General features: G+C 48.4%; 2 protein-coding genes across 9 annotated transcripts; both read right to left on the bottom strand.

Moving 5' to 3' along the window:
• Positions 1-14,134: 14,134 nt before the first annotated feature.
• Positions 14,135-39,273, bottom strand: ALDH3A1 (aldehyde dehydrogenase 3 family member A1). 3 transcript variants are annotated; one of them, XM_064495331.1, is made up of 15 exons: positions 39,138-39,273; positions 34,145-38,443; positions 33,876-34,036; positions 31,810-33,756; positions 22,548-22,752; positions 20,060-20,223; positions 18,455-18,686; positions 17,914-17,999; positions 17,491-17,699; positions 16,655-16,772; positions 16,021-16,162; positions 15,272-15,438; positions 14,924-15,023; positions 14,403-14,533; positions 14,135-14,323 (listed from the first exon to the last, which is right to left on the bottom strand). In XM_064495331.1, the coding sequence occupies exons 4-15, from the start codon at positions 32,617-32,619 to the stop codon at positions 14,309-14,311; spliced, it is 2,379 nt and encodes a 792-aa protein (XP_064351401.1). In that variant the 5' UTR covers positions 32,620-33,756; positions 33,876-34,036; positions 34,145-38,443; positions 39,138-39,273; the 3' UTR covers positions 14,135-14,308. The 3 variants fall into 3 exon arrangements, with proteins under 3 accessions (XP_064351401.1, XP_064351402.1, XP_031323402.2); XM_064495332.1 differs by lacking the exons at positions 31,810-33,756; positions 33,876-34,036; positions 34,145-38,443; positions 39,138-39,273 and adding an exon at positions 28,884-29,569; XM_031467542.2 differs by lacking the exons at positions 31,810-33,756; positions 33,876-34,036; positions 34,145-38,443; positions 39,138-39,273 and having other exon boundaries at positions 20,674-22,658.
• ULK2 (unc-51 like autophagy activating kinase 2) lies at positions 38,676-110,214 on the bottom strand. 6 transcript variants are annotated; one of them, XM_031467535.2, is made up of 27 exons: positions 110,060-110,214; positions 109,031-109,123; positions 107,883-107,924; positions 97,841-97,873; positions 97,474-97,510; positions 93,370-93,543; positions 92,345-92,418; positions 90,531-90,632; positions 89,002-89,060; positions 87,555-87,637; positions 84,329-84,376; positions 83,911-83,999; positions 78,868-79,036; positions 71,669-71,729; positions 67,850-67,987; positions 64,646-64,791; positions 60,752-61,038; positions 59,720-59,907; positions 59,248-59,351; positions 55,234-55,380; positions 53,737-53,927; positions 51,932-52,110; positions 51,414-51,532; positions 50,905-51,062; positions 41,709-41,844; positions 40,802-40,905; positions 38,676-40,635 (listed from the first exon to the last, which is right to left on the bottom strand). In XM_031467535.2, exons 1-26 carry the CDS (start codon positions 110,147-110,149, stop codon positions 40,847-40,849), a joined length of 3,006 nt encoding a protein of 1,001 aa, XP_031323395.2. In that variant the 5' UTR covers positions 110,150-110,214; the 3' UTR covers positions 38,676-40,635; positions 40,802-40,846. The 6 variants fall into 6 exon arrangements, with proteins under 6 accessions (XP_031323395.2, XP_031323396.2, XP_031323394.2 ...); XM_031467536.2 differs by having other exon boundaries at positions 38,676-39,279; XM_064495330.1 differs by adding an exon at positions 62,834-62,914 and having other exon boundaries at positions 39,274-40,905.
• Positions 110,215-115,053: the final 4,839 nt, after the last annotated feature.

Raw genomic sequence — 115,053 nt, 5'->3', positions numbered from 1 at the left:
CTCAGACCCCGCACCGCGGAGGTGGGCAGCAGCTTGGCTCGGCCCCCGGGACTGGGGGAACCCCACCCTTCCCAGGCAGAGACTTGTTCCTGAGCCCTCGTTCCCTGGCACAGCCACCTCCCAGCTCTCCCTTCTGCCAACACTGGTGTCAACCATGCTTCACTGGTGGGAAGAGGAGAAGCGACCTGGGAGGCCGCGGGGAGGGCGGGGGCGCTGGCAGGCGCTCTACAAGGAAACTCAGCAACTGCCCTGAGAATGAGAAACTTGGGGTCTTGAGGGCAAGCCCGTGAGATGACTCAGCAGCAAACAGCTTCAGTCCCAGAGGCAGGATGACCCGGGCAGAGCCAACCCACGAGGGGAACAGAGGGGAGGGGTGGGAGGGGTGGGGAGTGGGCAGGTTGGTCCCCCAAAGGATGGGATGCCAAATAGATGAAAGCTGGCATCGCTTGTACGCCCTGCATCATAAATGACCCCGCAACTTAGTGTCTTGGATCAGCCCCCGCTCATCTCCAGGGGGTTCACTGCCCCTTCACTGTGTGGGGTCACCCCGGGGCTCGCCAGGGGCACCGTCTGTGGTGGGCGCCTGTGGTCAGCGAGTGCTCTGCTGAGGCCCCGTCTTCCTTCATGGGCCCTCTCTGGGCAGCTCGGGCATCTCACCGCGTGGAGCTGCCCTGGAGAGGGAACATTCCAGAAGCGCCAGAGGAAGCTCTGGACCCAAGTCAAGACCCAACCAGGGAAGTTACACAGGTCACTGCTGCCTGTCGGCCAGAGCCAACCACGGGTGCCTCAGGATGGGGGAAGTGGAGAGGCTGCAGCTTCGGGGATTCACCTCTCCTCCTGTCTCCTCTCCCGTCCACCCCTCCTCATGCCCCAGCCCTGAGCGAGGGCAGAAAAGTGAGGGGTCAGGACTGCCCAGAACTCTCACAGGGAAGAAGGAGCCAAAGCTAATAGCTCCTGGGAATGGGGGGGGGGAGTCACTGAGAACCCCCAACACACCCTGGGGTTGAGGAGGCTTCCAACCAAGGAGAGGGAGGCTTCCTGGAGTTGGTTCCGGTGCCTGGCAGGCAGCCTCTGTGTGCCCTGAGGCACTGGAGCATGCTGAGAAGGGCTTAGCAACTCACTAAGGAAGCACGTGTGGAACTGGGCCAGAAGCCACTGACCCAGGCACATCGGGTGGCCTAGCGACCCCGGGGGCCCTCGGGCTCCCTCTTGCCACAGACCAGCTGCAGTGAATGCCAGCAAGGCCACCCCAAGAGGACGCTGTCTCCAGCTGCAACACCTGCAGCATCAGGAGGTCAAGCTCCCTGGGGGGCCCTGCCCTGAGGAAACTGACAGCCCAGCATCCTGCCAGGCACAGCTGGGGCTGGGCCCCTGCGAACCTTTCTTCGCTTGGTTACACTTTACCAGGCCCGAAGCCACTGCATTTGCCCTTTGGCTGCCCTGAGTCCTGCGCCCCCACCGGCCAGGGGGCCGATGTCCCTCTCTCTCTGCCCCCTCCTCCCTGCCCCGTGACTGCCCAACACCCAGCTCTCCACTGGGGAGGGGGGCACTCTGGCTTGGTCTCTCGGCTCCACATACATCTTCAGGGCAAAGGACAGCGGGGCAGGACCACGATCCGCAACATGCCTGAGGCCACCCCGCCCCCCCACCCCTGGCTCCTAGACTTTGGAGGCAGCTTCCCTCTCTGCCTCCACCTGACACCTCACCCCTCCACCCCTCACCCCTCCCTGCTTTCCTCCTCTAGCAAGACTTCACAGGGCACCGCACCCCGCCTCCACAGAAATACCTGGGCTGTGTCCTGGCGGGACATCAAGGTGGTGTTGACAAAGCCAGCCAGCCAAGCCTCAGCAGTGACCCGAGTCCCTCTCGAGGGACCTGCCAAATGTAAGGGCTCCCAAAGCCCGAAAGACAGGGATGCACTTCCAGCCAGGGAGGAGTTTACAAGGATGAAAATGAATACCATTCAGTGCCAAAAAGACACGGATTAACAAGCCATGAAAAGACATGTAGGAACTTTAAACGCATATGACGACATGAAAGAAGCCAATCTGAAAAGACTGCGTACTATGTGACTCCAACCACATGACATTCTAGGAAAGACAACACTCCGCCGCCTCTGTGGCCTTGGGTTGAGAACAGAGACAGCCTCTCTGAGCACTGGCTCCGTGCATGGCTGGGCCACAGGCCAGGAGCAGGGCTTCTATGGAGCCCTTCCACGTGAGCATTGCAGGTGGAACTTAGGAATTCTGACATCACAAGACAGATGCATTCCTTAGCTTCGGGGCAAAATCTTCTGCAGCCTTGTCCCAGTTCTCGGGGGTAAAGGTTGCAAGTTGCAAGAAAGTACAACTTAAGAGAAACAAAAGAGCTAACGTGTCCAACAGAGGATTGGATAAAGAAGATGTGGTGTTTTATACACATGGAATACTACTCAGCCATAAAAAAGAATAAAATAACACCATTTGCAACAACATGGATGGACCTGGAGATCATCATTCTAAGTGAAGCCAGAAAGAGAAAAAAAAATACCATTATGATATCAATTACATGTGGAATTGAAAAGAAAAAAAAAGACATAAATGAAGTTATTTACAAAAGAAAAACAGACTCACAGACATAGAAAACACACTTACGGTTACCAGGGGAGAGAAGGGGTGGGAAGGGATAAACTGGGAGTTGGAGAGTTGCAGATACTCACTACTATATATAAAACAGATAAACAAGTTTCTTCTCTACAGCACAGGGAACTATATTCAATATCTCGTAGTAACCTATAGTGAAAAAGAACATGAAAATGAGTATGTGTATGTGTATGTATATGTATGATTGAAACATGTTGCACCCCAGAAATTGACACATTGTAAACTGACTATACTACACTTAAAATTTTTAGAAAGAGCTACCCTGCTGATCCCTGGACCTGAATGTCAATAAAGGTGAGGCACTGAGCTTAGAAAATAGGGACTCCCACCTGAGTGGCCATCTCGGGGGCGTGTGGCTGTGGCCGGCCCTCCGCCTGGCGGGCATTCTCAGCACAGGTCACTCCTCCCGGACAGCCTGTGAGGGCGCGGGAGCCCTCATCAAGAGCCCCGCCCATGCGGGGGGTCCCCCCAGGTACCCCCCCAGTTACCACGCTATAGCCAGGAGATGGACATAAGGGGGATGTGAGTGGTCCTCTTCTGGCTGAACTTGAGATTCCCATGCTCAAATCTCTTTGCCTCCTCTGCACCCCAATTTCCAGATTAATCTCCCCAAGATACCACATTCATCTTGCTGGGAATTGTCATCGGCTTATTGCCACCAAACTGTCACGAGTACCCGCTGCTCAGTTTGTCTCTACTTTGTGGAAGGTAACCCCTGCTACGTGTTTTCTGTTACTGGGGAACCAGGGGACAGTCTGCTCCCCATCACCCCAAACTTTCTCCTCTGTAAGACAATTGTCTCACGGACAATTTCATCTCAGTAAAGCAGACTGCACATTCAAATCATCTGGGAAGATGTTTTTAAATTTCCAGGATCTGACCTGGTCACCTGCATTTTTTCAGTATTCCCTAGGTGTTTGCAATGATCTGCCAGGAATGGGAACTTAGCAGCTCAACAGTGTCTGAACTCCCGTCAGTCAGTTCATCTGTGCTCTCCTGGCCTTGCCTTCATGACTACCAAATGGCTGCAGCAGCTCCGAGCACCTCATTCCCCGGATCCCCCAATCCTATAATGACACCCATATTCAAATATCTGTCTCAGATCCCTGTGGGGAGCAAGATAACTTTCCCAGAAGTTCCCCAATCAGCTTCCTCTAATAGCACAAACACTCACGCTGAGACCCATCTCCAGGGGAAGGGATCACCCAATTTAGAGTTAAACTGGCAATTCTAACCCTCCACTGTACTTCAGAATCACTTGGGAAACTTTTTTCAAAAAAATACCACTACTCAGGCCCCACCCCGGATGTTCTGACTTAAGGCCCTGGCAGCTATTTCTTTTCCTTTTTTATTTAACTTCTTACTGAAGTGTAACACTCACACAGACAAGCACACATATCATGGGTGTGCAGCTCCACGAACTGTCATAAATTAAATGCACCTGAGTAGCCAGCAGCCAGCTCACAAAACTGAATTTTACTAGACTCCTCTGAGACCCCTGGTGACTTCTTCAGTCACTATCCCCCATTAAGAGTGACCAGGGAATTGACTTTTAGCACCAGGGAACTCTTCTGCTAGGCATTACTTTAGACCTGCCCAGGTAATATTCCCAAGTGAGGCTGGGGCTGAGAACCACTGACCTGGACACCTCTACCCACCTTCCCCAGCACACTGCTGCCCTAGCCGACCCCAGTTAGTTCTCTCCACAAAGATGAAGGGGTTTGGTGGCACCAAGTTCAGTTCTAAGTCCTAGGCCTGTGCCATGTGGCAGGGGCCTCCTGAGCCCGCCTACTGTTCCTTCTCCCTGCTGACACTAGTTGCTCCTGATTAGGCCCTTCCAGAAGCTGCCAGAACTGTCAGGGCTCAGTGACCTGATACTGCCTGCCCCCCACTTCAGCAGCCCCCTCCCCGATGGAAGGTTTGGAAAGCACATGGTGAGCCGGGAGAACCCAGCTCTCAGGAAGGCTTATCCTGGAGGAATGCATGGCTAGAAGGCAGCTGCTTACGTGCTGGGGGCGCCTTCCGGGACTCCTCAGCCTTGACAGACGGACGGACTCTGTCCAGCCCCCACAGGTGCCGTACGGGGAGGGCTTGGCACCCGGCCACAAGGAGCCCTCCCCAGCGCGAACCCCAAGGCTGGAGCCACTGTCGCCAGCAGGCAGGGAGCGGCTGGCCCAAGACAAGGGTGTTTCTGAGGTCAAGGCAGGCCGAGCCAGCGCACGGCCCCGGGGGCCGGAGCAGGGCCCATCTGGGCGCACAAACAGGAAGCCGAGCCCGGGCTGCAGGAGGCCCACGTGGGATTAGCCGCCTTGATCTTAAAACGAGCCTTAATTCAGACCGGCCTCGAGCGCGGACTACCGAGGTCCGTGCACCCCTCTGCGGAAGCCACAAGCCGGTCAGGTGTCCGGCAGGGGCAGCACTGAGGCTACCCCGCAACCACGCAACCACGCGGCGGGAAGACCCGGCGGGAAGACCCGCAGGCCCCGCCCACGGCGCCGGCCATGTGACTGCCTCGCCGCCGCCGCCGCCGCCGCCGCCGCCGCGTTTATTGGCCGCCTCGCCAGGCTGGGCCAATCAGATTCTCCCCCGGGACTTCGAGGGGCGTGGAGACGGGGGTGAGGGAGAAGGCGGGGCCGACGCGGCAGGTCTGCGCAGACTCAGCCCGGCCCCGGGCCCCCCGCCAGGCTGGAGGGACTCCCACACCGGAGGCGCAAGGGGCCCGGGGCAGCGGCGCAGCGATGTGGGAGCAGAGACGAGAGGGGCAGAGATGGGAGACGCTGCGCCCCCTGAGAGACGGGGACACAGTATCGTTCATTCATTCATTCACTTGTTTTTTCCAACGTCTTTCCACGTCTGGTCACTCTGTGGCCTGGCTGCTCCTTCCACCCCCGTGATTTACTTGAGATGATCTGAGTGGAGGGCTGCTCCCGGCAACCCCGTGCCCCTGACTGTGGAGAGCCAGCCAGGAAGCCTGCAGTCCTGTCCCACCTCCAGCCTCTGTCTTCACAGTGACCCCACTGAGTAAACCCCAGCCTCAACTGTCCTCCACACGGGTCTTGCTAGGAAGGCAGACCTCTCAGGAAGGGCCAGGGATGCTCCCAGACCACCTAGCAAGGTCACAGCCTGCCTGGGACAGACGGGGACACCCCCTACTCTCCATACCTGCACCTCTTTTATGAGGTGGTTTGCTGAACCCCACTGTTTGCTCGAGGGAACGTTAAATTAATTAAACAAGGATGCCTCTGTCAGCAAACCGAAACTCAAGACTGTAAATGCCTCGAGGTGAGGAAATCAAAATCCAAGGGCAACCTGTAACAGCCAAAAGGTGGAGGCAACCGAAGTGTCCATCCAGCGATGGATGGATAAACAGTGTGGCCTATGCATACAATGGACAGTTATTCATCCTTAAAAAGGAAGGAAATCCTGACAGATGCCACATGACATGTGAACAGTGTGAACACTGAGAACATCATGTTAGGTGAAATCAGCCAGTCACCAAGAGACAGAGAGACCCAAGCTCAGAGAATACAGAGCTTGCCCAAGCAAAACAGCAGGGCCAGAGCAGGAGGCCAGGTCTATGTCACGTCCCAAGTATGTGTTCCTTCTGCTCCCCCTGGGATGGCGAAGAGCTTTTCTCCAGCTCTGCTAGTGGTGAACCTCAGACAGTTCGGCAAAAGCGATCAGCTCGCAATGTCTGCCAAGGCAGGGGTAGAGGAGAAACAGCCTGTGTGCTCTGCTGCTGCCTCTCCAACCCATGTCACACTAAGACCATGTTTGGAGCAGAAATAGGAAGAAAACTATCATGTGTCTGTCTGGCCCCTGTTGGCCTGTTCTCTGAGAAAGAGCTCAGGGTTGCAACCCTCTCCTGCTGGGCACCTACCTCGGGTGAGTCTTCTCTCATCTCCCTCCCTCCTCACGAGACAGAGACCCTGTTACGCCCGTGTCTACCAGTCCCCAGCCCTGTCAATGCCTCCCAGGAAGATAAGCTTTGGGCAAAAGAGAGCTGTTGTCTTTCTCAAGCCAGACAGCTCCCAGCATGAACGTGTCTTTCCCAGAAGGTCACACGAGGACTTGTGAGCTCACAGCCGGCCCTGGCTCAGAGGACAGACGGTGCGTGCGTGCCGTGCCCTGGAACCAGGCCTGGGCAGCGCTCCCAGGATGGCAAGGCCGCCCTCGGGGAAGCTTGGCACCTGTGTGGCATCACTGTCACGTGAGGGAGCCAAGGGTGTGAGCTTTCTCCCCACCTCTCGACTTGGAAGCTTGGGTCCAGCCAGAGGGCTGAGAACACCTCCTCCATGAGCCCTGTCCTCCTCCCACCCAGTCGGCCATGCCTCCCTCTCCTCCTGCTTTGCTAAAAGGCTGCAGCCAGTCGGAAGAGTTGACAGACGCCTGGAGGGAACCCCCAGGCCCCTGAGTACCTGGCAGAGAACTTCCTGCTAGGCCTGGCCCAGAGCCCGGGCAGCGGCCTGGCCTGTGGTCGCCTCCCCTGCACAAACCATCTCTGCTGCCTTTAAGAAATTGAGCAGCTCAGGCCACATCCACCTTGTACTTTCCAATTTTCTTATAAACAAATTAACTGTGCAGCTTATGTAATACCCCTGGCTGGAAAGTCAACAGTTGCTGGCATGATGAGCGGCCAGCGGGAGCCCGGAGGGCAGTGTGCGCAGGGCGCCTGGCGCTAAACCAGGGCCTTGGTCGTCCGTGGTCGTGGCTGGGCCACCCTCTCTAGGCCATGTGTTCTAGACTTTCTAAAGCAAATTCTCCACCAAGCGAGTGACCACCGGAGCCCATTTCAGAGCAGGGCTGGAGAACCACAGACTGGGCGGGAGGAGGTCTCAGAAGCAGCGCCGACGCTGACTGGCCCTCGGGGGGGCACAGCGGCTCAACCTGCCACCTCGCTGACTCCTCACAGTAACCCTGGGAGGTAAGCGTCGAGGTTCGATCACCTGGGGATCAGGAAGCCACTTCGGAGTGTGGCACAGACCCCCCCATTCCCTCTTCCCGCTAGCTGCTTTCTGTGTTGCTGAAACCTGCCTTTCCCAGACGTCTTTGCAGCCGGGCCTCTAGGTGAGAATTCATTTCCCTCCTTTAGATGCCCTTGTGCAAGGCTAGCTGCTTGGGTTGCAAAGCCAGGGCACGGACGCGTGGGGTTTTCTCCACCAACCATCACGTGTCCAGTCACCACTTTGGTTGGGGTCAAGGGCAGTGATGGCGGCAGTGAGTTCCAGAGGTGATTCCCCAGGCAGAACGCTAACTCTCCGGGTGGGTCGCTCTCCTGTGTCCCAGCAGCCCTTCCTGGAAGCCCCTCCCAGAGCCCACAGTTCCAGCACCTCCCGTGTTTCTGTAGAGACCTCGTTCCCGCAGCTCAGCTGAATCTCTTTCTATTGAAAATACCTGCAGTGGTGTCCATTTTCTGTTCTGACCTGGCTCATGAGGCCCGGGGGAGACGGGAGCCATGGGTCCAGCAGCAGGGCCTCCTCCTGTCTCCAGATGCCCCCTCCGTCTCTCCCGTGGGCTCAGAGCACGGGGCCCAGGGGCCTGAGAAACATCAATAGCACGTATCTGTTGCACGTGGAATCTAAAAGAATCACACTTATTTACAAAACAGAAACAGACCCACAGACACAGAAAACAAGCTTAGGGTTGCCGAATGGGAAAGGCTGGGGTAGGGGAAGCGTGTCGGGAGGGATAAATTAGGAGTTTGGAATTAGCAAATACCAACTACTATGTACAAAATAAACAACAGGGTCCTACCGTACAGCACAGGGAACTATATTCAATAACTTGTAATAACACACAATGGGAAAGAATATATATGTGTATGTAGATGAATCACTGTTGTCGACTGAAATAAATGCACAGCCTAAAAGCTGAGAGTTACAGTTTATTTGGTGGATGTTTCTGGGGACTCGAACCCCTTCGAGCCCAGGATGACAGCCTCCCAGATGGCTCTGAGGGACTGCTCCGAAGAGGCAGGGGAGGAGCTAGGACATACAGGAGCTTTACAACAAAGACCAGGGAATTGGAACAATAAAAGATTACTTGTTAACTAAAGAAAACCAGGCATCTCAAGTTAAAGAATTTAGCGCTTTTCTATGTATGGGAGGGAGCAAACATTTGGGCTCAGTGAATTCATTCCTTTGACAAGCACCTCGCTGTCTAGGGCCAGTGTCCTGCCCTTTCTTGTTCTGAGTCCCCCCGGGGTGCACCACTGTGAGTGGCTGCAGAGGCCGGGCTGCGGGCTGGTCTTAACTGGGGGGTGGCGGCAGCACCTGATGACTTGCTGGCTTCAGCATTCTTTGTTTACTGGTGTGGTTTGCAGTATTTTTCATTCACACTATGCTGTACACCTAAAACTAACACAACTTTGTGAATCAACTATACTTCAATTAAAATAGCAAAAAAAAAACCCCAATAATAAAAAATTAGTAAAGTAAAACTGCTCTAAGAAACAAAGTCTATCAAACAATTGTTTTTAAAATGCAGGGTCCTCGGCACTAGTATTTTTTCAGAAGTTCCTAAAATTGTTGCACTATTCCAGCATGCTGTCAGGGCTGAGGAACTATTGGTTTAGACTATTTGAGGTTTGTCTCTGAGCTGGGGACAAAGTGACTGTCCCTGGAGGCAAATATATATGTGACATAAGGGGAGGTGTTGGACTTTGTACAGGCAACAAGACACCTGTACCCTCACCAAGGTCCATGTGGTCGGTCCAAGCCAGGCAAGGTGACTCCAGAGACGTGCTGGGAAATGGGAGAGTCAGAAAGGGCCGTCCTGATGTTGGCTGGAGGGTGGCACTGGCCCCAGAAGAGGCAGAGCTGGAGACGGCCCACCCCAGCACCCGCCCTCCCTCTGGAGTGGGAGACGGTGCATTTCCCCGCTGCTCAACCTTGAGTGGCGTCCGAGTGGTGGGGTGCAGGGTCTGAGATGCTGCGGGGAGGGAGGCGGGTGGGAAGCGGGGAGGAGGGACGGAAGTCACTGCATGCCCAGGGTAGCTCTCAGGGGCCGGTGACAAGGGGAGCCGGACCTACCTTCCCTCAGCCAGCTCCTCACCTGGTCCTCTCTGAATGCCGGCAGGGTCCCCGTCTTCTGTGTGGCACCCCTTTGCCAGGGACTTTCCTCGTCTGCTTATTCATGTGTTTATTGTCTCTCCATCCACGTGGCAGACAGTGCCTGCCCAGGAACGATGTTCCTCATCTTCCTGCTGGGCAGGGAGGCGAGAGTGGGTCTGGACCACGGGATGTGACTGGTGGTGACCCGTGTGCGCCCCTCTGCAACCTTCTCCTCTGCTTCAGGGGACCCCCAACTCCCCTGCTTCAGGGGACCACCACGCCTGAGATGATGGGGGCTTCGTTAGTCGGAGGCTGACAGAGCCCCCGTCACGTGAACTGCAGACGCCCCGAGACTAGTGTGTTACTGTAGCGTCACCCAGTCTCTCCTGAGACACCCCAGTCAAACGCGGCTCCTTCTGGCTCTTGCTTTATTAATGGAGGAACGAGGGGGTTGAACCCAGGACCTCATGCACGCTAAGCACGTGCTCTGCCCCTGAGCTGTCCCCTCACCCCGAATGCAGCTCCTTGAAAGCACAGACCTTATCTGTTTCTTCCACCACTGTCCCCAGCACGCGGGACAGTCCATTTGATAAATATTTGTTGAATGAACACATGAGTGGAAGAAACCTTCCCTTGTTTTATAACAACAACAAAAGAAGAGACCGTGACCACAACAGACTGCTCGGTTTTCGTCTGAGAATCTAAACAGGGGAGAAAGCAAACAATGGAACCAAAGCTGATTGCTAAGGTTGTGGCTCCTGGGCTGTGAGTCAGGGAGTCACAGGCGCCGTCTGTGCCTCCGCCCAGCGTGATGGGGACTGTGACGAGACGTCCAGAACGGCACCTGCCCTTGCTAGTTTGGGACAATGGCAATGTTTATGTTTGGAAAGTTTGAATCAATTGTGCAAATATTTTTTTGTTGGGGCGAGACCAAGGGTTTTGTTTTCTTTTTCCATTGTTTTCTTTTGAGTTTCAAGCTAGTTTGGAAATAGGATTAGTCCAGAACAGGTCAGGTTTGGGACCTCGTGAATAAATCAGGTTATGTTGTTAAGTGTTGTAATAATGGTACTAAATGGGGAGGAAAGGAGGAAGGAGACAGACAGTGGTGATTTGGAAGATTTTTCCCATAGGCGCTAATCTTCCTCCTGGACCAACACCGATCAGGTCTCTGGAAACCATCTCCTCTCCAAGCTGAGTATTTCTGCTTCCTCAACATGCCCTCAGGCAAGGGTTTTGAGGAGACACTCAAAATGTCACACCGGGAACTAACACAATGTTACAAATCAGCTATACTTAACTGAAGAAAAAAAAAAAAGAAGCCTGCAGGATTCAAAAGAGGGGCCACCTGCCCCCACTTTCTCAAAACAAAGGAAAAAAAAGTTGGGCAGGCGACATCTCTGCGGTGTCGGGAAGGAGCAGAGGTTCCAGGGACGCCTGTGGCTGGCGTGGCGATTCCGGGCGGCGGTGCGCCCCGAGCCTCAGTCTCCCCGTCTGTAAACGGGCGCACAGGGCTGTTGAGGGGTGCGTGGAGGAGAGTGGGCTGGGTCCAGCCAAGGCTCCCTCCCTCCTGGCGCGTCTGGCCGGGCGGCGGCTCCGCCTCGGGGGCGCAGGGGCGGTGCTAGGGTGGGACGCCGTCTTTGTGGCGCTGCGGGTGGACACCGGGCCGCCCCGCTGCCGCCGGCCCAGGTGAGCTCGCCGTCACCCAGAAGCAGGTAACTCCAGGCGAGATCGTGGCAGGAAGAGGGGCATCTGGCCCAACACAGCACCAACAAGGAGGCCATTTACTTACATCCCCTGAAGCAGTAGTTGAGCACCTACTACATGCCCTGCGGACACAGTGGCTACAACAGACAAGGTCAGGGCTCGCGTCCCCCTGGGGAGACCGGGGCAGACGGAGAGACAAATCAGCGAGGTGAGGACGGAAGCCAGCAGCCGTGGGAGGCAGCAGAGCAGGGCAGGCGATGAGGGGGAGGTCGGAGCTGAGGGGCGCCGCAGGAGGAGCCGGCCCGGGAGACACCGGGAGACAGAGGGCCCCGGGCCCCGAGGAAGGGCACAGCTCGCAGCGGCCGCGTGTGCGGACCGGGAGTCTGGCGCGGGCGGCGGCGGGGAGAAGGCAGGGCAGGGGCCTAAATGGGCCGCCGGCGCCGCTGCACGGGTGAGTCCGCCACACACAGCCCGTCCTCACCCGACCTGGGACTCGGCCACCTGCGGCAGCTAACGGGCTTGATCTAGAGATGAAACAAACTTCTACCGTCAGTCCGGGAGGTGGTTCTGGGACCAGGCACGGCAGCCCCCTCTCCACGGAGAGGGCGGCGCCCCTCACGACTGGCCCCCAGGGTCCCTGGGGAGGATTCTGAGCGCGTAAAGCTGGGGAAGCCTTGCCTGGCCTCTAGAAAGACTCACCCGCGTACCAAAGAAGACGGACACAGAGCACGCAGTGACACGTTTTCTAAAGTAGCTGCTCTAAAAGAGGGAGGGGAGAGAGGAGGGTGTAGCTCAGTGATAGAGCATGTGCCTAGCGTGCACGAGGTCCTGGGTTCCATCCCCAGTCCCTCCACTAAATAAGTAAATAAATAAATACATAAATATATCTAATTACCTCCCCCTCTAAAAAAGTTTTTTAAAAAAAGGGAGGGGAGGGGACCCCTTTATTTCCAACAGGGTGGGTGGGTGGGTGGGTGGGGTGGAGCCTCCTGCTTTTAATCACTTGTCCTTGAAGTGGGGTGTCTGCGTTTTGTTTTAGGAATGTCGTCTGGGTGCTCAGGGAAGAGTGAACTTGCTGGTGCTTCAACCAGGGCAGGGATGGGGACAAGGCAGATCTGGACACGGGGGTGGTGGCAGCTAGAGGTCTCCCGGGGGGGCTTGCTGAAGGAAAGAGGGGAGTCGAGGATGCCTCCTGGTTTTGGTGAGTGAGTCTCCGGAGGGTGAAGCCACCTTGGGAAGGGATCGCTTCGAGGGGAAAATCAGGGGTTCTGCTTTGGGCTGCGTTCAGTTTCTGTGGAGAGGCCGAGTTCATGTGTCAAGTCGGCAGCTGGACGTCAAGGAGGCAGGGACCTGTCGCCTAGAGATTTCTTTAAAAGTTTGAAAATGAACCTGTTTGAAATTCACGTCTAGTTGGCCTCAGGGGACACTTCAGCTCAAGTGACAGAAAAAGCCACCCTGGAGGAAGGACCACATAGTTCAGGGTCCCTGGTCGCACGATCTTGTTTTTGCAGAGTGATGGGTACACGGAGCAGAACAAGCTGGAAAGCAAGTGGGAAAAAGTAGCCAGTGGAAAGAGGACAAGACGCACCAACGGAGACAGATGAAAGGACCCCGCTGGCCGGGGGGGCCCCCACAGCGGGAGTTCTTACATCAGGCCTCCTGGGCTCACGTCTGCCCCCCTCAAGCGTCTTTCCCTTTTTTCCTTTTTCTGTTCAGGAAAGCAGCTTTCACTCTGCCTCTTTGCCTCTGCTGTGAATTCCTTCACGGCCAGAAGACAAGAACCCACTCTTTGGGGTTCTCCCCCTTTTAGGGGGCTTCTCTGCCCCCTAACAAATGCGTGAGTCAGGAGCTCAGGGCTGGGGCCAGAGGCTTCCACTGGGAGGAGAAGGAACTGGGGATGCAGAGGAACGGAAGCTCGGGGTCCCAGGAGCCCAGAGATGAGGGGTGGTGCTGGAAGGAGGGGTGGCTGGGCAGGGGACTGGGGAGGCTGACGCCGAGATGGGCCCGCCCACACAGGGTCTGCGCCCCGGACAAAAGCGGGTCCAGCAATGGGGCTCACCCAGAGGGTGAGGAGGGGAGGAGGGGTCTCTCGCTGGGAGGGAGGGAGGGAAATGAGGCACAGGTGGCCGGTCTTTAGAAGATTTTGATTTTATCCAATTCGTTGGATATTTGCAAAATAAGTAACGGGCACATGGTGGACATCCTGTGACACAGAACCTTTCACTCTCGACCTGGCCCCCTCCCCTCCCCCTCCTAGAGGGGAGGAAGCACAGGTAACAGCTTAAGGGCTTTGGGGGCTGCACTTTGGCTCTGGGGGATGGGGTTAAGTAAGATGTGAGATAGACTAGGACCGGTCCAGCACAGAAGGGACTGAGGATGGAGGAGGGGCGGTCATGGGGGTGAAGGTCTGGAGCAGGTGGGGCTGGGGGCAGCGACACAGGGGGGGTGGGGGGCGGGGAGGGTCCCGAGGCTGGGGCTGGCGCGCCTGGGCCGGCAGCCTGGGGGCCGGCAGCCTGGGGCCTGGCCGTGCTCTCACAGTGAAGTCTCCCGCAAGCGCCCTCCAGAATGGAGCTGATGTCCCCAAGCCTAGGGGCTCTGGAGGCTATGTGAGCCTTAGGGGAGATCTTTACTGCTGGCCCGCTGATAGGGGGCGCGGTTGGGGGGACAGTGGGCTAGGACTGGAGGGGAGTGGGGTGCAGGGCTGCAGAAGACACACACATTCCTTTGCTGCTTGGAAGCTTTTATTGGTCTCTATGTCTAGCTCAGGGTGGGGCTCCGGGAGGCGAGGCCCCCGCCATGGGAGCAGGGGCTGCACTGATGCACACAGAGCAAGGAGGGGGGACCCAGGAGTGACCATTCGAGGGCTGGCGTGCGGGCGAGGGTGCAGTTCGGCAAGGCCACGGCAGAGTTTCAGTGACGGGGCATCTGCGAGGGGACACAAGGGGCAGTGAGGCCCTTGCCCTGCGGGCCCGGCAGCTCCCAGGAGCCCCAGCCCGCCTCTCACCTTGGCCGGGCTCGGTGGGTATCTGGCTTTGAGGGACTCCTCGTTCAGCAGAGGCCTCACCAGGCAGGAGCGGCGGTGGGAGAAGGTCTTGAAGCTCTCCCAGCCGCGGTAGGACCCCATGCCACTGCTCCCTGCGGGAGGAGCCGGCTCAGGCCCGGGGTCCCTGAGACCCCAGACCTGCCTGGCAACACCCTGCACCCCTTCTCCGATCCCAGGGGTGTCTGCCGGGGCAGCCATGCCCGGAAGGACAGAGGAAGTTTCGTCCCAGCTCTGCCACTAGATGGCTCGTGACCTCTGCCCTCTGGCCTCTCTCAGGGCCTCCGTGAAGCAGGCCCCATGCTCCAGGTGACCTTAGGGAACCCTCTGGGGTCTCGAAGTTACAAGTGGCTGAGGGACGTGCCAGTCGGGAGAGGGTGGGGGAGTCTGAGGCCCAAGGCTGCTCTGGCCCCTCCTCAATTCCCGGCCCAGGGGTCGGGGCACCTGCTGGGGGCAGTAGGTGGTGAGCTCAGCCCCAGACTCACCCACGCCCCCGTAGGGCAGAGAGTGCACGGTGCTGTGGACCATGATGTCGTTGGCTGTCACCCCACCACTGGATGTCTCTGCGATCATCTTCTTAATCACCTGCAACGGCCCATGGCCCACCTCAGTCTCCAGCCCCAGGACAGGCCGGCCCCTCCCCACCCTGCCTGGGGCATCCTGGGTCCTCAAGGACAACAGAGCCCTGGCCTCCGTCTGCTCCCCTGAGCCCCAGTCTGGGTGTCCTGCTCCCCCTGAGAATCAAGGACTTTTTGGGAAATGGCCACAGCAGCAGGCCCCACCCCAGTGCAGTCCTGTTTGCCCCAGGCCCCTGGAGGGGCCGCCGGGCCCACCTTGTCGTTCAGGGAGAACACGTAGAGGGCCAGGGCCTTCTCGCGCTGGTTGATGAACTGGATGGCCTCCTCCAGGCCGCGCACACACACGATGGGCATTATGGGCCCGAAGACCTCCTCCTGCATCACCTGGGACTGCGGGTCCACATCCATGAGGATGGTGGGGGCTGAGGCGGGAAGAACCAGGTCAGCCAGCCCCGAGACCCCGCCCGCTGGCACGTCCAGGCGTCTGCTTTCTCCTCCAGCTCCTTCACAGCGCAGCCAGGGTCAGGCACAAGGCCCTCTCGCCTGGGCTCCATCTTGGCAGATCATGAGGGGAGCCCAGGGTCCACCCTTCAGGGGCAGGCACTCGCCCCGCCAGTCCCCGAGCCCTGCTGCATGGAGCTCTTCAGCCTCCTGGCAAACTGGGGGCCAAGTGGGCCCCGTCTGCTGACCCTCAAGCCCAGGCTGGGGGCTCCTCCAGCCCGGCACCCCTGGGCTCCCGTGGTCTCTGCCGCTTCATCCCCTGCGGATGCTGCAGGGGTGTGGCGGAGGAGAAGCCCCTCTATGGGCCTGCTGGGGAGAGGGGCTTCCGGGCTGGGGAGGGGCTTCCCAGACCCCGCCCACCAGGAGCCCGCGAGCCAACCCTGAGGCCACTGGTGAAGGGGCTTCACAGCCACCACAGGTCCTGTCTGCTCGTTAAGCCCCCGTACTCACTCTGCCGCCAGCTCGTGGGGAGCCGGGCGGCCCCCGAGGGCCAGCGCACGCACCTATGTACCGGGTGGCCGCATCCCCGGCGCCTCCGTGGGCGACCTTCTGGCCCTCCATCAAGCCCATGATCCTCTGGAAGTGCTGGCAGTTAATGATTCTCCCGTAGTCGCGGGACTTCTTGGCGTCCTCCCCATAGAACTCCTGCGGAGGAGAGACACGGGCTCCAGGTATGGACGGGGCCCCTCGTCACGGCCAAGGCTGCGAGGCGGCCCCGCGACCCCCAGCTGCCGACCCTGGGGCGCCCGCGGGCATCGCCCGGCCGAGTGGTGGACAGCGTCACAGCGACAGCGAGACCCGTGGGGCCGCCACACGTCTGGGCGCCCCACCACCTCCGGGCACATGGAGGCTGCGAGACAGCCTTGTCTGAAAGGAACACACGCACGGCCGTCTAGACGCCGTGTACGGGACAAACAAGAGGGCAAACGGGGGGCACAGCAAGTTAGCTGCGACCGTCTTTAGGTGGTGGGGTTCCGGATGGAGCTTTTTCTCTTCTTTCTAATTTTTAATCTTTTCCCAATTATCGACAGTGAGGGTGGATTACTTTCACAATCAGAAAAAAAATCCAGTATTTTCTGAAGGCCACACCCACATCACTGCCCTACAGCCTCATTCAGCCCAGGGGCCAACACTTACTTTCAGGGACTTTTTGAGCTTCTCCACGATTTGGTTCTGGATGGAGGGGTCACAGAGGATGTAGTCGGGGCCCACGCAGTTCTGGCCGCTGTTCATGAATTTCCCCCAGGCGATACGTCTGTGGAGAGCCCAGATTAGGCTGCACTCCGGGAGACGCCTGGGAAGCGCTCGGTTAGCCCGGGGTCAAGGCATAAGGGGCCGGGCGCTGGAGAAACCGGGGCTGTGCTTTCCCCGGGAGCAGGGGTCCCCTGAGCGCCCCACTGGTTTCTTCACGACCCTGGACACAATCACGGGCTGCGGACTGCGCGGCCTCACCGCATCGCTGACTGGCAGGGGCTGGCAGGGGGTGTCTGGGGGTGGGCGGCCTTCGTACCCTTCTTTTCGCACCCTTGAGCCCTGCACCACCGGGTGTCACTGTGCTCGGGGGTCCTCACCCCCTAGACGGCCACGTACGCACGTGGGATGTGAAGGCGGACAGAAAGCGGGGGAGGGTACTGCTCATCGGCAGAGCGCGTGCTTAGCATGCGTGAGGTCCTGGGTTCAACCCCCAGGCCCTCTGTTGAAAACATAAAGAAATGAAACTTATTTCCTTACTCCCCCCCACCAAAAAAAAACCCCTGCAGAAAAGAAAGTGGACAGAGCCTGGCTAGACCGTTTCCCTGCAGGAAGCCTCTCCTGTGCCCCTTTGTGAATGTGGTCCCCCCTCCCCAGTCCCTGCCCAGGACTGCAGGTGCCCCGAGGGCAGGAGATGTCTGAGTCACTCGTGAACCCCGGTCCTCCCGGGCTGGGAGGCAGCCTGCACAGCCACTTGGTGCAGACGGGCTGAGCCCCCTTACCTGCAGGCAATGTCCAGGTCACAGTCCTTGTCCACGTAGCAGGGGTTCTTCCCCCCCAGCCCCAGTGTGACGGGGGTCAGGTGCTTGGCCGCAGCCGCCATGACGATCTTCCCCACTGCAGTGCTCCCGGTGCACAGGATGTGGTCGAACCTCTCCTTGAGCACCTCTGTGGTCTCGGGGACGCCCCCGCAGATGACCGCGTACAGATCCTTCCACGCGAGGACAGAGGTGAGGCTCAGAGAGGGCCATGGCCCCTCCTCCCCACCACCAGGACAGCTGCCACCCAGCGGGCCCCCACTGCTGGCCCGGGGGCTGCGTTCACACCGACAGGAGAAGCCCGCTGCCCTCACCCCTGGCTGCAAGAATCCACTGCTTCTCACCTGGCCCCAGGCAGCTCTCCCTGTGCCCTGCACCGCATCTCACCTTGTCCAGGTACTGCGGGATGACGGCGGCCAGCAGGCTCGCCGTGTTCTCACTCAGCTCCGAGGGCTTGATGAGCACCGCGTTCCCTGCCGAGCACACAGGGTCAGGGCTCCTCCAGAGGCCACCCCAGTGCTCTGCCCGCCCAGTGACCAAGCCTGGGGCCTCCCTCCATCTCCCGTGTCCTCGGAGGGGTGGACAGAAGAGCCGCCGTTGCTGAGATGGGCGGGGAGGAGGGGAGAAGACGGGGCGGAGGAGGAGCTCGGGGCTGGTGGGAGTGCAGAGCTGCCCCGCCTGGTAAGGAAGCCCTGCTACGTCTTAGCTGAGAGCGACCCAGCCCTAGACACACAGGCAGGCTGCGTGGACGTGTGAACTCGGCTGGGCCTCAGGCACCTGGCTAAACACTTCGGTCCTTGCAGCCTGCTGTGAAAGACAGACCCACCAAACCTGACCCCAGGCCCTGTCTTCTCCCAGGCCTGAGCCCCCGACCCCCAGCCCACAGTGATCCCTCGTGCTCCCTGCCCCGGAACAGCGCCCGCGGTACCTGCAGCAATGGCGCCCACCATGGGCTGGATGGTGAGGCTGAAGGGGTAGTTCCAGGCGCCGATGACAAGAACCACGCCCAGGGGCTCCGAGTGGATGTAGGGCTCATCCTGCTGGGTCTGGGGCGTCTTCTCCACGGGCTCGTCTGCAGCCCACTCGGGGAGCTTCTGGATCACATAGTCGATCTCCTCCAGGATGTACACAATCTCCTCGTAGTAGGCGTTCCACTCGTTCTAGGGCAAGAGGGTTCCCTGTGACTCGCTGGCCCCAGGGTGAGGGCCGCGCAGCCAGGGCTCCGAGCAGAGTCACCAGGGCTGGCGGTGGGTCCTGGCTCGCTGCTTCCTAGCTTTGTGACCCTGAATGAGCTTCCAACCCTTGGTCACCCGATCTGTGAAATAGGAGCATGATCTGTATTGCAAAGATCGTCAGCGCTCCGGGAGGGCACGCTGGACAGAGCCGTTCACCTTGGTCTCCCTAGTCCAGGGGGCTGGTCCAGGGAAGGCATTTAGCGGGCAGAGCTGAGGATGAACCTTTGGGGGCTGGGTCTGCAGTGGCCCCTTTCTACCAGTGCTGGATGCCCAGGCAGGTTGGGTATGTCGAGTTCAAGGTGCCGGAGCGGGTCTCAGACCCGGGCAGTGATGTGAGGGTCATTAGTGAGTGAGGGGAACAGAGGATGTCTGGGAAGGCTTATAGATTAAAATGAGACTTGAACCCAGGACAGAGCCCTAAGAGGACCACCCTGAAGAAGTGGGTACAGGAAAGAGGCCACCAAAGAGAGTCAGAAGAAAACGCAGGAGACCCTCGGCGAGGAGTGGGAGGGAGCGGGCAGCAGCGCCCAGGCAGCGGCGGGGAGGAAGCCAGCGAGCCGGGGTGGGGGTGCAGGGAGAGAGGTGCAGACAATGGAATAAGCAGCTCTTCCGTGAACTTTGGCTGCAAAGAGCAAGACAAAAGTTGTGAGGTCAACAGTGGGGTTTCTTGCCTTTCTGTTTTGTTTTAAGATGAGAAATCTTGAGAGATTTAAAAACCAAAAACAAACAAAAAAAAACAGCAAAGGGCCAGGAAACAGTAGGGGGTGGGCTCCAGCCCCTCTGTTCCTCTCCCAGGCCAGACAGAAGGGCGGCCACTGTTCCAGGCGACTTGGGGGCAGTGAGGGGAAGGGGCTGAGAATTTGGAAGGGTCACATTTTGCTCTGGGAGAGGGATGGATGTGGAGGGAGGGGGGACAACCTGCAAAGCAGTACCAGGCTGTCCCCTGGTGTGGAGGACCTGGTAGCTGTGTGAGGCTGAAGAAGGGGGACCAGAAGCTCAGGGTGTCATGTTGGCAGGAGATGGCTGAAGCGGTGGCCTCCTGCTCGGGGCTGAGCGGAGGAGAGAGTGAACCCAGGAGCGCGGATGCGGACAGCGGAAAGGGGTCGAGGGCTCTGCGCTGGGGCGCCACGCGGCACAAGGAGAGGCCAGTGCGCCCAGCTCAGTGGCTGCGCCTTCCCCTCCACAGAAGGGTCCCGAGGTGCGCAGTGTGTGGGGGACTAAGCGGGTTCTAGGTAAAGAGCGCGGCGCGGAGCCCCAGGCGCGCAACAGATGCCCCGCGCGCCCGCACCGCACCGCACCTTGTGGAGGTCGGCGGTCAGCGCGCCCACGAGGTCCTTCTCGCGCTCGCGGATCATGCGCCGCAGCCCCTCCAGCTGCTGGATGCGGAACTGCAGCGGGCGAGCCTTGCCCGAGTTGAAGGCGGCTCTGGCCCGCTGCACGACCTCGCTGATGCTCATGGTGCCTGGGGACAGAGAGCTCGTTGGAGCGGAGAGGAGGATGCGCGCTGCCCACCGGCCCCTGGGACCTGGGGGCCCGCGGGCAGCACCCATCCTCAGTGCTCTCCGCGGTGAAGATTTCATAGGAAGAGGAAGATGTCTCCAGGAGCATTGAGCAACGGCATTGTTTTGCCTTCTCAGCTCCCTAACCCTGTTGTCCGGACTCCGGCCGCCGGGACACCCCCGAGCAGACAAGAGACGCCCTAAGTATGTCTACAGCCCCTGATGGTGGGCTCCTGGCAGCGTGCTGGGGCAGGCCCCGGCGTCACTCAGCGGCCCCTCCCACCTCCACCTGCAAAGCTGGGATGCTCGCAGGCAAGCACTGCAGGCTCTCTGCACAGTCAGCCAGGCCACCCGCCAGGCCCCCGTGGCGCTCCACACCCATGCCAAATAAAGGAAAGCTGGCGTCAGAATACCTGCGCCGACTTTCTGGCTAAGCCGTCATTCCCCGGAGCACTGGTTGCTTCCCAGACGGAACCGGGCTTGGTTTTTGAACCAGTGTGTGCCTGCGACAACTGAGACACAGGGTGACTCACAGAGCCTCAGCTTCCCGCCTGCAGGTGCAGAGGGGATTCCTGCTACCCAAACAAGAAAGCAGCCTGGCAGAGTGGGATGGCTCTGCTGAGGGCCTTTGGCCACATCGAGCAAAAGCCTTTAAAGCGTATTTCTCTGTGACGTTGTAGGTCCACCTGCAAGAGCTTATGGACGCTAAAGCGTTCCTAAACATTCATGAATAAGAAAGTTGATCAAGTCTGCGTGTAACAGCGGTGCTGGGAACGTCTTAAAGGGCCGGCAGCAGGAACGATCTCAGTGTGTCAGCTGCACGGTGACGGGCGACCGACCGTACAGTAGCTGGGAGAGAGACGGGGCAGGTGTTTCAGCACCTTTACAAGTTCTCTCTGTGCCAGGTGTGTCCTGGGCACGAGGGATAAGAAAGAAGACAGGTTACAGGACAAGAGACACACTAGGCGTTCAGTGTGTCCACTCGCGCAGGAGACCTGAGGGGTGGCCGCAGCCTGGTGACCGTTGGTGGGTGTGGAGTGCTTGGCTTCTCTGCAATAAGCTGGCATTTTAAAAAAAAAATGTTAACTTTTTGAATATGTTATACATGCTTTTGGTAGAAAATATAAAAGATACAAGAGGGACACAGGAAAAGTAAGTGTCCCTCCTCCCTTCTCCCCCAGAAATCCCCACTGTCCTCCAGAGATTTCCACACACTTTCAGACAAGGCATAACCTCTGATGTCAGGAAAAAACCACAGTGAGGTTATTTCCATTTTGCGAAAAAATTGAACATACCATATAGATACTATGTATGTAAATATGTGTACATGCGGTATATACAATATATGGTATATGTGCACAAAGAATATATGTGGTTTACACAATTTTTTGCAAAATGGAAACAGCCATTAATACACCTGTGTATATATATGTGTGTGTGTGTGTGTGTGTGTGTGTGTGTGTGTGTGTGTAGATAATCCTGCCTGAATTCCAGCAGGTGTCTCTGATCTCTTCCATTGCCTCCCCTCTCCACGGTGCTGACCCCCGCCCACCCCCACATCGATGATGTTCTGTACAGAGAGGAGGGGCCCTTCAGGCATCCAGGGCGCCCCAAGCCTGGGCTGCAGCGACTCCCTCCTGAGGTCTGACGGGAAGTGGGAGGGAGCCCTCTGGGACCTCTCGGCCCACTGCTGACAGTGACCCCAGCCACACAGCCCCGCAGGAGGTGCCGCTCCCCTCCCCCACCTGTGTGAGCAAAGCGAGGCTGGGGCACCGAGGCCAGGAGCCAGGTGCGAGAGGGACCGGGAGGGCTGGCTGTCAGCTCAGCGCTCAGAGCCTCCACTGTGGGCACTGTTACTGACAGTGTCACTTCACGGTCACTGCAAAGATTAACAGAGCTGCAGAGCATCTTACGCCGCACCTGACACCCCAGGAGCAGCTGGACTTCCTCTCCCAGGACCAGTCCCCCTCCACATCCCTGCGTCCTGCCTGCCACACCTGTGCCCCCCGACATCCCCAGGGGTGGTTCCCCCTCCATCATCCCCTCTGAGCCTCACAATCCTCGCTCTGTAGGGGTGCCCACGAAGAAGGAACTGTTACCAGTCCATTTTACAGATGCAGAAAGAGAGGCCAACAGACATTCAGTGCTCTGTCTTCGGTCTCACAGTTAGCAGGCAGCAAAGTCAGGTTTTGAACCTGCTTCTATCTCTGTCTGCCACTCTAGATTTTAGCTACAGGGCTCTGCTGCCTCCACATGAGGGAATCAGTGATCAGGGCTTCTCACCCACCGTGTCCCCTCGGTCCCCCTGCTCCGAGGATCCCCGGGGCCTCCGCCTCCTGGGGCTGGGGGTGGCAGAGCTGCCAGAGGTGAGCTTCAGACCCTCTGGGCACCCAGCCCCGGAGTCTCGGGAGAAGATGCTTGCCTCCCGGGATGGGAGGACCAGCCACGGAGGTGGACCTGCTTCTAGTCAGGCTGCATCTCCACAGTCCCACCTGCAGGGAAAGAAGAATGGGGAGAGGATTACCTTTGACACAGGCTCTCCTCGCGGCTGGAGCTCCCTGAATGGGCATCAGCCTAGGGGGCACGCATTTAAGGCCCTTCTCCCCGCCCACCGGGCCCTGGGAGCCCTTGCCCAGGAAGTTTGCGTCACAAGAAGGGACCAGCACTCAACCGTGGGTGTAGCAGTTCGGCCCTCCCCTTCCCTCCGTTCAGGGGCCCGGGCCTTGGGCTGTCTGCTTCTGTTCTCTTCTGAAATGCAAGAATGTGTCTGTGGAGGCTTGGGTGGGGCTCAGATCCAGCCTTCCGAAGGAGCCCATGTGTTTGCCCCGGGCGTGGGGGCTACTGATCCACTCAGCCTCACGTGGACTCTTCCAAATTTCCAAAGGGCCCTTGCCAGAGGCTTCCTCCTGACCTCCCTGGTTACATAAGGGCAGTGCGAGTGAGTGTGCACACAGCTCTGTGCCCCAAAAAGGCCCAGTCCCCTCACGTCCGGGGCAGCCTGTGCACACATGTCAGGGCCCCATCAAGGCAAGAGCTCCAAGCCTCGGGAACTGCGGGCCGGGGGCTTTCTACACGAGGCCCCACAGATACATGAGTCTCCCTCGTGTTGAACAGCAGAGAAGAGGGCCACGAATCAGTACTGACTGCCAGGAACCTCCCTGTCGTGATTGCCCAGGGAACCAGAGATGCTCGCGCAAAAGGACTCTGGGGATGGAGGCAGGTGTGGAAAACGTATCTGGCCACTTCTCACACCTCCCGTGACACCACGGACTCTGGGCGCCCTCCCCCACCAGCCGCACTGGGGGTCCGCCCACCCCTAGTCCTCCGAGTTGCAGAGATGCGGAGAGGCTGCAGGCTTGCATCCTGGAGGAGTCTGCAGAAGGAGCAAGAGGGAGCTTCCCCAAAGATGCTGCGAAGGTGACCGTCCCCCTGACCCCGACCTTCCCTCTGTGCTGGTCTCCCAGAACGAAGGGCTGCAGCAAAGTGCAAGTCACGGTGAGTTGGGCACCTCTGCCTGGCCTGAACCCCGCCCAGAGCCCCCAGCCTGCTGGAGGGAGACGGCCGGGCAGGCGGAGGGCAGGCCTGGGCCCGCTGCCCGGGCTCCTGCCCCTCGTAGTGTGGGAAGCCGCACCCCGATTACTGACAAACACATCGTGTGCACCCCATCACACACGGAGTCTGTTTACCTTCGAACGGCAAGGATCCTTGTGTTTTATTTCCGCACAATGCGCACACAGAGACAACTCTGCCAACTTGCATGAGTGTGATGCCTGTTTTTCAGACCAGTCTTTCACACTTACCCGGCCTGCCTCTCCCCTACCCCAGCACCCCGTAAAATTCCAGTGTGCATTACGTGTTTTCCCCAGCATTTGTAAAATATCCAATAAAGCTGAAATGTCCATGACACTTCATGTACGTTTCATGGACACCCGTTGGAGGTGGCTGTTTTCAAAGCAGGGTCTCCTCAAGCACCGTCCCGCACCTTCTGCTGCAGCTCAGGAAGGGGGCACAGTGCCCCTGACCAGGCAGCGGGGGGCAGGGGCCACTCTGTCCACCCCCTGGCTGTTTAGTATTCATATCAACAACGTGTGATGTGTGTGGGGCCATCCTGTCCCTGGTCCATGGGAAGCCACCTTGCTTCTGGTTTTTGACTGATGCTCCCGAAGCTTCCTTGAACTCACTGGTGCCTTTAGGTCTTTGTAATAGACTCCCAGGGGCGTTTGCTCTTCTGACCTGGTACGTGTCACCTGACAGCTTCCTGCAGAGGTGGTCCTCGGGGCCGCAGCCGGTCAGGGCTGGGCTTTTGCCACCTCTCGGCTGTTTCCCAGACCCCCGGGCTGGCCGGGGCACCCTCGCCCCGGCGCTGTCCCCTGGCGGCTTGGGCTCTGCCATGTCCCCGTGTAAGAGCTGTGCTGCTGGGTCACTGGCGGTTTCCTCCATCTGCCCCTTGTCCGTGCGCTGGAGCGGTGGCTTCTTTCACTGTATGCAAGTTTCTGTAAAGCCAACTAGGACTCTTCCGTTTCCATGTGGATGAGGAGGGCCCTCCCCAGTCCTCCTTGGTTCATCTAATCTCCGAATTTCCTTATATGATTTGTACTATTTTATTAACTCTGAGCCCATCAAGACACTATTTCAGTGTCTGGATGTGAGTTCATTTAATCCTCACAACCGCCTGGGAGGGGGGAACTATTGTCCATTTTATAAATGAGGAGATAGAAGCACAGAGAGGCTAAGCAATGGGCCTAAGGTCACAGAGCCGGTTAGCGGCAGGGCCAGGGCTCACCCAGCACCTCCCGTCACGGCCCCCCTGGAGGCCCACACCCTTCCATCTCCTCCAGTCCCTCCAGGCTTTCAGACGTTGGCATCGTGTTGAGTACAGCTTCCTCAGAATGCTTCCATCTCCCTGGCTCCGCAGCCACGTCTCCGGTCTGAATCCATCCTGGAGCGTCCGTGTCCTGTTCCTCCTTCACAAGGGAAGTGCCGGCCAGGGTGGGCTCGGGCCCTCCAGTCCACTGGCGTTTGTAGGGACCAAGCCACGCGCACCCTCTGACGGAAGCCGGGACGTGGTTTTCTGGCTGCTTCATTTCTGTTCTTGTCTTTCATCGACTCCACCTTCCTACTTTCTCTTGGTGCTTGGACTGAGTAAGCAGGTCCTCTGATTTTTGTCTTCCGACTTCAAGACTGAAGGCCTTTGAGTCTTTTATTTTCCACTGAATGTGGTTTTGCTGTGTCCCTGGGGCTTTGGGAATGAAGCAGCCTTATTTGTGCTGCTCTCCAATTGCTTTTATTAAAACATTTTTTTTCTTTTGAGGGGGGAGATAATTGGGTTTATTTATTTGTTAACGGAGGTGCTGGGGACTGAACCCAGGACCTCATGGGTGCCACTGAGCTGTACCCTCCCCCTCCAGTTGTTTCTAGTTTAACCCCTTCTTGACGTCCCCTCGAATCTAAGTGTTCCCTAGAAGTGCTTCCTCTCCAAGCAGCTGGTCCTGCGCTCACCACACGTGTCTTGACTGCCAGCTTTGTCAGATTGCAGTTAAAGTCACCTTCCTCTTGTTGTCTGTACTATTGCACAGGTTTTCTTTGTGGTCAGATCATTTCTGTACCAGCTCCAGGGACGCAGGAGTGAGGTGTTTTCTGTCCATAGCTGTAAGAATCACCGCCCGTTAAATCAAAGGCACTGATCACACGTCTGTGCCGTTCCTCTTTATTTCCTTGGTCCGACTCCGAGACTTGTGTTAAGATCTCACTGTAAGCGTGTCTCTGTCCAGCCCCCCTGACAGGCCAGCACCTCCACTTCGTGTATTTAACCACACTTCTCTTTGCTCATGCAGGTTTACGACCGATCTTATCGTTTTTGCCTGTCTCCTTCGCGTTGCCTGTTTCAGCCCTAAAGGCTGGCTTCCCCGATGTTCACGTGGCCGGCCCTGCCTTAGTTGCGTGTGCAGCTGTCTGCACCCGATTACCTCCCGCCCTGGTCATCCTGCTGCTTCACGGGCACCTCCTGGAAACCACACAGAGCGAGGTCAGATCGCGTGCGGTGCGGCCGCCTGCTCTACTCTTAAGGGCTGGAACATTCCATCGGGGTCTCTTCATTTCCTTTGCGTTTACTCCTCACATCCGTCTCTACTCTCAGACGGTCTCTGTCCCCTCCCTCCTGGGAGCTCTTCTCCACCTTCCATGGCCTGACGGCCCCCTCCTCTCCACATATTCCTACAACATTCCAAGTTTCCCACCCTAAGCAGCTCTGCCCCTCTGCTGGCCCAGGAGGAGCTCCAGGACCCTCCCCTAACCCCACCCCGTCCTCCCCCCTCCTCCCCTCCGCTGCCCCCAGTCCTTCCACAGCATCTCCACCCTCTGCCCTTTCCTCTCTCCTTGGAGAGTTCTGTGCTTTTAACTCTGGACAAGCATTTGGACCCAGGGAGGTATGAATACAAAATGGCTTTTTAAATTTGTTTTCAATCCCTGCCTCCAGCTGCGCCTCCTTAAACCCCTCTTTTCTGTCCTCTCAAACACCCCTCCCTGGTCAGCTCCCGGGACCCCAAGCTCAGTCTGGACCAGTTAACGCTTTGCTGCCGCTGCAGGCTCCTCTGCTGGGCTCAGCTCTGGCCTGGAGTCCCCAGGAGGGGGTGGGTCTCACTCCCCACCCCACCATGTCCCCGAACCCCTGGGGCTGGCAGAAGGGACAAGGCAGAGTCTCTTTATGTACCTGGTGGTCCCCCACCTCTGTGGGCTCACAGGGCCCCCAGCCCGGGCGCCCGCCTCAGCCCAGACATAGCTCTCTGGCTCTTTCTGGCTCAGTCTGCTCAGACAACACGGAGGGTGGCTCAACCAGTCCCCTGCCTAGCAGGTGCCCCGACCTCTACCAGTGGCTCTCTCTGAGCTCCCTGTGGCCGGCTTGGAGAGGTGGGAGCTCCACCTTTTGAGGGAGTTAGGAAAAAGGCCACAGTACCTCCCTGAGGCTCACGACTCCCTCGACTTTTACAAATGCTGCAATTTCTCGTTTCCTGTTGACACGGTGGGGAGATGCTGGAGGAGAAACACGGGGGGCCAGTTCTGGTGCCCTCACCCTTGATCGAGGTCTCCATGGGGGCGAAGGGCCCTGAGTGAGCGCACAAAGGAAGTGCAGAGCCCGAGGGGGCACTTCCCGCCACGGGAGCCTTGGCGAGCCCCACAGGCGACTCCAGACGGGCGCACACACTGTATCCATCCTGGGGATGCTGGGATACTGGGTGTTCAGAACCACCTGCACAGATGACACAGCGGGAGGTCACCCAGCCCTGAAGAGAGAGGAAATCCTGACACAGGTACAACATGGTTGAACCTGGAGGACGTGGTTCTGGCCCACTTACTGGAGGTCCCTGGAGTCGGCACATTCATAGACACAGAAGGCGGGATGGTGGTTCCAGGGGCTGGGGACGGGGCGTATGGGGAGTGAGGGTTTGATGGGGACAGAATCGCAGTTTGGGAAGATGGAAGAGTTCTGGATGGTGGGGATGTTTGCACAACAATGTGAAAAGAGCTTAATGTCACTGAACCATCCACTTAAAATGGCTAAGACGGTGAATTTCATGTTATGCGTACTTTACCACAACAAAAACATTTTAATCCCATCCACAGGGACCCAGTGAAGTGGCAAATGCATGGACATCTACTGCTCATCCCGCCCCCGCCCCCGGGCGCAGGTGCCCTAGACGCGGTGGGAAAGGGGCAGAGACGGCCCCCGCCCCCACGGACTTCCCACCCCGCGGGGAAGGCAGAGGCTGGCGGGGAACAGGGTGGAGGCCTGCCCGTTACAGAAACCCAAGACGAGACATGCAGGGGGATCAGAGGAAGTGGCCCCAGCACTCATCCAGGTGCAAACCAGCTCCGCTCTAAGTGTGCAAGGCTGGACTTGCTGGAAGACACGCATGGAGCATGTCAGAGTGAAATCAGGACAGCAGTAACCTTTGGGGGCAGGAGGGGGTTAGGTCAGGGGAGAGATGCATGGTTCAATGTAGTTAATTTCTAAAGCTGGGTGGAGGGAACACAGGTGCTTGCTAAGTATCTTTATACACCTTTGTATGCCTGAAAGACTCCATTTAAAAAAAAATTAGGACTATCTTAGAGCACTTCCAGGCACAGCAAAATTGGGGCGAAGGCACAGGGGTTTCCTGTGCACCTCCTGCGCACCTGCCCCCGCACAGCCTTCCCCACCATCAACATCGCCACCAGGTGGTATGCTCGTTACAACCGATGAACCCAAATGGACCCGTCATCATCATCCAGAGTCCAGAGTTTACATGGGGGTCGCTCCCGGTGTTGCATGTTCTGTGGGTTTGGACACATGGAAAATGACACAGACCCACCGTCATAATATCACCCAGAATATTTTTGCTGCTCTAAAGAAGAAAGATGTAGATTTCGAGGTGTCTGCGGGACGTCCAAGCTAAGCGTCTGGTGGATGTGGAGAGTTTGCTGGCTCGGAGCCCCGGCGTCGGTGCGGACGTGGGCTGCCCTGCGGGGCGAGGCTGAGTGCAGCCCGAGAGCCACGGAGGGGAAAGCAGACTGAGTCACGGAAGCCAAGGGTGCGAACAAGGTGGGAGAGAGGTGCTGGGAGAGCGGCTTCAGTGGAGAAGTTTACCTGCTGGAACCGAGGAAGGCAATGACCCGAAGTGCCAGCAGCCTCACTGGGCATCACTGGCGACAAGCCCGGAACTGGAGCAGCCCCCAGGCCCGACAAGTCAGCGCCGGTTAAATGCAGATGAACGGAGGCGCAGCCACTCGCCAAAGAGCTTCGGATCCTTTAACCGTGTGTGTGAAGATGTTCTGAGCGTGTTCATACCCAAGAAAAGCAGGTTTTAAAACAGAGTATTTTCTGTCGTTCTGCTTCTGTAAAAGGTTTTGCTTGCATGGGAAGCAGCCTGGACAGGAAGCACCAAACCCTTACTATGACCCCTGGGGTTCCGGGGGCTTGTTTTCTTCTTGCTTATTTGCATTTGTGAAGGTTTCAGCCACAGACACAAAAAATGTGAAAAGGGGAAGGTCTTCTACGGGGAGGGGAGCTCCTCCGGGCTCCGTGGGTTCCTGGGACGTTGAGAGAGGAGAAGGGGGGCCCAGCAGCAGAGGGTGCTGGGCACTGAGGGCTCCGGGCAGAGTGCGGGCCGGAGGGGGGCCCCGTGGGGCTGCAGCCAAGGGATCGACACTGGCCAACAGGCATCTGCTGCGCACCCGCCGTGCCTGTGTGCGTGTCCATCTGCGTGTCCAGCGGCACCAAGTACTTCCCACCCGCAGAACTCTTCTACGAGCTTCACACCCATTAAACACTTGCTCCCCGCCCTCCCTCCACCCCTGGCCCCCACCCTCCCACCCTCTGTTCTACAGATCTGACTCCAGGGACCTCATGCGAGGGGACCCCCACGTCTTTGTCCCTGTGACCAGCTTATTTCACTCAGCACCCACGTCGGCCAGGTTCATCCATGTTTTATCACGTGTCAGAACTGCCTTCCTTCCTAATTCTGAATAATATTCCATTGGATGGACAGACCACATTCTGCTTATCCATTCGTCTGCGGACGGACACTGGGCAGCTCCCATGTTTGGTGACTGCGAATAGAGCTGTTCTGAACGTGGGTCTAAAAATACATGCAAGTCCCTGCTTTCAGTTCTCTGGGGTGTAAACACAGGAGTGGAGCTGCTGGGTCAAAGGGCAGCTCGAGGTTTCATTTTCGAGGGACCTCCACACAATCTCCCACAGATGACACACCCCTTACATCCTCACCAGTAGTGCACGCGGGTTCCCATTTCTCCACATTCTTGCCAACGTTCGCTGCTTTTCAGGCAGACAACTTACTCATCACAATGGACAATGGGCCTCGTCCCTGCCAAAACCCACCCTTCTCTCCCCTCTGACCTGTGAGGTCGCTCTCCCCGGGTGGGTCCCATGACAGTCCTGATCACTCTGATCATGAATTGACAATCAATTTCAGGCAGTTAGGAAAATACCAGGCCAGGTAACCCTCGGCTTAGTTGTCTGAGGTTATGACAGCAACCCCTGCCCCCCCGCCGCCCTGCCCATCCCAGCAGCTGCAGGACCCAGTGGGGACAGGACAGGCTCTCAGCCTCCCTGCCTTGCTCGTCCCCTCCTCCCCAACACCCTGCTGACCACCAGCCCCCAGGATGGAAAAGCGGAGGCAGGCCAGGGTCCAAGGGATGGTCCTGTTTCTCCCGGGTTGTGGATTTGGGGGAGCCCCACAACCTCTCGATCCCTGGGGTCCCCATCTCTTGGGCAGACGGCTGTGCTCCTCCCCCTGCCCTTCGGCCTCTGACACCTACCCTGCCAGGACCCCAGCCCACCTCTCCACCCCAGACACTCCTGCGCATCCTTTGCAGACACTACAAAGTATTTGAGAGCAGCCGTCCAGATACAAACTCTTGGCTGTTGGGGTTTTCGGGTGTCAGACACCATCCAGAATGCCCCCGGTTAGAAGATGCACATGGAAGTTCCGCCATGCACGAGTCCTGCTGGGGTGGGTGCCTGGCCCTCCATCTCCAGGAAGAGGGGTAGTTCAAAGCACAGTCTTGGCCTCAGGTCCCAAAAGAGCAGAGCCCGAGATAGAGACTCCTGTGCAGGGACTGGGCTGGGGAGTGTGATTCCAGGCAGCCAGGGAGATGGGGAAGGGGCGTCCCAAGGGGGATGGGTGCTGAGCTGGTGACCGCTCCACCCGGACGCCAGCTTTTGCAGGACCACCTGAGGGCCAGCCTGGAGGTCAGTGGTGGGGCTGCTGCAAGCCGGGCATAGTGAAGTCAGCCTGTAGGCCCACAACAGCCTCCAGCGTTGCCACTGGGGCAGGCTGGTTGCGGCTCCTGGTCTAAGCACCAGGGGCCTCTGCACAGAGGCTGGGTGACCCTTGGACAAGTCATCCGTTCACTTGGTTTGTTCAGTGCCCCCTCTGGTGGCCACGGATGGGAACTACAACACTGTGTGCCCCCTCCCTAGGCTGTCCACACGCCTCTGCCCCAAAGGGCCTCAGATCCAACTTCCCACGCCGTCTGTGCAAACCCTTACCCCAGCCTCTCCCCTCCACACAAAGGCAATGACCCACCACAGGCTCAAGACTCTGCCCCTCTTGCCAATGGGGTTTTGCATGTGACCCAGCAGGAGCAAGGGGGCCGCAGGGTCTCCTCTGACACAGGAGTGGTCCCCAGAGCATCAAACCCCCAGAGCAGCAGGGGACGCACGGTTACAGCAGAGCAGGGATGTCCCTCCTGCATCAGTTCTGTGGCCTAATCTGACTTTGTTCCCAGGCCTCCCCGAATTCTTTTTTCACAAATAGTCATTTTATGAATTCCACTCTGCTTACATAAGCCTGAGTCCTTTCCACTTGTGGTAGGCTGTAGAAATGGCAGCAAGGATTCCTCCCACCTGTGTCCACAGGGTTTTGACACAGATCATTGCCACGCTTCCCCGACCCCCACCCCAAGAGGTGTATCTGTATCTTGCGGTGGTGGGTAAGGGCACGGGCTGGGGGCAAGCCTGCCCGAGGTAGAATCCTGTTGTAGGCACTTACCTCCTGTGAGAAATCAGAAAGCTGCTTTAGTCTCCTCATAGGTGGCTGCGAGTTCACACATATGAGATTCTTGGAAGTATGACAGCACAAGAGATGTGCACAATATATGTCCACCTGAGACACAGACAATATCACCGTCACCACCACCACTACCATCATCCTCACCACCACCACCAATATCATCACCATCGTCCTCACCACCACCACCACCACCACCATCACCAATATCACCACTACCATCACCAATATCATCACCGTCACCACCATCACCTTCGCCAGTATCATAACCACCACCATCACCTCCGTCATTATCACCAACATTCTCCTCACCACCACCATCACCATTATCACCACCACCACCATCATCCTCACCACCACCACCATCAGTATCATCACCACCACCACCATCACCATCCTCACCACCACCACCAATATCATCACCGTCACCACCATCACAGTCGCCAGTATCATAACCACCACCACCATCACCTCCATCATTATCATCACCAACATCCTCCTCACCACCACCACCACCATTATCAGTATCACCATCGTCCTCACCACCACCACCACTGTCACCACCACCACCACCAATATCATCACCATCATCCTTACCACCATCACCAATATCATCACCATCCTCACCACCACCACCAATATCATCACCGTCACCATCACTGTTGCCAGTATCATAACCACCACCACCATCACCTCCATCATTATCATCACCAACATCCTCATCACCACCACCACCATCGCCATTGCCAGTACCATCACCACCACCTCCACCATCATCATCATTTGCCACATTTGTTGAGGACCCACTCTGCCAGGCACTGTCCTAGGAGCTAGGGACAAAATTAACAAGACAGTGAGATCCCTGGTTTGAGAGAGATGACATTTAGTGAGGTGAGTAGAATAATGAGTAAAAGTATAAACACAGTAACTTCAGAAACTGGCTAATGGGCTACAAAAAGCAAACTGTTGGAAAAGAGAATGACTGTCACATCTTTGTTGCCTCCACTGCTGCGTGTTCCTGCCACGGGGCCTTTGCACATGCTAGTCCCACTCTTAGAATACTCTCCCCTTCTTTCTTAACCTGGTCGATGTCCACGCATCTTTTCCTGACTTTGGCCCTGTCACCCCTGTCACACCACCCCCCACAGCAATAACATTGTTCATCTCTTCTGCAGCACTGATCACACTTGAAGTGTGTTTATCACAATCTTGTCAGCAGTGTACACCCCAAGAGGGCAGGGCCACGCCTCTTCCCCTCACTGCTGTATCCCCAGGGGTCAGCACAGTAACCATGTTCCTGCAGGTGCTTAACAGTCTTGAATAGTGAACAAGGTAGGAGAAAAGACCAAATTTGAAGCCAAACATGAGACAGTTACTTGAAATTGACACATCAGCCTCTGGTCTAGGAAACATCTCACAGGGAAGGAGACTCCTTCCTGAAACCGTCCCACACGAGATCCCCTTCCCGACGCTCCAGGCAGTTACCCCTAAATCCAATCGTAGATCAGCTCAGGGGTTTACCTTCTAACTCTGGCTGGCTGGTGGTCTTCCCTTTTCTCCTATAAAAGCCCCTCCAGGGCGTCCTCAACACCAGAGCATGAAGCCCCCAGGGGCAGATAATAGGGAGATTCTAGAGCAGCCTTTCCCCCAGGGGCCCCTCTGTGTCTCCTGGGGGCAGCCCCATCCCCACCCTTCCCAAGGGAAAGGCCCATCTCACCAGCCCCAGAAGGGCTTGGGAGATCTTTAGGGCAGTTTCCCTGGAGGAAGGGGTTGCAGGACCCACCTCCCTGCTTCCCTCTGGACGGAGCCAAGCTTCTGGGGAGCTGGACTCAGACCTCTTTCATGGATGAAGATCATGGAGGCCCAGGAAGGAGAGGTGACCCGCCCAAGGCCATGCACTCAGCACGAGGAAGAAGTGGAGAAACTTGTCTGTCAAAGAACCAGAGAAACAAGTGTTCCCCCGAAAGCTCCAGAGCGAGAAAGGTGCACTCTGCACCACTGCATGCTTATTAACAGTTTAACGAGATATTTAGAAGCAGAACTGTCACCTGGTGAGGCCCGCTGACACCGGTTCACATCCACGGCATCACGGACGGCGAGGAGCGCGCCCCCAGCGGCCAAGGCTCTGCTACCATGTGCACCTGGATGCCGGCCACGTTGCAGCTCATCTGAGGCTCATCCTCCCCATGGGCCCGGTCCGGTCCATGGCCTACAGAATAAGAGTGGTTCTCACATCTTTAAGTAAGCAGAAAAAGTAAAATAAAAAATAAAAAAAAAAGAGTATTTTGTGACACAAAAAAGTTACACGAAACTCAACTTTTACTGTGGGTGACTGCGGTTGTACTGGGACGTGTTCACTGCACTTCCTGCCCAAAGGTCCTGCACGGAGACGGTCAGCACCTGGTGTCGTGGACTGTCCCGTCCGATTTCCTCTCTGACACGTGACAGAGGAGCAGATGATGCTTCCATGACCCCGTGAACGGAAGCGGACATCCTCACCCGTAAACAGGCCGCTTATGTAATGAGCATCTGTTTCCCAAATGTCCCCAGTTTTCATACCCCTTCTGAACTGACATGTGTTTGTCTCACTGCCGGCTCCTTCGCTGGCCAGTTAATAAATGCTGATGTGTGCTCAGGGTCGCTCATCCAACCAGCACATCCTCAGTGGAAAGGAGGGGTCTTGTCTCCAAAAACCAGACACGACAAGAGAAGGGCAGAAAGACCGTGGCTCTGACTGCCTGGGAGCCGGCAGCCCCCAGCCCCAGGCCCCCTCGCACCACCCGGGCTCAGCCCACCTCTCTGTTCTCAGCCAGCGGCTTACGGATGCTGCTGCCCACACAAGGCTCCGTCTGGACTGGAGAAGGGCTTGGGGGCGGCAGGCTGCCAGGAGGTAAGGGAACTTGCATACTTCCTCCTGGCATTCCCCCACCCTGACTCCCTTCATCTGTTGTTATGTACTGCCAATGCCTTTCCTAGCTGGTTCGCTTTTTAGAGTTTTTCCAATACCTAAAATACTTCCTTACAGATCACTTAATTACATGAGCTCACGGCCCCTGGCAAACCTGGCGGGGAGGGGGGGGCCCTCCCAGCCAGGAACAGGCAGCTCCCCGCAGGGCAATCTCACCGGCGCACGTGAACACAAACCAACCGGGAAGGTGCAAAGTGCCCACTTCCTGGCGTGCCCCCCGGGCCCCTCCCCTGGGAGTTCTAAGGTGATTTCTGAACCTACTGCTCTTAGGCCCCGGCTCCTGTCCCAAGGGTGGCAGAGCTGCTAACCTCACCCGTGTCTGGGAACTCGCTGCCTCTGCTGGGCAGGCGGGTCCAGTAGGAGACACCCGGACACCAAGTGGCACAGAATTGCCCTCTCTGCCCCTTCCTGTGCATCAGCGGAAGGGGGTCAGAGGAGCGGGGTGAGCAGGGTGGGGCTCCAGGAACACGTGTGTGAGAGAAGTCAGGCCCCGGGCCCAGGCCCACAGCCTAGCGGCCTGGCCATCCAGTACCAGCCCTAGTCTTTCTCTTGGCCTTTCTCTGCTTTTTCCATCTGTGAAATTAGGCAAATAAGGGTTGGTATGAGGATCAAACAAAACAATAAATATGAGGTTGATACCAACCTTTAGTTAAAAGGGCCAGATTGGCCTAAAGAGAAAGCTCATCTGTAAGCAGGTGCCCAGGGGCCGACAGGGAGGGCGCTGGGTCCACTCAGAAGGTGTCCAGCCACAGCAGACGTGGTTCCGGTGAGCCCGAGACCCAGGCCTTGCCCCAGACTAAACAAAACAGCACGGAGCTGCACGCCGCGGGCACTGAGGACGCACACCGCCCGGGGCTTAGAACAGCCTCACACCTAGTGCCCTGCGTCCCGCTTACCACCTCTGACCAGCTCAGGGCCAGACACGGACAGACTGGAGTGGTCCGGGGAGGAAGGTGTCCCAGGATGTACCGCTGTGCCCGGAGAGGTGGAGAACAGCCTTCCACGACCAAGCGCTCAGCTGGCCCCTCGTGACGTGGGCAAGCCCTCAAAGGCCGGATGGCCTTGCGCAGGAGGGTGAGAGGAAGCCCCTGGGCTCAGTCCCACTCCCGGGGGTCATTCAAAGAGAATGCCTAGGAGAGCCTTCCCCCTAGGAGTTTTATAGCATCTGGTCTTACATTTAGGCCTTTAACCCATTTTGAGTTTATTTTTGCATATGGTGTTAGAGAACGCTCTAATCTCAGTCTTTTACAAGTAGCTGTCTGGTTTTCCCAGCACCACTTATGAAGAGACTGTCTTTTCCCCATTGATTATTCTTGCCTCCTTTGCTGTATGTTAACTGACCCGTGTGTGGGTTTACTTCTGGGCTGTCTACCCTGTCCCACTGGTCTGTGTCTGGTTTTGTGCCAGCACCACACTGTTCTGATGCCTGTAGCTTTGTGGTATAGTTTGAAGTCAGGGAGCGTGGCTCCCCCAGCTGTTCCTCCTCACGGTTATTTTGGCTATTTGGGGTCTTCTGTATTTCCATATATACTTGAAAGTTATTCTAGTTTAAAACTGTTCTAATTTCTAAAGTAAAGGAAATTAAAACAAAAATAAACAAATGGAACCTAACTAAACTTAAAACTTAAAAAGTTTTTGCATGGCAAAAGAAACCACCAACAAAATCAAGACAAGCTACTTACTGGAAGGAAACATCTGCAAATGATACGATCAATAGGAGATTAATATCCAACAATGTAAACAGCTCACACAACTCAACATCAGAAAATGACCTGGCCAGATGTGCTATACCTATACAACAGAATGCTATTCAGCCATGAAAAACAACAACATAACGCCATCTGCAGCAACATGGATGTCCCTAGAGAAGGTCATTCTAAGTGAAGTAAGCCAGAAAGAGAAAGTAAAATACCATATGAGATCACTCATACGTGTAATCTAAAAAAAAAAGAAAAAAAAAAAAAAAAAGACAAGACAAAGAGAAATGAACATAAATATAAAACAGAAACAGACTCATAGAATACAAACTTGTGGTTGCCAGGGGGGAGGAGGATGGGGACAAACTGGGAGTTTGAAATTCACAGACACTGACAAGCATATGCAGAACAGATAAACAAGATTATACTGTGTAGCACAGGGAAATATATACAAGATCTTGTGGTAGCTTATGGTGAAAAAGAATGTGACAATGAATATACGTATGTTCATGTATAACTGAAAAATTGCGCTCAACACTGAAAATTGACACAACATTGTAAACTGACTATAATTCAATAATAATAATAAAAAGAATACAACCTGAAAAATGGGCAGAAGACCTGAATAAACATTTTTCCAAAGAGGAAACGCAGATGGCCAACCAGGCACGTGAAAAGGTCCTCAACATTACTAATCATCAGAGAAATGCATTAAAACCACACTGAGCTATCACCTCACACCTGTCAGAATGGCCATCATCAAAAAGACCACAAATAACAAACATCAGCGAGGGTGTGGAGAAAAGGGAACCCTTGTACACTGTTGGTGGGAATGTATATTGGTGCAACTACTATGGAAAACAGCGTGGAGGTTTCTCAAAAAACTAAAAATAGAACCACCATATTACCCAGCAATCCCACTCTTGGGTGTCTATATCTGAAAAAAAACCAAACACTCAACTTGAAAAGACACATGCACCCCAATGTTCACAGCACTATTTACAATAGCCAAGATGTGGAAGCAACCTAAATGTGCATCGACAGAGGACTGGATAAAGAAGTTACGGTGTTATTTATACAATGGAATACTACTCAACCATAAAAAAGAATGAAAATTTGTCATTTGCAACAATAGGGATCGACCTGGAGGGTATCATGCTTAGTGAAATAAGCCAGACAGGGAGAAAGGCAAGTACTGTATGATCCCACGTGTATGTGGAATCTAAATAATACAGCAAACTGGTGAACGTAACAGTGGGAACACGCTAAACGATGACAAAAACCTTCATGGCACGATCAGAACTGCGCTGAGGCTCCTGTGAAAGGGGAACCCAGAGCTGGGCACACTGCTCTGCGGGAGGCTGAGCTGCTGGCAGTCTCCAGAATGGTCTGGGCACTGACTGCACCTTGACCCTTGGCTGGGCCTCCTCCACGAAAGCTGAGACCTCAGGGGCTGACTTCTCCACATGGATCGCTTCTGACGTGGTTTCCCTCCGACTCAGGTGAGGACAACACTGTCTTGGCCCATCTCCCAAGGAGAGCGTTCTCACCAGAAAAATGAGGAGACTTGGTCCCAGGAGCCTCCACAGCTGGAGACGCGGGTTCCAGGACAGAGGTGGCCATGCCCGGCCTGCAGAGGCGGGCATTGACGCATCCAAGCTGCACCCGTCAGTGGAGGGGAGATGTGAGCTGCGCGGGCAGCAGGCAGTCCTCCTGGAACAACACAGCCTCGCTCTGGTCCAGCGGGAGTGTGAGGTGCTTACGGGAGCTGCTGGGAGCCCTGTGCTCAGCTCGCTGCCCTCACCTCAAGGGTTCTGGAGCTGAGTCAGTGACTTCACATCCACTGCGTCCAGTTCAACTCCCCCCCTCACTACGTGTGGGGACGCAGGTGACGCGGGCTCCCCTCATGGACCCCAGGAGGGCGGAACCATGGCTGGTCCGGTTCTTCCTCCTGAGGAGAGGGAGTCGGGGAGCCATCGGGTCCAGCACAGGCGCATTTAAAGGAAACCCGCACGACAGAAACAGCCACTCAGCAAATTCGAGGATCACTACTCTGTGTGCATCTGTGTGGTCAGTAGCTTCCCAGGTTATGGCCTGAATACAGGTGTCAGCCCATGAGTATGTGGACTGGTCCATTTCTACTTTATGAACTAGATGATACAAAAGTAAAAAGTACTCGTGGAAACAGAAAGCATTTGTTTATTATTGCTATAATCAAGGCAAAATCTCTCAAAACAACTGGCCTTGATAATGGAAGTATAATCAGAACCATTATTCCATTACTCATGATTTGCAGTCTGTTGTTCTCTGCTGTTCAGACTTGACAGTTTCACACAGACCACCCTGAACAAGAGGAGGGATTCCCTTGGAGATTGGAGGGCAGGCCTGACTACTTCCCCAGGTTCTGACTTCAGACCAAGCATTTCCTCGCTCTGAACCTGCTTCTCCTGTGTTTAAACGACAGGCAGGAGAGGGGAGAAGGGGCTGGGAAGTACCCCATTCCCAGCAGGACTGACAGGCATACCACGGGTGGTAACTGAGCGAGCACACGTGAACTTGCCGATTACACTCGAGAAAAACCACACTAAACACGGTATCACGAGTAGCAGTGCCCATCGGCCCACAGGGAGGGTGGGGGTCCTCACCACGCAGTCCATGTCCACGCAGCCGGCACGGCAGTCACAGAGGACCTGAATCCTGCAGCCGGGCAATGGAGACTCGCACTCAAGCCGCCCAGCGCACTGAGGACGGACCTGGCCCGACAAGCCACACGGACCCAGCTTCACCCTAGAAACACGTGGTCAGTTTTATTTACCTTAATATACATCTGTACAGGCAATAACAAAAAGGCTCTTACACAACAATTCAGTGAGTTTTACCTAGTTTCAGGAGTAATGCATGCGGTTACAAATAAGAGGTAGAAACACTGTATTAAAGACCTAAACATACAAACATCATATAAATAAATGTTCAGATTAACTGCTGAGATTTCATACAGATAAATAAGGTAAAAATTACATTACTTTGTCAAAGTAAAGGAAAGCCATGTTCTTGTTTTCACCAGTACACTAAATTAGATGAATGCCAGCGCCTCTGTGTGGCTGGCCAGAGACCAGGTTATACTATCTAGGAGGGTTAAACTAGAGAATGGCTTATTCAAGTATTCAAGCAGGTAAGTAAGAGAAACCAAGTAACACACAAAGGAGGAGCCATTCCTGGAGGGACGCTCGCTGCCCGTGTTCTCACGACCAGCTCTTCAGTGAACTGCCGGGATTAACATGAAAACACACATTAGGCTGGAGAGAGCGGCCCGTTTTCCTAAGAGAAAACAAACCTCATTTTCCACCAACTTCATGTAAAACTCCACATCACTAACAAGCCTTTAGATCACCGATTCTGTTTTGGCCTACTAAAATTCTTAAGCGTCTCTTGATTGATACTTGTTCTAATTCTGCCCAAACACACCTCTCCTTTAACGAGCTGGACGTCACGGGCATCTGCTCGTTCTGCATGCACAGTAAAAACGCAAACAAAAGCAAAAGCCAGCAACTCAAAATACCACTGAGAAAACCTGTAGGTGTAGATGAATAGGTTAAAAAAATGCAAAGGTTCACATGAACATGTTTTTACCACTTGAAAGTCCAAAAGAGATTACATGAAAATTCTGGAAAGGGTACGTATGTATAATCAAGTAAAATATTTCAAACAAGTCCATTGTGCCTCAGTTAGTTTTAAACTGCAAAATCCAATACATAGTTGTTTTAATAAATTAGTGCAATATGAAAGATTTGGAAGATTATTAATATGAGTCCATATTAGATCAAATTGAGGATTTCACAATTTCTTCCAAGAACCATCTTCCATTTCTTAGGCTATTTCTTCCCAAGCCATTTATGGACACGTGCTCAGATTCAGAGACTCACCCCGAGCATCAAACTGCCTGGACGCGATGCAGTTCTTACTTCTGTGCCCTAGTGAGCACGCGGAACTTCACACTCTGCTCTGGTGAGCGTGTGAAGGGCCACTCTCTGGCTCCCTCTCAATCATCCTTAAGAACAGCTGTGCTGACAACTAGTGCTAAGTAAGGTACGTTTATTTACCAAGTTCAGGCTGCGAGCCAAGTGGATACTCTTGCTTCTGCTTCTACAAAGAAAAAGGGGAGGGGTGACTGCTCCGCTAAGGCAGACTTCCTACAAGTAAGTAGTTTGAGGACTGCTTTTCCTTTTTGAAATCACTGCTTGCTCTTTGGTAGTCACCTACAGCTTCCTGGGGTCGGGGCAACGGGACCCGAGCTGTGCCCCCCACGCACCACTGCACACCCCACCACTGGTCCAGGGGGCAGGCCTGCTGCTGGTCATATGGTCGAGGTGCTGTAGCAGAGTGCCGACAATCTTCTCTCAATACTGGATTTATCTGGAAGTAACATAAATTCATAATACAAATCATTTATAGTTTCCAAACCAAGCAAAGAAGAACTAATGAAAAAAAATCACTCTCTACTGACATCCTCACCCCGAAGTTAATAGTTCTGAATACTGTTTCTCCTTTCCACTCGGTGATTGTTTAGATCTGATTTCTAGCTTAGGGTTGCGCAGTGGTAAACTATCGATTAGCACGTCAAATAAGGAACATTTTGGTTGTAACAGCTGGTTTGCTCACAACTGCAAATTATTTCAGAATTGCTAACTCCTTGTGGCTCTTCTAAATGTGGCATGACCACATCTACCCCAAGAGGTCCACCACCTCCTCCTCAGAACACCTCACCGGGCTTGTATTCGGCAAGTGGGACACCATCCTGGTGCCCGATCAGGCCCCCTCCGCTCTCTGCACCAAATCTGCAGTCCGTGGGGTCTCCACAGGGCGCCTTGGTCACTAAGCCCACAAGGCTTAAAACAGTTCCATCTATTACGTAATAATAAAAACAAAGTTCCCTGCACACATGAACACATACCCACCACCGGGCACGCGGTGCAGAAGTCTAAGACCAATGACGAAAGCCATTAGCGCCTCACAAGTGTCTCCGGCCCTCACAACAACTCTGCAAAGCAGGGCATGGTCCCTCATCTCGAAGGAGAAGGCCAGAGACACCAGGAAAGGGCCGGGACTTGCCCAAGGTTGGAAAGCCAGGACTCAAGCCCAGGCAGGGTGGGTCCAAGCTCCACGCTCCTCCCACTGCACCAGCAGGAGACATTAAACTGCTTCCTAAGTCAACTTACATTTATGCACGTTCTCAATGTCTGCAGGGTCCTGGAGGATCTTGGTCAGGCCTTCCAGAAGAAGGGCCGCCTTGTGGTAGCGGTACACAACATCTTCAGTCTGCTGAAACATCTCATCCAGGGCCGCAGCTTGAACCTGGCGCCAGGCGACAAAAACGAGAATAGCCCCAACTTTCCAAGAAAATATGAGTCCATCTGGGCAACAGGGCTTTAATGGAATCTGTCTAAAATCAACAACATTTTGACGAAATCATATAATCTATGAGGTGAGTGAAATAAAGAAAGAGCTTCTTGACAAGAGTTATCCTGCATTCCAACACAGCCTTCTTGAACCTGGAGACTCATAACTTGTAAGATCTGTACTTCCAAACTGGCTCTTCCATGACATCACTAAATAGTTTATTTTAAATATACACTTCCACACTAAGCTGGCATTTCATTCAAGTGGGTTTTGTTACTGTGAAATAGTCAAATGATATTAAAAGCCACTTATCACCTTCATTTAGTCAAAGAATTTCCTGGTGTGTGGGATTCATCATTCAGAGATATTTACTGGGCACCTACTCAGGGCGGCCCCTGAGTATCTGGTGAAGGTGAGCTCACAGTCTGCAGGGAGACATGGGCTGTAAAACTAACCGTCCGATTCCAAGGGACATGTGGAGTTACAGGAGGAAGCCCCAGATGGCACAGAATCCATGTGAGGTGCACCCACGTGACTGCGGGAGGAAGACAGGATTTGGGAAGGCCTCCACGGAGGGCCGTCCAGGTGTCCAGGCTGAGTCAGAAGCAGCAGGAGGGGGCTGGGCGATGGGGAAGGTGGTGGGAGCTTCCCAGAAACTGGGGCAGTGGTACTGTTCACCAGGCATGAGTGTTTGTTCTCCCAACAGCATTCTGATTTCCTCTTTCCTCATTAAATGCAAGACTGTCAGAACCCAGTATCCTAATTTGTCAATACGCTCCGTGTCTTTAAAAAAAAATAACAGCACTTCTAACAAGATAAATAAAATAGGTAGAGAAGATCAAAACCCTGAGAAGGCAGGAGGAAGAAATAACTGAACCCAGGCGCAGGGTCCCAGGGCCCTCACTTCCGGGAGAGAAAGCAGCCCCACAACTCCTCGTGAGAGAACTTTCTTCTCGCACAAATTTCTAAAAGAAAATGTGTCACGTGAAGTCTTAATTTGGTACAGAATGATACAATGCGTATTATTCAATAGTTTAGAGCAATATAATGTAAATTATTCTCATCAACAGTTTATATTCCAAGATTATTTTCATATGCTTTTTATTATAATGGCTTCAAAATAAGGCCTGGATATAATATAACAGTACAGTTCAAAGGAGACAAAACTGGGAGGAGAAGGAAGGCCTATTATCTTCATGTAGTAAAAATTATAAGGGTGCTCAGTAATTAAATTTCTTCCCACTTAATTAACTTCCTTAACAGTCCCTAGTTTCATGTAGACTTCAGAGCAACTTTTCCTCACAAGAGAGAAAACAAATTATTTCCAGTAATATAAGCAGACGGCCGGAAACGCAGGCCTGACTTTGTGTCTCTGCTGAAGTACGGTCAGCAGGACTCTGAGCCCATCAAGTTTCGCAGACTGGCTAACAGAGCAGTAATTTTTCTAATGTGCTATCAAACCAAATTTCTTAAATAGTAGAAAATGAAGAAACAGGTCCAGCTAAAGCTTTTGGATGTAAACTATTAAAAATATTAGATCACGCCTAATGCTAGCAATTTTTAAGTGGTATATAATAAATGTTGACCAAATGTGGTAACCAGTGGAACTTATGTTGATTACATATTAAGCCCAGTTCCTCCTTTAAGAAAAGGGAGGAAGACGGAGAAGATGGCGGAGTAGAAGGACGCTCGCAGGTCACCCTCTCACACAAATACACCAAGACCCACATCTACAGACCCACTCAGCCAACCAGAGCACCTGTGGAACTCCGACAGAACATCGCCCTCTTCAAAAGATAAAGACGCCAAAAATCTGGTAGGAGAAAAGGAAAAAAGAAAGAACAAAAGGCAAAGCAGCGCGGGACGGGTCCCGCGGGGAGGGAGCGGCAAAGGAGGACTGGCACTCGCTCGCTGGGTCTCCGCTCTCCAACTGAGAGGCCAGCGGGACGGAGGGGGAGCCTCCGAGGCTCGGATCTGTACAGAGCAGCCCTTGACCGACAGAACTAAGTTAAAGGGGCACAGAGGGTCCCCCCGACACCCAGCCTGAGACGCGGCCGGCAGTGGCGGGCAGGGCCAGGCTGCCCAAGCCGCGCGGAGGACGGGGGCGGCTGCACGGAGGCAGCCCCGGGGGAACGCAAGGGGCTGCGCGCCGTGGCTGTGGGTGCACAGGGCAGAACAACCTGGGCCCTCCATAAAACAGCAAGGTTGATGTGCTCTCGGGGGAAGGGTGCACACCCCCATCTCTGAAAACCCGCGGAAAGTTTTTGGGGAAGAGAGGCGGGGCTCAGGCACAGCCGCCATATCCTCCGCGCTGAGCACTCAGGCGGGGGCGGGGGCGAAACCTGCATCCGCACCGAAGGGCTTAGCAGCCTCAAAGGCCAGACTGAGACTGGCCTGCAGCCCGGGGCAGACAGGATCCTTCCATCCTGGTCCCTCAGAGAACTTGCTCCACAAAGACAAACAAGGAGCTGGGTTTTGGCTCGGAGCAGGGACAGGGCTGTCCCTCGGTCTTCCCCGAGCCCACCCGCGGAGCCCACCCTCGGAGCGCCGACCAGGGCGGAGCCGCACAGAGCAGCGGAGCTACCGGCGGCGGTCCAGGTAGAGGGAGAGCGGCCCCCCCCCCCCCCCCCCCGCCTTTCGGGCAGGAACACAGCCCCTGACCGAGGTGCTGGGAGGGGGCACGACCCGCCCTCCTACCCGGCCAGTCTGCAACATCTGACTGCGGCATCCGGAGGGGCAGCGACCCGCCCGCCCACAGCAGAGGAGAGCTGCACCTGACCCAGTGTTAGGAGGAGGCGCGATCTGCTTGCCGACAGGTGCTGGGAGCAGCACAGAAGAGGGCGCCAACGGAGGGCCTCTGAAAACAGCAAGCTGAGCTTCCAAAACAGGACGAAGACAGAAAGACTTCACAGTAAAAGCACACAGACTCCAGGAGAACACCGTCAAACACCCCCCCCCCCCCTTTTTTTTAAATCTGTTTTTACCTGTTCTACTTTCTATTACTCTCTTAATCTTTACTTCTTAATTCATTTCTATTTCTCTTGGGTTTTGATGTCCTGCTATTGATTAGACACAGGTTTCAAATACATCTATTCATCTCCCCCCCCTTTTTTGTAAAGGTTTTAAAAGGACGTCTCAACCCGATTAATACTCTGCTTCAACTCACTCTTCTATTATTCATTATACACTGTTTTCAAACCCTCTTTCTCCCTTCTTTTAAAATTCTTTCTCTCTCTCTCTTATGTTTTTTCTTTTTTTCCTAAGTTCTATTCCTAAATAGGCATCAGATAGATAAAATCCTTAAGGACCAAAATAAACAACTGATACTCCATAAACCACAGTGCCAGAGAGGTATGAGCAAGATGAGGAAGCAGAAAAACCTTTCCCAATTAAAAGAACAAGAGAAATCCCCTGAAAGAAAGATCAATGAAACAGACATCGATAGCCTACTAGATCAAGATTTCAAAAAAGGAGTGATCGAATTGCTGAAGGAATTAAAAGAGATAGTGTTTAGAGATATAAAATATGTCAAAAATGAAACTGAAGCTATAAAGAAGAGCCAAGTAGAATGGGTAAACTCATTGACAGAGATGAGGAATGATCTAATAGCTGTGCAAAGCCGACTAGATAATGCAGAGGAACGAGTTAGTGATCTAGAAGACAGGGCAATAGAAAGCACCCATTCAGAAGAACTACAAGAGAAGCAAATAAAAAATAATGAAAATAGCATAAGGGACCTATGGGATAATATAAAGCGTCCCAATCTTCGCATAACAGGGGTCCCAGAAGGAGAAGAAAGATCAAAGGGGATTGAAAAGGTTTTTGAAGAAATCATGACTGAAAACTTCCCAAACTTAAAGAAGGAATCAGATATCCAAGTACAGGAAGCTCAGAGGGTCCCAAACAGGAAGAACCCAAATAGACCCACACCAAGACATATCATAATCAAGATGGCCAGAGTCAAGGATAAAGAAATGATTCTAAAGGCAGCAAGAGAAAAGCAAAGAGTAAGTTACAAGGGAATCCCCATAAGGCTCTCAGCTGATTTCTCTACACAAACACTACAGGCCAGAAGGGAGTGGCAAGATATATTCAAAGCCCTGAATGAAAAAAAGATGCAGCCTAGGATCCTTTATCCAGCAAGGCTATCCTCGAGGATAGAAGGAGAAATAAAGAGTTTCACAGACAAAAAAAAGCTGCAGGAGTTTAGCAACACTAAACCCATGCTAAAAGAAATATTGAAAGGGCTATTCTAAATAGAAAAGCAGCAGGATGCTACAGAAATGAGAAACACACAACTGGAAAGGTGATAACTCATGAATTACAAATAAAGTAAACATGAAATTATAAAAGAAGACATACAAATCACTGAGAGTGGGAGAGGGAGGCAGGGAAATATAGAATATTTTTTTCTTTCTTTTTTAAATTTTTTTAACAGTAGGATGGGTTTGAGATCATGTTACTATCAGTTTAATAAAAACAGTTATAGTAATGGGTTGATAGATTTACAAAAAAGGGTAACCACAAGCCAAAAAATTTACAAAGGAGTCACAAAAATTAAATAAAATCCATGATAATACAAAGGAAAATTACCAAACCACAAAAGGAAGAAGAAAGGAACAAAGAGGATATACCAATTCAACTGCAAAGATAAGTTCAAAATGGCAATAAACACACATCTATCATTAATTACTGTAAATGTTAATGGACTAAATGCTCCAGTCAAAAGACACAGAGTGGCAGACTGGATAATAAAGCAAGAACCTTCAATATGCTGCATACAAGAGACCCACTTTAGGGAGAAGGACACATATAGATTGAGAGTGAAAGGATGGAAAAGGATATTCCATGCAAATGGAAAAGCCAAAAAAGCAGGTGTTGCAGTACTGATTTCAGACAAAATAGACTTTAAAAACAAAGGCCATAAAGAAAGATAAAGAAGGACATTTTATAATGATTAAAGGAGTGATACAAGATGAGGATATTACACTCGTTAATATATATGCACCCAATATAGGAGCACCTAAGTACATACAAGAATTACTAACAGAGATAAAGGGGGATATTGATGGGAATACAATCATAGTTGGAGATTTTAACACTGCATTAACATCACTAGACAGATCTTCCAGACAGAAAATAAACAAGGCAACAGAGAAATTAAATAGTACAATAGAAAAACTAGATTTGGTGGATATTTTCAGAGCATTACACCCCCAAAAAATAGGATATACATTCTTTTCAAGTGCACATGGAACATTTTCCAGGATCGATCATGTACTTGGGCACAAAAGAAACCTCAACAATTTTAAGAAGATAGAAATTATCTCAAGCATCTTTACTGACCACAATGCCATGAAACTGGAAATCAACAACAGAGAAACAAAGGAGAAAAAAAGGAAAGCATGGAGATTAAACAATATGTTATTGAAAAAACAATGGATCAATGAGGAAATCAAAGCTGAAATTAAAAAATACCTTGAGACAAATGATAATGAAAGCACAACCACTCAAAACCTATGGGACACAGCAAAGGCAGTGCTAAGAGGGAAGTTTATAGCGATACAGGCCTTCCTCAAAAAAGAAGAACAATCTCAAATAAACAATTTAACCCACCACCTGAATGAATTAGAAAAAGAAGAACAAAAAGCCCCAAAAAGCAGCAGAAGGAAGGAAATAATAAAGATCAGAGAGGAATTAAAAACAATAGAGATTAACAAGACCATAGAAAAAAATCAACCAAACCAAAAGCTGGTATTTTGAAAAAGTAAATAAAATCGACAAACCTCTGGCCAAACTCACAAAGAAGAAAAAAGAGAGAGCACAAATTAGCAAAATAAGAAAGGAAAATGGAGAAATTACAACAAACAAAATAGAAATACAGAATATCATACGAGAATATTATGAAAAACTATATGGAACCAAACTGGATAACCTAGAGGAGATGGACAAGTTTCTGGAAACATACTGTCCACCAAAACTGAATCAAGAAGAATCTGAACACTTGAACAATCCGATCACTAGAAAGGAAATAGAAATAGCAATTAAAAACCTCCCTACAAATAAAAGTCCAGGACCGGACGGCTTCACCGGGGAATTCTACCAAACATACAAAGAAGAACTCATACCAGTCCTTCTCAAACTCTTCCAGACGATTGAAAAGGAGGGAATAGTCCCAAACTCATTCTATGAAGCCACCATCACCCTGACACCAAAACCAGGCAAAGACACTACAAAAAAAGAGAATTATAGGCCAATATCACTGATGAACATAGACGCCAAAATCCTCACCAAAATTTTAGCAAATAGAATCCAACAACACATAAAAAAGATTATACATCATGACCAAGTGGGGTTCATCCCAGGGACACAAGGCTGGTTCAACATACGCAAATCAATCAGTGTAATACATCACATCAACAAGAGAAAGGACAAAAACCACATGATCATCTCAATCGATGCAGAAAAAGCATTTGATAAAATTCAACACCCATTTATGATAAAAACTCTTGCCAAAGTGGGTATAGAGGGAACACATCTCAACATCATAAAAGCTATATATGACAAACCTACAGCCAGCATAGTACTCAACGGTGAAAAACTCAAAAGCTTCCCACTAAAATCTGGGACAAGACAAGGATGCCCACTATCACCACTCCTATTCAACATAGTCCTGGAAGTCCTAGCCACAGCAGTCAGGCAAGAGAAAGAAATAAAAGGGATCCAAATTGGAAAAGAAGAGGTAAAAGTGTCATTATATGCTGATGACATGCTACTATATATAGAAAACCCTAAAAGGTCCACACAAAAGCTACTAGAGCTGATTGAAGAACTCAGCAAGGTAGCAGGTTACAAAATTAACGTTCAAAAATCAGTTGCATTTCTTTACACTAACGATAAATCAACAGAAGAAGAAAGTAAAGAAACAGTCCCCTTTAAAATAGCACCCAAAGTAATAAAATATCTGGTAATAAATCTAACCAAGGAGGTGAAAGAATTACACACAGAAAACTATAAGCCATTGATGAAGGAAATTAAAGAAGACTTTAAAAAATGGAAAGATATTCCATGCTCTTGGATTGGAAGAATCAATATTGTTAAAATGGTCACACTGCCCAAGGCAATCTACAGATTTAATGCAATCCCTATCTAATTACCCAGGACATATTTCACAGAACTAGAAAAAATCATAATAAAATTCATATGGAACCATCAAAGACCTAGAATTGCCAAAGCATTACTGAAGAGAAAGAAAGAGGCTGGAGGAATAACTCTCCCAGACTTCAGACAATACTATAGAGCTACAGTCATCAAGACAGCATGGTATTGGTACCAAAACAGACATATAGACCAATGGAACAGAATAGAGAGCCCAGAAATGAACCCACAAACTTTTGGTCAACTCATCTTCGACAAAGGAGGCAAGAATATACATTGGAATAAAGACAGTCTCTTCAGCAAATGGTGTTGGGAAAACCGGACAGCAGCATGCAAAACAGTGAAGCTAGAACACTCCCTTACATCATATACAAAAATCAACTCAAAATGGATTAAAGACTTAAACATAAGACAAGATACAATAAACCTCCTAGAGGAAAACATAGGCAAAACATTTAGAAAATTTTCTCCTAGAAGAAATAAAAGCAAGAATAAATAAATGGGACCTAATGAAACTTACAAGCTTCTGCACAGCAAAGGAAACCAGAAATAAAACAAGAAGAAAACCTACGGAATGGGAGAAAATTTTTGCAAGTGAAACCGACAAAGGCTTGATCTCCAGAATATATAAGCAGCTCATACGACTCAATAAGAAAAAAATAAACAACCGAATCCAAAAATGGGCAGAAGACCTAAACAAGCAATTCTCCAAGGAAAACATACAAATGATCAAAAAGCACATGAAAAAATGCTCAATATCACTAATTATCAGAGAAATGCAAATCAAAACTTCAATGAAGTATCACCTCACATCAGTTAGAATGGCCGTCATTCAAAAATCCACAAATGACAAATACTGGAGAGGCTGTGGAGAAAGGGGAACCCTCCTACACTGCTGGTGGGAATGCAGTTTGGTGCAGCCACTATGGAAAACAGTGTGGAGATTCCTCAAAAGACTAGGAACAGACTTACCATATGACCCAGGAATCCCACTCCTGGGCTCATATCCAGAAGGAAATCTACTTCAAGATGACACCTGCACCCCAATGTTCATAGCAGCACTATTTACAATAGTCAAAACATGGAAACAGCCTAAATGTCCATCAACAGGTGACTGGATAAAGAAGCTGTGGTATATTTATACAATGGAATACTACTCAGCCATAAAAACTGACAACATAATGCCATTTACAGCAACATGGATGCTCCTGGAGAATGTCATTCTAAGTGAAGTAAGCCAGAAAGAGAAAGAAAAATACCATATGAGATCGCTCATATGTGGAATCTAAAAAACAAAAACAAAAACAAACAAACAAAAACAAAGCGTAAATAAAGGACAGAAATAGACTCACAGACAGAGAATACAGACTTGTGGTTACCAGGGGGGTGGAGGGTGGGAAGGGATAGACTGGGATTTCAAAATTGTAGAATAGACTACACTGTATAGCACAGGAAAATGTACACAAAATGTTATGATAACTCACAGAGAAAAAAATGTGCCAATGAGTGTGTATATGTCCATGAATAACTGAAAAATTGTGCTGAACACTGGAATTTGACACAACATTGTAAAATGATTATAAATCAATAAAAAATGTTAAAAAAAAAAAAAAAAAGAAAAGGGAGCCACAAGACTTGGGACCTGGGAGTGGCAGTGCATAAACTCGTTTTGAAAGGACCATGTCAGGTAGGTGTTGAGTTCAAAAGCTGCCCTTAAAGACAAGCACAGTATTAAACCTGAAAGGGGTTGCCATCTCCAGGGCACAGTAATCGATGAAGGGTTACCATCCCTATGGCAGTGACAGGTGACGGGCTACTGTCTCTACAACGCGGTGACAGTAACAGACAAGAGGTTACCGTCTCCACGGCGCAGTGATAGATGAGTGTCTCCGCGGTCACGCTGTTGATCTCATCAATAAACCTCTGCTTGTCAGAGAAGAAGCGATTCAGCTTTTCTGTAAGTTTCTTGCACATGGTGATGCAAAATTTATATCGTTCATTCAGATTTTTGACAACTGGAAAAAAGTTGAGGTGACAATTTTAATTTTTCTCCAGAAACAGTGACAGTGACATGCAACTTTCCTGCTGATTTCAGGCAAGTGACCCTAAATGATCATTGGAAACAATGCCTGGGAGGCACTCCTCCACGTGTGCTCTCTGCCAGTTCATTAAAGATTGAGAACAAAGTTCTTCTGACTGCTCTTCGTATCAATTAAATGCCAAAAACAAAGAACAGAAAAGCCAGCATCTTTTCCCATTTAAGAATATTTAATAGCACAGTGATTTCCCGTCAAAAACGTCCCTCCCAGTGTCATGGGGAAAGGCGCTCTCGAGTCCCCGGGATCCACGCTCCGCTCCACCCATACCTTGTTTCACACCCGCGGACGGGCTCAGCTTCCCGGACTTGATCTGCTCTTTGGCGAGGTGGAGAGAGGCTGCCAGCAGCTGTGCGGCCTTCATGTACAACACCAGCTGCTCCACCCGCCTGTAGGGAGACAAGCTGTCAGTGCGGCACCCTGCGCCCTGCAGACCGCCGCCACCACCACAGCGTGTCCCCGGGAAGCTCATTTCCTTCATGCTTTCAATGCACAAAGAACTCCCAGAGGAAGAAGGTTCAGCATGGAAAAAAAATGTGAGCTTTGAATACAATGGATACACTCAGATAAAAGTAAAATATCTTCAACAGTGTAATTTACAGGAAAGGCAACACCAAGGCTGCAGACTCTCCAAGGCTTGGCTGGCACAGCAGTGTCCAGCATGGTGAGATAAGGAGAGATGCCTTGAAGCTTCTGCTACTGGGACCTGACCTCCAGGGGAGGACGAGGCCGCCAGCTCAGACTCACAGAGTGGGAAGACCCTGGAGATGAACGCCAGGGGCACCTACCCCCAGTCCTTGCTCAGCTGGCTGATCTGGTCCACCACCACACTCTCCTGGATCTGGTACAAGGAAACGGCGGACGTGCAGAGCTCTGGGCTCCCCCCACGCACGGCGGTCAGGTCCAGCACACACTCCGTGAACATGAGCATCATGTTCAGGTGGCGTAAGGTGTCTGTGTGTTCTCGCTGCGGCAAAGTCAGTTTGTCTCAGAAACTTGCTGGTCAAGGAGAGGCGCGTGCTCTGCACACAGACCACGGCCACTGCTAATGTTTTCTATACTTATGAATATGAGAACGCCCAAAGGAGACTGAAATCTTTAAATTCCAGAGAACTAGCGAGAAAATACACACACATGCACCCAGACGAAGGTGTGTCATGCGTGTGTGTGTGGATGTATGAGAGGGCCCACAGAGTTAAGCTTCAAAGGTATGAGGTCACTGTGCTCTCACCGGAAAAAAATGGAACACCAACAATGAAATCAACATACACGAGACAAGCACATGGCAAAACAGACGCTGAGATTATAAGGACCCTCTGTATACTAAACCACACTTCTTGGTAGTTCAGTTAATTCTACTGACTGACCGACAATTTCAGAGATGCTTTATTTTAATTTCTGGTGGTTTTTCAGTTAACATTGATTCTTAACACTAAAGCTCTAAATTTTCTGTGGTCTTTTCAGTTAAAGAGGGGAGTAGAGAAAGACATAATAAGTAGCATGCAATAAAAATGGGTATTCTAAAATTAATGTTGTTTTGAGATTTGTTTTTAGCTAAAAATGTATTTTGAAATCTCAAATAAGACTAAGTTTCCCACTCTCCTTTTATGGCTAAAAAGGGATGAGAATCGGCTCAGTTTCCTAGAGACAGGAGAATAAACCAATCAACTTTTGAAAGACTCTCTGCTCTATGACAGCATATTAGACTGGATGTTCCAATACGTATTGGAACATAATTTATGCCTAATTTAATGGAGATTGAAAAAACTCTGAAGATTGCTTTTCCAATCTTAGATTATATTTTCAAAATTATAATTTAAACTTACTACAGAATCACTATTAAAGTTTTACATGTAATATCTCATAATTGCTATTCTCATTCACACAGAACAGAAATATTAGAGGTCCAGCACGGAGAGAGAATTTTTCTTCAGTTGATCTGAAGACTGTTCATTTTAGTCTGAAATGCAGGCTGAGCTGCACCGTGTCAGGGACTAAGGTCTCAGTGGAGCCCCCCAAATGCCATCCTAGAGGTGGTGATGAGGGATGGAGCTGGCCCGGGCTCTGGAATCACAAAATTCTTCTTGTTCTGGATTAGTGCTCAGTACGCTTCACATGACGCTGTGTTTTCCCTGCAGAATTGGCTCTGAGGGGAAGAAGCTGGTCTACACTACAGACAGGAGTGTCCAGTCTGCTGGGCAGGTTTATTCTTCAGCGTTATGGACTAATCTGGCATTATAATTTTTTTAAACCTAAGTTTAAGTGTATCACTTCTGTCTTATGAAAAAAAGTAAGATTTGAGAATAAAAGTTGTGGTTTTAGGACAAAGATTATGCTTTAAAAGTCCTATAAGTAGTAAATAAATTTCAGATAAAAAAACAAAGAACACAAAAATGTTCACATCCCTCCCTACCAACCAGAGCTGTTACGCACGCCACTGTCAACATTATTCTGAAAAGACACCAGCAATGTTTTCCAAATAGAAAATGAAAGGGAAAACCCGCCAGGCCTTGCTATCGGATTCTGCTCTTTTGTCCCCAGACCACTGTCCTCTGCAGCCACGCTAAATGTCACACCACGACAGCTGTCCCACCTCCATCAGTGTCTCCTCAGGCAGTTCAGGGGCTTCAAAGGTGATGAGCCCCTCCAGACTGGGGGGTGAAGCACCATAAGGCATGTGTCTCAGGCCAGGAGCCGCCTCTGCTCCCGGAGGGGAGGCCCCCGAGCAGGGCCCGGGTGGGGAGCCTGTGCACACACGGCCGCACAGGGAGCCTCCAGAGCCGGCTGCGGAGAGAGCACACAGGCGAGTGAGTGCCGGGCCAGGGCACAGAAGGGCCCAGGGGAAAGCCACCGAGCCTGTCCACGCACGTGAAGAGGTTTTATCTTCCCTTTACTCCCTGTCTGCATGTCTGTGTTACAGAAATCACCACAGCTACTTTAAAAATATTCCGTTCTGAACAAATTTACAGCGTACATGTCTCTCCCTGCTGCTCCACAGTCTTCACAGCTGTAAAACTCTACTTTTGTAAAGCCGCTACAAAGCGGCTCACTAAACTTATATACAGAATGCTTATCTGGAGGCTTTCATGCTATTTCTGATTTTTCATATCACAAGTAACCCTGTGATGAAATCTCCCCGTCTTTTGAGTCATCTACTTGTGATAAACACTCCAAAGCAGTGTATCAACAGGAGTGGGATGACCACAGATCAAACGCTGCCATGAGCGCATCAGCAGCTCTCTGTAAGCCGCTGCGCCACATTCTGAGCAGTGAGCACAGAGGGCCCACTTAGCTTCAACGGCAGTGCACATTATGGTTTTTAAATCCTGGCTTAGTTAGCAGGTATAAAATGTTATTTTCTTAATACAGTTTTTATTTTCTAATACTTTTAATAATCCCAAAGTCAAGATCATTGGCTCTTTTTCTTCTCTCGTTGACTATTTATAGCTTTTGCTTATCAATCTACTTATTAATCTACTGGTGTCTCAATTAGTAACTGACTGAGCATAAGAGAACTTAGGGGACACCAGGTGCAACATACGGGATGATGTCAGATGATCACTCCTGTCAAGAACAACTGGAAAACACTCGTAGCGTTGGTGTTAACTACCTATCTACAGGGCAGATAAAACCAGGCTACCGGCCTGTACACAGGACTAAGGACAAAGACCAGAGCTCAAAGTAGGAAACTAAAACTTAGAGTTCTTAAAAAAAAAAAAAAAAAAAAAAAAAGATACAACAGTCTATGATTTTCAAAAAATGTACTGGTGTAGGAGAATAAGCCTTCAGCACAAGCTGTGCAGCACCAACGTGCACAGCTGCCTCACATTTACGTCACAAAGCTACAGCGTTATACACTATTACAAACGTACAATACAGTACCTTTTATGTTATAAACTTTTTCCCACAAAGATTGCCTCATTTACCCTTTATAACCCTTTAAGGTAAAGAAAATCATGATCTCCATGTCAGTGGTAAAGAAACTGAAGTCCAGAGAAGTTACGTGACTTACCTAAGTCACACCACTAAGTCATCATCAGAACCCACACCCCACGCACAAGCCGAAGACGGTACTAAGACAGCTCCTCACCTGAGGGTCTTGCTCGGAGGACTGTGTGGGCACAAGTGGGGGCTGCAGCACTGTGTGGAGGGGACCCCACGGTGAATAGGACAGCCCTGGAACCTGCCGCCGTTCCCACAGGAGGTGCCAGGGCAACACCACAGGCTCCTGCGGGGGCTGCAATAAGACGTTTATAAAATGTGTTATGCATCTGAGGGTGGGACTACAGGGAGACCTGTATTTTCATACAAGGGTTTTTTTTAAATTAAACAATAAGCGTTTATTACTCTTAAAATCAGAAAATTCAATACAGATCTCCATTAAAAATACTTTATGGTCATCTCTTCACAGCTGTGAATCTTCTCTAACACTAACGCCTAGAATTCAGTTACTTCTGTATACTTCTAAAATATGTGAACTGCAATCACACTTGAGAATAATTTGACAAAGTGGAAACCAAGAACTGGAAATAAACATGTGAGTTAACGACCTGATTAAAAAATGGGCAGAGGACCTGAATAGATATTTTTCCAAAAAAGACATACAGATGGCCAACAGGCACATGAAAAGATGCTCAACACTGCTAATCATCAGGGAGATGCAAACCAAAACCACAAGATACCACCTCATACCTGTCAGAATGGCCATCATCAAAAAGAACACAAGCAACAAAAACTGGTGGGGATGTGGAGAAATGGGAACCCTTATGCACTGTTGGTGGGAATGTAATTTGGTGTAGCCACTGTGGAAAGTATGGAGGTTCCCCAAAAAACTAAAAATGGAACTACCGTATAATCCAGCAATTCCACTCCTGGGCATGTATCTGAAGAAAATGAAAATGCTAATTCAAAAAAATACACGCACCTCAATGTTCACAGCAGTATTATTTACAACAGTCAAGACATGGAAACAACCCAAGTGTCCATCAACAGATGACTGGATAAAGAAGACGTGGTGTATATATGTAATACACACACACACACACACTGGACTTTTATTCAGCCATAAAAAAGAATGAAATTTTGCCATTTGCAACAATATGGATAGACTTGGAGGGTATTATGCTTAGTGAAATAATTCAGACAGAGAAAGACAAATACTGTTATCATTTACATGTAGAATCAAAAAAAAAAAACAAACTAGTGAATATAAGAAAACAGACACAGACTCACAGATACAGAGAACACATGAGCAGTCCCCAGCGGGGGGGGGAGGGGAAGGGGCAAGACAGAGGCAGAGGATTAAGACATACAAACTACTATACACAAAATAAATGAGCTACGAAGGTAGATTACACAGCACAGGGAATATATCCAGTATTTTATAATAATAAATGGAGTATTAGCTATAAATATTTTCTATCGCTGTGTTGTGCACCTGAAACTAATACTGTAAATCAACTGTACTTCAATTTTAAAAAACGTGAGGTAAACTGAAGGGAAATCAGGAGTTTCTCCTCAGCAACAGAGCTTGAGAAAGATACAGAAAGTTGAGTCTAAGTACATATATGCCTTAGAATCACATCTTCACATCTGTCAGGAAGAAAGGGAGGTGGGACAGGGGTCAAAGGGGCCTGAGGGACTGAGCCTGGGCTAAACCAAGAAAAGGTAAAAACACCCCCCCATCCACCAAACAATGCAGAATCAAAGTTGTCCAAAGCTGTTTCAGACTCAAGCGTCACATTACATCACATTACCACAGAATGGAGGCAGGAGTTAACATAAATCATGAATGTAAAACTAGAGAGATACTGAACTAGATGCAGAAAAAATTTACGTCTAAGTGTCCATCTTATCTGCAACAGAACATAACAAACTTAAAACATTTAACAGCAGAAGAGAGCTCACAAAAGTCTTCCAGGGAGCAAGGAACGGCAAGTGGAAGTTGATTAAATAGCACCTGTTGTCACACAAGATGTATCAAATGGCACAGATTGCTCCTTACTTAATATTGTTACGATTTTATTTTAGTAAGTATAAGGAAAGAAGATTGTCATGGGTGTATCTTAAGAGTCAATGACCCTATTTTTTCCCTAAGGTCTTGAGGTTTTATACTATCAACAGTTTTTATTTTCAGACACTGAAACTTCATGATTAGAAAGAGAAATTTGTGACTTCAAATGATGACAATGAAGTTCAAGAGGAAGAGAGAAAAGTAGAAGTGTAAATTATCAAAGATGCATTTTATGCCTAAATGCTCTTTAAGAGAAAAAATCTGGTTTCATATCCATAAACATAAGCTAAATCAACAGCAAGCAGAAGGAAGGTAATAATAAAGTTTAGAGCAGAAATCAATGAAATAAAACAGGAAAACAATAGTGAAAAAAAAACAAAAGTTCATACTCTGAAAAAGATCAAAACTCACAGCCTTTAGCTAGACTGACTAAGAAAAAAAAGAGAAGACTCAAATATTAAAATCAGAAGTGAAAGAGTGGACATCACCACTGCCCTGAGAGAAGTGAAAAAGGAGTTTAAGGGACTACTACGAACCACCGTGTGCCAGCAAACTAGGTAACCTGGACGAAGGGAACACGTTCCCAGAAAGTGACTCAAGAATTTAAGAGCACGAACAGGTGTGCAACAAGTAGAGAGAGTGAGCCAGCAATCAAAACTTCTCACAAGGAAGACCCCAGGCTAAGCTGGCTCAACAGGTGAATCCACCGAACATTTAGAGAAAACCAATTTTTCACAAACTCTTCCAAAAATCTGCACACTTCTCAATTCACTCCATGAGGCTAGTCTTACCATGATACCGAAACCAGACAAGGACATCACAAGAGAAGCACAGGCTCTCGTGACTACAGATGTGAACATCTCAGACACCGTGAATCTGGGTCTGGCAAGAGGACTGTATGCAACATAGCCAGGCGGGATTTGCCCCTAGATTGCATCAGGCTTCTCTGCAGAAACCATGCGAGCAAGATGAGAGTGGAGTGAGGCATGAAGCCCCTAGCACACTCCCTTTGGGTTACAAACTGCACTCAGCTAGACATGTGCTGGTCCAGATCTCTCCTCCTGAGGAGGCTCATGGGAGAGTCAGTAAAGAATTACAGAGAAAATAAGAACACAGAGTTTACGACAGTGACTCAAATGTAAGTGCACATAATAAGCACAAGGGGAGCTTGTTAAAGACCCAGATTCCTATAATCTCCTCCCAGAAAACACGATTAAACATGTCTGGGTTAGGGTCTGGAACCTGCCCTTGGCAATTCTTGACAAGCAGTCCAGAGTAACCGAGATGTGGGTCTGTGGACAGAAAGGTCCCGGAACAACCATGAAAGAGTCGGGATCCCCCAGTGGCCTCCGGTTCTATAGGGAACGGCCTGCTACAAGAAATGCCAGAGTACATGCGTGTTCAGGCTAACTCTGGCCAGTATTAGCCTATGATAAAAACAATTCTGGTCAGAGTTCCTTCTAAACCTCAGGCTGCTGATTATCATGATAAAAAGTCTCTATCTCTCAGCTCTTGAGAAAGAAGGTGAGAGGACAGGGGCTGGATGGAGAAAGCTGGGTCAACAGGTTCCTAAAAGTAGACGAGTGGAGCAATGAGGCCCCAGACCCAAGCCAAGATATCCACGCCCTAACCCCTGGCTCCCTTCCACAGGCTATGTATCCGACAGGGCAAAGAGGAATTAAAGTTGCAGATGGAACTACTCGATGACTTTAACATAAAGAGATTATCCAGATTATCCAGTGGGTCCAATGTAATCAGAAGGGTCCTTTAAATATAGGCAGAAGGTCCGAGTCTAGACTGGCCATTGCTGGCTTTCAGGATGGAAGAGGCCACGAGCCAAGGAAGGAGGGCCGTCTCTGGGCTGGAAAAGGCATGGAAATGCATGCTGCCCTAGGGCCTCCGGGAGGGGCACGGCCCTGTCAGCACCTTGACTGCAGCCCAGGGAGGCCCATGCTGGACTTCTGACTGCAGAATTATAAAATAATACATCTGTGTTGTTTTAAGTCACCAAGCTTGTGGTAATTTATAGCAGCAACAACAGGAAATCAACAAACAAATAACCTGCCCCAAAAGAAACCAAGTTTCTCTTACCGATATCCATCGGCCGCTCTGCATTTAAACTGTCTGTGCTGCCCTGGTGTCCACCTAAAGGTGCCTTCACTTGCTGATCTGATAACTTCCCAGTACTGACAGATCTAAAAAGAAGAATGATGTTAATAAATGTATACTTTAAAAAAAATCCAGACATTTAAATAACAAGGGTGATTTAAGCCAACCCATAAAAGGGTTAATGGAAAGGCAGTGAACAAGGAGACAAAAAATGGAGACCAAGCAACTCAAGGCAGAGATAAACTTCAACAACCGAAATAAAGCAAAGACAGGAGCAGACAACTCAGGGAGAAGAGCTCTGAACGCACACAGGGATGGGCAGCATCTACAGTCTCCTTAACAGTAACGGATCAGTATCACTGAGCATGAGGCAAAAAGCAGCCACTGAACTATCTCGGTCTGGCTGTTTTTGACGGAAACATGTTGAAGGCTGGAAGGAAACAGGGTTCCGTACCTGCCAAACGGCGCCTTGATCTGCTGCTCCAGCTTCTGCCTCTCACCTCCTTGTGCTGAGAGACAGCGAGAACACCCCCGTGGGTCACTCCCATCCTTAGACTGCCCCTCAGAAGGCCCTGGACGAGTGACCAAGGCTAGCAGGTTGGAAGACGCTTGTGTTTTAGGGATTTTGAAAGGAGCTGTGGTCTAAAGAAACACGTAAGCCAGTTACCAGATGTCGGCAGCGTTCAGAAGCGTGGGGCCGCTCACGGCACGGACACGGGGAAGGGACAGAGACGCAGGCAGACCCGGGTTCCCATCCCGGCTCTTCTGCTTCCTACAAATGACCCTGACGGCTCACTCACGTTGAGCCTCAGCTTCCTTTTTTCAGAACTACACAGGCTACCACACACAAAGCACTCAGCAGGTATCTGCTGTGCTGGCGCACCCCACGTGCTCGTCAAACCGCAGCCCTTCTCCTGAGTCATTCCCACCAAGGGCTCACTACGCTATCTCAGGACCTGCTGTCCCACGGTACTGCTGCCTCCACGCCCACTCTGGCCACATAGTCTGTGGGAACCTTCAACTGGCACCAGCCACTGGACAAGCACGTACCCCAGACGGCCGCCCAGCCACAGGTAAATGGACGTTCCGGATACGACTCCCCACCTGCCCTTGATCTGCAGTCCCCCCGTTTCCCCAGGCCTTCCCCCGTGTGCCCTCAGATCAGACCCTGTGGAGCTCACCAGAACCCCGGTATTCGGTTTGCACTGACCAACCCTGCCTCAGCCCAGGAGCCCCCAAGCACTCCACCCATGGATGCTAATAAGGCACGTGCCCCAGGTCCACACTCTGACCTGATAGCCTGGTGTGGCCCCTTGAGGTGTGCTGGGTCCTTCTTCCGGGACCTGGGCATAATCAACTTCTCTAGTTCAATTTCTCTTGTGGTCTGTTGTTGGACCTCAGCTCACCATCCAGAACAAGATGCCCCGCTTAACAAATGTTAACTTAACAAAGTTGTAACATCCACAAAAGGGTTTAAGAAACACACCTTAGTAGGAGAGCCAATGATTGTTGGTAAAGGAGTTTTAAAGAACCAGTCAGAACTCCGTGGAGAGGACCCCATGTGCTTGGTGGGATAGGTCCCGAGGCTGCCGGGCCGACTGGGCTGAGGTGAGGGGCTGCATGTGGCCCCGGCGTGGGACGGGCACAGGGGGTCAGAGTGCTGCTTTCTGAGCTTCTGCTTGTTCTGGTAGATGTCGGTGAGGGTGGGGGCGCTCTGCAGCCTAGCACCCAACAAGAGAGATTGTGGTGAGGGAGTCTGCGGCCCTGGAGAACCTGCCAAAGAAACAGGCACTGTTCACCAAAGTAGACAAACGCAGGGCACAAGCTGAGGAATTAAGACAGTTCTTAACATGAGAACCCTAATGAATGTCTTGTTTTCCATGAGATATTCCAAAAGTTGTCTACCTGGCAAGAGACAAGTTCTGGCATCTTTTACAAAGCAGTGACAAGCACATGGCTGCTGGTGTCCTCAGGGGACGGAAGTTAAGGAGGATGGAAGTGTCAGCTGTTTTTAACAGCGTCAAGCCAGTAACTCAGAGTAACAAAGGTCTAATTAGCATCAAAGAGAACCAAGTAGCAACACTGAGCAAGACGACTCCTGCTCTGTACCTGAACACACACCAGTGCATCATCAACATAAATACTCCCTTTTCTCACACAGCAATTTAAAGAAACTTTTCAAACTAACCTAGAATAACCCCTTTTCTTTGCCCCCGACCAAAAATTTTGCAAAGAAAATTAGGAAACTAATATACCTTTCCTGGATTTTATTGTCTAAAGATAACAAACATATGGATATTTATTTTTGTCAGTTTAATGAAGTTCATTTAAAACCTGAAGTATCATATTCTCTAAAAAGAAAACACTTATCCACAGATATTCTTGCCTCTTAAGGGGTCCCCGTATCAAGAACCTGGGAGGGGTGTCCTGACACAGTGCACATTTGGCTACAACAAGGGATTTCCCCACACAAATCCTGTGGTTGCCAACCTAACATTCACTAAGCCTGGCGCTCCAGTTACAAATTCTTCAGAGCAACTTGCAAGCCAAACTACCACCAATAACATTAAAAACACATAAATCTTCTCAATGACTAATAACAATCATCGTTCCAAAAACAGACACCGCTAGGAGCTTTTGCTGCTGACCACTCCCGGCTTAATCTCATCCTAACTCTAGCATATTATTCTTCAGAACTGGGCTCTGCCATATGTATGCCCACACACAATAAACACTGACAACATGTTATGATCTGGGGAAAGTTGTCCAAGCTCTATTGTTAAGGAAACACAAAATTTGGAAAACTAACCCTAAAAAAGAGTTCTTTTCTAAGTAACACAGCTTAAATTCCTTTAATTTTGACAGTTAAATTTAACCCAGTTAAAATTCCTTTAACTGGCCAACTCCTCAAATGCACATAAGGCTTATAAAAGTGTGATTTACGCGTATCTTTTCAGGCATATATATTTTATATAATAAAGCAAATAAACATCTCTTTTTTATCTGATGCTAACTGGAAGCTCTTATCAAAAACAGTACTGATCAAAGTAATGAAATTTCATTTTCTGGAGTAATTTTCATTATCTGAGTAACAATAACCAAAATTTAGCTAAGTTACATTAATTCCTAAGTCTTCGTTTCATAAAAGAATCATAAACTCAGAAGATAACTACAATACATAAAACAGATAAACAACAAGTTTATACCGTACAGCACAGGCAACTATATTCAATACCTCGCAGTCACTTATGATTAAAAAGAATATGAAAAGGAATATAAGTATGTTCCTATATGACTGAAGTATTGTGCTGCACACCAGAAATTGACACATCGTAAACTGACTATACTTGAATAAAAACATTAAAAGAAAAACCTGTCAGAAAAAGAAAAAAAACTCAGACGATAACTGATTGGCTGTGCTATGCTAGAGCACATTAAACCAAGACCCTAAACAAGATAGCAGAGAAAATATTTCATATAAATTGTTATTTTGTTAAGACTGGAAAAACGTAACTCAAATGTACTTATGGCAGGATCAAAATTATTAAATGGCAAACACGTCTCTGACCTGCCGGGTCTCTGCGCCTGGCCTCGCGGCCCCGAGGGCGCCCACAGCAGCGCCGACTGAGCTGCTCAGGGGTGGTCCCAACTACGAAGAGGGAAACAGCAAGGGACGGGGAAATGGCTCAAAACCAATAAAGGGGGGAAACAGGCAACACGCACAGACCGCACACCGCCGTTCACAAAGCGTAACCAGCGAAACCTGAGCCCAGCTCACGTGTACTAGGCGACCGAGGCGCTGGGTGGGGGCAAGAGGTGGAAGGACCCCAGACCCGGCCCTGAAGCTGAGAGCTGGGGCAGAGCCGGGGAAGCCCGCAGCGCCTGTAAAGGCATGTTGTTAAGGCCGAGAACAGAGACTGTACCGAGGGTCGGGGCCTGCGGAGTGCAGGGCGCAGCCGACCCACAGCCTAGCCGCCGTCCCTCCACCCGCCACGTTCCTGCCGAGCCACGCTCCCCGCTGCGCGCAGCCCTGAGTGTGTGGGTGGGGGGTGGGTGACTTAGTGCTTGGGGACACTCTCTGGGCCAGGCTGAAACGGTCTCAGAACTCACTGCGGTCAGTGTCTCGCCCATGCCTGCCCTGCCCCCTCTCCATCACAGGAGCTCCCAGCCCCTCTCCCGCACATCACCGCATGGACCTCCTCCGTATGCACCTCCGAGAACCCAACTAACAGGAGGGAGAGTCAGGGAGGCTTCCAGGAGTTCAAGCAGACAAGAGACATGTATCTACAAAAGGAGGCACTGACCAAGTGGTGGGGTCAGTAGGTAAAGACCGGACCCCAAGGAAGGGCCTCTTTCTTGAGAGCAAGGATAAGGTTTGGGCCTCCTCTCTGGAGGCCCTGAAGAGCCTCAGGAGCCGCTGATGGGTGAGGGAGGGCTAAGATTTTGTTTGAAGTCTTTCAGCTAAAAACAACTTCAAAACCATTGCAACAGTGGGAGTGGTTATACAACCTTTGAAAAAAAAATCATCATCCTTGTGGTTTTTGCTTTTTTGAATCGGGGCTCCTGGGCACTACTTCAGCCCTTCTGGCTCTGCCTCCTCCTGAGACGTCTCCCCACTCCCTCCAATTTCTGCTCCAGGGGTTGTGATGGAGGGTGGGGGCCCTGTCCTTTCTGAAGCGTGTGCGTGCGTACGTGCGTTCTGTTTTGCCAGCCTGAGACCTGCCACTGCTGGGCCTCGAGGGCTGCAGTCGGCCTGCGCAGCAGTCCCCCATCGATGCTGCGGGCTGTTTCTCACAGACTCAGATGAGATGTTGCCACGGCCTCTCTCACACGTGTTCTGCAGGTGGAGCATTTTGTCTTAGTTACACGGAAAATGTGGTTTTAGGTTTGTCTTTCTGTCTGGTTGGGATTTGTTGTTGCTGCTGCTTCTCTGACTTCGGCTGGTTGGCCTGAGAGTCCTCCCTGCTGCTGTGCGGCTTCCGGGAGGTGTAGGGGCCATGCAGTGGGGCAGCACCACCTTCCTCCCGCAGCTGGGAGGCCTGACGGACGGGCCCAGGGCTGAGACTGCTCTGCGGGCCTTCAACCTCCTAAGTCTCAGTGCCAGCAGGGCAAGCATCTTACACATGTTAACCTAGCGCTTCTGACTTTACATTCAGAGCCCAAACCCAATGGAGACACTTTTTATCCATAAGATCCATGTCTACTATCACATTTTCAGTACAGAGATTCTCAAGAGCCAACGAGGAGCTGGGTGGAGCTGGAAGGTGGGCCATGGCCCCAGGCAGGGAGACTCCCCACCACCGCTAGCCAGTGCTTGTAAAGCCAGTGTCAGGTCAGTCATAATGAAAAAAGCCTGGAAATAACCGCTTTAACTTCTCACCCAAAGGGGAAGGTGAATAAGGCCTGGAAGACCCAGTGGAGAGTCTCCGTCCGACGGTCTGCGCCGTGTCTGCTGGTGCTGGGGAGCAGGATCCCAGCCGGGGGAAGCCCAGGGGGCTGGTGTTGGACCTTCGCACCGCCGCAGATCTACAGAGGAGAACAGCATTACGCCCTTGTTCTCTGGAAGGTTCTAGGGCTCTGTCTTTACTTCTGTCTTTTTTCCTAAAACTTTCTAACAATATGCCACGTGGTAGATTTTTTTTTTAAATATAGAACACAGTCACACAGAACAAATATAAAATGGATAAAATTACACAGAGTGAGGTCTCCCTCCCATCCTGGTATCTCAGTCTCAACACTTTCCCAGTCCTACTCAAAAGGTTACCATTCTTTCTGGTTTCTAATGTATCCTTCTAGAGATCCTTAATTCCAATACAAGCAAAGTAGATAAACCGAATACGTATTATGAATACGTATTATTCTCCTCTTGTTTTGATAAATGTAGTAGATAACATACCAACCACTGTCACATTTTGCTTTTAGGTCCCCTTTATATTATTAAAGTTACTGAAGACCCCAGAGAGTTTTGTTTATTTGACTTACATCTATTGATACTTACTGTATTAAAAGTTAAGACTGAGAAATTTTTGTAATTGTTAATTCACTAAAAATAATAACTTTATATGTAACATAAGATTATGAAAATGATTATTTTCCAAAACACCCCCTAAATTACTGAGAAACGTGACACAGTTTTGCATTTTTTCAAATCTCTAATGTCTAGCTCAGGAGATGACAGACAGTTGGGCACTCAAACTGTTTCTGCATCCAATCCACTATACAACATGCTACTTTGGGTAAAGTAGCTGAAGAAAATCTAGCCTTCAGGTACGTAACTGGAAAAGGGAGGAGTATTCCAATAGCCTTTCCAGACACTTGTCACACTTTTCTTTGCTGCTACACCAACACTCAGGAAGAGGTCATTTCTAAGATTAGCTGCAGTGTGGGATCTGAAACCACATCAGTGAAGTTTGTATTCGGTTCCATTAAACTTCACTGTCTGCAAAACACCTTGTACCACAAATGGGTCTTAGACTACCACGGATGATTTTTTTTAGTGCTTGGTCCTTTGGAACGCATTGTTGACTGAGCTGTGCAAATGCTGACACATTACAACATCAAAAGGCCCCTTTCATATCAAAATACCACCACCTCGGTTCACTTTCAGCAGAACAGCTGCCGACACCCACAGCCAGCTGGCCAGCGTCCTCTCAAGCACCAGCGGTGCTGCGAAAAGGGGCCAATTCAGCTGGCAGCCACAGCAGCCAGGCCAGGGCTCCCCTGGAGACAGCTGCCCAGCGCGCCCACGTCCACCCAGGGCCAAGACTCTCACAGAGGAGCAACGCTTTCACCGCTTCACTGACGACACTCCTGGGCGCCGCGAGTGTGTGCTGGCGAGGAGACAAGACTAACAGCATAGCTGGAGCTGCCACCCTGATGCGTCCTGAGGCGCCAGAAGCTCCCCCATCGCTGCCCGTGCACCGTCAGTGCACACGTTGTCGCAGTGAAGGGAGCAAACGACACCCTAGGACTATGGTGAAAACGGGTTCGACCTCACGGACCTTCTGAAATGGAGCCACAGACCACACTTAGAGAACCACTGCTAACGCGCTGTTACTCACTTTGCTTTCTTCATTTTATAACATACTTTGGAAATTTTCCTGAGTACACAGAGAGCTTCCTTACTCTTTCTGGAAGGTGTCCTCCTGTCACAGACAGAGCATAATAAACCAGCCTCTTACGGCAGGCACCTGGCTCAGCGCCCAACCTCTGCCATCACGACAGCTGACCTCTCCGCACACACGCAGCGTCACACACAGGCAGGGACTGTGTCTGCAGACCAAGTTACCAGAAGCTGAGTGCTGGGTCACAGGACACTCGCATCACTGATTTTCACACACATTGCCAAATGCCCTTCCTAAAAGTTTTCCTAATGATAGGTGTTTTGCAATGGCCCTATCTCTGTGATGCGTAAGCTTGGCTGCATCGTGTAGTATGGTGTGTGGATGTTTGTCCACAAGTATAATTATATCACATCCTGCGGGACAGTGAGGCTCCTTTTCCATTCACTGAGCTACTCGTTTGGTGGGTCCTTTAACCTACAATCTTGTCTCCTCCAGTTCTGGGAAAACTTCCTTGATTATTTCCTGGAAATTCTCTTCCTTGCTATTCTAATTTTCTCTCTAGCATGCCTGTATCAAATTACCCTGCAAGAGAATTTTTTTATTCGTATTTTCCATCTTCTTTATTTGATTCACCTATTTCAGATATTTCCTCAACTTTGTCTCTTAGCATTTTTTAATTACTATTATTTTTGTAGGTTTTGGGAAGGGGGAATTAAGTTTACTTATTTATTTTTAGAGACAGTACAGGGGACTGAACCCAGGACCCTATGCATTCTAAGCACGTGCTCTACCACTTGAGCTGTACCCTCCCCACTCCAATATTTAGTTTTATTTCAGTTACTATATTGTGTAATGTCCAAGAGGTCTTTTTTGCTTTGGTTGTTTTCAGTAGCATTTCGTTCTCATTTACGGCCGCTCCTCCAGCCTCCCTCTGGGAGCGTGTCCCCTTCTCCCCGCACTCTGGCTGTTTCCTGCAGGCGGTTTTCCCGCGGAGCCGTCTGGCTGCCTCCACACGCCCCACCGAGCTCACTCAGATGCGTCAGCATCTCCGACAGCACGCAGCCCACCCTGCCTGCGACGGCAGGTGGCCCTCTTCCATTCTGTCTGTCTTCCAGAAACATATGGTGTCTCTCACCCACTGAGCATCTGTTCTCGTTTTACTGCCTCTGTGGACTCACACCTTGGCCATGCTTACTACTTTAGTGAGTTGCAGAAGGAATAAATCATATGCACGCAGCCTGCTGGTGAGATTTCATTTTTTAACAAGTTCTTCTTCAATTGTTAAATATAATTGTACTTGTGGACAAATATATACAAATCATACTACATGATGCAGTCAAGCTTACACATCACAGAAATAGGGCCATTACAAAATACCTATCATTATTCAAGTTTGCACACCTCCATCAGACACGTACGCTAGACAGTGAGCCAGCCATGGAAAGTCACAGACCTCTCAGTAACGATGACACTTTTAGAGGGAAGGAGAAAGCACCCGGAGAGGATGCGAAGGGGCTCACCTCGGGGAGCCCTGGGGGTGCGTGCCGGAGCCCGCCGCGCCCATGAGGTGCTGCTCCAGGCGCTGGTAGTTCCTTATCTGAGTCGGGACTGGAATGGGCATCGCTTCACTGTGAGGAGACACAGTGGGCTGACACGGCCTGCAGACATAAGTCATCGAAAAGGGAAAGAAATCCAAGTCAGAGTGTTTTCTTTCATTTACCCACTGGTGAGTTTTAGAGAAAATTCCAGAAGCCAAATGATCACTTCTTGTGAATAAGAAATGATCACCTTAAAATACATATAAAGCCAAAGAAATCCCACGTGTCACTGAAGGAGCGCTCCTGGCAGTCACGTGCGTACTGAGACTTGTACAAGGCGCGCCGACGCCCCCTGCAGCAGCAGGAAGAGCCCGCAGGCTGGCCCGACTCCACTGCAGCCCCTCAGCCTGCTCTCCCTGCTCATGGGAGGGAAAAGCGTCTCCAGGAAGGTGCGCTGGGCACAAGAACAGGAAGTTCAAGAGCAAAGATGTCTGGAATATTTACAAAGCTATGACGGCAGGGAGCGTGCCCAGGGATCTCTGACTCGCATGAAGACTGAGAATACACTGTGCAGCTCTCAGAGCGCGCAGCTGAGCTGTGGCCCACACTTGGCAGCCTCCTGGGTTTCTTTCCCTGCTCTTCACAAATTCAGGAACTGTATGTCCTTAGACGATTTTCAATCCAATTTACAACATATCTTCGAACATCAGGGACAATACTGGGCCTTAAGAAAGATGACTTACTTCATTCTTCTGCCCTTCCCTAATTCTAACAAAGCCACAGAATCTCCCACTCTTCCTCAGTACAACATTACAGATAAAGAGGTTATTACATAGTTATCTAAACAGCATTATTATCTTCTAAAGTATCACTTCAGAACTTTTCCAGCCACTAGAGGATTTCATATTGAAATAAAAATAAAATACCATCTGTAGCAAAGATCTTAGTTGCTTTCCCAATATCCATTCAACCACTGTTCCTCACTAGCAGCACTCAAAGGTTATGGGCGGCACGATCCGCCCAGCTGAGCGATGACACAGCTGGACTCCCCGCGGCCCCGAGCCGTCGGAGGTCTTCCTTGGTCATGAGATGTGAGTCTACTCATCCTTCCTCCTACCGGGAGTTGGGGTGCCTACTGCAGACTCAGCGGCTGCCTTGAGACCAGAGTGAAAAGGCAGAAGGCTTGGAGACATTTTCCTTGAGCCCCAGAAATGAAGGTAACGACCAGTACTCTTGACTTCTCTCCACATGCGAAAGCTAAAGCTTTGGTGCCCCACCCACACTTGGTGCACCCCGCTGTCCCCAGCCAAGCGGAGCTCCTCCCTGACACGCCCCCTGGAGCTTCCACAAGCCTAGCGCTCACTGAGATAACTCCAATAAACACAGCGATCTAAGGTTTTAGATTCTGCACCCCTGATTGTGAACTTTGTCTACAACCTGAAACCAAAAAAAGCAAAACAAAAAACTTCCACGACTCAAGACCCAACAGCTGTTCAAGGCTTCCCTCCAGGCAGCCCAGGCGCCCCGTGACAGAACCACCAGCACAGCCACACGCCGCACAGCCTGCAGGACAATGCTGTCTCCCTGCCACTGAGACCTGCTGAGCCATGAACAGGTGGCAGAGCAAGCACTTTTTTAGCCACATATTGTCAAGTTCTAGTATTTTTCCTGAACTTGTTAAATCAGTAAAAGGAAGTTAAGACGCTGGATAAAGATACCCTACGGAGTAAACCTAGCAACCTCCTAACTCAGAGCACTTCTCAGGGGATCCCAAGCAGCCAGCCGGCTTCTCTAAGGACCCGGGGCCTCCCCCGCCGGCACAGCAGGCAACGGCCAGCCATGGCCGATGTCCTGTTAACATGTCTCCGCCGGGCTGTGGCCCGACCTTCCAGCAGGCTTGCTCAGGCCAGAAAGCCTTCCATGGACACAGCCCCAGAGCCCTAGCTAGCTAAGACCGCTGCAGCCACTCTTCCATCTAGCTTTATGCTAACAAGGATATTTAACTATTCCCCGACTCCTCAACTTCCAGGGGAGGAGGGGGAGGGTCTGTGTCTGCCCTGGGCACCCCTTCCTCAGTTCAGGGCGTTCTCTCCTGCACAGAGTACGAAGAAGCCTAGGCAGCTGGCACACACAGTGCCACCGCCACACATCCCTTGTCTGTAGTCACAAATGCTGAGAGGAAGACACGGAAGGGCTGATGACTGGCTGCACGGCGGCTTCCTCAAACTCACAATCTTTACAGCAGGAGATCCTAACTGCTCCCTCTGTTTTAGGAGGACTCGGTGAGAAAATCCTAGGACGTCACACTGATCAGGATGGCATGACTACAGCTAGACTGTGAGGCGAGGACAGAGGGAGATGAGGAAAGGGTCTGTACGGAGCTCCCACGGCGCCCAGGCCCTGCACCTGAACGTGGAGCCGGGCCGCGGGGAGCGAGGGGGCAGAGAAGTAAGGGCTGGCCCGGCCTAGGACCGCAGCTGCAGACAGACAGCACAAGGTGGGTCCAGCCAGAAGGGGTGAGTGCCCATGGAGAGGCCCTGACAAAAGGAATGCACTCAGAGATGACACACCCTAGGGATCATGGGCCGCACACACAACTGGCCTCCATCTACGGCCAGTAACTCCACCTTCAAAGGCTGATATCCTAAAACTACTGAAAAAAAAGAGAAGAAAAGAAAGAAGAAATAACAACAAAAACCAAAGTAAAACCAAAAAACGTTTTTAGTTAAAAAGATGTTCTGATATCCTATCCCCTATGCCTGTGTGTACTTTTGGTCTGGGCGCAGAGAAAATATTTGTAAATCATATATCTGATAAATGGTTAACATCCAAAATATATAAAGAACTTTTACAACCAGCAACAAAAAAATAACCTGATTAAAAATTGAGCAAGGACTTGAACAGATAATTTCTCCAAAGACAATCTACGAATGGCCAACAGGTATACGAAAAAATGCTCAAAACTACACTAGAGAAATGCAAATCAAAACTGCAATGAACTATCACCTCATACCCATTAGACTGCAGTTATCAAAAAACCAGAAACTAACATGTGTTGGTAAAGATGTGGAGAAACTGGATCCCTTGTGCACTACTGGTAGGAATGTAAAATGGTGCAACTGCTATGGAACTCCTCAAAAAGTTAAAACAGAATTACCATATGATCCAGCAGGTCCACTTTTGGGTATTTGTCCAAAAGAACTGAAAGCAGGCTCTTGAACAGATCTTTGCACATTCATTTTTCACAGCAGCATTATTTATAACAGCCAAGAGTCAGACGCAAACCAACAGATGATGGATAAACAATGTAGCATATACATATAATGGGTAGTACTCAGTCTTAGGAAGGAACTCTGACAGGGATGAAACTTGTGGACATTATGCTGAGTGAACTAAGCCAGTCACAAAAAGAAAAACATTGCATGATTCTACTTAAATGAGGTACTCGAAATAGTCAAACTTAGAGACAAAAAACAGTGTGGCGGCTCCCGTGCCTGTGGCTGGGGAGGGGGGAGGGGGTGCTGTTACACAAGAGCACAGAGCTTCAGTTTTGCAGGAGCAACAGTCCTGGAGATCTGGCGCACAGCACTGCAAATACACTTAACACTAGTACTGAACTCAAACTGAAAAATGGTTGCAATGGCAGATTTTATGTGTTTTCTACCACAGTTGAATTTTTTTTAGAAATAGTAAATTGTGAAACAAACTAAATTTTAGAATCAAGAACATAAAGTTCTATAACTTTACTTAAACAAAAAGCAAAGTATGTAAAATCTTTTAGTTAAATATATGCAAACATACCCTCCACACACCAAGAACTCACTGGACGCATGTCTGCCAGCAGCTCCCACTGGCGTATCATCTAAAGGAAAAAGAAAAACAGTCAGTTCTGCTATACCACCTGCTTTAAAATGTACATTGTTCCAACGTGATTATTAGGGAAAACATTTGAGCACAGTACAAATTTATCATTTGATTATCTTGTGTTACAGCAGGTGAACACAGAACACTGCACCCAGCTGAACTCACAGACTACAAGCACCAGGCCTTTCCAAGGTCAACTGTCATCACATTTATGAGGTGTGTATGTATTTCTTCACCGTTTAACGTGTGCGGAATCGGTGCTACCATTTTTATCATGTTCCTTTTAATATATCACTGACAAAGGTTTTGAGGGTTGTGCCCCCGATCCCAATCTGCCCATGAACTCTGGTTTTTACTGAACAATTCTGCAGGGTGTGGTGATCTCTAGGAAGACGTTATGTCACGTTCTAGCATAGCTGCCTGTAAACCAAGTCTCATTCACTCTAACCCCGGGGCACCCCATTCTCCTGCGAGACCCTCTCCTGGGTCCTGCGTGGGTTGCTGAACAAGATGCCATGGAAGCGGGGCCTCTCAGACACAGATGCCCCAGGCCACAGGGCATATTCCTCTGCTCAGACATCATCCGTTTATGGGAACAGCACAGCTCAGAACGCAGGGGCCCTCACCCAGTCACTGCTATACACTAGGTCACAATGCCCTGTGTGGTCCTTAAATGGCTGCAAAGGTATACTCAGTGTGTGTTGATGTGAAAAAGTAGTGTTAATCAAGTAATACAAATTTTAAAAAATAAAATAAACCATGCTAACCTCAAAACACTCAAAAAGGAAAAAACAATCACAAATGTCCCTTTGAATGGGCCCTACAAGAGAAGTGAGAAATGTGTTTACTTTGGCGTACAAGGTCCTTGCTCTCATGAAGCTCACACTCCAGTAGGGAAGGAAGGTAATAACACCAGGGAGTGATGAGATGTAAAAAGGAAAATAAATCAGGGTAAGGGGATGAAGGCAGGAGCAAGGAAGGAGTAATTTTAAAGAAAACAGCTGCCTACGGGGAATGGAGGAGACGGCAGAGTGGCAGGGTTGAGAGTGCCGGCTCACTAAGTGTACCTCTGAGTTTGGAACCATACATCATTATGAAACAAGATTAAATCAAAGGAACAGAACAATCCCTAGGAATCAGAAATAAAATTAAGTGAAGAAACCTCATCACATACGAACTTGGAAGCATGAGCACCGGAGGGGAACACTTTCAAGTGACTTTAAACTGGGCAATGTAATGGGACATCCCTAACGAGAGCATCCAGAAGACAGAGATCTTGCATGGTCGTTAGGGACCCTAGCGTCACCTCCTTACCACACTGTTATCGGAAACTACAGGCCAAGAGGGAAGGAGAGAAAAAAGGCAAAAGAACAGAGAAGTCAACAGCCATGAACACCTGCAAGCTAGAAAGTCGATGCAGGTGCTGTCTGACAGGGCAGGCCCAGGAACACGGGATCCTTAGCCAGCAGAAGGAAAGCTCAGAAGAAAACCAATGTATACCAGAGGTCCCCAAAAAGCTAAGTAATTAGCAGTGCCAGGTAACTTTCAACGTGGCACTGAGCCCAAGACCGAAAGGATTAGGTCAAACTTGTAAGCAGGATTTCTTATCCTTTCTCACCATTTCCGTGCAGACAGGCAATGCCAATCCCCCACTGCAGGAAAAGACGGATGTTTACACTTGGGACGGGGTCTCTGGATTGCGGAATCTTGGCCGAGGTGAAGGCAGTGGTGAACAGGGAGAGGTGGCTGGGGGAGGGGCTGTAAGTGACGGCTTCTTCACACAGACCACTGAGACCTCCAGCCTTCTTCCCCTGCTCGGCCCTCACAGGGAATCAGGTGTATACTCTTCACGCAGAAGACTGGCTGAGTCTTCACTGGGGATCTGAGCAGCCCTCCAGAAAGGAAGCATTCCAATCCAAGACAATCACTCAGCCATGTCACCCAGTTTAGACTGCCATTAGACCCACCTGTACAAAGCTTTCAAATGTTTTAATTGTCCATTCTTAATTATGAGCATCTAACAACCACCAAACATCCAAGGAAAGAATCCAAAATGAAAACCAGACTCCAAAACAAACTGGGGGGTATAAAAAAGAACTAAACAAATATTTTTCAAGGAAAAAATAGAAAAAAAATGTATATATTTAATACCCTTAGAGATAAAACACTGCACCTTGAAATAAAAACAATACTCAGAGGGGGATAAAAAGTGCTTCTGAAAAGTAAAAATATGAGCGCATAAGTGAGAAACTCAATAAAAGAGTGATGAAGTAAAATTCATATTTTATGGCAAGATGAGTAAATTTTAAATAAAAATTTCCTCTGCCCATTTGGGCCTCCTCCCCTTTCTAGTGTGTGGTGCATCTGCATTAACCAGACCTCCTTAGGAGATAACCCTCCTCCTAATCTTGTGAAGGGTCACAGTGACCCCTGTTCACTCTGTACGTACAGACCCAGACTGTGCAGTGGTCAGGATGTCGTCTGATGTATAACCCCACATCTCAAAAACTTATACAACTGTGCTTTCACCTCTAATAGGAGGAAAGGTCCTCAGAGCTTCTGAAAGACAATCTCATCGGTTAAAAATCCTCAAGTTGGCACAAATAAAAATTTCCATTTCTTTCTTAGGTTGACTACTGATAACTTTTTTGTCAACAAGAGTTAGAAGAAAACATTAAGGAAGTTTCCCTTAAAGTAGAGCAAAAAGATGGAAAATCAGACAAAAAAGATAAGAAAATCAGGAGTGTACTCAAGTGTTTTCTACTAGCATGTTTTGTACCATGTTGCAAATACCCCTTCTGGGGACTCAGCCCTGGTTTTGCGTGTAAGGAGCGCTGAAGTCGCCATGCCATCCCAGCAGCAAGTGAACAGCGGGACAGACCAGAAAATCCACGGCTCTTCTGGGATCCCAGGAGGGCGGAGGGCAGTGGGCTGACCTCTGCCCCCAAGACCAAAGAGACAGGCAGACAGCAGCTTACCAGAGAGGAGCCGCCGGGGGCCAGGCAGAAGCACTGGAGACAGGACTGACAACTTGCTAGACGCTCAGTGCGCACACCTTTGGGAGTTAAAGGCACCAGGGAGACGCAGTCATAGGAAGGCTCACAAAGCTGTCAGACTGGCCTCCAGGAGCTCATCCCGGCTCCTACAGCTCCCACAGCAAATGCTGGAGAAAACCCTTCCTACTCCGGGCATGGGAGGGGCAAGGAGCACTCCCTTCTGCTTCACAAGGCCCAACCTCAGGGAAAAGGGGTTACCCAGAGCTCAATCTGCTGGGGTGAAACTCAGAGCCTAACTGACCTGGGGGGTGGGATATACCCAACTGCAGCCGCCTCTAGCCATCCTGTTCCACCTAAGGCAGGAGGAAGGAACTGAAACACTGGTGACGGTCACAGCCCAGAATCACCGGGAAGAACAAAGCTGGAGGATGGACACTGCCTGACATCAGGACTGACTGTAAAGCTGTGGTAATCAAGACAGTGCGGAATCGGCAACAGAACAAAGATCAATGGACCAGAACAGGGAGCCCAGAAACAGACCCCCATAAATAGTCAACTGATCTTTGACAGAGAGAAAGACAATACAATGGAGCAAATACGGTCTTTTCAACATTCACATGCAAAAACAAAACAAAGCAAAATTAATCTAGACAAAGGCCTTACACCCTTCAAAAAAAATTAACTCAAAACAACTCACAGACATAAATGTAAAACAAAAAATTATAAAACTCCTAGGCGGTAACAGGAGAAAACCTAAATGAACCTGGGTATTGTCATGCCAACACCAAAGACACAATCCATGAAAGAAAGAAATTGGTTAATAAGCTAGACTAAATTAAAATTAAAACAACTGCTCTCTGAAAGACAGTATCAAGAGAACTGGAAGAGAAACCACAGACTAGGCAAAAATATTTGCAAAAGACAGAGCTGATAAAGGACTGTCATCCAAAATATGCAAAGAACTCAACAAATTAGGATAAACAATTAAAGACCAGTTAAACCCAATTTAAAAATGGGCCAAAGATCTTAAGAAACACTTCACCAAAGAAGATACGTGGATAGTGAATCAGAGACACGAAAAGTCCGGCGCGAGGCACCACCACGCACTCATTAGAACGGCGGAAACCTGTACCACGGACAGCACTAAGCCGTGCTGAGGGTGCAGAGCAACAGGAACTCTGCTGGTGAGAATGCAACATGGTGCAGCCACTATGGAAAGCAGTTTGGTGGTTTCTCACAAAACTAAACATAATCTTATCATACCATCCAGAAATCACACTCCTTGGTATTTACCCAAAGGAGCTGAACACTCATATCCACACAAAAATGTGCACATGGATGTGTATAGCAGATTTACTCAAAACTACCAAAACCTGGAAGTAATCAAGATGTTCTTCAGAAGATGGATGGACAAACCGTGGTCCATCCAGACAATAGAATATGACTCAGCCCTAAAAAGAAATGCACTGGGAAGAAGGGTACAGCTCAGCAGTAGAGCATGTAGTTAGCATGCATGAGGTTCTGGGTTCAATCTCCAGTACTTACATTTAAAGAAAAAAAAGAAATGAGCTACCAAACCATGAAAAGACATGGAGCAATCTCAAGTGCATATCACAAAGTAAAAGAAGCCAATTTGAAAAGGCTACATATTGTTTAAGTGGTTTCCAGAAGAGAGTGGGAGAAAGAGTAGGTAGAACACAGAAGATTTTTAAGGCAGTGAAAAAGCTCTGTTTAACAGTACAATGACGGTTACATGTCACTAGACATTTGTCCAAATGGACAGAATGTACACCAGGAGTGAAGGCTAAACCAAGCACTTCGGGTGATGATGACATGTCAATCAATGCAGGTTCATCCTTGGTAACAAACGTACCACCTGGTGAGTGAGGCTGACAGTGGGGAGGCTCTGCACATAAGGGGTCGGGGTACATGGGAAATCCCTGTGCCTTCCTCTTAGTTTTGTTGTATAACCTAAAACTGCCCTAAAAAAAGTAACACTTCAAACACTATCTCAGGGAAGGGTATAGCTCAAGCGGTAGAGCACATGCTCAGCACCCAAGAGGTCAGGGGTTCAATCCCCGGTACCGCCTCCAAGCGGAACTCAACGAAGAAACCTAATTCCCTCCTTCTCATAAAACAAACAATACAAGCCAAAAACTCTCTCATGTGTATGACACATTTCACAATAACATGTTTTTAATAATTAAATGGAAAGGTGTGGTCAACCCTAACAGATGCTGTGGACACATCAAAATGGACTGAGAAGGGACCCCCAGGATTTGGCAGCACAAAACGACTTCAACAGGAGTAGTTTTGGGGAAAAAAAAATTTAAGACAACATTTACACAACCACAAAAAGCCAAAAACAAAACAAAACAAAAAAAACAAAGGTAACTAGAATAAAACAAAAGATGTGAAAGTCCTTTATGCAGAAAAGTACAAATATGCATCCAAACACACTGAGGAAGCCTAAATAAAGGGAGAAACACACATTTTTGAGTAGACAATACTGAAAAGATTCTAGTTCTCCCTGAATAGATCTTACAGGGTCAATACAATTCTGATCAAAATCTCCAAATGGTTTTCTGGAGGATCTGTCAACTTGAAATTAAACTGTATGGGGTGGGGATGGGGGGGTGGAGTAGGTAAGGGAAACAGGACCAGGAATAGCTGGTGATTCCAAAGACTTCCAGGATGCCCTTCACCACTGCCTCCCACCCCCACGTCACACAGTAAAACAAATCCTTTATACAAGCCCACAGTGACAAATCTGGAGTTGCTCATCTATGACGAAAGGACAGAATATTCAATAAATAATGCTGGGGTAACTAATTCCATCTACAAAAATGAATTCCAGGTAAAGTTAAATACAAAAAAAACCTGAAAAAGATAAAAGTAATTCAAGCCACAATCAAGTTAGGAAATGGATAAAATTACGGTTTAGCTGTACTATAAAATTCATATACTAAAATGAACGAGATACACATCTAGGTATGTATCTAGATACATGGCAAAAATATGAACACAAAAGCAAACTACAGAAACAAACATTCTATAGAACATTTACTTAAAACTGTAAAATCACAAAAATGCTGTATGTTATTTATGGATACGAGCATATCGGAATTATTGTATCTCTGGCAAGAGCAGAATGAGGTGAGGGACTCTGGCTGTACCTGTAGAATTTTATCTTTTAAAAGACAGAAAACATGGCAAAATGTTAACATAAATAAAATTAGCATGGTGGATGATTTGAGTATCTGCTGTATTATTATTTTTAACATTTCACAATTTTTAAAGTTTTAATTACTTTTTTTAGCAAAGTAACTACCACCACCATACAGGACGACTTCTAAAGGCCGCTCCTGAGGATAACCCGCCCTGCTGCGATGCGGTGCGTGCTTCCCCTGCCCCGCCAGCGAGTCCTGAAGTCTGTGGGGTCTGGGGATCGGGCCCGCACAACAACTGCACGGCGGCTGACACGGCAGCCACCACACAGGAGTCTGACAAACGACAGAGGCCCCAACACAACCTTCCCCACCATTTGGACCTGCGCACTGTCAACCTGGTGTTATTCGGTTATTAAAGTAATCAAATTTCCAGCTTTTCCGATCTACTCCATCTCTTTTTTTGAGGTTTTCCAGTACCCCTCACGATTCCACAAAACCCCAACTGTATTTAGTCAGCATGGATTCTGCATCCTTTATAAACATTCTTCCTGTGTATTTATGAAGCACACTCCTGAACTTAGGCCAGTGCCTTAGGCCAGTGCCAGGTCCCATTTTCAAGACCCTTCGACCCCCAGTTTTTTCCAAAAGAGGTCTTCCTTTAATTCATTTCCTTGAATTTAACTCCTCTCATTCTGCTGGCTTCTCTTCTCCTTTCTGTTTGGATACAAAGAGAATCTGAGATCATTTCCTATAGCATTCTCATCTACCTTCAGAACCCAAAGTTACTGTTTTATGGAAAGTGACTGAGCAGATTGCAGGAAGGTAGGTATATAATTCTGGGAATTCCATCAACTAAATAAAATGTCCATTTGAAAAAGTGTCCTACACAAGAGAGCGTGATATAAAAGTTAAAAAATGCTAGTCTAGTAAATTAAGAAATATAACGTGTATAAGCAGAAAAGATTCTCACATGAGTGGTCTGACGAGATGTGTGGAACCAAAACAAAGTCATCCGTGTCACAAGAAGAGTTCTTGCTACTAGTACTGGCAGAATCTTTGGACACTTGTAGGTAGTTGGGAGGACCCAATGGTGGGGAGGATAAGTTTTCTTCCTGAATATGCTGCATATCTGGAAGGGACTAAAATTAACAACATAAAATTAAAAGTGGCCTAATAATAAAATGCAAGTCAGAATAGCCTTTAGACTAAGGAATATTTTCCTCATGAAAGTGGGCATAGAGTTCAATTTCATTTAAAATTTAAAAATATCTCTTTGGAAAAATCTTTCCCTTAGAAAAGCATAGCTTACAGTGTCTTTGCATAATGACTTCTAAAATGATACTTAAAAACATATCACACCACTTATTGCATGTACATGTCTGCCTCTCCTGAAATGTCTGCGGGGGGTTTTCATCATCTCAACGTCCCCTGTTTCAGCTCGTGGCCGAGCAAAGCAGATACTCAATAACTGCTCGCTTAATGACGAAAACAAAATGTCTAGGGACTTTAAATTAGTAACATCCTGCACACACACAGTTTTAAATCTCCAAGGAAGAAAACATTTTAAGAGGGAAAGCAAGAGACCATGTAATATAGAAATGTAAACAGATCAGTAAGGATAGCTGCACGTAAGCCTAGAGATTTACTTACATTCACAGAAAGAAAGACACAGAAAACCTTGCAGGTGTGGGCAGTGTTCCTTGTGTTTTCTGTTTTGTTGGTGGGGAGTTGGTTTGGGGGAGATGGGACAGGAAGGGAAGAAGAGCATATGAATATACCTGATCAAACACTGGGGCATAAGCAGCTGTGACCCCCTTGATACTCGCCTAGTTCAAGGACACCAGTGACAACTCTAGTTGAATGTACAACGGTGTCCTAAAACAATCAACTTCATAACTTACTGTGTTAGGCTCCCACTGCCCTGTTTAACCTTTGTTTCTATTTAAGAAAAGGAAAAATACTGCATAATGCTCTTTAAACCCAAGTCTGAATGTCACTGCACAGTGAAATCAATCTCAAATCTCCTTATTACTCCTGTGGGTGTGTGTGACATACACATAACATGAAATCGCCTTATCTCTTTTTGAAAAGAATTTATGCAACAGGGTTACAAAGGGAAGAGAAGGTGGAGGGACTAACATTACAGAGCATGGGCCGGGCACTGCTAAGAACTTTCCATGTATTATCTGACTTCAGCCCTATCCTGAAATCCATTTCACATACAAATAAACAAAACTTGGAAGATTAGGAAATTTGCCCGAGATCACACAACTCAAGGGCAGTGGAGCTGGTGGGATTCCAAGTATCTAATCCACAATTTCCTTCCAGGCAGGAGCTCTTTTGGTTTCTTCCTTTGCTCTTTATAAAATCGTCTCCATCCACGACCACTCTGGTGGGGGAGATGCTCCTCGCATTCTAAGCCCGTCTCTCCGCCTGTGCTCTATTTCCACTCTCCCCAGCTCCTAAGGACTCAGATCGACTCCCTCTGCACCTGACACTTTCACCCTCTCCCTTTACTCAGGCTTCTCCGCTCTGCACATCAGCATGGTTAACTCTGCCCCATCTCAATTCCCTGCAGCCCTCTCAAGTGCCATCTTCTCACTTCTTCACTTAACGACGTCTCCTGAAATTTCGATCCCCTCTGACCCAGATTCCGCACTGCTGAGAACCCTTAGCCCAGCACAATCCACTTCCTGCCTTCAAGCCTCCACTAAAACTGCCGTTATTGAGCTGACCGATCACTCCCACTGCCCTGTCCCGTGGACACCTCTCTCCGCTCCCCCTACGCGGTGGCTGTTCTTCCCCTGACCTGCGGCCCCTCCGCTCCGGGACCGGCTCTCCTGTCGTCCCTCCTACTTCTCAGTCTCATGTACCCCTCAGAGGAGAGGACTGGAGTATGGATTCCTCAGGGCGCACCCTGGGCCTCCACTCCTCACAGCTTCATCGAAGGCCACCCACTCAGGCAAGCCCCATCAAATCTCCCTCTTCCTTAGGTCCCAAGTTCAAGAAATGTCCAAGCTCCACAAACTGCTACCTTTCTCTTGCCTGGCCCCCCGTCTTTCTCTGCCGTACTGCTGACTTAGTTCAGGCCCTCATTCTCAAAAAAACAAAAACAAGACCAAAAACAAACCAAAAGCTCTGCAGTGGCCACAGCTGATCTCTTTGGTCTACTCGTCTCCAACCTAGCCCTTCCCCTGCTTACAGAAGACTCAGTAACATACAGTGGATCGGAGTATGCCTCCACTTAAAATCATTCAAATGGCTCAGCACGAACGTGTCACCTCCTCTGCTCAGGGCCCAAATTCCACTGAGACGCAGCCTCTCCGGCCCCTCTGGCTCTGTCGTCCCCTCACCCCATCCCAGCACGCCACACACCTGCCAGACTGGACTGCCAGAGATGGACGTCCTGCAGTGACGGTAAAGTTCATACCTGGCTGCCCCGTGTGGCCGCCGCTAGCTACACACGGCTGCTGAGCACCTGAAACGTGGCCCGGGAGACGAAGGAACTGAATCCACATTTCACTTGGTTCTCACAAACTGAAGTGACCAAGGAGGGCTCCAGATTCCTTCAGTGGGTCATGGGTCCACGGGGACTCCTGTGCTTACAACACCATTCTTTGACCAATTCACCTTGCTCTTTCCTCAAAACTCAGCTCAGTGCCCTCTTCTGAGCATGCTTCCAAGTTCTCAGTCTGATTTCAAGTCCTCATCCACACCCCTACAGGCAATAAAGCCATGACTACATATGCTCCTAACAGTGCTGGTCGATCTGCCTCTTCCCCACACGGTTAGATTAAAACCTCAGTGCAAGGGACCCCACCCTCTCTTTCACTGGTATCAGCCAGAACTTCACATAAAGCAGGCATTTAACAAATGTGATTAAACCAATAGCATCCAGAGCCATTACCTAAACAGCACGTGGCCTATGGCCAGTATCGTGACTAAAAGAGTGATGTGAACTTCTGGTTACAGTGGTTTTGCTTCTGCTTGTCAAAGACTTCCCTGGGATAGCAAGCAGTTGGATGCGTGTGCCTGCAGGGACCGGCCCTCAGCAGCAGGGGCTACTCCAGCCCCAGGAAGGGCCGGAACGCATGTAGGAAAGCATCTCACTCTGCAGATTATGGGAAAGGCACGGCTCTCAAACATCCCATTCTCCAGCCTCACCAACTGGAAGTGATACAGAAACATCCTGCTCGCCTTTTGTTTTCACTTCCCTTTTTATTTCCACTTCCCTTTTTATTTCCACTTCAAGCATTAGCTTTTCATAAAAGCCTTCAAAAGAGGCTTTTCCACCAAAGTTCTGAGCATTTAAACATGTCTCCTCCCTCCTCCCAGCAGCAAGCCTCACCCCATCTCCCTCTCCTTTTCAATGTGTGCCCTCCAGTAAAAACCCCAATGTGCTCCCCCATCAAAGCGATCCTCAGGGTGTCTTCCTCATCCCTTGGTCCCCCTGCCATCCACGTGGTTCCCACAGTCAGGACCCCCCCCCATTCCCCGCTGTCCTTTCTCCAGCAGTCCCTGCTGCCCATACCACGTGCCAGCTGGTGGCAGGCGCAGGTGTGGCAGGTCACCCTGGCTAGTTTCCCCAGTGCTCACTGTGGTGCACCTTCCACACGCTACTACCTACCCCGCTCCAAACAAAGGCTAATCAGACCTATATGACGATGAGGAAGCCAAGGATCCACTCTGGAACTGTCCTGCCCTAAGTCACAGTGGGCACATGGCAGGGCCAGCACCGAGGCCACTCCTGCCTGGCTTCAGATAAAGCCTAGAGTCTTCCCATATCAGTACACTTCCCTACACCTCTCCCCAGGCACTGTAAGCCCAGTGTTTTTCTATATTCCAGACTGGAACAGGAAATCTGCAACATTCCCTCTTTGTTTTACCCATTCATGGGAACGTAACGTAAGTCTGATTAGTCCATCTGCTTTTTCTGTTTGGTTGTAGTCTGCAGGGCTGTGCAGGAAGGGTTTTTTGCAGGTTTCAGGACTCATCTGTTTACAACAGGCTGCTCTGGCATCTGCTTTAACTGTGGGCTCCTGGGTTTCCCTGGACTGTAATAACAACAGCGCCTACAGCTTACTGAGCGTTTACTATGTGCCAGGCACCGCAGGGCTTTTGCTCATCTATCCTTAAAACCCCTATGAAGCAGGTAAATTATGCTCACTTCATATATGAGAAACAGGCTCAGAGAGGTTAAGTCACTTGTCCTAGTTAATTTGGCAAGTGAGGCTCCCACACCTCATCCTCTGAAGCCTCGACCTGCTAGTCACACAGTCGCCTCCCTTTACAGCTCCCCAACCCTTTTGCCAGTAAACTTCAAGAAGCGCAGCCCTGCCAGGCCGATGTGGAAAATGCCCGCAGCGGCTGACACAAGAGCCCTTGGACTCTGGCCTATGACAACCCTCTCAGGCGGGGAGAGAGGTGGGAAAGTCTAGAAAAGCACAGAACAGGGTGAGGTAAAACCTGGGAGAGAGGAGCAGGAAGAAGTCGTGTCGGAAGCGACCAGGAAGAAGCACTGAGACTGGAGGGAAGATGGTCACAGAGGACACAGCGCAGGAACCCCTGGGGAGGGAAGAGGCTGAGGCCAGCGACCGTGACGCAGGGGGTCTACGGCAGTGAAGTCCAGCCCAGGGCACCCCTCTACCGCTGGGAATTCTGTGTGCGATGCATACCCAGACTGATGTTCGTGACAGTCAGACCCAGGAAACATGGACTACCCAACCCTGTCACAGGGTCACTCTCCCCAGCCGCATGGGGCGTGGAAAGGTGAGCGCGCCGTGCTCCCTGCTGAGAGGGGACGGCTCACACAGCCCGTGAGAGCAGAGGCCCACGTCCAGGACCCAGCGGCCCAGCAGAAGCGCTCCTGCCGGCAGCCTCAGCTGCGCCGGCCAACGCCACACACCAGAGGAGCGTCCACACCGCGGCCGGCCGGCTGCGAATGCCCTCAGGCTCTGTGAGCAGGTGCAACAACACAGACTCTAATGTGATTTTTAATAAAACCAGAACTTACTGGTGGAGAGGCAAAACGGCAAGGCGGAGAGCTGCCGCAGGTGCTTCTAGACACAGAGCCGGCGCACGCAGGCACAGGGACCGGGCAGGCTGTGGAAGACACAGCGGCGGAGGGCCGCGGTTAGCGCAGTCACGTGACCTGCCCACCAGAGACCCTGTCGAACCCCCATAGCTTTGTGCTGACCCTCACCTACTGCCTACAGCCACCATGGCTGAAACTAAAAGTACACCAATGACTGAAACTATTTCAACTTAGATTTAGAAGGAAAAACAAACTGGTATTAAATAAACACAACTACAAGTATTTAAGAAAAGCTCAATGACATTTTGAGAAGTACATAAAAAAGGAATACCAAATACTATTTTTTCCTTAAGCTTGTATTTATTCTTCAAGTAGAAATATAAAAAGTGATACTCACATTTTTTTACCGGAACTTGCTCAAGAAAAGGATGGCTAAAAAACGCCTCTGTAATGGAAAATGAGAATGCAGTCTTTAAAGTGATGTGATTAGCAGACAGGTTAACCCTGTCCATGTAGACAACGTGAGATCATACACAGTTAATATTAACTTCTTTATATAGACTCCATTTCCTTCAAATGTAAAAGCATATTATTTTTATAACTCCTCTGTAAAAATCATCAAGTTATAAGTAATTCTCAATGAAAAATTTAAATGGAGGTGAATTTTCAAAAGGTCCATTACCAACACAGCACCCCCGAGGCGACGTCAGGTGGAGGCGTCCTGGCGTGTGCCCTCCCCGGGCAGACAACCGTATGGGGAACTGGGACCAGGCCCTCCACAAGCACATCTGTGAACAGTGGCTGTCACCTGTCCTAACAGGGTATCTCCAGCAGCTGATTTGTGCATCAAATTCCAGCCCTCTATCCCAGAAAAAGTATTCCTATAGCTAGTTTCTCATTTTTAAGGAAACTATTATTTAATTTCTATCCACCAAGGATAAAACCTACACAATATACATGCTACTTAGATAATGATAAAGAAGTAGGTGAATACATGGCGGTTCATTCCTTTAATCTTTATTTTCTTGTATCTGCAACTTATTTCATTATTTCTTTACAAACCCATGAAGCCCATCTCATTTATCGATGCGTCTCTGACTTGCACGCTGCTCAGTAGCACGGAGTGGACGGATCGGTACAGCACCAGCGTGCAGGCTGACCAGGGGACACAGGCTCAGGAATGAGCCTAACTCAGGTTTCGTCTAAATTACACTTGGAAGGACCCCACGAGTTTCACCAAAACAAATACCCAAAGTCAGAGTAAGCATCAATCACGAGACTTGCTAAGAAACGGAAGTGTGGAGGATTCTGAAGAGAGACCTGAGTTTTCTACCTTAGATCTTTTTTAGAACAAAAGTTAATTTATATATATACAAGATGTTTTTATGCTGACTTTTACAAAGCACATAGAAGGGATGAAACAGAAAAGACAAAAATAAACTAGATTGACTAAATACAAACACTCAGAAACGAGCTTCCGAATCCATCGTCATGGTATGGAAAGTATATAAATATTTAACACAACCGATAATCTTGAAACTGTGAACCTGTACGTGTGTTGTCTCACTACTGGCCCACATTTCTCATGGTACAGAGCAGCTCTCAGTTTAATTTCTCCCTCTGAAAGATAAAAATACTTACCAACTACATGAACTAAAGTTTAATTCCAATCTTTACAAAGCTTTAAGAGGTATATTCAGACTCATCTTTCCCCTGTGCAGAAACTACTAGAGCTGTCTCCACTGAGAACATTTACTGGGACGTCAAGTCCCTGCTCTAGTCCTCACCAACGTCCTGCACCGTATCCCCTTTGTGTATAAGAAAGTTAACCCACATGAGGTCATGTATCCTCCCCAGTGTCAAAGAGCTAATTAGTAAGTTGAGGGCCTAGAATTCAAGCCCCAGAATGTCTCATCCAGAAACCCATGTGAAATTCTATAATACACATTAACAAGCCAAAATTCTGGAAAAAATTTGTGCAAATCTCTATTATTATTATTACAACTATCACTACAGGAAAAATCACTTTTTTCCCCTAAAAATTTGAAGATGAGGGTTAATTTGATAAACATTTTCATTAAGCATGGTTTACAGTTTTTCTGGCCTGTTATTTTCAAGTCTTGCTGTTTTTATGTAAGATTGATAAGAATAACTTAACAAACTGTGACCCAAGAGAGGAGCTGAGATCCAGTTTCAGGGAGGAATGTTCTTTCAAAACCTTCAAAAACTGGGCAATCCCTACAATATTAAGCATTCCAAGTTCTTTCATTACACATGAAGTAGCAAAATATTACTTGAAGACAGACTGTGCTAAGTTGGAGCACTTAGAGGCAAATTTTTAGCTTTAAGTGCTTATGTTATAAAAGGAGAAAGGCTCGGAATCAGCAATACAAGCTCTCGCCCTGGGAACCGTAAATGCTAAGACACGGCCTCCAAGAACCGCCCACAGCCCACCCTCCTAGTTGTGGTGATCTGCCCCTCCCCAAACCGGATCTTACAGTTATCATTCTTTCTATCAGAATTCTGGGGGGCTTCTCCTCCATTTCTTCCTCCCAGATCCTTCCCCAAATATGTCCCCAGCCTAGACCTCTCTTCTGAAATCCAAGTGCCCTTCTGACATCTACACTGAGATGTCAAATGGGTATCTTAAATGCAGCGTGTCCAATCTAAACTCTCAATCCTGCCTGCTGGCCTGCTTTAGGGCAGGAGGTCTCTCCATCTCTGACGGACAGTCCCACTTCCGCTGGCGCTCAGGCCAAAAGTCTTGGCGTCACCTTTGACTTCTGTTTCTCTCACACCCACATCCAATCCACCCTTAAATGCTGTTGTCTCCACCTCCGAAAAGATGTGGAGTGCAATCACTTCCCGGCACCACCTCCACTGCTGTGCCCAGTCTCTCACCTGGGCCACGGGGCCCCAGCTCATCTCCCAGCTCCTGACCCCCACCCCAGTGCCCCTCACCACAGTCTGCTCTCAATAAGCAACCAGACTGATCCTTTTTAAAACACTAATCAGGTCATATCAGTCCTCTGCTCAAAGCCCTCCAACGGTTCCCCCCACACTTTGGGCAAAGGCCCGAGTCTTAACTGGCCTCCCAGCTGCTTCTCCAGCTTCTGTGGCATCTCCTGGCTCTGGGCACTTGTACTGGCCTTTCACATGTCCTGAACGCTCTTCCCACAGATAGCCACGGGCTCACAACCTCCACCTGCCAACCAGGTCTCTGTCCAAATGCCATTTGTCAGAAAGGGCCTCACTGACCACCTTATTTAAAATCTCAATCCCCTCCACGCCCATTTCTCCTCCTCCTCCATTTTCCCCACAGGTGATAAATCACCTCCTAATACAGTATGTATTGCAGTTTCTAATTTGTCCCCCCCCCACTAGAATACACGCATCATGAGGACTGAGATTTTGTTTACTTCTCTATCCCCTGCATCTGGAACACAGCAGATACTGAATAAAAGTTTACAAGATATGTGAAAGAAAAAAGAAAAAGAAATAGAAAGAAAAAAGTGAAACTGATATTCATTTTCTTCTGAAACCTCTATAGTATCTCTTTCAAAAAATCTTTTCAGAATACACAAAAATGAAATTAGCATACAAAATTTGGAAACATTACTTACCAAAATCCATTCTATCTTTCTGGTTTCTCTGCAGCAAACCCAAAAGGAGATTAGTCAAATAAGGTGATGTTTCTCTGGGAATGCTGGGGGAAAGAGAAAAAAAGAACCTAAGTGGTGAGTTGATATGTATTAACTGCACGACTTTTGCCTTCATTATGGTAAATGAAAATGTATATGCAGTTTCACAAATACCACATTTTATACTAAGACAACCATGGTAAAGCCTCATTTTTTAAAGGGGAAAAAAAAACCCCACTAAGCAACTGCCTTTAACGCTGCACCACTTTGGGAAGACTCTCATTTTGTGCTTCTTACTGCTGTTCTGGGAACAGCTGTAGGAATAAAGAACTTCACAAGCACAATCTTGAGTTTTAACACAATTTCAACCTTGCACTAATAGTTGCTACAGAATTCTGTTAGAAAAAGAGCCACCTCCAATTCTGCCTGGAAAGGCAGAGCTTAAATAAATACAAGTGAGAAATAACACAGCTTCCGGAAATCCAATTTAAAAAAAAAAGGGCAAGGCAATAAAAAATGAGTAACAGGAATACACAGTTCACAGAATAAAAACTATAAAAGGACATTTAACAAATAAGAGACCAACCTCACCGGCAAGGAGAAAAATGCCAGTTAAATTAATGGCTAATGGGCCCTTTCTGTGAGGCATCAAGACTGCTAACAGCCCGCGATGGTGAGAATGGGGGAAGGAGCACTCTCTTGCTCTGCTGTGCGAACAGGGACAGTCCATCTTGGGGGGGGGTGTATCCTTCAGCCCAGCAATACCACGGCTAGGAGTCCATCCGGCAGAAACGCACGAACGTGTGTATACACACACACAGTCTCTCCACTAAAGCCTGTCTGTAGTACCCAAAACAACGAACACAGGGATCTGTTTACTGATTAAACAAAACACGATGCACCTAACTTTGGGACTCTCTGCAGCCTCGTAAAAGGCTGCAGGAGTTCTCTGCACACTGCCTCCGAACAGCGTCCATGCTACACTGCAGAGAGAAAGAGCTGCACAACAATTCGCAGAGCAGTCTGCCCTGAACTCGTGTGTGTATAAATGTACAATCACTCAAAAGTATTAGAAGAACTCACACAAAACAGATATTGAAAAATACACAGCAAGCTCTTGCCATCCCTAGTGAGCCTGGGGATCTATCTCCTGCTTCATCCCATCTACTCTGCATCTCCCGCCCCTCAAAGAACACACTTAACTTCTGTAGTTTTTTCTTTTAAATATACTTAACATCTTTAAAAAGAAAGAAAATGGTACGGCACACCGGCCTCTATGATGCACTAGTAATTTTCTAACTTCCAGTTATAATGAATTTCCTGTCAACTGAAAAAAGATTCAACAAAAGAAATAGATAAAATGCACAGAATTCAAATAAATAACACCGTATTGACAAATAGTAAAATCCAGTGTAATGAAAAGACATACCTAGGCATTAAGTTCCTGTTTTTTTCATAAAACATCCTTAGGTCTTGAGGACTATTGGCCTGTTTAAAAAAAAAAAAAAGGTTTAATTTCCTAAACAACCAGGGGCAAAAATTCCAAATCATTTGCTCGACGTTCATGTTCCTGCTACAGAACACAGACTCTGAACTCGGGAGCCAGGGCCTGCTGTGGGAGCCACAGATGCCCACCGGAACCTATACCACCTGTGTGCGAATTCTGCACATCTGGGCCAAATGCATCTTTCCTGAGGTCAGACTCCCAGACAGGCCTGAAAATTAGGAAAGAGCCACTCTTCTGGAGGTCACACAGCCTACCCAACAGGTCTATTTTTATTATGTAAAATCATGGTGTATTTTACCTTCGGGGGATTCAAAGAAGAAAACTAGGATCACTGCTACTTCTCAGTCCCCCGTCCTAGTCACAAGCAGCACGCAGTCAGAGCTGTGGAATTAGCGAAGCTGCCTCTACATCCAAACCAGATCGGGAAACTGTTTCATCTGGGAGTGTCACCAATTTTTTTTTAATACCATTTTGGGGAAGTAATTTTGCTATTTTAGTTTTCAGATTCAAAAAACTTCTTTGTGAGGAAAGGGGTCAGGGGAAGAAATAAATCAGGGATTTGGGTTTAGATACAAGCTACCATATACAAATTAGATAAACAAGGACCTACTGTACAGCATAGGGAACTATATTCAGTATCTTGTCATAACCTACAATGGAAAAGAGTCTGAAAAAGAGTATGTGTGTGCATGTATGGGTACAACCAAATCCCTTTGCTGTACACCTGAAACCTTGTAAATCTACTATACTTCAATAAAAAATAAAAGACTAAAAAACCTCTCTCTAGCTGGGCAGTATGAACCCAAGAGGAATCACCATGATTCTATTCTAGAAGGCCTCTTCTTGACAGGATGTCTGGGAGAGGAAGACTACTGAAAATAGTTCCCGTAACGCCCGAACAATTAGCTCTCTCATCCAGCAGTGACAGGCGCAGAGCTGGAGGCAGTCCCCAGGGACGCTCCCAGGCCAGCCCCAGCCCTCACTTGGACTCCAAGTCCCCAAGACCTGGCTGAGCAGGAAGCGCCGACGCCACCATTCACACCTGTTCCCCACCGGCTTGTTACCCTGAGCCTCGCCGGCTGCCGCCAGCCTGGAAACCCTAACGGGCCTGCGTGCCAGGTCCAACTACCAAGGGAGGCAGATAACAGTGGCAAAGCAAAAGATGTTCTGGCCTATTAGCAAAATCAGAATAAATCACAAAGGAACCAAAACCACTGCCTTCAAAGTACAAGTGACCCTTGGACAACACGGATTTGAACTGTGTGGGTCCACTTGTTTGAGGATTTTTTCAATAAACACATACACAGGATCTGAAGTTGGCTGAATCTGTGGACGTAAAGTTACACTGTGCCCCTAACCCCGACATTGTTCAAGGGTCAACTGCATTCCCAGTTTTATAGGTCAAAGGGGACTGTCCCCAGACTGAGCACATGAGAAAAAAACGGAGGTACCTGAAAAGGTGGTTTTCCCACGAGGCACTGATATATCACTGTCCCGATGCTCCACAAGTCAGCCTTGGCGTCGTAGTGCTGAGACATAATAACCTCCGGGGCCTGGGGTGGGACAGTTCAGGGCACGGCGTTACGTCATTTACATAATTCATACGCACGTGTTAATCAACTGGAAAAGGTCACACTCCTCCCAGAACTACCAAAATGAAAACCACACACTGTGATGGTGCCCAAATCAAACGATACTGCAACAAAGACAGAACTGCATCCTTACACTGAGATATACTGCAAATTTCAAAAGCAACGCTGCATGAAAAGAAGTGAGCTTAGAAACCAGCATTTCTGTATAATATTATGGACACATAAAATACAGAAAGAGTATTAAAATAATAATAAAGGCAAATACACACCAATTACAGGACAGAGATTACGTCCAGAGCATGAGAGGAGGAGAGGGAAACGGGAGAGGGACTACAAAAGGCACGCGGGACTGTCTCTGGAACATTATTTCTTTCTTAAAAAAAAAAAAAATTAAAGCAAACATGGCAAAATGATTACTTTCTAAAAATGGTGAGTCCATGAGTGTTTGCTATATTATTCATTTTTCTGTCATTAGAAAACATTCAAAATAATGGAAAATCTATTATGCAGAACACAATAATAAAAACTGTCTTAAAAGCAGAAAAAAAATTTCTGTTGCTTTATTACAAGTATTTTCCCACTTCTCATGAGATGCTTTTAAAAAACACCATCAGTCAAGACAATCATTAGATAGAAATGTCAAATGTCCTTAAAGACAGTAAAACTTTATTTTCCAGGCATAACATTTTTATTTATTGTCCCTTGCTTCTTACTGTATCAATTTCCTTTACTAACCAGCCCAAACATTCTATCCTCAAGGCTATTAGTTCAAGGCTAAACTAATTTCATATTCAAGAAGTGCAAAATAGTATTTAAATTCTACTAAATTATAACATTTATTAAATAAGCAAAAAAATTATGATGAAGAAACATCAATCCGGGAGACACTGCTTTGGGAAAGACCCCCAGTGTTCCCCACTACTCGCTGCAATTAATACATCCTTCCTTCTCCTGAAGGAAAAGAAAAAAGAAGAAAAAGTAAATCTAATGGAACAGAAAAACTCTGAACTTTGATTACTAGCCTTGATCTCTAAGTTGAGTTTAGACTAGAGGAAATTCTGCTTGAATATAAACCCATTGTAATCTTAAAATTGAAGTAGGTACATTTATTCAATTTGCAGGGTTCTGAAGTTCCAGAATTAAGATATTTACAGGCCTAATACTTGGCATTAGTTCAGAAGTTGCACAGCCTCACCCTATCACACCTGATAATATCCATATGAGAGGATAAAGAGGAAAACGAAGATTGTTCAGCCTTTAAGGCACTGATGGAAAACTTCTACAATACAGGTATCTTGTCAAAAGAAACAACACGCAACAGGTGACCACATCCTATAGCTGAAGAGGTGCCCCCCAAAGTTTTTTCACATACCCCTAAGATCACACATCAGGTACAGCACGACCACACTTCAACAGTGTCTATTTTCAGTGTGATCTAAGAGGGGATTTCTACCCTAACATCTAATCATTTAAAAAATAAATGCCAATGGGCAAAGATGACTTTTACAGTCCACTGTGCTAAACTGAAAGATGTCTGTATCAGTATGATTAATGCTCCTAATAATTCAGTCTAGATATAAAATCACATCTTACTTGGAAACAGGCACTATATTTAAATCCCAAAGCTTACAGCGCTGTACCCTACACACATGAGGACGCACACACCTACTCACCATGTACATTGGAGACCCACACAGTGTTGCAGCCATCATGTTACTATGTAGGTAACGAGCAAAACCAAAATCCGCTATTTCACAAAATAAAAAGGAGAAAAGAAAATGATACCTTTGCTCACATTTAACACAGATTATACGATTCTTTAAGATATAAGAGAGCACAAAAGAACTGTGAGAAATTAAAGCTTATTGAATAAGACTGTCTACCAAAGAAAAAAGTAGCTACTTCAACATCAACAAGCTGAGAAATAGCAGTGATCACAAGGCACTGCTCTGCCAGCTCCGTAACCAAGATGGGAGAGCCAAGCTTTGCAAGAGACAATGCTAATTACAATAAATGATTCATGAATACTGCTCTCATTAAACATCAGTATCAGCTATAGAATCTGAACTGTTTTTGTCCTCCTCTGGATACCAAATGTAACCTATATAATATCAGAGATTTCTTAAAATACTGCTAAAAACTTATTTTTCTACCAAGAGAAGAGCTTTAAAAAAATCTAGCATTACAACCTGTTTCAAATAATCTTGAAAGCTCTAAAAAAAACTGCTGAATAAGAATCCTGAACAACATAATCTCTCAGATCCCTCATGTTAAAACCCCATAAACTGTATTTTTGTGTGTGTGGCAGTACTGGGGACTGAACCCAGGACGTCGTGCACGCTAAGCATGCGGTCCACCACAGAGCTATTACCTCTACCCCTATAAGCTGTAAAGAATAAGGGTTATTAATTTGTTGCCAGCATCCGTAACACATTACCTCCCTCCGAGGAGGAGCAGCAGGCTTTCCCGCTGCGATTCAAGCCAGAGTACCTAGCAGGAGCCCTTTGGCCCTGTCTGAAATTTAGCACCTGCCGCCAGTAATGTAAAGGGTTCCCATATCCATATGTACCTCCCGAACTCAATAAAAATGTCAAAAGCCTATCAACAAAACTCATCATTCTAACAAAGCTGAACTAAAATTATCTAAAAATACAGTCTCAAAAACGTTCTTTGCATGAAATGATACATGGCCATTTACCTATTTTGATGCGAATACCACTGACACTTGACTTCCTGCGACTGGCGTAAGACAGCAAGATGTTCTGCGGTTTGAGATCCCTGTGGATGACGCCCTTGCTGTGCAGGACCCGCATGGCAGAGGCGATCTGATGCAGGAACACTCTGATGGTGTCTTCGCTGAGAGTTCCTTTAGCTGGCGGGAGAGGAGCCACACAAACATTTAACATGCATAGCCAAGTATCACCTGTGTATTCCAGCAACAGAAGCGAGTTGTGAAGGAGAACATGGAGTAAGGAACTGGGATTCGTATTTTTTCATTGTTTCTAACAATTTAAGTCTATGAAAAGATACCAGATATCTCAAAATTTTTAACCAATCTGTTGTAAAGAGAATGGATTTCCATGGGCATCTTTTGTTTTCACTTGTGTTCCTTTTTGGTTTTCCTTTCCCATTTTTACTGGCAAGAATGAGCACACAGGTGCTCCACAAATGTGAGTCTCCTCTACAAGCCAAAAATAAGTCCTCTTCACAGTCAAATACCAGGGATAAAGGTCCAACTGTTACCTGAGCACAAATTAAAAACAGGTGAAATGCTTGGCTGGCACGACTAGGGCAATGCCACCACCTAGACATGTCAGGGGTCCGTGGTCCAACACTGTCTCCTTTAATCTCCCCACTCTGTCCTCCACAGCATCTCTCCTGACCAAAGACACCTGTTAAGAAGACATGTGCCCACCAACACAGAGGCAGCAGGAGCACAACTCGAGGGTGGCCGTTGCTCAGTGAGCAGCAGTGTGCCTACGTGCGCACCAGGGCCTGCAATGGTCAACAGAGCTGGGTCTGTGGTCAGGCTGCCTTTGTTTAAACCCCAGCTCCTGCACCCACCTACTGTGTGACCCTGGAAGATGACCCCTCTGAGCCCACTCCTCAACTATGAAAAGCTGAAAATAGACTAATCACAAGACAGCACATTTAATAAAGATCTTACTAAAAGGCCTGGTACATAATTAGTACTCAGTATATATACACAGTGTACATTTTATTCCAATGGATCTAAAAATCTTGACTCTACATTAGGGACTTAATATCCATGACCCCATTTAAATCCTTTGTGAACACACTTCTGCCCAAACAACTCTAGAATATGCTCTTTATAATCTTTTCAAATGCAATTAAGACAGACAGAAATAACATCATCACTTGGAACAGGTGAAATACTATAGTTTTAAAATCATTTTAACGACCATGAAGTGACATTTTATGTCCTTAACATCGTCAAATAAACTAAATCCCATGGTTTAAAAATTATCAAATACTTTCTTATGTGAGGTCTATTCTTAACTGATTCCCTTTTTTAAAATTCTTTGAGGTTCTTTTCCTGATGCTCACTGTAAAAAAAAAATCCGAACACACTAAAACATATAAAAAGCGAACTCTTTCATAATCCTACCCCTGGAAATGAGTGAGCATCATCTAACTCTGGAGTATACTTATGTTCTTGCAGATCCACTTTCTTGCAGATGGCAACACAAATTCCTGCACATTAGCAGGTGGGTCAAATCAATAAAACTAAACCTTTATTTTTGCAATGCTTTACTTAAATTCCATTGATATGGATAATACGGATCAAGTGGATAATGTGTTTTCTCCATTTCATTCATTTGCATTTTCATCCTAGGGTTCAAAAGTTTTGCTACTTTAAATGACTGCAGTCACTTAGAATTTGCAGCCTTGCCCTACGACACACTACTGAACTGAACAGAACAGAGTTTATCTGATTCAGAGTCCAAACTCTAACATTGTTCCTGTGGAGAAAAGTAATGATCTAGTTTAGGCTGTTTCTGGATACAAACTGTAGTAAAAATTCTCGTTTCTATGAACACGGGATGTATGCTCAACACAATCCCATAAACTGAAATTTTCAAGTTAAAAACTTAATATTTTAAAGGCATAGCTACCATCAAAACTTGTTCAAATGAATGAACAAGTGGGATGGCTCAGCTGTAGCTGCCACACTCAGTGTGTCTGCTGCAATTAATGCCAAAATACAACCTACCAACTAATTTAGATTTTATTTTAAACTTGCTATTAATAGAATGTTTTCCATTTTTTGAAAATGTGAAAAGCACTGTGTTTACCAAAGCAGATAAGAGAACTAAACAATCGAGCTGTGATATAAGGGCACTGGACCTTCAGGACTGGACGTTCCAGATCTTCCAGACCAGTGCTCTCCAACAGAAATACAACGTGAGCCACGAATGTACTTTAAATTTTCTGATAGTTTACATTTTAAAAAGTGAAAAGGAACAGGTAAAATTAATATTATATATTTAACCTAATACTTTTGAAATATTATTTCAACTTGTAATCAATATAAAAAGCCTAATGAGATATACTCATTCTTTTCTTCCTATGAAGCGTTCAAAATCCAAAGTGTGTTCTCCACCACAGAACTTCTCAATTCAGACTAGCCACATTTCAAGAGCTCAACAGCCCTGCGTGGTCAGTGGCTACCACATGGAACAGTCCCGCTCTAGATAACTCCCTGAAGACCAAATTTATTTCACACGTCTTTTCAAGTGGCAGACAGGGACCAGGGGAGGTTAACCAAGTCGACCAAAATCACATAGCAATTAAGTGATCTACACAACGGAACGGTTCAAACCAGCCTGCCTGCCTCCAGCATTCAAGGAAGCCCTTCATTCCTGGTCCCCTGTGCTAACACTGCTGCTCTGGAACATCAAATACGGAGTCCAACCTCATGGACAAAACTGCTGTCGCAGCTACACCTGCGTATCAATGCCTACATCTTTCTGTTAAAGAAGGAAACTGATATTCCAGTGAGGGCTCTAAACTGATAAGGTGGCCCTCAACCTGACCACAGGGGAAAGGTGCCTTTATCTGATCACTGCCAACGTAAAGCATCTCAAGGTTCAGAGACTGACTGGAAGGTGGAACAAGGTGTCTTGGAGCTCCAACTCCTGCCCACCCGTAGTGAAGAAAGTGCCTGTCTCTGCATTCCACTAGTAATTGACATTTTGAAGAATCTTTTTACCAAATTAACATAATTTGTTAAAAAAGAATCTCAGGAAAAATACAAACACACGCATGGAATAAACTACCAAATTCAGGATAACGGTTGTCCCCAAGCAGGAGGGACAGGAGCAGGACCTCAGAAGGGCCTACGTGGAGCCTCAGCTTTATGTGGAATTTCTTTTTTAACCTGGAGGGAGGAGTAATACAAGTATTCTTCACATCATTCTCTACACAGCTTTTGAAATCTCCCCAATATTTTATACTGGAAAAGTTTTTAAAACCTCATTTTTAACTGCACTCTCTGATTACCAGGTGAACACTTTAAATACGCTATTCCTCTTCTGTGAGCTGTCCAGACCCTTGGTGGGTGTACCTGGTGATGTCTTAATGTTTTTACCATGAGTTGCCATGATCTATTTCCAGGCTGGGTTATGAACTTTTTACTATTCTTTTTGTCTGTTTCCCTTGCATCTTCAAGGGGCCAGCAAGTAGGTGCTGGCCTCATCCAACATCATTAAAAAAATACTTTTGAGGGACATAACCTGATCTGAATGCTTATTATCCTATGTGGATATACTTACAGATACAGAATTTCAAAGCAGCATCTAGTACTAAAATCTTACCTTTGTGCCACAAAATAATTTGTTACCCTTAATCCTTAAGAACATTTTTAAAAATTACAAAAATCATTCACATTAATAAATACATTCTTAGATACAGTCTTCCATTATGTTTTATTTTTTAATTCTGAAGGAAATGAAAGGACAAAGGTTCACTGATAGCAAGCCACTAGAGTCTTTTGAAGAGAAAGCCTATTGGTTTTTCTCTTTTGGGGAGAGGACCCACCTCTCAAACATTGTGGGAGAGGGGCACACGTACATAAACACTCATACACAATTAAGGCTGAGAAGCAAGACCACAGCAAACAAGAGTCAGTCAGTAAAGTGACCACAGTCAAACAAATACACAAATATTTACTGACTGTTTCTATACAAGTACAGAAAGCAGGGGTAGCATACTTCAGAAGGAACTGGTGATTAAACAGACTACAGTACTATACTAAACACTGGCGAAGACAAAAACTTACCTTGCAAATAATCTGCCAGGTCTCCACCATTGCAATACTGATATATAAAAGAAAAAGTAATTAAAATGAAAATACTGATTAAGATTAATTCAATCCATTATCATTTAATTTTAATTAAGAGTACACTTGCATATAATGTAAATCTGGTCTGAAACAAACCATTTTATAGAATCTACATTTTTAGAAACTACATTATAAAGAATTACAGAATCTACATTTTAAAATTTTATATTCCTTATAAAGTAGGATCTAAATCACTGAATCAACTTTATTAATTCAAATTTTCAAATAACCCAGTCACTTTTAAAGTACATATTAATCAAAAGAAATATGAAGCTAATTAAACAAGAACTTGTATACCACCTACCTCCATCACCAGAAAGACAGAGTTGGGTAATTCCTGAAAAATAAACATATTAAATATGATTTAGATTAGAGAAAAAATTAAGCACAAAATTTAAAAATCACAATAGTTAATAAAAACAGTACACATGTTCATTTTAAACAAGTAAAGTGAAATCACAAAATCCTTCAGAAGTGAAATTTAAAATCCTCCAACGATATAAACATCTCATCCTCAATGATACAAACATAGTTATCAGGAAGTTCAATTCTGTTCATGGAAAGCACTAAAGAAAGATTCAGCGTTTGGTTATGGTTATGGTAAATTTACTACTTGTGAAAAAAAAGATTCTCTGGCCCTCAGGGAAGGACTCCCAGTTTGAAAAGTTTATGATTTGGAGCAATGACTTGATAAATCCTCCCTGGCAACACTAAATGCACAATCTGATTTCTGGAATACATGCTCTAGGACGCTTAGTTCTTTTGTTTTTCTTGTTTTTATGTGTATTTGGAGGCAATCACATTACTTGGGAATTTCTGGCAAAGGGAAGATTTCTTATCACATGTCTTGGTAGCAAATTGATTTTAAGGAACTGATTTGAGAAATTCTACCCAGTCTCTCAGATTCTTTTAACTCCAGGTCTGTTGCCTGCGTAAGTAATTCAAAGGCTGATTTCTTCAATTTTTATAGTGTTAATTAAAATTTAAACTGGGCTTCCCTACAGCTTAACTTGAGCCGATGTTCAAATGTGATTCAAGAGATAACCCTTCCAGTAGCACTTGGCTTCACCAAGACCCCGAATTCAAGGGTATGGTGTCTTATGGGAAAACACAAGGAGGGGAAGGGCAAAAAGGGGCAGGTCTAGGGCAGTGCTCCTCAGTGTGCAGGTCACGGGCAAGTGCCAGTCAGCACACTATTCTGTACTGGCCACAATGAGATAATTATAGAAATTAGGAGTCAGAACTTTAAAAGGTTTAAAGTAATTTGACAAAGTAATTTTATGTCTGCTGAAACTAATAATAAAAACTCTGGACATCTGTTTATAGGTCCTTTTTTATTGTGTTACTGTGTTTATAACACTGCATTTTTACTAGATCTTATAAAAGCATCAGTTCACACAGATGAGAGACAAAAGCTGGAGGCTCACAACAGCTTGACAGAGCACATCCTGCAACAAGGAGCAGCATGCAGGGCTGCCACAAAGGACTCGGCACGTTCCCAAAGGTCTGGACCCGAACTGAATTCTGCACGCCAGAAACTTGGCGACTTAGGTGATTCGCTCCACCCATTTCTCCAGAGGACTAGATAAGAAATTAAAACACAGCACGCCCCATCCTCTCACCCCCTCAGAAGAACGGCGGTGCCTTCTGCTCCCTGCCCCAGCAGGACCCAGTGCACGAGAGCCAGGCCGCCTGCCTCAATAGTGGCTCGCCTCCCCCCACACTCCCACCAGGAGCCAGGAAAGCAGCAGAGCAGGCAGCGCCCGCAGGCTAGAAGGGCAAGTCTGCCAGAAGTAAATGCTCTTTTCTTTTATCATAAATAAAAATGGGGGTGTGTGTAGCTCAGTGGCAGAGCGTGTGCTTAGCATGCACGAGGTCCTGGCTTCAATCCCCAGTCCCTCCACCAAAAATATAAACAAACATATAAATAAACAAACTTAATTACCCTCCCCCCAAAAAGAAACAAAAAATAAAAACAAAAATATATTTCTGATTTAGTCATCTCCACTGGGAACTAGTCATAATCACAAAACCTGATCAAATCCAAACCAAACTATCCTATCATCCCTAAAAACACAGAGAAATCACTAAACGTAACATTCAACAAAAATTTCCTCTTCCCAAGTATAAATGACAAGTATGTTATCTGGAACCAGTGTTGTTTAGTCACAAAACTGCCCCACATCCTGACTACTGAGGAGAAGGGACAGGGCGGAGCTGCTAAGGGGGGGCCGAGGAGACACGGAACTGCTGTTCCCTCAACACGATGAGATCCAGTTCCCTTTCGGTTTCCACAACCTGGCGGGGTACGTGCAACCACTTAGCTTCCCCACACGTTCGTTCACTCATTCAATAAGTAGTAAGTAAGGCAGAAATACTTCAACCCTTGACTTCTTGGGCGGACCTTCTTTTGTCCACTTCTAAAGCAACGAAAATCTCAATAGGCTCAATCATTCTCTCTTAGGAAGGCCCTCTTTTCAAAACAGAGCCCATCCTTTAAACGAAGCCCTTGAGTAACCCGGAGCAGGCATAGCCGCAGGAGCCAGGGAAGAGCCAGCAAAGGAGACAAAAGGTCCACTTCTCAATAAAACCGATCAGCCACCTAGAGACAAATCATAACTCAAACGGTACTGGAGCACCAAGGAAGAACTCGAAGAGACACCTGGAGGGTTAGAAAGGATGAAAAGTGAGGCCAACAGACCTGGGAGTCAGACCACGGAGGGTTTTCCAAAGCTGAACATACATTTGTTCTCCTTTCTAAAATCGAGACATCCTCAACTGACTCCCCAGCACGTCCACCAGCGAAGCTAAACATAGTGGGTTTCCCTACTCAAAGTCCTTATCACCTAAGATAAAAAACCTATTCTCTAAAAAGCAGTGGAGAACGGAAAAGAATCTGAAAAAGTGGGTATGTGTGCATGTGTATAAATTAACTGAATCACTTTCTTGTACATCTGAAACATGGTAAATCAATAAAAAATAAAAATAAAAAAGTTATGAGGAGGTCTCAAGTTGAAAAGATGCCCTCAACACAGGGCCAATTAAAAAAGAGTGTTTGCTTTCAAAAGTAAGTTGACTGTATGCAAACACACACATATATGCATTAAAAAATTAAGTTTTGAAGGACACACAACTTCTGGAAAAAGGAAACAGAGGCATCAGAAGAGGGTGTATCTGTACACACTGTTAGATCATTGGAACTGTTTTTCCACTGAGAGCTTGTTACTTTCGTATTTTAAAAAATAATAAGTGTAAAGTGAATTTTGTAAGTCAGATAATATGAGTAGATAGTTCTCTTCAGCAGAATTCAAAGAAGCAGAAGTGGAGAAATGCAAAATAATAAGAGTTAAGCAAACAGTAAGAGAAAGAGAGATTATTAAAGATGATTAAGTAAATAGCAAGAGAAAGAAAATTTTCTGGCTCCTCAGACCCAGACCTCACATTTCTCTGCTACTTTTCCTGATCTGTTCTCTACCCCTCAGGAAAGAGGAAAGAAACACCATTCCTGCGGTCCCAAGACTCGCTCCCCTTGGGGTCACCTGGTCCGAGAGCCTCACAGCATCCTGGGAGTAAACAGGGCCGGGTGGACATCCCCGCTTTACAGAGAGGTGCTGTTAACAAGGAAAAAGCGGCTTGACTGACACTGTAAAAGGAGACTGACAGAAACAGTTTCCTTACTCCCATGAGGACTCTTCCTCTTAGATCACACTCTGAAAAACAGAGACGCAAAATACAATCCATGGAAGCCAGTTCTAGCTCACTGACCTGACACAAACCAACGAGGGACTGCAGAAAACTTTTCCTTAATCCTTATCTCATTAATACTAATTAAACAAAAGGTTTCCAAAACATTCCGAACACATACATAATGCTGAGGTTTATAATACGGAATACATATGTGGTCTATGTTCCTCTTCCTGGCACAGAGCTCCTAGGCCTTTGGGATTTCCTGAGAATGATCAAGGTCTCTTACGCTAATGAGGTGACTTTTGGAAAGACCCTAGGCCATGTAAGGACAGGAGCTGGTGGCCAGGGGGACCAACCTTGTGATTAGAGGGTTGGAACTTTCAGACCCAAGCCCTGATCTCTGGAGTGGGGAGACAGGCTAGGGGCTGAGTTAGTCATCAGCAGCCAACGACTTAGTCTCGCCCATGTAATGAAGCCTCTGCAAAAACCCAAAAGGACAGCTTCCAAGAGCCTCTGTGATTGTGAGCACGATGAGATTTGCTGAGTGGCACACCCAGAGAGCATACCCTGCCCTGAGCATCTCTTCACCTGGCTGTTCCTGTGCTATATCCTTTTACAATAAACTGGTAATCCGGTGAGTGACATGTTTCTCTGAGTTCTTTGAGACGCTGTAGAAGGAGGGCCTGAGAAATGCAGATCTATAGCCAATCTATAGTACATCTATGGTCTATCTAGAAGATTGGCCACAAGCACCGGTAACAACCTGAATTTTCAGTTAGTGTCTGGACAGGGTGGGAGACAGTCTTGTGGGATTGAGCCCTTAACCTGTGGGATCTAATGCTAACTACAGGGAGTGCCAGAATTGGGTTAACAGCTTCGTGGTGCTGGAAAAAACATACACTGGAACGCAACACTCACTTCCAATAAATTTCTAAGCTGATAACTAAGTACCCACTTAATCTGAACCTGATTTACCCATAATTCTTCACATTGTTAAAGTCCTAACTCTTTTAAACAGTCCTGAAGAAGACAGCATCCTCTTCTACAGTTATACTCAAAACCAGGGAAAAGCTTGGGATAACTTTCCGGGAAAAAACCTCAGTCACTATATCACTCTTTCGCACATCAATAAATTGCAGAGATCAAAGATGTAAATATCGAAAACTCCTAAGTACTAGAAGAAAACGTGGAGGATCATTTGTATAATCTCGAGGTGGAGAAACATTTAACATGATATGAAACCTAGAGGTCATTCAAAAACAGATGGGAACATTTTACTATGTAAGAACTTCCATGTATCAAAAAGAGGCTAAAATAAAATACGACAAAGAGCTGCCAACTGTGACTCCCTCTTCTTCACCTGCTACAGCTCACGTACCCAAGTCCTAACAACCCTATCTCCTAACCATCTCGCCAACCTGTCCACGCCTTTCCAACTCCTCTGGTGACATCACCCACCCAAACACCTGCAACGTGGTGACCCCATAGCCAACCTTGCCCACTTTCCCCAAAGCAGCCAGTGTTTTAACATACTTTCACAAGCTCCTACACCCATTCCTTTATAATGGAGAATCCCCTTTTCTCCAACCGTAACTGTTCGGTCTAATGCCCTGCATATGTTCTCCCTAACTGGCATGGAAATGCCCGGAATGCTAATAATCAGAAGCCTGCCCAAAGGCTGCAGAATGCAAGCAAGCTAAGCTGGGTTCTCCCTCTTCCCCTCAGAAAGAAAGCTTTTTTTTTTCTTGAGTATAAAAAAAGTGCCTACTGCAAAAACTCGATCACATTAAAATCTGAAGGAAGGAAGTTAAAGAGTCACTTCAGTCTCACCATCTGAAAGAAGCCCCACTAGCGCGCCAGCGCTCTCATGCAGCTCTTTACAGTCACACCCAAAGGAAGCCTGCGAGTTTAATTTTAATATAATTCATTTCCATCTTTCTGCTCAATTATCTTCACCTCTCCAAGCAGCCAATGTTTACATCTGGTTTGCAACCTTCCAAGCCTTTCTCCTACTCATACAATCATAAGGTAAACACACACACATTTTACTTTGAAAAAATGGGATGTCATATATAAATGTTTGACTCTTGCTTTCCTCATTCAATAATACACTAAAGAAATCCCTCCAAGTCAACTGCACATAGATAACTCTTTTTAATAATGTGATACGTCACAGTGTGACCACATTGTCATTTACTGAGCCACTCCCTTAGTGAGGGACGTTCTCTGGTCTCCAGCTTTGCCCATTCTAAGCAATGCTGCATTGGTTCTGGGACATCTATCCTACTTCTCATGCGTTTATGGCTACGGGATAGATGCCCAGGAGTCTGGGCTGCTTAGTAAAAGCATATGTACTTCTAATGGTGACAGATGTCTCATCTCATTGAAATATTTAACTACCTTCTATATACAAGACACTGTTCTAGGCACTGAGGATATAGCAGTAAGCCAACAGAGTTACACGCCCTGTTCTCTAAGCTTAAATTCTCAGAGGGAAGGGTCAGGAGAGAGATAACAAGTGAAGTAAGTATATAGAGCATGTTAGAGGGTGACAGGTGCTTTGGAAGAAAAGTAGGAAAGGAGGATAGACAGTGCTGGGGAGGGGCTGCAGTTTTATTTAGGGCAGCTAAAGAAAGCTTCATTGGCAATGCGTTGAATAAGACCTAAGGCAGGCTGAAACTGTATCTGTGTACACGACAGAGATGTGTGCGTACGCACACATTCTGTGCGTACACTGTACACACAGTCACCAGGAGGGGGGAAAGCAGGGAAGGGCCCACAAGGAGGCCCGAGTGGATGGAACAGAAGCAGGAAGGTGCATAGGAGGGGGTAACGGGTTTGGATTTTACTCACAGAAATGGGGGGGGGGAGCACTGCAGGGGTCCAAGCAGAGAAGTTAGGATGCCCTAACTTGCATTACCAAGAGCACTTTGACGGCAATGTCAAGAATACTCTTTAGGGTATGGAAGCAAAAGTATCGCCAGACATCATTCCAAAAATATCCTAACAACTCACATTTTTTCCTGTGATACCTGGGAATCGGGGATACCTCCCCAATTCCAGCAGTGAGAACTGCTGCACTTCTTAATGTTCCCATTTGGAGGGTGGGAAGTGACATCCATTACGTTAATTTACATCTCCCCACTTGTTCATGAATGTCATTTCCTACACTTATCAGCCGTTCTTACTGCTCTTATGAGAACCACAATTTATATCCTTCACTTACTTTCTCTTTGGGTTGTCTTTTCCTTCTCAATCTGTGAGAGGATTTATATGCTTTAGATATTAGCCTGTTACCTGTTGTATTGTAAATATTTTCTCAAGCTATTATTTACTCTTGCATTTTTTTTGCATTTCATTGTGGTATAGATTTCAGTGTACAGGTCATGAGTTGTGACAAATGTATACACCTGTGTAACTACCCTTCCAGTCAAAACAAAACACAGCATTTCCATAGCCCCAGAAGGTCCACACTCGCCCAGACATACCATCAGCCCCTGATACCAAGTTGCAGCCTCTCCTCTGCTTTCCCCGAGTTCTGTCTCTTCTTGAAACGCACGCACGCAGACAGAATCACACAGTAGCTGTCTGTAGCTAGCTTCTTTTTCTCAGCTTAATGTTTGAGATTCCTAACACATTACGGTACTTATCAAGTTTGTTCCTTTTTATGGCTGTCAATTTGTTCCCGGTATTATTTGTCATAAAGTAAGTTTTAAAAAATTTTCTATGTCCCTACTTTTATGGCTTCCAAGTTTCTCTTGATTTAAAATAACTTTCTAGCTCTTAGATTATATACAGTCATCTAAATATTATTCTAAGGTTGTTATTGCTTATTTTATATATTTACATTCTTAATTCACTTGAAAATCACTTTGGAAAATGATGAGAATAGAGATCCAACTTTATTTTTTCTCAGATGTCTCAATTTGCCAGTGTCATCTACAGAATGAATCTTTTCCTCACTATACTGAAAATTACCAACAGGTGGATGTTCACCCAGATCACTGACATTCATGCAGGTAAGTATTCCCAACTGACTATACCTATCTCATGCTCAGGACACGAAGATATGCATCTTTTGAAAAACAGACATGACATCACCCTCCTGCTTTTAAAACTCTTATAATGGCTTTGTACTGTCCTTAGAGTAAAGATCATGCATGGCCCCTACTGAGCCTCCCGCATCACCCATCACCACATCCCCACTCCCCCTGCGTCCCCATCACATTCCTCCTTCCAGCCCTTCAGACCCATCTCTTCACAGAAGGCTTCGTCTGCCTGGGAAGCTTGCTTCCTCTTCTCCCACTTGATTAAATTACTACAGAGCCATATATGCATTTAGACATGTATGTATGACTCAACCACTTTGCTGTACATCTGAAGCGAACACAACACTGTAAATTAACTATACTTCAATTTTTAAAAAGGTTAAAAAACCCTCTAAAACAAATGTGACAAATTATGGTTATACCTGGGAATTACCATTTCCTTTCTAAGTTATTCATTTCAACAATGTTGGTGCATTTTAAGGCGGGCATGTATTATTTTTGTAATTAGGGAGATGTGTTTCTTTTTAAGCGTCATCTAAACTGAAGCCTGATTATTACAGACAATGTCAAAAGTTCTCAGTTTATAAAAGTGTACACATCAACTTCAGATGGATGTCCACGAATGAATGCCAGGGAAAATGGTGCTTGTTTCCAGTGGATGAAACGACTACCAGTCTCTGTAAGCATCCCACCCTCCTTGGTGAAGTCAGAATCAAGGGAGCAAATCGCAACTATTAGATCCAGATTCTGTTTACTCTATATCCCAATGCTCAAGACTATGTTTATGTGGCTAATAGTTGTTAAGTTTATTTTTATAAATGAGTTCCACTAGTGCACAATGCACAAAACAAACATTTTAATGTAGTCACCTTGAAATTTCCAACAGTTTCATAATTCAGTTTTCTGAGTACATTTTCTCCTTAATGGTATCTCATTCTGCAGCCAAAACCAGGACTGAAAAACGTTTTTCATTCTGATAGACAAAATCTAAGTAAACTCTCTACTCTGAAGCAAAGTCTACTCTGCAGCTGACAGGATTTCCTGTACTCTCAAACACGGGGGCATTAAGAGTTAATACGTAACAATTTTTGTACGAGGCACTGACTCGTACCACTTGGTGCCCTCTGTCTACAGAGACTGAGACAACTAACTACACAAACAGCTCGGAGGAGAATCGACATTTCAGTAGGGACTGTGAGATCAGATTGGTTTTGACTGGAAACCTTTCCCCCGTTCTTTCTACGCTGCTTTGAATGTCTCAAGTGGAGGAGGGAGCTGCGCTTATTTAAATGGGTAAGAAAACACACCCACAGCGCGCACCTTCTGTGCACGACTTCAGACTGCATTGTTTTGGGAGGGAAGTCACACTACTGTCAAAAACTTTACAACCGTTCATCCATTTGTCCCAATAGTTCCAATTCTAGAAGCTGGACTTACACGAAATAATCAGATATCTTCAGAAAGTACGTATTATCCTCACAGCATTTTTGTATAATGGGAAAAACCTAAACATAACATGGGTTTAGTCACATCAATACTTTGTGGTATGATATGACTCCATGAAAAATGGCGATATATTTTAAAAAGCACGCACAGGCCAGTCCACTGAAAACAAGCAGGCTGAGAGCAGGGACTCTGCTTTACTCACTGCTTCTCTCCTAGCCTTAGAAATGCCTGGCTCACAGCCGCTGCTCTAACCTCACAAAATGAATGAATCTGAGTAGCACAACTGTATACAGAAATGGTTTTAGCTAGAAAACATACAGCAGAATCACATAACATGTTCACTTCCTTACTGGGATTCAACTGTCCAGACTAAACAAAACAAAAGAGGGAAACACAGTAAATTGGGTACCCTGGTCGCTCTGGAGCAGAGTGGAGGGAAAGGCTGATGGGCTGTCCCACCAGCAGCAGGTCCGCAGGGCTCTCGGGGTGAACACACACTAGCCAAGTGTGACCCCACTATTCAAGGAGGATTTGTTTAACACAATATGGCCTCAAAATATAAGCCAACTACTTGCTCTGGTGCTCCACCCCAAAAACAGTACTTTTCTCCCAAACTGGGCTTTTTAAAAGGATCTCCAGAAGAAACGCTGCCTTAGAAGAAGGTACCTTCAGAACCCAGGCTTCTGACTCTACTGTATGCCACGGTGATAACCACAGAGAGATCTAGGTGATGAATATGCAGTTTCCTTGTTTTTATTTCATTTATTTTCTAACATCTCTACCGTTAGCAAATGTTGCTTTCACAGTAAGAAGAAAGCCCTATGTGATTTTTGAATAGCCCACAATAGTCCTTTCTAAATTTATCACAGAAATGCTAGATTCAGCACCAATATTCCTCTACTAGACCAAAAACAACACTAGTCTTGTAGCATATTAACATTTGTTAATAAGTTTACTCATGCAGTACATTGTTTTATCCTACTGCCCTATGCTATTTTAAACAATTTCATTAATAAATATGGAACTCAAGCTATATTATCTTTTCAACAAGAATAAGGCAATTTTCTATTTCTATTTAGATTCACTTAAAACTTGTATGAAACAAAAAAATTTTAAGTTCTTTATTAACATACAAATATTTTTTAAAAATCCAAAATAAGGTACCTGAACATCATAGAGTGCTACAATATTTTCATGCTGAAGTTCCTGTTAAGAAAATGGAGAATTCAAAATATTTGCATTTATTCTATTTACAACATTTCCATATGCAAATGAAATTAATTTAAGCATATGCACACACATGAACACATATCCATTTATACTACTTCTAGTATCTATACTTCTGTTACTAGATTAGAACAATTCAGTCTCCTAAGAATAAGAAATGGGGCTGATCAAACTTCACTTGGGGCCTATGTATTTTTTCACTGCCGTAATTTTTTAGACTCAACAAGGTGAGTACTCTCATTTACAAAATAAACATCACAGTATGATCACAGGCTTTCTGCTAGTCTCTTAGATTTAATATACAATTTCTAACAACAAAAGAGGCATAAAGTTCCACAGTACTTTTAAAAAGCAGGATTTTACAATGCCTGAAAGAAAACGAAGTCAACAAAGTTCAACAAACTGTAATTCTTACCAAAGAGCTGTCCACGGCATAGTAATTTTGATGAATGTTAGATGAGGGTTCTCTGTTTATGCTGGTTTGTGAAACACTGAGTTAAATACACCTAAAGCAGTTTCTTCACTGCCTAAGTCTTTGACTTTTTTTAATGAGTCAAGTGCTTTGTGACTCTCCAAGAAGGATTTAGTAAACAGGATTTTCCACACTGACTTGACCATGGGACCCTTTTTTGCCTCAAAGTGTCCCACTTGGATGACACTGCTTGTGGGTGATCTAAAAAGACCACTTTCAAGGAAAATAACTTTGTTCAATTTATAAGGAAAAAAAGATCCTGATGCACCCAGTTCTCCAAAAAATACTGTACCATGAAACGGATCAACAGAGGAGATAAATCATGGATAAGAAAGGCCTTCCTCTTCTCAAACAACAATACAGTAAGTAGGGAAAAGGAATTATGAGAAGCTAAAATCAGTTTTCATCAATCTCTCTAAGGACTGGCCAAGAGCCACAAACATCTATTCTTAAAATAGCTTGTAAGTACTCAATGTTTCAAAAAATTGAGCAAAAAATGAGAACAACAGGTGAAAATTCTCAAACTCGGGTCCAACTACCAAAACGGCAATGGATGTCATTACATATTCATTTAAGTTTATTCTAGTATGAAACACCACATAGAGAAACATACCTTTAAGATTTTAATTTCCTTCCCAAGCAGTATCTGTGATTTTGACAGGTTCTTTTTATTGATACTTTTAATTGCTACCTCCCAATCAGTTTTCTGGAAGGGAAAAACACCGTTACTCCCAGAAATTACTCCACAGGAATAAGTCAACAGAAAAAATATTTCTAAGTATGAAGATGTTTTTAGCAAATTCATGTATAGCTCTGAGAAGAAAAATGAACAGAACCTAAATCTCTAATAAGAAAATGGCTTTATAAATTAAAAGCTGCAGCAAGCTAATGTCCCACAAGAGCCCCGGTAAAAATAACAAATATGAGGACCGCGTAGTAACAAGCATTAAGTGAAAACAGAACACAGTGTACAACTACTTAAAAGTTATGGAGGATAACCTGGGAGGTGGTATGGTTAACTTAAAACCGTATTTGACAGCCTGGCAGGATGAAGCCGTGTTCCAGCTACTTTTTTCTTGAGTTTTAAGTTATTCTCATGATAAAGGAGAAGTAGGTATTACTTTACGGGACAAGCAAGAAGGCCAGCCCACTTCGGACATGACCCCCGGCAACAATCAGAACTCTCCAACCCCTTTATGATTATTTCCACTCCCGAGGTGCCTTTCCAAATTCTTTAGATTCTGAAGCCTCGTGTGACCCTGTTTGCGAAACAGCAAAAATCTTTAAAAAAAAAAAAAAAAAAAAAGCTGAACCTGCTTTCCGGTTGATTTGGGCTCCGCGTCCCCGGCCGCCCGCCGGCCCAGCCCCGGGGGAGGACGGGCGGTGGGGCCGTCGGGGGACCCGCGCTGGAAAACGCGACGCCCCGAGTCGGAGGACGCCCAGGACTCGCGGGAAGCCGGCCGGTTTTCCGCCGGGTCTGCAATTACCGACCCCCGGGGGTGGGGTGGGGGTGGGGTGAGGGGTCCGCCCCGGGTGGGGGAGGGGCCTCCGGAGGGAGGTGCCGCCCCGGCCGCCGCCTCAGATCCGCCGCGGCCCCGCCTGAGGCGCCGCTGCCCCGCCCGGCCCGGCCGGCGGGGCTCACCTGGCGGTGCCGCCCCCGGAAGACCACGGCGAAGGCGCCGTGTCCCACGAGGTCCCGCTTGCTGTACTCGAAGTCGCCCACCACCTCCATGGCCGCGCCCCGGGGCTTGGCGGCGGCGCGGGCGGATCAGCACCGCGGGCCCCCCGGCCCCGAGCGCGCCCGCCGGCCGCCAGACTGGGGCAGCCGCGGCCCCGGGCCCCGGCGGGCGCTCATGCCGAGAGGCCGGGCAGAAACGGGGGAGGCTGCCGTGCGGGGCCGGGGTCAGCAAGGCCTGGCCCGACCCCGGCCGCTCCTCATGCCGGCCCGCCGCCGGCCGCGGGCTCCTGGCGAAGCCGCCTAGGCGCCGCCGTCACTGGGCGCCCCCGGGGCCGCGCGCGCGCCCGGGAGAGGTGCGGGCCCCGGTGCTGCTCATCCCTGCCCGCCGGCGCCTCAGCCTCTCCGCCCGGGGCGCTGATGCCGCGGCGGCCGCCGCCCTTCACCGGCCCGGCCCAGTCACCGCGCGCCTCTCTGCCCCGCGGGAGTCCCGCGCGCGCGCGCGCGCCGGCCGCTCCACGCCGACTGCCGGCCCTCCGCGACGTCAGCGCCTCTTGTAGGACGCAGTGCGCCTCTTGGCCGGCGCTCCCTCCGCCGGGAAAATGAGTGCCCGGCCGTCTGCAGAGGCAGGGAGCGAGCGCGCGAGCCTGGCGTCGCGGGCGGGACCCGCTGGGAGGCGGGCTTCGCGGAAGCGGGTTTTGGAGTCCCGGGAGGGAGGGACCCGGGCATCCCTGTGCAGAGTGGACCCTGGGGATGCGGTGAGGGCGAAGGAACATCTCCCAGAGCCCGGCCTTTCTCTCGCCCCCCAAAGCAGAGTTCACGCTGCCAAACTGCCAGTCTTCCGCGACCCTTCTGCGTTCACCGCTCAGGGTCCCTCAAGAGATGGTGTGGGGCAGGGATCTGAGCCTTCGGGGTCGCTTGGCTTCTGGGAGAAGCCGATGACAGCTCAGGACCGTCCTCCCAGAAAAATACTTACACACGCAGACTTCGTTTTGCAGGCTTTCAGGGCTCTCGAGAACCCATGCTTCCCAGCCGCCGGTGTGACCTCACACATACCTTGCATGGCTTAAGGGAGCTTTTTTTCCCACCTAATTATTAAAGTTTAAGCCACAAGGAACTTATTTGTCAACTTTCCCTCAAGGAAATTGTCTTACGAAACCATTCTATAAACCGAATGCTTGAAAATGTCATAGAAAACTCGGGCCTCGTACCTTTCCCGCGCAGTGGCCTATTCCTTCAATCTGATCTCTGAAGACCGGACAGGGACCCTAATAACCTCCAACTTTAGGCAGTCGGCCCCGGAAATCTCTGGAAAGGAATTCCGCCTTCCTCAAACCCTTAAAATGCGGGGTCCTGGGCTTATCCCACCTCTGTGCCCCTGCATAATTCTCTCTCTGCTTCAACATCTGACCCAGGTGACTGTTAGACCCTGGGCAAATCTGCAGACTTCAAAATTAAGAGCAAATGAAGCAAGTTTGCACATACACACAAAAAATCATTTGGAGGTGATTCCTTACCCCTTTGAAAGATTCTTTATATTGTGTCTTTAACTATGACTATTTAAGTAGGATATAGGATTTAATGTGCCAACATTCACTGAAAAGCAGTTCTTTGGGAGATGTATCTTACAGGCCGTAGGAACCTGAACCAGCCACTCCATCTCCCTGCCTAGGATTCCTCATCTGTAAAATGAACATATAACATCAACGACCTCATTGGCTTGTTAAAAGAGGCTTAATGAGTGAGATGTAGAAAGAGCTTAGACCAGTGCCTGGCTTGTACAAAGCACTGTTTGTGGGGTAGGTTAAATGAGGTCGAAGCTGGCCTTAGGCAACACTTACCCAACGCCAGACCAGTGCTGGGATCTTTCCCCCTTCCTCCTCTGTCCTCTCCCCAGGTGGTGCTTGGGTGAACAGAATCAGAGCTTTTCGGTTCCAGGGTTGGACCGCTTACACCCCATTAAGGGCGGTTTATCTAATAGTCACCTGGAGAATTCACTGACTAGAACTTTCTCTGCAGAAGCAATGGATATAAAATTTCTGGAGAGCAGGGAAGCCACAGGAGGGCTGACACATTGGAACTAAGTCTTACAGCCTTTCCCACCCGCTGTCTGGCAACAGCTAACACCCCAGGGAGGGGAGGAGGAGCTGTCCAGAGGCACAAAAGTTGCTGGTTTCAGGGTTGTCAGCTGAGGTGCCTCGTGGGGCCTCAGTCCCCTCTGGGACCTTCCTGCTGGTCACCTCACGATCCAGATGAGGACAGGTGTATCCTCTGTCAGCTGAGTTCATGCATAAGACATAATTCATAACCCAGCGCTGTTCACAAGGTCGCATCCACTAGGAATTGACGCTAATTGAAGCTAGTCATTAATATACAATTTTGAGCAGTTAATATTTAATATCATTAAAATGACATCCCCACAGGACATTATGGAGACATTTTTAAGAAGCCACCAGACACCCTTAATTCAGACTTGCATCCTGTCCTTTGTATGCAGGCTGAGCACGGGCCCATGAACACTCCGCTGCTTTGAAAAATAAAGTTTGCAGCTTGCACACAGAAGGATTTCTTTTCTTTGTCTTGTTCTTGGGGGAGGAGGGTGCAGAGGGTTGGTGGAGCAGGTTTATTTATCTGTTTTGATGGAGGTGCTGGGGATTGAACCCAGGACACACAGTACCCCTGGGCTAAATGCCTTCCCAACCCCAGAGGATTTCTGACCTCAGAGCTCAGTACTGAAGAGAAGTGGTTGGGGTGGGAATGTTTAGAATGTTTAAATAGGAATGTTTAGATTGGTAAGCAAATAACCCATGCCGAAGGCAAGAAGGCAAAAAGGCGAAAGAGGAACGGAGAGCGCGATGCAGGTGTGGCTCTCAGGTCCCCTGACACAGCCTCAGAAGCACACAGCCAGCAGGGCCAGGGGCTGGAAGAGACATGTGTCTTTCTTCACTCTCAGTGTTCTTTCAACAGGGAGGGAGGAGAGAAGGGCTCACAGCCACCGTCCTCAAACCCTGACTCTTAAGGAAGGGGCTCTGATCGGCCCCTCTTAGGCGAGAGGCCCTGAACGATCATCGCAAGCCAGGGACTGGGCCTCCCTGATACTGGTCTGTTATTACCAAACGCACATGCAAGCGGCATCCTGGGTTTGGTAAACTGACTACAATGTTTAGCGCCTCTCTGCTAGTGTCAATCTCAGTTTCTGTGACAATCCTGATTTGAGGATTTTCAAATGTACCTTCTCTGACTCTATCTCTGAAGGTTTGAAATCAGTTGATAGAACAGTAGACAGGCATGTAATCGCAGTTTCCACCATCTGTTCAAATGTCCTATCAAATGTCTTCTTCCCTTTTTTTTTTTTTTTCCCCCAAGGAAGCTGGTTAACTCAGTTTGTTTCACTTCTGCTGTGGCGGTTTGACACCACAGTGGTGACCTGCAAGATCGGTCACTGAGGGCAGCTGGTGGCATTGTACAAGCCTGCAGGGGCCAGAGGGAAGGACAGGGTTCCCCAGGAATCCGGGGCTGCATGTGTCGTTTTGAATTATATTTTTCTCCAGATACATGTCCAGGAGTGGGATTGCTGGATCATATGGTAAGTCTATTTTTAGTTTTTTAAGGAAACTCCGTATTATCCTCCACAGTGGCTGCCACCAATTTACGTTCCCGCCAACGGTGTAGGAGGGCTCCCTTTGCTCCACACCGTCCTCTAGCATTTATCATTTGTGGACTTTTTAATGATGGCCATCCTGACCTGCGTGAGGTGATGTCTCAGTTTTGATCTGCATTTCTCTGACAGGTAGTGATGCTGAGCACCTTTCCATGTACCTGTTGGCCATCTGCATTGTCTTCTTTGGAGAGATGTCTTTTTAGGTCTTCTGCCCAGTTTTTGACTGGGTTGCTTGTTCTTTTGGATATTAAAGTGCATGAGTGGCTTATTTTTGCTATGGCTATCACTGTTGGATCCAAGCCGTGTTCAAAACTTGAATCATTAAAAGTTAAAACTGCTAAGCGTGTAGCTCATGGGACTGGCCATCATGTTCTGTTCCTGCTAATGGTTGAAATAAAGAATATTTGCAAACATTACAGGGATACACTTCAGGGTACATCACGAGTCAGTTGTCCAAATAAAGCATCTGAAATAGCAAAACTCCTAAAAAGTACATTTGTTTGATGTGACGATAAAGGAAATGAACAATTTTTTATTTCAAACAATTTCATTCAACAACTTAAACAGAATCTACTGCGTTTATAAGGAACAGGACTTCTTCAACCACAATGGATTCACTAGAACTTCAGAAAAGAATAGGATCAATATCAGCGTGCCACCGCAGCCTAGTTTTTTGCTTCCCTTGCAAATTACATATCTATGAAATGCAAACACAGCTGTCCCCGCTGGGTTCTCCAGAAACGTCGCTGACTGGAGCTGGGGTGCAAGATGATCGTTAGGGATTGACCAGTGACAGGAGGGGGTGGAACCAAGACTGGCCCAGGGAGGACTGTGATGCCTGGAACCACGCCTGGGACACCCCAGCAGAAAGCTCTGGAGCAAAACAGAGTTGAGCTCACTCTGTCACCTGCTGGGGCTGCCCAGGAGCACGTGAGCCTGGGCGGGCTCATGCCCTGGAGGAGCAGGGGGCTGGAGGCTGACTGTACTTCCCCCACGGGGCTGCGCATCCTTCCTCCCAGGGGAGTCTGGGTAGCACGTCTCCTCTGCGACTACAACTTACGAGTCAGGCTGGAAAATTTCTATCATGAGCAACAAGTCTACCGTTTCGCATACAAATATCCTTACTTTGTTTAGTTTTTTGTTTTTAAAGAAAAATACAATTTCTTTTGGAAATGTTCAGAGTACCACTGTCTGTCCACTCCTACCAGGCTGCTGGGGTGGGTCCAGAAACGCTCCCTCGCCCAGCTCCCCGAATGCTGATTCCTGGGCTGCTCGCAGGTCGAGCCACAGATAAACAATA

The sequence above is a fragment of the Camelus dromedarius genome, chromosome 16 (assembly GCF_036321535.1).
Source record: "Camelus dromedarius isolate mCamDro1 chromosome 16, mCamDro1.pat, whole genome shotgun sequence".
In the NCBI taxonomy this organism is placed as follows: domain Eukaryota; kingdom Metazoa; phylum Chordata; class Mammalia; order Artiodactyla; family Camelidae; genus Camelus; species Camelus dromedarius.
Note: the sequence above shows the minus strand (reverse complement) of the source record. Positions and strands in the feature narration are given on the sequence as shown.

What these genes read in the sequence shown, in the direction of transcription:
- ALDH3A1 (XM_064495331.1), bottom strand. Translation starts at nt 32,619, where the DNA reads ATGTGGCAAATGATGATGATGGTGGAGGTGGTGGTGATGGTACTGGCA. An exon ending in GGTGGGCGCCATTGCTGCAG is followed by an intron (nt 18,000 to 18,454) that starts GTACCGCGGGCG and finishes TGTGCTCGGCAG; the next exon opens with GGAACGCGGTGCTCATCAAG. An exon ending in GACCTGGACATTGCCTGCAG is followed by an intron (nt 16,773 to 17,490) that starts GTAAGGGGGCTC and finishes GGCTCTCCACAG; the next exon opens with ACGTATCGCCTGGGGGAAAT.
- ULK2 (XM_064495330.1), bottom strand. Translation starts at nt 110,149, where the DNA reads ATGGAGGTGGTGGGCGACTTCGAGTACAGCAAGCGGGACCTCGTGGGA. An exon ending in TCCGGGGGCGGCACCGCCAG is followed by an intron (nt 109,124 to 110,059) that starts GTGAGCCCCGCC and finishes TTTCCCTTCCAG; the next exon opens with AAAACTGATTGGGAGGTAGC. An exon ending in TCATTGGCTCTCCTACTAAG is followed by an intron (nt 59,908 to 60,751) that starts GTGTGTTTCTTA and finishes GTGTTTCTTTAG; the next exon opens with ACCACAGCTCCTTTCAAAAT.